This window comes from Dromaius novaehollandiae, unplaced genomic scaffold (assembly GCF_036370855.1).
Source record: "Dromaius novaehollandiae isolate bDroNov1 unplaced genomic scaffold, bDroNov1.hap1 HAP1_SCAFFOLD_48, whole genome shotgun sequence".
Lineage (NCBI taxonomy): Eukaryota > Metazoa > Chordata > Aves > Casuariiformes > Dromaiidae > Dromaius > Dromaius novaehollandiae.
The window spans coordinates 400,487-544,139 of NW_026991436.1; the positions used below are offsets into that span (position 1 = coordinate 400,487).

General features: G+C 48.2%; 2 long non-coding RNA genes and 1 pseudogene across 2 annotated transcripts; 1 reads left to right on the top strand and 2 right to left on the bottom strand.

Moving 5' to 3' along the window:
* Nucleotides 1-23,041: 23,041 nt before the first annotated feature.
* Nucleotides 23,042-26,867, bottom strand: LOC135326506 (uncharacterized). Its single transcript, XR_010386880.1, has 3 exons — nt 26,733-26,867; nt 23,797-23,967; nt 23,042-23,096 (listed from the first exon to the last, which is right to left on the bottom strand). It is a non-coding gene; the product is annotated as an uncharacterized LOC135326506 (long non-coding RNA).
* A 4,388-nt stretch (nt 26,868-31,255) lies between these two features.
* On the bottom strand, nt 31,256-36,659 carry LOC135326500 (ankyrin repeat and MYND domain-containing protein 1-like; annotated as a pseudogene).
* A 16,597-nt stretch (nt 36,660-53,256) lies between these two features.
* LOC135326511 (uncharacterized) lies at nt 53,257-54,886 on the top strand. Its single transcript, XR_010386885.1, has 3 exons — nt 53,257-53,319; nt 53,899-53,970; nt 54,831-54,886. It is a non-coding gene; the product is annotated as an uncharacterized LOC135326511 (long non-coding RNA).
* Nucleotides 54,887-143,653: the final 88,767 nt, after the last annotated feature.

Below are 143,653 nucleotides of genomic sequence, written 5' to 3' on the forward strand. Positions count from 1 at the left end.
GCCAGAATTCACCCCTGGGATCTGTACGCTGGCAAACAGCCCTGTGTCTTTGCAGCATGCTTGTCTGAGATTCTCCCTTCCTTTGCAGAAACCCACTGTTTCTTGGGGCACCACGCAAATCCCTTCTGCCAGCATGAGGAGGAAGGTGACCAGCCCAGATCTCATAGAGAGAATGATGGGGAACTGGAAAGAGGATGGCGAATCATCCTCAGAGAAGGAGGGTGACAACTCACTGGAGATACCCCCAAAAAGGTAAGTATGGAGCAAGTCGTGCCAAGGCCTGGGGCAGCTGAGTAGCACTGACCCATCTGCAGGGTCAAGGATCCAAATCCCTGATCCGTGGCTCTCCTCTGAGCTGTCAAGCCATGGGGAGACCTGGGGTCAGGAGCCCCCAACTCCAGGTGCCTTTCTGCAGCCCAAAGCAAATGCCTAAACCTCCTGCTGTGGGCACCAGTGAGACTCTGTGTGCAGGGCCTGGGGAAGGTGAGAGGCAGGAAGGTTTCAGCCAGAGCGTGAGTGAGGGTTTCTTCCTGTTGTTCTAGGCCAATTTCCCCAGGGACAAGCCAGGCCCTGCTCGAGATAGTGCCGTGCATCCTGGGACGGGTTGACCGAAGTCGGAGGGGACACAGGCATGAAGAGAGGGATCGGGAAGATAAGCTGCAGTGGTAAATATATCCAGATATGGGTGGTGTTTCCCCTCAGGCAACGCCCTTGCTTCCACCCCCAGCAGCAGCAGGGGAAAGAAGGGCTGTTCCCAACACACACTTCCCCAGTAGAGCCACCTTCTGCTGCAGAGCGGGGTGCCCAGCCTGGGAGCAAAGGATGGCAATCTTCCCTGTGCTCCCACTAACTCCTCTTGCTGTGTGTCTGCAGTGAGCTGGCTGTTTTGAAGTGGAGAATGTGCAGGAAAAAGAAGAGCCAAGGCAATGACACTCCTGTGGCTGGACCCCAACCTGCACAAACTATTTGTGACAGTCCTGAGAGAGCAGGACAGGTACATGATAGACAGTGATGTAATTCTTGTCTCATAATTCATTGTAGAAAAGCACCGTTATATGGCTACAGAGTCTGAAATAGCTAATCTGTACTCATTTGAACATTAAGTGATTTCTTCTGGAGCTTCCTTTAAACCACGTATGTTCAGTTGTTTGTCTTTTTGGAGTGTGTTCTTTGCTCCCGTCATCTTATGCAACATATCAGACCATCTTCCTTGGCACCATTCTTCATGGAGATAAAAAGGCACTGTTCATAATGCAAATAAAAATGCCAGGCTTTTCTAGGGTAGGAAATAATTTCTATTCAGATCATTGTTCAGTTTGTGCTTTGGTTGTGCCTGTTATAAGTGAGGAGCAGACATGGCTGATAGAAAGGCTAAAGACAAGGGGCAGAAGAGAGGGTGAGAACTAAAAAAATCCCACAAAGCACAGATGAGACTCCCACTGCTACTGTTGCATTTCTGTGACCCTTCAGGAATTCTACTCTCTCCCTGTGAGGAAAGATCAAAGTAAACACTGGGAAGCCTTACGTAAGAAGTACCTGAAGACAGCAAGGACAAGGTCGCCTTCATCAACAGCAAGAAGGGAAAGGGAACATGTGTGGAAGGCCCAGGTACCAGAAACCTTGTGAAACACGCAGTAAAATAGCATTTCTCTCCTCCAGAAGAGCTGAGCTTTGAAGGTCTCCAAGTCAGCATGGCATCATTGCTGCAAAATTGCAGGGCAGGTGACTCCTATCTGTCATGCTTGCCTGCTTATTACTGTAAGGGAGATGTAGTTAGAAAAAGCCAAAGGGCAAAGCCAGCAATCTGCCATGGTGAGCACATACACTGATCATCCCTCCCCCGAACTCAGACAAGCTCTGTTTCAGGTATCTGCACTTGCATTTGGACACATCTGTTCACAGTCCAATGACCTGAGCCATACCTAGACTACCTATAAGGCAGCTAGTTCTTTTATTTAGTCTTCACTGTACTGGAATGATCAGGAACATTATTCGTAATAGGAAGGCACATTTTCTGGAAGTTTAGTTTTTAACCGAAGCACTAGGATTTCCTTCCAAGCATGCTGACATTAAAAAAAGTTCTGCTTGTCTCAATGCACAAGGGATGAAGTCTTTAACTTCCCTGGACAAAAAGATTTGAGAAGGAGTGTTGTAAACATGCCTTTGCAGCACTACAGGCCTTCAGTGCTGATCAGTGGTATGGCCTCTGCCCACACTTCCATCTAAACTGCATGCTACTTTTTGCCCCTGCATGGTGGTAGAAACTGTATCTGTTGAGATATTATGGCTAGGTGCTGGATGAAATGGAAAGTGAAAAAGAGTTCTGCAAAACTGTGAGGGCTTTTGATTAGAAATTCCTTTAAAAAACACAAACCCACCACCAACAAAAAACAAAATCCCAACTCCTGGGGCAGGCGGAGGTCCTTCTTCTGGTTCCCCCTCTACTGCCACAGCATCCTGGCCAGAATTCACCCCTGGGATCTGTACGCTGGCAAACAGCCCTGTGTCTTTGCAGCATGCTTGTCTGAGATTCTCCCTTCCTTTGCAGAAACCCACTGTTTCTTGGGGCACCACGCAAATCCCTTCTGCCAGCATGAGGAGGAAGGTGACCAGCCCAGATCTCATAGAGAGAATGATGGGGAACTGGAAAGAGGATGGCGAATCATCCTCAGAGAAGGAGGGTGACAACTCACTGGAGATACCCCCAAAAAGGTAAGTATGGAGCAAGTCGTGCCAAGGCCTGGGGCAGCTGAGTAGCACTGACCCATCTGCAGGGTCAAGGATCCAAATCCCTGATCCGTGGCTCTCCTCTGAGCTGTCAAGCCATGGGGAGACCTGGGGTCAGGAGCCCCCAACTCCAGGTGCCTTTCTGCAGCCCAAAGCAAATGCCTAAACCTCATCCTGCGTTGAAGAGTGCTGTGGGCACCAGTGAGACTCTGTGTGCAGGGCCTGGGGAAGGTGAGAGGCAGGAAGGTTTCGGCCAGAGCATGAGAGAGGGTTTCTCCCTGCTTTTGCAGGCACATTTCTCCTAGGAAAACGCAGGCATTGCTCGCAGCAGTGACATCTCTGGTGGAGAAGGTCACGCAGGGACAGACAAGAGAGATCAGTAGACAGAGGGATCATGAAGAGGAGGCTCAAGTGAGTAAAGAGCTATCTGCTGCAATGGGGTGTCCCTCTCTCCTTCCACTTCCAGCAGCACCTAGAGGGACTTCTCCTGGCACCTCCCGTGGGAGGGACAGCAGCACACTTCTGAGTCTGTGGCCTTGGTCAGACAGTCCTTAACTGAAGGGGAAGTTGCTGATGACTCAGAATAAGATTTCCGCTTTGGACATAGGTGGCTGAGGACATAAGGATTTGTCCAACGTTCGGCTCTCCATTTTCAGACTGGCAAGCCTGTCCTACCCTCTCAGAGTACAGACACCAAGACCCTTTGCCCTGGGCGTTGATACCTATTCACTCCATCGCAGGTACTGCCTGACTCAGTTCCCACTTGACTCAGCCCCCGACTGATTAGTTGCACTGGGGACTTCTCACTGGCTTGGGCAGGAGTGCCTGTGCCGTATCACAGAGACCACTGAAATGCTGCTCAAAGCGGCTCCATTAATACCTGGCCTGCATTAGGCCTGCTGTATTTCCTTGCTTTCTTTCTGTACCTAAAACTGAACTTCTTTTCACTTCTCAGGGCTAGAGAGCCAGTCCAGCACAATGTGAACCAGCAACTGCCAGCTGTGCTGCCAAAGCGTTCTTGTGTTGAATAAAACCAAATCTCCAAATTGTTGTGCATCTGTCCTTGGCAAGGTGTGCATTGCTCTGCACTGAGCAATATGCGAGCTTTGCAGGGTCAGGAAAAGGACAGCTCAGAGACAGGGAATGTGTTTCAGTCCCTGCTCTGGGGGCAGCTTAAAGGGTCATTACATAATTCTTCTGCTGGAGCCACATTCTTTGTGGTTTAGGGAAACTCCCTCTCTTTCCTGCTCCTTTGCCCCAGAGAGGGGAGGAGTCGAGAGCTGCAACTGCAGTAGTGCAGGAGGGACTGTGAGGTTGGCATGAAGAGTGTGTGCGTGGAGGTTTCTTCTCCCCATACCTTCCTCAGCAACTGAGCTCAAAGCGGAGCGGTGTCACTCGAGCTTGTGCAGGATGGGGCTTTCAGACCCAATGAAAAGGGTCTCTCCTCATGGCCTGTTCTGTGCCCCAGGAGAGAGCTAGAAGAAACATGAGCTTCTAATGGGAGTCAAGGCAATACAGATTGCCCTGCTCGGGGGCTAAAGTCCAGCTTCAGGAAGATAACCCAGGCTTGGAAAGGCTCTGGCCTCAAACAGCATGTCTTGTTTGACTGCAGCATCTACTTTGTCCCTAACATGACAGTCCTCGTGTAGCATCACATGGCAAAGTGTGGACATAGCTTTCCACAGCCTTATGGGTTCCCTTTTCTGGACAGCCAGCTGTGGAGCCTCCTCTGCTTGCCTCAATGCCTCACTGCCTTGGGAGCGAAACAGAGGAACTGAGGGTGCCTCAGACTAACACCATGGAGTGCTGAGGAACACAAACATACCGCTACCATAGGGAAGCTGCTTAACTAAATCAGCAGGTGTGTTACTGACACCACTGATCTGCAACTTCTCTGTGTTTGAAAGATGACGGAGCATCACTGGTATTCATCCTAGAAAGAGGTAAACTTAAGATTCGTGCAAGGCCAATAAACCTGCTGTTTTCATTCATCACCTGCCCAGCGTGCCGGGAGATGGTCTAGACAGTCAGAACAACAATCTAGAGGTAGAGATGGACATTACCAAACCGGATATACCTTTCACCATCAAATCATGCAGTGAAAGATCAGCTAACTTGTCAGCACTAACATCAGGAGCACTATGGATTTCCAGGTGGCAAGTGAGCTTAGTAGAACTCCCAAGGGGTAGGAGTGCACTACAGGCAGACTTGAGCGGCTGATTTCTGAGCAACAACCAGAAAAGTCCTGTCACACTCCATCTCTCAGCCATGCAGAACTGAAGACAGAGAGGTAAGCAGGGTCCTCACATGTTTCTCCCCATGCTTTGATGTAAGCATCAACATTTAATAGGCTTAAAAGTTCACCTGGTAACAGTACCCGTGTGGCCGTGTGCACATTCTTGCTACAGATGAAATGGTAGGCAATGATGGAGAATACATAGGAACAGAAGAAAATGATGGGAAAAGAATGATAGGGAATATACTGGGAATAGGCAGAAATGATGGAGAAATCAGAGAGTAGAAATTATGGGGAGAAGAAGGCAATGATAGGGAACAGATGGCATAATAGGGAATGGCAGTGAATAGATGGGGAATAGAGACAGAAGTGCATCTGCTTAAAGCAAAGATAGACTTTATTTTGCTATTCCATGCCCCCCACCAACAGGCTGTTCAACATCTATAAACAATAAATAGATGTGCTCTCAAAGTGTTTAATGACCCTCAGTCTTACTTAAAACATAAAAAACTATGGCACAAAAGAGCAGGCTGAAAGAAAGACAATTCTAAATCCACTACTCCGTCTTTCTGGTTCTCACTCTACAGAGATGGCACATGTTTGTTCATTTTCTTCTCTAGATTATTAAGCCCCAACAAAAAACCCTTTAAAGAAATAAGAATTTTAAAAGCAAAATACCAAGAATCACCATCCTGAAGCAACTGCTCCTTCCCTACCCACTCCTGTTCCCTATAACTTCCCTTCAAAGCAACAAATCCAAAGCAAGCGAGAATCCCTTGATACGGCACATGGCACTCAATAAGAGATTTCTGTGGGGCAGGAACTGTTTATCATGGAAAGTTCTCAAGTAGGTTAATAGCAAACTCTCTGCACGAGAAGGCAATGACAAGGACATTATTTTTGAATCTTTCTGTATGAATCTGTTTGAATCTTTTCTATAGCAAAATATTGACCTGAGTAACTTTTTTCTAACTCCAAATCTCCGTTCCCCACCCTCCCCCCAAGAAGAGCTTTAACGCTCCTCTCTGTTTTGCTTTTGCATGCAAGGTTTCTGTGGAGCTGGTTGTGGTAATCATATAACCACAGAATCACAGAATTGTTGAGGTTGGAAGGACCCTCTAGGAGTCTGTAGTCCATCCCCCTGACTCAAAGCAGGGTCAGCGAGAGCTCAGGACCTTGTCCAGTTGGGCTTTGAATATCTCCAGGAATGGAGACTCCATGGCCTCTCTGGGCAACCTCTTCCAATGTTTGATCACCCTCACAGGAAAAAAAGATTTTTATTATGTTCAAGTGGAATTTCCTGTCTTTCAATTCCTGCCCATTGCTTCTTGTCCTGCCACTGGGTGCCACGGAGAAGAGTGAGGCTCCAGCTTGTTTACTCCCTCCCATCAGGTATTTATACACATTGATAAGATCCCCCTGGGCCTTCTCAGAGCTAAACAATCCCAGATCTCTCAGCCTCTCCTTGCACGAGAGATGCTCCAGTTCCTTAATCCTCTTTGTGGTCCTTCGCTGGGCTTGCTCCAGTAGCTCCATGTCTGTCTTGTACTGTGGAGCCCAGAACTGGACACAGCACTTCAGATGTGGTCTGACCTGTGCTGAATAGAGGGGAAGGATCACCTCCATTGGCCTGCTGGCAATGCTCTTTCTAATGCTGCCCACGATGCTGTTGGCCTGCTTTGCTGCAAAGGCACATTGCTGGTCATGTTCAGCTTGTTGTCCACCAGGACCCTCAAGTCATTTTCTGCAAAGTTGCTCTTCAGCAGGTTGGCCCCCAGCATGTACTGGACTTCTGGACTCCTCTTCTCTCCAGGGCTGCATCCCATGGGTTTCTTCCAAGCAGGGCCCTGAACAGGCCAGAGTCTGCACTCCTGAAGCCCAGGGTTGTGATCCTGCTTTTTGCCTTGCTCCTTCCTTGCAGGATCCTGATCTCCATCATCCTGTGGTTGCTGTTGCCAAGGCTGCCCACAGCTTCCACATCTCTGACCAGTCCTGCCTTGTTTGTAAGTACAAGGTCTAGCAGACTGCCTCTCCTCGCTGGCTCCTCAATCACCTGAGTCAGGAAGTTGTCACTGATGCACTCCAGGAACCTCTTGGCTTGCTTGTGCCCTGCTGTGTTGTTCCTGCGGCAGATATCAGGGTAGTTAAAGTCCCCCATGAGGACCAGGGCCGGTGAACATGAGGCTTCTTCCAGTTTTCTGAAGAAGGCTTCATCTGCTCCACAGAATCACAGAATGATAGAGGTTGGAAGGCACCTCTGGAGATCATCTAGTCCAACACCCCCCCCTCGCCCGCTCAAGCAGGGTCACCTACAGCACGTTACCCAGGACCCTGTCCACACAGCTTTTGAACATCTCCAAGGATGGGGAATCCACAGCCTTTCTGGGCTACCTGTTCCAGTGCTCAGTCACCCTCACAGGAAAGAAGTTTCTCCTTATGTCCTGACGGAACTTCCTGTGTTTCCGTTTGTGCCTGTTGACTCTTGTCCTATCACTGGACACCACTGAAAAGAGTCTGGTCCCACCCTCCTGACACCCTCCCTTCAGATATTTAAACACATTCATAAGATTCCCCCTCTGTCTTCTCTTCTCCAGGCTCAACAGGCACAGCTCTCTCAGCCTTTCTTCCTATAAGACACGCTCTAGTCCCTTCACCATCTTAGTAGCCCTTCGTTGCGCTTGCTCCAGTAGCTCCATGTCTCTCTTGTATTGGAGAGCCCAGAACTGGATACGGTACTCCAGATGCAGCCTCACCAGGGCTGAGTAGAGGGGGAGGGTTACCTCCCTCCACCTGCAGTCAATGCTCTTCCTAACGCAGACCATGATGCTGTTGGCCTCTTTTTCTGCAAAGGCACACTGCTGGCTCTTGTTCCACTTGCTGTCCACCAGGAACTGCCAGGTCCTTCTCTGCAGAGCTGCTTTGCAGCACATCAGGCCCCAGCCTCTACTGGTGCCTGGGGTTATTCCTCCCCAGCGGCAGGACTCTGCATTTCCCTTTGTTGAACATCATGAGGTTCCCCTCTGCCCATCTGTCCAGCCTCTCGAGGTCCCTCTGAATGGCAGCGCAGCCCTCTGGTGTATCATCCTCTCCTCTCCATCATCAGCAAACTTGCTGAGGGTGCCCTCTGTCCCTTCATCCAGGTCTCTGATGACTAAGTTGAACAGGATTGGAGCCAGTATTGACCCCTGGGGGAACACCACTAGCTACAGGGCTCCAGCTAGACTTTGCGACACTCATCACAACCCTCTGAGCTCTGCCTTTCAGCCAGCTTTCAGTCCACCTCACTGTGCTCATCTCACCCCTACTGCATCAGCTTGCCTAGAGGATGTTACGAGAGACAGTATCCAAAGCCTTCCTGAAGTCAAGGGAGACGACATCCCCTGCTCTGCCCTCATCTCCCCAGCCAGTCATTCCATCATAGAAGGCCATCAGATTGGCTAAGCATGCTTTCCCCTTGTGAACTGGCATCCCCTTGTGCTGACATCTCCCAATCACCTTCTTGTCCTTCATATGCTTGGAGATGGTATCCACAATGAGCTGCTCCATCACCTTCCCAGGGATCGTGTTGGGTCCCTGGGCCCTCCTTCTTGCCCTTTTTGAAGATTGGAGTGACATTTGCTTTCTTCCAGTCCTCAGGTACCTCTCTTGCTCTCCATGTCCTTTCAAAGATGGTTGAGAGTGGCCTTGCAATGACATTGGCCAGCTCCCTCAGCACTCATGGGTGAATCCCATCAAGGCCCATGGACCTGTGGATGTCAAGTTTGGTTAAATGATCTCTAACCTGAGCCTCCTTAACCAAGTCTTCCTTTCTTCAGACTTTCTCCCTTGTCTCCAGGGTTTGGGATTCCTCAGGGCTGGTCTTAGCAGTGAAGACTGAAGCAAGAAATACATTCAGTATCTTTGCCTTCTCTCTGCTTCTTCCTGATCAGGTGGTCTGTAGCAGACACTCACAACAACATTGCCTATATTGGTCTGCCCATTAATCCTGACCCATAAGCTCTCAGCTGGCTCATCTCCCTTCTGTAGGCAGGGCTTCATGCATTCCAGTTGTCGTCTCACATAGAGGGCGACTCCCTCTCCTCACTTTCCCAGCCTGTCCTTCCTAAACAGCCTGTATTCATCCATTGTAGCGCTCTAGTTGTATGAGCTATCCCACCACGTCCTGATGATCCCAATGAGAACAGAGCCCTGTAACTGCATGCACACCTAATTCCTCCTGCTTGTTCCTTATGCTGCATGCATTAGTGTAAAGTTCCTTCTGAGAGGCACTCAGTTCAACCTACTTCCCAGGAAAAGGATAAGAGCTTCCCCCGCAATGCTGTCCTTTTTGTACTTTCTTACTTATGTGTGTGCACTTGGGGTGAACCTCATTCTGCCCTGTTCTGTTAATTTTGAGGATTCTCATCTACACCACCCTGCAGCTTTTGCTTGCCAACTCAGTCCAGCACTTTCCCACTTGACTGTGGGTTGTCATCTCCCTCCCCCATCTTTCCTAGTTTTCTCACCAGGTTGGTCAGTCTGTTGGCAGAGATGGAAAACATCTTTGCAGGTGGATTCCATCTCGTCTTATCAGTCCTCAATTCTCAAAAAGGGTCCTGTGGTTTCAAAGCCAAATCCCTGTCATCAACACAGCTGCATAACCAGGTGCTGAATGTCAGGATCCATCCACTCTTCCTTAAGCCTCTTCCCTTCACTAGTAGTATCAAGGAGAAAACCACCTAGCCCCCCATGACCTCACTCCTCCCCCCCAGAGCCATGTAGTCACTCTTGGTACATTCAAAGACTCCTGATAGGATCATCAGTTTGCATGTGAATGAGCAGAAAGGGTAATAGTCCAAGGACTGGACAAGCCTCAGCAACCTCTCTACAGCATCCCAGATCTGAGCCCCCAGCAAGCAGCGAACCTCCCTAGACAGCAAGTCTGTTTTGCAGATGGGCCCTCCGTCCCCCACGGGAGGGAATATATGTAATGAAGTTTAATTATGGGCCATACTGGTTTAAAAATAAATATACATTGCATTAGACCAGTAAAACCAATGGGGAGTTTGATACATTTTTAATAGTAAATATATCTACTTAATACCTAACTTGTATGTACCCCCCATTCCCAGGTTGGTTTCAATGAATCTAGTAGAATTACCTGTCCTTTAGCTCATATGTAGCATCTTGGAAAGACTTTGGCTTTAGTTTCTCAAAACTTGTCAGATTAGGTCATTTTTAACCTCACTAGAAGTGGAGTACAAGGCAGAATGTATACAATCCTATAAAAATGTTGCCCATACAATAGTAGGTGTGACTTGAAACAAGTTAGTCATCCTTCCTGTGATGCTGTCTTCCACCCTTCCTAACTTTACTTTTTCTTCTCTTTCGCCTTTCATCTTTCTCTTCTTTTTCCCCCCTTTTTGCCAATGGCATCCTTTTTGCATGCCGCACTGCTTGCATCCAGAGGTGCTTGACCTCTACTCTTCTCTGCAAAATAAACCACCATATTTGTGTAGGTGACCTTTGTTTTCCTAGGAACAATAAACTAGATATAGGTACAAGACTTAAAATGTTCCTATTGTGGCTCAGTTTATCAAGTGTGATGTCAACAGACAGACCAACTCTATCTTAGACAGCAGTGGCTACCTACTTACCTACCTATAACTTCCTAGACAACAATGACCACATACAGGAGTGTAAGGGATACTTGTTTCTTCTTGTAAATACATTTAAGAGTGTCTTAATACTGTGGTTAAAGCTGACTATTAGTTACTTCAGGACTCAATTAACCATTGAGAGTTTTTCTCCTGGGGCACAAAATAAATGCTAATTACACTGCCATCAAGTCAAGAGGAAGAGGACGAGGGAGAAAAAGTAAAGAGAAAAGAGAAAGGAACTGAAAAGGAAAGGTCCTGAAAAGGTGGGGTGAGGGGAAGTTCAGAGATTCTCAGAGTAACAGACTGAACTGCTCAAACTGATCTGAGTTGGGGAATTTCAGGTCATTTTCGATGAAAGACAACCATGGGAGAGGAAAAAGAAATAAAACAACCCCCACACCTCCCCTAAAAATCCCTGGCACCTTAAAATTAAAAAAGAAGGAAGACACTGGTTAAAAAGAAAAGTTTATTACCAAGAAAAAATCTTGGTACATGAACACACTCACACTTGTTCCACGAATTCTGAAAAATGTTTCCTAGCTGTACTGCTGACTTTATGCTGAAAAACAGACTTAAATTGTACATTACATAACAGTGCCCTGACGGTTCGGTCACAGAGCTTCTGTACTGCTCCACTGAATGCAACACAACAGGCATATGCACAGCTTCAAGAGGACGACACAACTGTGCTTGAAAGGGTGTCACCCAGAACTGCCAAAAACCAGGAACTAAGGAGGAGCAGTGAGAAGACTGAAGAGAGACAGTAAGGCCTCTTAAATTTACTGCTATGCCTTCTGAATAGATACAGGGCATAAAAGATGCCAAGAACAGATTCAGCAGTTTAAAAAAATGTTTCACAGATTATCTGGATAACCTTCCGATGGTACTTATATAATACATACCTTGGGGTTAATTAAAAAAAGAGCTTTTAGAGCTCTGTTTTTGTTTAAAAGCAGCTCTAGAAACAGTTGTTTCTCACTCCATTTATCTCCAACAGCTTTACAGGAGCTGCAGTGGAAGTTCCCAAGAAACTGGACCTCTATTAAAGGCCCCCCACACAGATTTTTTTTTTAATCAAGTAAACATTTGGTTAATACAGGAATAACCATGTGCCTTTACTAGTCATGATATAAATCCCTAGTCTAAATAAGCTTGCGTATTCTGCCAGCTGTAATCATTGCAGAAACTTAACACAGCTTTTGGACAGATAACAGATCAGAAATCTAATCTGTCATCCCCACACCAAATGAAACATATTAATTGACCTTCCCTCAAGCTCAGACTGTCTTGGCCATAGATTTAGATACTAGATCATCTTGAGCAGCAATAAAACAATATGGAAAGACATTGTGGAATACACAGTAGACAAGATATTATGAACAATTAAAAGGGATTATACACTTCTACAGAAATACATGCATTAGTGTGAGAAAGCTGCTGAAGAGGCGGGGGAATTACTTAACATATTTACCAAAAAACCCCAGTAGTTGGAGAATACTTTATACAGGTCAGAAATTTACAAAGATTTAATACTTATATATTAAAAGAGTAAAAATAAGAATCTGATCTTTATAAACTATTCTGTGGGTTTTCAGGTTTGTTTGATCATTTTTTCTTCAACAAAGGAGCCTGACAGCATTTCAGGGCTCTGTTGTTAGCACTGTTTAGCTGGAATGACTTGACCAGTTTTCTGAGCTTTGACACTTAGGAAAAAACCCACAACCAAAACATTATAGGGCATTTAAACAGTGTTGGAAGGCTCTTCTGGATGTTATTTTTGATGGGAAAAGTAGAGGTAAAGAGTACACTAGCAAGTTCTTGCAGTCCCTGCTCTCTGGAAAAGTCTTTTTTAACTGATGGACTGGAAGTGGTCTATCCACCACTAAAGTCTATCTACCAAACCAGTGTGTAGTGTGTAGCTGCTATACTTCACAGTATATTCAGGACTGTTTTTCTACATCTCCTTCAAAATACTTTCAAAAACATATTAAGTCTGCTGACAGAGATGGTTCCAGTGTGTAGCATCTAGGTCACCATTTCAAGTGTCCCCAGGCTGACAGAAGGCCAAAACTATCAATCTGTTACTCTGTGATATGATAATGACCATTCGCACTTCACAGATACAACATGTCTAAACTGGGCCTATCCTTTCTATCTCCTTCCATTCCTTCTATCGCCTTTCTGTATGCTTTTCTGTCTTTCTGCTCCCTTAGGTGTTCAATTTCTTTCTAGTCCCTGCATTGTGTATCACTCTTCTACTCCCTGTCATTCCCATCTATTCAGAACTATTCCTCATAATTTCTTTCTATTCCTAGCTATTCCTTACTATACCCCCTTCTATTCTGCATCTATTCCCTGCAATTTCCTATTATTCCATCTGTTCCCCATCATTTCTACTCCCTAATTTCCCCCATCATTCCCATCTATTCCCAGTATATTCCCTATCATTCTCTATTTCCCATTATTTCCTTCTCTTCCCACGTATTCTCCACCATTGCCTTCCATCTGTAGCAAGAATGTGCACATGGGCTGTATGGTTATCATTAGCCAGTGAACTTTTAACTGTGTTATTTTGGTGCATCCCTTGCAGCCAAGGACGCCCCTGTTTTGCATAACTGGTCACCAGATGGTCTGGCAGGGTTCATATGCTTGGAGATGGTGTCCAAGAGAAGCTGCTCCAACAAAACAGTTCAAACAGTCCATCATAACTTTTTTTAAGAACAAAAGCTTTCCATTAATTTTAAATAATCATTTTCTTCAATGTCAGTTTTCTTTTTTCTTTGTTCTTTTTTTTTTGTTGTTGTTGTTCATGTAAACAAAGGTGAGGAACTAGAACTCCAGAAAACAGGAAGAGTTTTGAAGAGGAAGATATGGATGGCAGCTGTTAACTGTCACAATTCAGCAGTGAAGACTCAACACCTCACTCACCCAAGCTCTAACTACTGAGTTGCTCAGATGTTCAAAAGCAAAAGGGAAGGACAATGCCATTTAAGCAGTAAGTGCTTCTGCCAGGCTCTATCTTTAGAAGCTCAGTCTTTCATTTTGGTTTCAAGAAAATAAATAGCATGACTTGAAATACACACATCAAGGATTCTTTCATCTGTCAGTAGTTCCAGAATGGATTAACCATTGAAAACAATTTGACTAAGGAACACCTTGTGAGCAAAGACATTTTCACTGGAAGGTATGTATATATTGATTTCATTAGTCAAACAAGCTCAAATGCCTCATTGGTCTAGGAGTTTTATCAGATATCTGATCCTTTCATATTTTAGGAAAATTCCTAATCTTTTCTCAGGTCAAATCTTTTAACATAAATAAGCAATATATTGCCATTAAAGTGGTAAAATCTCTGCTGTTTGTGGGTTGGGCTATAATTTATCAGATCCGACCTGTGCCCTTCAGCTTTATTTGCTGCTTCTGCAGCATCTATCAAGGCACATTCTGCTCCGAACATGTTTTTTTATTATCACTTCATTATTCTTCTCTATCACTTTGAGGATGATGCAAAAATTCAGCTGAGTGGAGTAGCTGCTACTTTGTCTCCATTCCAGTGTCCTGCTTTGACTGGCCCATGATGGTTGCTTAGAGAAGTCAGCATGCCTGTCAGGGTGCAGGACAGTCAGCAACACACTGTGTGCTTAAAAACAGAGTCTGACTGAACTCAAGCTGGTTGGTTACCCTTCTGTGGCATGCACCGTGCCGTTTTCCCAGAAGCCTCTACCATTCCCCCAGATCATTTTTATTGTTTTCTAGTGGTTCCGATTCACAGTCTTCAGGACTTCCCTTTCTAAGTCTGTTCCCATTTCCATCCCAAACATATGAAAAAATAGTAGTAAAAACAGAGTGTTCTGTATACACGTGTTGCAGTTCTCATACATCAAATGCTGTAAAAGCAGAAGTGTGTAAGTGGGTGAAAGGTAGCTTCCAGAAAAGAGTGAAACTCAAAAGCTTTAATTATATGCAGGAGTGTGACAAAACTTTATGAAAGGAACAGGAAGAAGAAAAAGCACTTGATTAAGGTGCAAGGGAAATCTCCCGTTATTAAGAACAGTTTCATTTATTCCCATATAATCTGGGAAGTACACCACTGATATCTTATCTTGGGAAAACCGCTAGAAGATGTTTAGAACCCATACTGATAAGCATGTATGCTTCATATAAATCATCTCCAGTTGGACAGGCCTCACTCCCTTCACAGGTTTTACAAGTACCCAGATTTAAAAGACCCATCCTGGACCGACTTTTTAGTGGCTGGACAGCCACTAAAAGACAGATCAGCCTCAGAATGGCAGCAGTTCCTTATTTATCTTCACATTTCAGATTCCTCATTGTGGCTCATATGCGAGCATCTCATATGGTGACAGCACTTTAATTTCTTGTATAAATCCACTATGCCAGTCTTCTACTGCTGTGTAGTGTGTGCATGTGTATAACGTGTATAATGTCCTCTTTTTTGTCAATGACAAATGTTGCAGTTTACCTGAACCACAGTAGGGTGGTATCAATGATTCAATGCACAAAGGTCAGAAATCTCGTAGATTTCTATTCTAATATGCAGATAGAGGTAAAGTTTGTACTGAAAGCCCCGTTCCTCCTAGCTTGTTAGATGTATTGAGGTTCTTCAGCTTGGAAAGTTGTATATTTATGATTTCAGTAATGAACATTAGTCTTCAGGAGCATCTTCCTTTTGTTCTGTGCTCACCTGAAAGGTTCTTCTCTCTTGAAACTGACTGTAATGACACAATAGTAGCTCTCTTAAAGCTGATGGTTTTACAGACAGCTATTCAAGGGAATAACTGAATTTTTTTTGTTTAAATTGTAACCAAAACACATTTTACTGAGCCATTACAAGGAAGACATTCCAGCTCAGTAAAACATGCACAAACAACTGTACACACATACTAGTGACTGTCAGACCTACCCAGCAATCCCGAACACTCATGCCTATGCCGCTCCTTCCAGGATTTCCTTCTGCAAGCTTCACTGCAAGTGAAGATTTCATGGCAATGAATGCAAGATGTCAGCTGAACACCAACAGAACGTCCGCACTGATAGCAGTATTTAAAAAACGGTGTCCTAGAACAAAGGCAGTTATAAAAAAAAAGCACAATATTGTTTGTTTGAAGTTTTTTCTTAGTCTGACAACGTTTGTTCATCACAGTAAAATTATATCAAAATGGCTCACAATATAGAAATATAAATGTCGTAATATTCACGGATAAAGAAACAGGAGACCCTGCAGCTTATCCTAGGAGTATTTGGGGACCGGGCTGCACACCAGCCCCTAGAAAAGTCAAACGTCCTAGTGAGGAACACTCCCAAGCCTTTACCAAATCAACATCTGCATCCTAGTGCATGGTGTGCTTCAGTTTGCTCGTAACAACCGAGTCTGGAGGTATTCGCTTTCAAACTGGCAGGCAGGGCAGACAATATGCGGCCAGAAATAAAGCCAAGCAGGCAGACTTTAAAAAACTGACAGAACCTACTGGAATATTGCAGAGGCAAACAGGGCTACAGCCAGGTCCCTGCAACACAGCAAAGCTGGAAGAAGCAGCAAAGAGTGCTTAGGCAAAGATTTTCAGTGGGACTGGGAAGTAGAATGTTACTAAGTGCAAATTGGCCTATGTACCTATATCCTTTTCAGAGCATTTAAGAATCCCTTACAGCACCGATTTCCCTAATGTGGTCTGAGCCAAATTGTTCTGCACTTATGAAATTTGACCATAACATAAAGCCAAAGGTGATTTCATGCAATAGATTCATTCATGTGTTAGTATAATTTTAAAGAGCTAAGAGGCATCAGAGGCAACACTGGATGCATTACACTTAACACCAAATCAGATTTTGTAGCATTCTAGTCATGTGACATGGATTCCATTAAATGCCTTGCTAAGGGAGGTAGCAGGCAATGACCCAGACAACTCCTGTCAGTATCCAGTCAAAGCACAGCCACAGTCCAACAGAGGTCTTTACAAAAACAATTCATCCAACTTGAATTGGAAACTGCAGCAACTTTTCTGCAGAGTCCCCAGAAGAGAAAAAGACCAAGGATCAGTTCCCTGAGAGTAACAAGTGTTCTATGAGAGGATAGCTACAGTGTGGGCACAGTGGTAGTCAGCAGAGGATAAGCCACAGCTAAATAGGAACAATGATATCAAGGAACTCCAGTTACTGTACAGATAAGCTGGTAAATTGTTCCCATCCTTCCATGGAGCCAAGAACAGAGGGTGGCAAACATGGAGCTTGGGTGGAATCAGGCCTTTGCAGGGAAAGAGTTTCAGGAGAGAGTGGCAGGATCCCTGAAATAATAAGTTGTCTACCAGTTGCTGTCTCCTTTGGCTGTAAATGTAAAGGCCTGTCCAATTACAAATCATAACCTTGCATATTTGCCTAGGGCTGTATGTTGAGAACATGATACAAGTCTTGCACTTGGAAGTTTATGGGAAATTCCCATTCTTGGGCTATAGTGACCAGACAGGCAGCTGTTGAAACTAATTGAGAAAACAAAACTTGCACAATTCTGGCAAAGGAAATGGCTAGCAATTTTCACTGAGATCTCTCTGCCTGCAAGTCATCCCTAACATCTATTTGTAAAACGTTTGTGTGCTGCTTTAACCTTCCAGATTTCATTTTAGTTCTTGGTTTACATTCTTCCGGCTATTTCTGCATCTTATGCTACTGTTGATCCATTTTGGTTCAGCAGAAATACTACCTCACAACTTATGCCCGCGAAAAGTGCCTCAGTTCCTGACCATGATTCAAATTCTCACTTGATTCAAATACTGAGACAAAGTTCAGGATGATGAGAGTGCCTTGCTCAGAAGAAACTGATGACAGAGTACAGTATCCTTGAGCCAACTATTTCCTCCGTAACTCAAACCGCTGAGAATGCTACAATTCCAAGACTAATGTTCAAACTCTAGAAGTCTTTCCTGATTTAGAGACCAGAAATGCAAGCCACAAAACTTGTTTGTGTCCATTTCTTAGTATTTGTAAGCTACCCTAAGCCACTGATGTCATGAATTAGCTTAAAATACCAGGCCACACTGCTTATCACGAGAAGACTGAATATTATGCAGACTCTCCTGGCAGAGTCTGAAGCTGAAAAGGAATGATGTGATCAGAACAGAGGAAGAAGCTGTCTGTAGCTGACAAGACTGGACACACTAAAGAGGAAACAATTAGAAAAGAAAAAACATGGTAGGGTGACATTAAGCCTGGTGAGGAAAAAACAGGACATAATATTTTTGGCTAAGAACAGTCAACACTTGCATGCAGTGTCTTCCACCTACCTCACTTCTTTCGCATGATGGCTCCCCGATTTCTTCTTTGAAGCAGATGTACGAATATTTGAATCCACTACACTAACATAAAGAAGGGGGGGAAAAAAATCAGTATTCCTACTTAGGATCTGAGAATTAGAATACTAGTCACAAGACACCTTTCCTTAAAACTCTGCTTAGCCACAGGACAGTTGTTGATCAACTGGGCAAACATAATCAATATGATGATGTGTATCAGACACACTAAAACAACATCCTTCTTGAAAGTAAGATTATGAAAAATGTGAGACACAATAGTTCTAGGTAACATTGCCTTCTACTCCTCATTTGGATATTTTTCACAGTGAATATATGAAACATTTTTCAGATTATAGTGGTATTGGGAGATCTAGAGTCTAAGCCTGGCTTCACCACGTATTTGAGCACTACTCAGGAAGTCATTCAAATGACCTTAATTTACATATTTATAGTCACCACTCTAGGAGTAGAAGAGCATTAATACAGTGGGAATCCCAGGAAAGGACCTGGGAGCAAGTTACCACGGGGAATGGACATATGCTAGCTGTCCACAGTCACCATTGAATGCACACTGCTACCTGCACTAAATACAAAGCAATTCAAAGGTCCATCTGTGAAAGAGGAACAAGCTCACTCAATTACTCCATAACACGTGGTAACAGATCTTGTATAGGAATTCACGAGGAAGCAGTGGATAGGCACTAAGCTTATATTCAAAATTTCCTTCACAGTGACTTGTTCATTCTCTTTAACGTTTGTAGAACCCCTACATCTCCTCACTGCTTATGTAGGACTGGTTTTGCACAGTATCATCCCTGCTTAATCCTGGCACAGGAGATGTCCATATTAAACAGTCTAGTTGTTCCGATTATCTGCTCAGTGAGCACTCATCAAGTTAACTAAAACAAATTTTCTTCAAGGGAGAAGCTGCCGTCATTTTGCAGGGCTCCCCTCCTCTCCCAGCACTTCTGGGAACACAGGAAAGCTTCCTGAAAATGGAAAGACTGCTAGAGGGCACTGTTTGGCCACTATTAAGTTTCTCTGTTTCCCACACTGCTCCCTATTAGTGCCAGCAAGGAGCATATTAAACCCAAGATGCAAAAGCCTAAGGCAGACCAGAGCAAGACAGGAAAGAAGTAAGATACCTGGAGAATGATGACCAAGGCTGGCCAGTGATTACAACTGCTAATTGTTTAAATTGCATTTCCTATTTGAGGATCAGTTGCGATTGCAAGCCAAAGAATAACAATTTTACTATCCACACGGAACACTGCAGCGGGATGCAGAAAACCACATTAGCTCCAAGTAGGCTGCTCTGCCAGTGAGATGCAGTGATGGATCCCACAGTCACAGGACTGTAGTAGCAATGAGCTGTACCCCACCTTAGGAATGGAGGTACCATGTTGCACTTTCTCAAGTAGCTTGAATGTGGCTGCTCTACTGCAAGGTGCCCAAGACTCACCATTACTTTTGTTCTTTTCAGAACATCTACTGTTTATGTCCCAGAGGCAAGCAATCTGCAGTATAACTTGGCTTTCCTTCCCATCCCTGCAGTTTCCTAGTTTAATATATTAAGTAATTCTCTATCTATTTTTTGCACTATTGAACAAATGATTCTCTCAAGAACCAAACCACTTAATCTCTGACGCTGCTAAGAAACAAAGATTCTTTGTCATGTAAATTTTCTTATTCACAATAAAGCTACCAAAAAAATTACTTATAAGACCCAAAGGCAGATTCATTTCTAATTAGAAACTGTTACAGCATCGCAGACCATTTCAAAATTTTTTTTAAACAAATACATCCCCCGCCCCCCCCAAAAAAAACTGGGCAGAAAATTCTTAGTTCTACTTCATAGGAAGATTCTTTTTATAAGGGGTTAAATAATGATTAAGGATGACTTTAATAAGTGGTTAACCCTTTATTTTGAAGTTTGACTGATCAGTAATTTATTATCATAGCTTATAACATACCTAAATTTATTATCTACTATATATATATATCTCATAACAGCTTTTCCTGTTTTGATTGTAGCCTCATGGAAACACACGTTACTTCCGTTTTTAATGGCTGGATGTAGAATTACAGCTAACTCTTTACAAACCAATTATGAACAGAATCTTACTATAAAATGTGACAACAGGGATTGCCTTCACAGGCAAAACTACTAGAGGTATTCAGTCTTCGGGTGGTCATAAGTTTGGCAGCAAATGAAATGAGTCTCAAGACAAATGAAGGGAAAAGTAAATTTTCAGTGAAAGCTTCTGAAGAAGGCCCTAGACAAATCCTAAGGACACAAGAGGCTGTTTGTTCTGATGAATGCAAAGAACACGGTATCTTCAGTTACGGGAACTGAAGTCATACCTGCAAATATTCAAAATAGGCATAGTCGACAGCTGTTCCCACTGCTTTTTGCTGTCCTTCCCTAAGAGTAACTGGTGCAAGGATATCCGCGCCAGCTTCAAGCAGCTTATCAACCTGAAAAAAGAAAGCAAAACATTTGACATCCAGCTTTCTAACTATACTGTGTCCATGCCACAGTTAGAGACAGGGCTGAATATCAGAGCTTAACCTCGATTTGTGTGGCTACTCTGTACCAAATTGTGCATTTCTTCTGCCACTGGAGAGCCGTTGATGGACTGTTAAATCTACATGTGTTTTGTAAATAAAACCTTCTTGGAGGCATTTGCTATTTGTTTCTGGATATCTCACAACCTAATCTTGCAGCAACAGATGAAGCACGGACAACTAGTGACGCAGGGGTAGAACAGAACCCGGCTGGAGAAATCACCTCCTCTCCTAGTGCTCCTCAACGGCAGTCTTCCTCCCCTCCATTCTCAATGAGGTCAGCTCTGTGCTTTATGGGACGAGGGAAAAATGTCCAGTTTTCACAAGGCCAAATGCTTCCATTGAGCTCATCATAGGTGAGAAAGTGCACTTTATCAACTACTTTATATAGCACAATCAAATGCAATGCATCTTTCTTCATGTGGATGCCAGCTGTGTTTACAAACAAGGTAACAGTCAGATCTGACAGGGCCATGGGCAACCCCCCATCTGCTTTAAATGCAGTGTTTCCGCTTCTACACAAGGAGGTTGCCATCACCTTCACTCAAACATGAAAACGAATTTCCTTACAAAACCTCTATTCCTTAGGAGACAAACAAATAGCATTGGGAAGAGACACAAATGAATTGTTCTGCAAAAAAAAAAAAAAAAATCAGCTTGCCCATTAAAGAGAAATGGAACTCAACACACCTGATAAAAATTACTGCTTTTCCTGAAGTTAAAAACAACAAAAAAACCCCCACATTTCTCTCACCAAAGCAATCCTCTGTGCTTTTGTTCTCTTCTGTTCATATGTGGTACTGACAGCTGTACAGAGGGCACTTCTTACTGCTCTGCTTAATGGCAGATTTGGATCAGCCCCATGTTTGAGGAGTTCGACCACTGCCTGCAAATGCAACAGATAATTGCTGGAGATGCATTTTGACAGTTCCACAGCAGAAAAGCGATACCCCAGCCAGACCAAGATGCTATAGGGTAGGTTTCATAAAATATACTAAAACCACCTATGTTTTACCATAAAGATAAGGATTACAGAGGTTGAACATTTATGGTCTATTAGATCATCACTCCATTGAATGTTAGCCTCTGAGAGGGGCAGGAGAAGCAGTAGAATGTGTTGGATATGGGACTTTCCATTCCATTCCGTGGGAAGTCCTGAAATTTCATCTTTTCTGTACAAACAAATCAAAGATGCAGTAAACTCTTTTTTCCCAGAAAAATACCTAAATTGTCTTTTAAAAGAAACAAAGATAACATAAGGAAAAATGTTCTGGTTCAAACATTTGATACAGAATCTATTTTTTGTTGTATTTGGCTGCATCCATTTCTACTGTATCTACTTCTGCAGTCCATCCTGTAGCTCCCTATTATATTGTATCCAGATGATTGATAACTTTCTACTGAAATAAATATAACTAGAAAGTAACAATACACAGTAGATCTTTTCCATTATGATCTACCATTAATCCTAACACACAGTATAAAACTTGCAGTGACAGAACGAGAGGTAAAATTTTGATTTCATCAGTAACACTGAAAGTGGCTTCCCCTCGCTTTGTTCACATCTGCATTTCCAAGACAATGCCTGACTGAATTATTAGCGTGCTTTTACACAGGAGAAAGTAACCCGAGAAACAGAAATTAGACCCAAACCCTGCTCCTATCAGCTTATTACCTGAACCACTAGGCTACACAGTCACGCTTGCTCCCTTCCAATTGTTCTTCCCCTGGCCTTGTGCTGGCTGGTTGCCTGCACAACGGCTGAGCTTAGTGGGCAGCCTGGGTGCAACTCTTACCCCCTCACTCTCCTCCCTTGTTTTCCACAAAGAAGATGAACCAGGAGCCTGGAGCTGTATTCCAAGAGGAGCAGAGCACTGCAGACACACCACTTTGTCACCATTACCTGTTTTGCTGGTACACTTTCTCTCGCAGCATGCTGGCTGCTGTGGACCCACTCTTAAGGGCCTTGTCTGAGCAGAAGGGAGGCCATTCCCTGCTCAGGGAAGGTAGGTGCTGACTTCACATATTGCACTCTACTGTGTGAGCTGTAAGCCTCCTCTGTGCAGTGCTGAGCCCCGTAATGCCCAGATCCTTTCCAAGTGTGATCACTGATCTTTTCCTAGAAAAGCATACTCCTTACCCTCAAAGAGCTACATTTTTTTTCTTATATCCAGAAGCAAAGTGTTTTAACATTTGGCTGGGATGATTTGAGTGGGGAGGTAGCCTGTAAGAGAACTGCATGTTCTTGTGATTCATAAAAATGGATACTCTTCTCTGAATGCTATACCCTTCTGAATCTTACCAAATATTTCTAGCTATCGCTGTCATACTACACGGCTCCTCTAGTTCAGCTCATGCAACATCCACAGGTTTGAAAGAAAAGCAAATTTAGTACTTTCACTGGGAATGAATTATGGCAAACATAACTAGTTACCCAAGTCTGCCTGTCATCAGAGAAGGCAGAGACAAATGGAGGAGTACAACACACGTAAAGAGGAACTCAAAGATGCTCACCAAATCATTCCCACTGGCGATTGCTAAGCAAAGTGGTGAATGGCCACTCCATAGTGTGTTTGGATTTGCCTTATGCATTAAAAGGAGGCGGATAACATCTCTGGCATGCTGTGTAGGCAGGTGCAGAAAAAGGTGGAATTAGATCATAATAATGTTAACTTTTAAATATAATGTATATGTAACAATAATGAACAAAATGAGCAGCATAAAACACGTTCAAGCCTTTCACCTAAGCTATGATCCTATAGCAAAAATATACCTCCATTTTCTCATGGCTAAGAACCCCAAGCATGGTAGTGTTATGCATAAACCTCTCCATCAGATTACCAAATCTCATTAACCCTGCTGCCAAAGGGTATACGTAAGCTTGCCTCTGAAGAAGTACATCTCCTCTCTCAAAAACCTCTCCTTCCTCCAAGTGCACACCTCGTAAATCTGCTAGAAGAATGTTACTACGGTAAAAACCCAAATGCTCAAAGGTTAGCACATGAGAAAACTCAGACTGTCCAGCTTCAAATTGGCCTCGTGAATAGTAAAACTTAATGGCCAAGTCACTAATGGAAACTTAAGCAGAGGAATTTCCTGTGTTAAACAGAATTCTAAAGACTTAAGAAATATTTTTTTCTCAAGTGCTAATGGGTTTTTAATCAGTACAACACTAATAATTCACAGCGTAAGGAGTTTATCCCAGGAATTCAATCAGCTCCTTACAGAGGGATGAAAAGTATTCACTCCCTAGATATGTCATTTGGGGAGTTTAGCTCATAAGTACTCTCTATGAGCAGAACCTCGGATGCCATGCTCTTACCTCACAGTTATCCTCTCTTTCGCATGCAATATGCAATGCACTCCTTCCACCTTCTTCTGGAACAGGACCAAAATAGGAGGAGAAGTACCCTTTTGGTGGTCCTGCTTCATTCTTCAGGTGCACAGTGACACCACGGGACAACTGGGTTTCTCTGGTTTGAGGCAGAGGAACCTAAGTGAAATTATGTGAACATTTGTAACATAGCTCAGAGACATACAGAAGAAAATCAACTGCTTGGTCACCCATTGCTCTGGATGTCAATCATGGACGAGACTTGTTCAGCCTCACCAAAGCAATGGCCACCCTTTTTCTACTTCCTTCTTTACATTCAGATTCCATCTGCCTAAATCATCTTCAGCACTGCACATTAAGAAATTTGATTCCACTGGAGGAATCCAGGGAAGGAAAATTTTACAGACAGAATTTAATAACTTTTACTGGGCCAAATGATACAGTGAGGGGTGGAAGAAAGAAGCAAGCTATCAGGCAAAAAGGGTCTTCACTCAAGTTCATTCACATGTCATTCATTTAAGGTGCATGAATATAGGCTTACCAGGCCAATATAAAAAAATAAAAAATGGTATGTCAGAAAGTAATATACCTGCACTGCATCTGGGCATTTTATAACTGCATACTGTTTGCAAATAGGTACCAAGTCATCCTGATTGCTACTAAAGGAGAAAGTACTGCAATACAAACTGAAGAAGCTATCTAAACCTCCCTGGACTGCAAACAGACATTCACCTTAGCCACTGTCATGACAAGACAAATCTTACCATTCCTGTTACACAAGCCAACTCATTTTTCAAGTGACTAGGACCTGATGGGATGTCAGGGAGCCCATCAATGTCATTGCAAGGTCACTCAATTATCTTTGAAATGTCATGGCAACCAGGTGAGGTTCCTGAGGACTGGAAGAAAGCAAATGTCACTCCTATATTCGGGAAGGGCAAGAAGGAGGATCTGCAGAATTACAAGTATGTCAGCCTCATTTCAATCCCTGGGAAGGTGATGAAGCACATCCTCTGGGAAGCCATTTCCAAAAATACTAAGGAAAAGAAAGTGAATGGGAGTCGTCAGCTTGGATTTACAAAGGGGAAATCGAGCCTGAACAACTTGATAGCCTTCTATAAGGACATGACCAGTTTGGTGAAAGATGGGAGAGCAGTGGATGTCATTTACCTTGACGTCAGTAAGGCTGTCAAAACTTTTTCCCACAACGTCTGCATAGACAAGCTCCTAAAGTATGGCTTACATAAATGGACAGTGAGGACTGAAAACTAGCTGAACTACCGGATTCAAAGGGTTATGATCAGTGGCATGAAGTTCAGCCGAGGGCCAGTCACCAGTGGTGCACCTACAGGGGTCAATACAAGGACAATACTGGTTAAGTTGTTTACTACTGTTTACTAATTGACCTGGATGAAGGGATAGAGTGCACCCTCAGCAAGTTTGCTGATGATCCCAAACTGGGAGGAGTGGCTGATACACCAGAGGGCTGCGTTGCCATTCAGAGGGACCTCGAGAGACTGGACAGATGGGCAGAGGGGAACCTCATGAAGTTCAGCAAAGGGAAGTGCAGAGTCCTGCCCCTGGGGAGGAATAACCCCAGGCACCAGTATATGCTGGGGGCTGACCTACTGGAAAGTAGCTCTGCAGAAAAGGACCTGGGGGTCCTGGTGGACAAGCTGAACATGACCAGTAACGTGCCTTTGCAGCAAAGCAGGCCAACAGCATCGTGGGCAGCATTAGAAAGAGCGTGGCCAGCAGGTCAATGGAGGTGATCCTCCCCCTCTGTTCAGCCCAGGTCAGACCACATCTGTGTGTCTAGTTCTGGACTCCCCTGGAGCAAGTCCAGCAAAGGACCACAAAGAGGATTAAGGAACTGGAGCATCTCTCGTGCAAGGAGAGGCTGCGATTGTTTAGCTTTGAGAAGAGAAGGCTCAGGGGGATCTTATCAATGTGTATAAATACCTGATGGGAGGGAGTAAACAAGCTGGAGCCTTACTCTTCTCAGTGGCACCCAGTGGCAGGACAAGAAGCAATGGGCAGGAATTGAAAGACAGGAAATTCCACTTGAACATAATAAAAATCTTTTTTTCCTGTGAGGGTGATCAAACACTGGAAGAGGTTGCCCAGAGAGGCCATGGAGTCTCCATTCCTGGAGATATTCAAAGCCCAACTGGACAAGGTCCTGAGCAACTTGCTCTCATTGACCCTCCTTTGAGCTGGGGTTTTGGACCAGACGATCTTCAGAGGTCCCTTCCAAACTCTCAACTGTTTGGTAATTCTGTGAAATGATTTAAGTACTATAACGTAAAGTAATTCCTCAGGTAACAAATGCCAAAAAGAGCACTTTTCGCTGGTATAGCTCCATCACAAGTAGACAATTATCAAAAAAAATGGCAACCCTAACCAAAAAGTTCTGTACTACCAAAAAAGTTTACTGCAGAGCTATCTTTCTGTAACTCTGGGGGCACAGTGAATGCTGCAGGAATCCAGCAGAAAGAGTCTGTGTTCAAGGAAAACAAAACAAAACAAAAACAAGTAGGCAGGCTCCATGGAGATGAAACAAGCGGGTCCCATCATGTATCTGTTTCTGACAGTGGTCCTATGTTCACTGCTCTCATTATACCTTCAGGCATTTATACTAGACTGCCCACAAGAGACTTTTAACCTCTGCCTTAAACGAGGCATGACAGCAAAAATGTTCTGGGGCATCAAAACACATGGATGTGTTTACTGTAACCCAATAATACAGACCTCCAGTGGCTTTTTTTTTTTTTTTTACTTTTTTTCTTTTTTAAAGGAACATAGTTATTCCAATAGGATGCAAAAATTTCACGGAAATCAAGCAGGCAGGAAGCTCAACTCCCTGCTTATGTATTGTGCAGCCTTCAAGAGCTGCAAGAAGCTGAGCTCACAAAGCAACATACCTGGTCTGGACCATATACCTCATTTCCATCTTCTGCCCTTGCATCAAGATCTGGTGCAGAATGCAGGAGGTACTGTGTTATCTGGACTCCTTCCTCCCCAGGAATAGATACAGCTATGTGGAGAGGGGTTAAACCCCCAAACTGAAAAAAGAAACATAGCATTAAGACTCCTGTTTATCGCAACTTAAAACAGTACCAAATATTTTCAAAAGAATAATCCCAGCTTCCTCTTCCCACATACTGTGTCTCACTTTCAGCCACCATGAACCTACAAACTGAGTTACGGGACAGTGGAAAGCTCAAGGTACCAGATACACAACGTACCAAAATCACAACAGCTGTTACCAACTTGAGGAGCAGCTTCACAAGCATTCCCCAGTCATGCATGGGCTTGGCAACAAGAAAACATAATGAGGAAGGAAAACTCAGGGAATAAGGAGCTTTGAGTTCTTTCTATAAAATAGTTCTTTGAACAGGATAATCACTTTAAACAGCTTTTTGTCCATTCTAAAGCTGGTTCTTACTTGCAGATTTTACAGCAGGACACAGAAGCTGCTGCACTCATCTAGAATCCTACATCATTATCAATTATAATGCAATAAAACCTTGGATGGAAGCCGCACATCAGTCCTGGCTCCCCTTTCTAAGAGGAGTTTCACTGCTTCTGCATCTGCAGCTTTAACGGCAAGGAAGAGAAGGGGTGCTGGTATCCAGCATGCATTGGGATCTGCACCTCGGTGAAGCAGCAGCTGGATTGTTGCCCATCTCTTCTGCTGTCTAAAGTTGACATGGAAAATACCAGAATCACTCATTAGCATCTTGCAAAAAACCTCTAAATGATGGTGAACTAAGATGACTCCCAGGTGCAGACATTAAAAATGGCATTTGGCAGAGACAAGACTTCATTCTTTAGAGCAGTGTCACAACAACTGCCGTGCTCCACCCAGGCAACAATATTATTACCTGAAGAGGATATCTCACCCCTCCAAACTAAAAAGGCAGCACTTAAAAGCAGTTCCTTCGGGTTGCATGGGAATGGATAGGCAAAGTAAGGTTCCCTGCATCTCCACTGTTCACTCATGTGTCGCTTCTAAACGTTTAGTGTGAGACTTGTTTAATGACAGAAACAGACTGACTCCTCCTTCCTGTCATCTAAGACTGTTTGGAAGGTTCTTTCCTCTATCGTACTTCATTCATCCATCCCAAGAAAACAGAGATACTTTTTCTGTGTTTCCCTTAACCAAAGCTGGAACAAGAGCTATGCTGGACTAGGACAGTGTATTTCAGCAGGCTGATGATTCCATCTGTATTTCCATGGAGGCAAAATACACATGCACACCCCTAAAAAAGAAACCTAACACCATCAAAAAAAGCAAACAGTCCTTGGATATCACCCAGAAACTCTACCACATAGTGATCTGGGCAGAGGCTCCTCTTTTCTCACATGGCATTAACTCATTTTTACTCACAAGCCCTACATTCAGTGCATCTTTATATTCCAATGAAAAACATGCAACACACACACAATATTCATGAGAGAAGCAAGGGAGGTGGCAAGATGTGCCACAAAAGCCAAATGCAAGGGATGAAGGGCAAGAAGGCCAACAGGGAATTTTCATTGTGGGAATTCTAAGACGTCAAAGTGACCTACGCTGGCATAAAACCCAACACAAAAATTTCATCATCTTTGGGGACTGCTCTGGAGGCAAAACAAAAGGCAAGATGTGGCCCTTTGGGGGATCCATAAAAGCAAGACAAAAAGACTACATTTCAGGCCACGCGGCTAAACAGACACCTGTAGAAAACAACCAGCACGGTCAAATGTAGTCAAAACTTCAAAGAGTAAGCTGAATATATTCTTATCTTTCCTCATGTCCACACTACACTGCAGGTGTGCATAGCAGACTGTGACAAGCTGCAAAGTATGCAATCAAGAAATCTTGTCTTGTTCAAGCATGAGGTCCTTAGCTTGAACTACACTTTCCAGCTTCACTCTTCACACTCTGCCAACCTGAATTATAACAGAGCATATAAACGAGTGGCTTCTACTGATATGAACACAAGATTTCTATAGTTAAGCAAACAAAATTATACTGACATCTGACTAGCTTTTCCTGCAATAGCTGCACCCTTCTGTGAAATATGTGAAATACTAATTGTTGCCTTCTATATTCAAAGAGACTTAGGAGACTCTGTCTCCCATTCATAGGGCATAAGTGAGACTTACTCTGCGATTACGCCTTCAGACACATTAGCTGTTTCTGACGGTTCTGATTGTTCGTTCTGCTTGAAGATTAAAAAAATAAAAGAAAGTAGTTACAAAAATGAAAAACCACACTTTCAATGGGTGAGTCAGCATATTCAGTCATCAGAACAATAATACAAGTAATAACAGTAATACAAGAGCATGTAATAATAATGGAATTCAGTTAACAACAGATAGGGAAATCATTTAGAAGCAATTTGTAACTAAGTGTTTTTTTAAATAAACCAAATAACTGAACATTTTCTTGCTCAATTTCCTTTGTGAGTAAAACATGTTTACAAGACTCTTACAGATTTTCAACCTGCATTATTTTGCATGAGAATGTAGAACTAGGACCTCCAAGACCACTGTTTCCAAATCTTCTGGATTCGTATTCAACTCAGAGGAAAAGAGAAAGCAAAGCACATTTTCCTTTCTGAATCTTAGAGACCGTGACAGAAACAAATCCTGTTTATTCCTAATTTCCTTTTCTCACTCCAAAATGAGAAGTAATAGTTTCACACTGATTTTCTGTGAATCTCTGAGCATCTGCTTTATATACATCTCTCTCTCTCTCTTTCTTTCCTTCCCACAAAAGTCTTGCAACTTTGGTAACGGGCCACCACTTAAACATACTCTTGGAACTTGAACAGGTACTTTACAGCAACCAAAAACTATTCTGTAGTTCATTTCCAACAAGTTTCTTGAGGGCATTTAGACCTGTGTAGCCTCTTCTGAAAGCCTCAGCAACATCCTTACATTTCTAGCCTCCTCTGAAACACGTCCAAGACCACACAGTCCCTACCTGCCTAGGCCCCTCTTTGATTCCTTCTATCTTCTCAGACTGTTTGGCGATTCCTGACCCTCTGCTTCACCCTTGTTTTCATCTCCTTCCCCACTGCATGGTTTGTACTCTTACAAAATATGTATCATGCTCCTCCACAGGACAATTTAAAGCAGGTGCTTCTCTTTTCAGCAGGAGGAAGCCTAGGGTCATGAGTCTTCCTTTGTAAACACTCCCTAAGGGTCAAGAGACTCCTCTGACAGTTGAATTGCTTCTTGCTTGACACTTCAACCATGCCAGCAGGGCTCTGTGCTATCGGAACCACCTAAATCCTCTTGTCCTGCTTGGATGTTTTCGTAATTCCCACCAGTTGCCCACTGCATCTTCGCTGTCTTAAATACCTAGCAGACATGGCCTCACATCTGTGCTATTAATACAGTGCCCTATTTCAACTGCAGAGTAAGCTTGTTTCTGCACTGGAGCTTGGTCATTTGAAGTAGGACTTAGTAGTGTAAGAGCAGAGAATACTCTGCATCCTCAGAGTGCAAGATGCACAAAAGTTCTGGCTTTTTCCTAGGGAGTCAACACAGTAAAGTAATTCCGAAAAGTAAACTTACAGCTTGAGACGATAATATATCATGATTCTGACATTTTAGATTAGAAATAAACCAACCTTGCAGCTGTGCAGGTTCCTCTCAGCAATATTACCCTTAAAAGATTCTGCTGGATAATACAGAATAAAGCACATGGAGAGAGCAGATAATCCTTCATCACTACACTTATTCACATCAGCTCCACTATCGAGAAGAAGATTGACAATATCGTTGTGGGAAGTAACCTGTAGAGGAGAAAATGCTTCAGGATGTTATTTTATTTTGTAAACATCTGTACTTGCACATACACTCACGCACTTGCAGATTTCTACATGGAAAGAATAGGCAGCACAGTTTGAAAGTAGTGACAGCCAACACTGTTGAACTAATTCAGGTTTATATTTGCCACACAATAAAAACGCGATACTGAACCATGTCTTACGGGGTTCAGAATGTGTATCTTGGAGCATCCTCAAGTACATCCCTGACCTTCCTCTCTTTTTTATAGCAATTTCTACCAGCTTTCACAGGAACTCAGTGAGGATTCACACACAGAAAGAAATATAGCGCCCTAAATTATTATCTAAATTTTGCTGGACTTTACAATGAATGCCAGCTATTCAGGTAGCTGAAAAGGGCACAAAGAAAAGGGGAGGTCATCCTCCCCTACAGCAAGTCATGCATGCACAGTTTCCAACCACCACCCCTTGCCAGCAAAAACAAAATAACCCTGTCTGAATGTGATTACGACTGGACAAGAAAAAAACAGTAATAAGGACAGGGTCATACCCAAGAACGCAGATCTAGTCCACTGCATAATCACAAACGGAAAACAAACTTGACAGCTAAAATAATCTCTAATGTTTACTGAAGTGCTTCTTTTTGTAGATTATTATTTACTGTGGGGTTTGGCATGATACCATTCATTACAGATATTCCTCATGCCACACCTGCTCTTTTGTTGTTTACTGAACATTCCCTTCACACTTACTATGTAATGGAACAAGAGAAAAATCTAATCCAGGCTACTACACCAGGAATTTCTCATCATATGGTAAAGAGTCATTCTCAGAGTCTTACAGCGGCAGCAGCAAGTGCTGTGTATCCATGTTTGTCTGCTACGTCCGGATGAGCAAGCTCATCCCTCAGAATCGTATAGACCCCATCAAAGCCTCCTTTTGCCGCTTTCTGAATTAACTGCTCTGAGGCAAGTTCTTTGGGGCCTGGAGGCCCATAAGTACTGCGGACTCCACTGAGAATGAAGTTGACGTCTGAAGTAAACTCTGCTTCACAGCACCTAGCAAAGGAGAAAAAAGCACTGATGCATTTAAGCAGCTAGGTACTCTTAGGCTGCTAATGCAATTAAAGAAAAAACACATCAAGAGCAAAACATGCTGCTGGGTAAGATGCAAAAATATGAACAGCTATCATTTTAAGAACTATTTCAGATAGTATAAGTTTGCTTAAATTACAGGCAGAAAGGCAAACTAGTCTAGGGGCTGCTGGCAGCAGCACACAGATTTTGGCTACAGAAGAGTTCATAAATGTCCAGCCATCCAACACCTATAAAATTAGAAAGCAAAATCTAACTGCCAAGTGTTTCTACAAACAGAATATTTAGCATGCACATTCATATCTGTTTAGTATCTGATTTATATAACCAGCTTTAGCTATGGCTATAAAATACACACATGTGGCACGTGTTCCCAGCAACAAAGCAAACCAAAACATACTCTGCCTGCCCAAAGAACATCTCCATGTACAAGTATCAAGCTACATATAAACCTAAGGCTCAGTGGGCAGTTACAACTAGCTGCAGACTTGCTGCAGCATGTTTTCTATAGCCTTGAAGTAGAATAAGAGTTAAGACAACCACAGAAAGGTACCATTGGTATCGCAAATTGTTTGTTTCATTTAAAAAAAATCCTCATTGGCAACCTGTCATCTCAAGACTATAAAAAAACTTTTGGAGAGCAGCTGCAATCATGCAACTTATATTTGAAAATAATAGATATGATTTATAAAAATCCATACATAAAAAACAAATGATCAACAGCTACCTGTGCTTATAAACATGCATCTGCATTCTGACCAGTAAGGGGGTTACTTTGCAACAGGCCAAGGTTCTTCCTCAGGCAGCTTGGAGGTATTCTGAAAATATGAAGCATCACACTCTTTCGGAAAGGTGCAAGTCAAAGTAAGATGATCTGTGTTATGGGAATAGGCAAAAACTCCTTCAGGCAAAATATTCTTGTCATCAAAGGGGAGACGTTTATAGCTACGGAGAAATGGGTCCCCCTCAACAGAAATATACGTCCTTTGAGAACTGGCATCAACATATCTGAAGTGTTCTGGATGATCCGAGACAGAAAAATAACCAGGTACTTCAGTACACAGTTTAATTAGATGATTCCTCAGCCACAAGCCAACATCCTGACAGCCATCTGGATAGCTCTCAATTCCCGGTCCAAATCGCTCATCAGATTTGTACAGCCCCTTAAGAAACGAGTAAGCTCGTTAGCATCAATCAGAGATCAAACAAGTTATACAATTAAAGTCTGGTTTCTATCTCAACTGTTCTGCCTGCGTCTTATTGGTCCACTTCTTATTGGCAGAGTAATAACTGCTGAAGCCATTCTGTACTACAAAGCCTTCACAGTCAGTTTGATTCATTTAATGACAAACACATTAACTTCTCCAGTACAAGAACAGTGGAAGGCCCTAAATTTAACTACATTGGGATGTTATGTTTAGATGAAATTTCACGTAGATTTTAGCCTGAGCAGGATTCTGTTTTATACTATTCTGTATCCAGCTTTGCATTCATTAGCCACACTGCTACTTTTTAGACCAGGATAGATTTTCAGTAATGTTTTCCAAATCAGAAGAAACACCTCTGACACACAACTGCACAGGCGTAGAGTATGGGAAAGGTAGCGCAGTTCCCAACTATTTCTTTTCTTACCATGGTCATTAACTTCAGGACAACATGGTAATTAACCTCAGGACAACCTTGCAAGCATGACAACACATGTTTTTATTTCATGCCAACAGAAGAGTCTCAGACACAAATACAGCACTACAAGACAGGAGTTTTAGCCTCCTTAGAAAACCATCCTAGTTTGATATGACACTATATTAAGCAATGCATGAGCACCGCTTCCAAATTCAAGCAGGCTGATGCATCTCCGGTGTTTCTGGATCACACACATGGCTCAAGGCATATTCACACAAGGCTATCACAACCTCAGAACAGCTATTTGGAACACAAATTAACTGCTTCACTCATTGAACTGTTTAGCTATGGAGATAAAGAACCAGGAAAAAGCACTATGACTGGCAAGAATAAAATTTCAAGTTTGATTATAACCTGAGGGTGTTCTATTTTTCCCTTAGTTTCAGATTATACATGATCTATTCAAATTAAAGTTCTCCTAAATCCATAATTAGTGCCACATTATCAACATTCAGCAAGAATGTTATGTTCTTGTTGGCCAACTTAATGCAAAGGCTGTATGTTGTTTTGTTATATCTTTTGGATTATCTGATGAAGCACTGTTTCCTATTGCAGAGATACCCATGTATCAGTATGAGGGGAGGGCTGCCCTACGCTGGGCACTTTTCAGATACACCTTCTTCTTCTTTGAAAACAAAGAATTATAAACTCTTAGAAAACAAGTTTTCTAGCTTCTACTAGTAGCAGCAGGCCTGGAAATGATACAAAAGAGACAACTAGCTATCTCGATACTCCAGAATGCTCTTTGTCTCCACAGTTTCTTCAAATGCAGTATTTTTCAGTTTCATATTGCTGGCTTCTTAATATGTCTGTTGAGAGTACTGACTAGCTAATGAGTTCTTCATCTAGCAAGGGGAGTAAATACTGAAGACTTCTACATTAGAAACTGGAAAAAGAAACTCTTCTAGGCATCAGATTTTCAGTTCTAGACAGACAGTATCACGTTATCTCCTTCAATATTTCCCTAAGCAAAAGTTGTGTACAGTAGAAGTTGAGTAGTTCAAGAGAGCAATCTAGCTTACTGGAGACTGAGGCATGACACTTTTGCTCTAAACAACCCAAACACTAATGGAGCTGCCTGGAAAAAAAAAAAAACCACTCAAATTTTCCTGTACTCATGCTGACTTTGAAAGGCAGGGAAATCATGGTAACAGCACAACATTTTTCCAGTTACCTGAAATTTTCTGCCGTCCTTCCATTCCCGAGTCCCATAGCCTTCTACGTGGCTGAGATAAAACGCTCCAATGAATTTGGAACCATCAGGCCAGTAGCATATCTCTTTCCCATGGCGATGGTCCATGTACAACTGTCCCGTGTATCTCTGTAATCCACCACAAAGAGAAGGGACAGTAAGAATGATACCGTTCAGAGGACAGAAATAAGTGAATTTTTAATTGCCTCCTTAATGCAACAGAGCAGCACTAACAAGGTGCAGGAAACTGAGGATGAAACTGTTATACAGTTAAGAAAGACTAGGCAAAATCTCAACTTCACTGTAGTCACTGTCTTCAAAACTCCACCAAGATTTTACCAGTTGCCACAGCAGCTCTTCCATCATGTAGCAATCATGATGGAAGATCATACTATTTTAGCAGATGTGTCTCAGTGTTCATATCGTTGATATGCTGCCAAATGATGCAGGCTAAACCAAGACCTATCAAAGTGTTCAACACCTCTCACAAAGACCTGTATCCCAATACACATTTGGTTGGGAAATTTTGCATCCGACAAAACAGGGCATTCAGCATAGCCATGAAAACACGTATTTTGCTAAAAAACAAGCAGCCGAATACATAAAACCCAGTAAAACCAAACTAAAAACACCTAGCTAACATGCTTATAAATCATTTTTTTCATTACAGAAGGAAAGAACCTCCACACATAGAGAATATTCCTACTTCCAAATGACAAAACTCTGCTTGGAGAAAGAGCTATCGCTCAAATGACTCTCGGCAACGGCATCACGGCAGCCATCTGCTTACCCTGAGCGTGAGGGCAGACCAAGTCCTTCGAAGCAGGGGGCAAAAGCACGTTATCTGGGAACTTGTGTCCCGATTTGCATTTTAGCAGCAAATATATTATTAACCTGAACGCAGAGCAACAGAATGCCCCCAAAGGGCAGCAAGGGCCAGCGCGCTGGCCGAGCAGGTGCTCGGATGTTGCAGGGGAGCTGGGAAAGCGCTCGCTTTACTAAGAAATAAGGCGAAACCGCCTAGTTTGCCCCAAACCCAGAGGCGAGAGGAGAGATGCAAGCCTGGGAAAAACCCGCATTTCAGAGACCCACCTCCTTGCCAAATGGACCGGTGGGGAACACGAAGGCAGAAAGCCCTGCACGGCGCGCTCCCACCGCCTGGCCCGGCTCCCCGGCCCGGCCCAGGCCGGGGGGCGGCGGCGGGGGGCCCCGCTTGCAGCCGGTTGCGCCAGGCAGGGCGCTCCCCGACGGCGGCTCCCCGCGGCCCGCGCACCTCGCCGCCCCCAGGCCCGCTGCCGTCGCCGGGCGCTGCCGCCTCCTCTGCGCCGCCCTCGGCCGCCGCCTGACTGGAAACTCGCTCGGCACCGGCCTCCATGGCGGCGGCCCCCGCCGACGGCTCCGCAGCGGCCGCGCTCCGCCTCGGCGGCGCCCGCGTTGCCGTGGAGACGGTAGCGGGGCGAGGGAGGCGGGGCCGCCGCCGGGCCCCGGCAGCGCCTCCGCAGCGGCCCGGAGGCCCCGGAGCGTCTGCAGCGAAGGCCTGAGGAGGAAAGGCCCGGAGAGTCCTCGCTTCGTGCAGCCTGGGGTGCCTTCTCCTCGCTTACAGTCTGCAGGGGGCCGAAGCTGCTCCGCAGGAGCCGGGGCGCGGTGTTTGCTGGGGCTGCCCCCACCTCCCGCACGGCTCCTGCAGGGCCAGCGGCTCTCCCCGCTGAGGCCTGCGCGCGCGCGCTCGCCTTCACCCTGCCGTGGCTAGCTCCTGAGGAGCAATTTCTGGGAAAGGCATCGTTCAAATATACTGCATCGCACAACCCCTTACGTTCTGCAGGGGAGAGATGAGAGGGGAATTGGCGCAATGCAGCCCAGCAGAGAAGAAGCACGGAGCGTCACGGGTGAGGTGGAAGGAGTCCCTACAGTTGGTGTATGGCAAACTCTTCCTGGAGCAGCCCGTCCCTCGACAGCCAGCCCCCGCCTGCCTGCCGCGGCTGGAGCCAGGCCCATCTCCCAGGCCGACCCTCAAACACTCCTGGCGAGCTCGCTCGACCTCATGCACACCGGCGTTACACCGCCAGCACCGCTTCGCAAGTGGTTGGTGAGCTCCATGCTTGCACGGTGAATAACAGCAAGAGCAGAGCTTCATCGTTACTTTAGCACGACCAGCTGTCGCCGAAATGCACCAAGTCTACATCGGTCTAAGTTACCACATGGCCAGAGCAGCGACCGCTTCAGAGCCACGGCTCTGAGACCTCTCGGCCTCCTAAAAGACTTGTTCGCCACGAGCACAGCAGCGACTCCCACCCTGCACCTACTCAGCACAGCCTGTTGCATTACTCTTCTAACCCGCCAGAATTCAGCCGCTGCTGGGCAGGTTTTGGTGGCACCAGTGCTCTTTTTTCCATCGTTGCTACCCAGACGCTTTGAAGCAGTTGAAAGCAGCCTAGCGTAGCAAATTTGGGTAGTTTACACTTCCTTGTCTTCTTTGGGGTTATTCTAATGCCCATGTCGTACAGTTTAAGTTCATAATGCTTTGTCTACACCCAGAAGCCAGGAGGGTGGTCACATCCTTTCTTATCCCCTAAAGAGGGGTGGCATTTCAGGTAAAGCCATGGTGATTCTAAGCTGAGATCTGTGGGCAAGAGACATAAAAAAAATGGGAGGTGGAATATCTTTTCCTCTTGACAAAGAACAAGCAGAGAAAGAAAACCCTCTGCCTACTCTTAAAAGAGGCTTTTTTCTTGAACCAATAGGTGGTATAATTAGATGCCCTGGCATGCTAGAAAATATTGACAGTAACATCTCCAGATAACTTGGTTGCAGGGCTCCGTACCAGGAGAGCTTATCATGGGTTGGTTTTGTGTTTAAAAAAATCCTCACAAATGCCAGATTTTCCAGCATTATAAAAAGAGCCAGCTAATCAGTTTAAACCTCCCTTTCTTTATGAAGAAAGCGCTGTCAATCTGAAGCTAGTAAGTCAATTTATAGTAAGACAAATGGGGAACTTTTCCTTAAGTCTCGGCTAAGCACTACAGCCCATGAAAGAACTTTTATTTAAAAATCATTTGAGCTTTAAAAACTTTTGATCTGCATTTTTATTTATTGTTTGTGAAAAACTTACCAGTCTCTGGTTTAATTTCCAGGATTCCTCTTAGGCTGTACCTGCCAGAATTACTGAAGCCATAATCTCCGTGACAGAAATTCAGAATGTTGAATCAATAAGGAATAGAAACCAGTGCATTGTAATCTGAAAACAATAGACTGGACATGTAATACCAGGGTATGAAACATCCCGTACAGTAAGTGTACTTCAGATGTTTTTAAGTGGAAATGTACTCTCTAAATAGCTGGTAAATTCTGCTGAGCAGGCCGTCAGGTGTGAATCTTAGGTCACACAGCTCTCATATATCCCTGTGAGAAATGTGGAGTAGTTTCTGTTGTAAGTTGTGATGGGAGGTTATAGTTTATTAGGAGTAAATTATGGATAAGATACTATTTGCAGAAAAAATACAGGACTGGAAGAGACCTTTTGGAATTGCATCCTATCATTTTTTCTTTTAACTATACTGTTCATGCTGCATCATAAAACTAGGTCCTTTGCCCCATTATTCCTGTTTAAAAAGTAGTAATGTCACAGCCCAGCCTGAATTATAAATGGTTTATATATCCTTTTTCCTTCTGTTAACATCTCTTCCACTTTGAATTCCTCTTGCCTGGCCAAAATACCACACACAGTTCTGGGTGAAGTGCCTTCTATGTTTACATTTCCCTATTTTTTCATCTGCTACACCGTAGGATGGTTTCTGCTTATGTTTTATTCCTGAAGCTGTCTTGTGGCTCCTAAGCATCCAATGGTTAGCTAACACCTTTTCCTTGGAGGTGATCTCTGATATCTCCAGCTGTAAGAGTTCTTCTTTGCCCCCACATAACCAAATTGTCACTTGTTAGCACTGTGTTTTGTACCAATCATTCCATTTCCTTCCACTATGTTGGCCGGTGTCACCTGACTTAGTAGTGCCTCTCAGCTTTTTGTCATCAACAAACAGTCACGTACTCTTTTTGTGTCAAGACCAGAAATGAAAATGTTAACTAAAATCAGTCTGACACTTGATCCTCAAGGGAGTCCACTAGTCACCTGTATTCAACTATACAGCACTTTTTTCAGCATGGATATTTGTTGCTTTCATTTTTTTAGCTCCTCGTGCCCTCCCCATACCCATCGCTTACAGTTTTTTAGAAAGCTCCACTTTAACCAGAAGATTTTTTTCCATTGCAGTGCACCAACTCTTTTACTGAATTCCAGTGCGATTAGAGATAGTTGATCTTTCTTTTCAATGGAATCATTCACCCTATCAAAAAAGATATTAGTTGGGCACAATCTACCATGATAAACCCATGTCATATTTATTGTATTTTCAAAATACTCCCTATATACTCAGAGAAGATCAGGATCTTTATAAAACGCAGCCAGTCTCTTCTTTTTAATTCAGGCCAGTAGAGGGAGTGATGACTGCTATATGTAGAGTACACAAACAAACCCAAGAGAAAAAAATAGGACTCCGTCTGCCTGTCGACTGTCTGTCTCACTGCTAATAACCCTAACCATCAGCCTATAGAGTCATGCTTTTTCTAGCAGCCAGGATGATAGCAAGTCCAACCAGTAGAACTAACTTTATAGTCTGATGACAACTGCATTAGAGTGAGAGGTGGGAGAGGTGAGTTTGAACCCCGTCCCACTAAAGTTAGCTTTAAGGTCAGGTTTGCCACTTCTAGGATGAACACACTACAGAAGTATGACAATTCTTTCCTGTAATACCTCTTTAAAAAGAATAAATAACAAAAGAAGTGCAAAGGTCGTTGAGATTTTCATCACAAAGTACCTGGGAAACTTCAAATAATGTATTAAGCAAAATGAATATTTTTCATTTTGATTAATTTTGTAAAATCTTCTGTCCCTCAGAAGATGAGGGCCCTCCTGGGCCCTTATTCTAGGCAAGGTGCAACATGCCCTATTTCTTTTCTATTTCATTCTAACTCAAATCAATAGTGTCAGCGCTTACTGTAATAGTAGTTTTCCAGTGAACAGTAGCCTGAAGCTGGTGGTGTTTGGGTTTTTTTTTTTAACAAACTGTTATAAGAATGGGGGCTTTAACAATCACATTTGGTTTACAGTTTATCCATGACCTCTGAAACTGATTTCATTTTTTAAATGCTTATTTCTCACCTTACAGGAACCATACAGGACCCTCCATAATCCTTGAAGACTGATACTATGTGATTGGAACAAAAATAGCACAGCACAGATGGTTAAGGAACGGGACAACAAAGACAGTTCAAGATGCTGCTGGAAGCAAACTACACATTCAGTTAACTGGAGTTTAAGTATTACTTTATGCTCTCTTGCTGTTCTTAATGCTGCTCAGGGCAAGCAGCCTGTGTTGACACAGTGCCCTTTGCTTCCAAAGCTCCAGCTTTGTAAGGTCATTCTCTCTTTGCTAATCAACAAATATAGGTCCACTTTTGTTGTCCAAAAAGCGGATTCGTTGCCTGGTGTGCAATAAGCCAATAATTACACACTCAGCAGAGACATTGGCTTATTTAGCTCAGAGCTGCGCAAGCCTGGGTGCTCGGTGGTTTCCCACAAATCAAGCACCCCCCTCCAACTTTTCAAGTAGCATCAAGACAAACACATTGGCAGGTTTGCAGCTTTCCCTTTTGCACTGATTGGTTAGTGATTTCTTCATTCCCTGGCTCCCACCCCTGCCTCTCAAGGTCCTGATGAGGGGAGATAGTAATTTCAGCAATTGACACTGCCCCAGCAGGGTCAGTAGGTGTTATCTCCCAAGGTCCTGACGAAGAGGATATAATCCAGACCCCTTAATTAACATTGTTTCAACAGTGAGAGGAGGCTTTGCTTCCCAAGGTCCTGGCGCCCAAGCAGGCCTTATTTCAAAGCCTTGACATCCTCCCTTTCGGAGAGTAGGGCACAGGAATGCAGACTGCTTGTAACTCCCTTATCTTTCCAGCCTGCGCCAGCTGTGGGGCCCTTTCTTACTGAACTAGGAGTACGGCCTAAGGCTTCAGCAAATTTAGCTACTCATGCTAAGCAAGTGTGCGGCCTAAGGCTTCAGCAAATTTAGCTACTCATGCTAAGCAAATTTTATCTAAGTGGCTACCTCTAGACAGCTTCAGTTTTTTAGAAAAGAGAGATAGAAGTTATCCTAATCTGCCTACTTCAAACATTCTTTCTGAGCTTCCCAGGGTTGTCTTGTAACAATTCCCCCTTTTGAGACTTAGATGATCATATTAGTCTCACTCTTTTAAAATCTTTCCCATATTACTTTTGTAAATGCATTGAATCACTACATAAATGCATACAAAAACTACTAACACCATTCCCAAAATTGTTAAACAGTTTTTAACCCGTGAGCTTACATCAGGGAACCAGGAAGTCAACCATTTCCATGTTTCTTCAAATCCGAAAGAAGTATCATCTTTCTGAACCCCACGTAAGATTTCAGTCTGCTTCCAGATTTCATTTAGATCGGCAGAAATTCTCCTGCTTTGATCCACATATACACAGCAACCAGTGTTTATTACTGTACATACTCCTCCCTGAGATGCCAATAACATAGCAATTTTTATAACCTCCTACCTTAATGGCTCCAGTACAGTTGATCGGTTGTTTTCCATAAAGTACAGTTTTCTCCCACCATTTATTACTATTATTACATCTTCGGATACATTGATAATAATCTCCTGTCACACTCTGGAATTCCCATTCCTGTTCGGTGGTTTCATCATATTTCCTTTGATCACTGTCATTTCTTATCTGTTGTATAAATTCCATAAAGGAAAAATTAAGAGGCACTCCAATTAGCGGGAAGCCCTTGTTGGAATGGCCAGGGAAGTGGGTACGCACCCAGCAATCCCTCCGGTTAACTAGCTTCATAGATTTCGTAATTACTTCCAAATGGAGATTGTGACTCCAAAATCCTTCCTGATTCCCTTTAATTGCTTGGCTCAGGGAACCTAGAAAAACTAACCACCACATTTCTCCCCTGGTTGTTAAGGAGAACATCATTTTTACACAGATACCATAACAACGATATTAACCCTATTCCTAACAAACAGATTAAAGCAATTCTTCCCTGAAGACAATCTAAATTTGAAACCGATTCGCTTCTAATACAACTCGTAACATTAAAGGCTGAACTTGTTCAGCTTTCCACATCTCTCGAGGCACTGCTTTCACTCGGGTGTAGTGGATCCAGGAACCAATTCCCTGCAGTTTCACAGCAGTATTTGTTGTTAGTAGTACAAGATATGGTCCTCTCCATTTTTCTGTCAACGGCTCATCCTTCCAGGTCCAAAGATGTACTTGATCTCCCGGCTGGAATGAATGTACAGGTGAATCTAAAAGTATGGGAGATCTTAACTGGATGTACCTACGGAGAGAAGTAAGAACCTTTGCCATAGACAAGAGAGAATCCCTTAAAATTTGATCGCCCTTAACGTGCATCTGAATGTCATTTCCAGTTAAATTGACAGTGTAAGGTTTACCATACAGAATCTCAAATGGACCAACTTTCTCCCTAACCCTGGGGGTTATTCTGATTCTTAATAATGCCAGAGGTAAAACATCAGTCCATTTCATCTGAGTCTCCTGACACAATTTTCCTCTCTCTCTCTTCATTGTTTGAGTCATTCTTTCCACTTTTCCACTGCACTGTGGCCTCCAGGGGGTATGTAAATCCCATTTAATTTGTGCTATTTTTGAGATTTCCTGTACTATTTCTGCTATAAAATGAGGTGCCCTATCCAAAGAAAATCCTTCTGGTACCCCAAATCTTGCTTTGATTTCTTTTAATAACATTTTCACTACCTCCCTTGCTTTATTGGTGCGACACAGGAAAGCCTCAGGCCATCCTGAAAAGCTGTCAACAATTACCAACAAGTATTTATATCCATTACAGCTTGGTAATTCAGAAAAATCAATTTGCCAGTAATCCTCAGGCATGACGCCCCTTTTTACTTCCCCTGGGGAGGGGGGGGCTTCTTCTGAATCTTGGGATTATTTCTAAGACACATTTCACATTTTTGTGTAATACCCTTTGCAATTATTAACATACTAACTCCCACAGCAACTCTTTTACCTGTTTCAACCGATGCCTCGGCTCCCATGTGGCTACTATCATGTATTTGCTCCATCAGCTTCTTCATTATCAGCAAAGTTACCACACATTGTCCAGGAGATGCTACCCACCATCCTTCGGAAGTCTTGATGCATTTCAGTATTTCTGCTAATTTATTTTCTTTTTCAGTGTCTACCGGAATTTCCATTCTTAGCGTTCTCTCTGGAACTAAGGCTGCCACCGACACGAATAGTGCTGCCCTTTTTGCAGCCTCATCGGCCCTTTTGTTCCCTTTAACTATGACAGTCTGTCTGGACTGGTGCGCTTTGCAATGCATTACTGCTATTTCTTTGGGGTTATTAGCTGCTTCCAGTAGCTCCATAATCTCCTTACTCTATTTTATAGGATTCCCTTGAGAAGATAGCAATCCTCTTTCCTTCCAAATTGCGCCATGGGCATGTATAACCCCAAAGGCGTATTCTGACTCTGTAAACACATTGGTCCGTTTTCCTTCCGATAATTCCAGAGCCTGGCTTAAAGCAATCAGTTCTGCTTTCTGGGCAGATGTATTTGCTGGCAGCGATCTTGCTTCGATTTCTTCTTCCAAAGTGACAACAGCATCTCCAGCCCTTCTTTCTCCCTTTATTATAAAACTGCTCCCATCAGTAAATAATTCCCAATCTGGATTCTGCAATGGAATATCTCTCAAATCCGGACGGCTGGAATACGCTCGCGCAAGAGTTTGCAGGCAGTCATGAGCCAACCTCCCCTCCTCATCAAGTGGTAATAAAGATGCCAGATTAAGGGTATTAGACACTTTCATGGTTCCATCTTCTGGCTCAAGTATTACTGCTTGGTATTGCACCATCCTACTCGCGGATAACCAGTGATGCCCCTTCTGTCCTAAAACTGCTGCAACAGCATGTGGCACATAAACAGTCACCTTTTGTCCCAACATCAATTTTCCTGCTTCTTGTATCAACAACACAGCAGCTGCAACTGCTCTCCGGCATCCTGGCCACCCTGCACTCACTTTATCCAAGTGTTTTGGAAAGTAAGCCACAGGTCTTTTCCAGTTTCCTAAAGTCTGTACGAGCACTCCCAACGCCTGGTGCCCTCTCTCATGTACGTAAAGGTCAAATGGCTTTGTTAGGTTTGGAAGTCCTAATGCGGGAGCACTCATGACAGCAATCTTGATTTCATCAAATCCTTTTCGGCACTCTGGAGTCCACTCCAGCAAGTCTCCTGGCCCCTTAACAGCTTCATAGAGAGGCTTTGCCATTAATCCAAAATTAGGTATCCACAGGCGACACCCCCCGGCCATTCCTAAAAATCCCCTAAGGTCTCGTCTTCATTTTCGGGGGCGATCTGACAAATCGCTTCTTTCCTTTTGATTCCTAATTTTCTTTCCCCCTGGGATATTTCAAAGCCTAGATAGATTACGCTTTCCTTCGTGATCTGTACTTTTTTCTGAGACACCCTATATCCCGCTGTTGCCCCCAAATTTAATAAACTGATGGTTGTTTCTCTACATTCTTCAGTCGTGTCTGCCCCCAATAAGATATCGTCCACATACTGTAATAAGGTAGTGGTATCTGTCTTACCTTGCCATAATTCTAATTCTCTTGCGAGTACCTTACCAAAAATTGTAGGGCTGTTCTTGAATCCTTGCGGGAGTACTGTCCAGCACAACTGCTTTTTGCGTCTCGTTGTAGGACTTTCCCAGTCAAAGGCGAATAATTGTTGACTTTGTTCCTCCACAGGGATACAGAAGAAAGCATCTTTTAAATCCAATACTGTAAAATAGACATTTGAATCATTTGTTGTCGTTAACCAAGTGTGTGGACTGAGTACCACTGGGTGCACATCAGTCGCTATCTGGTTAATAGCTCGCAAATCCTGTACTAGACGATATTCTTGTGAATGTGGTTTTTTAACAGGCAGGATTGGATTATTGTACTCGGATTGACAGTCTCGCAACAGTCCCTACTTTAAGAAATTAGTAATGATAGGCTCCGGTCCAACACGGGCCTCTAACTTCATGGGATGCTGTTTTCGCCTTACCGATTTAGCTCCTTGTTTTAAGTCCACCTGTACCGGTTCTACATATCTGGCTCTCCCAGGTTTCTGCATTGCCCACACAAAAGGGACTACTGTGTCCATTACTTCGGAGGGAATTGCGCTTGGTCCACTCTCCACCTGTTCAGAATCCAGTGCTTTCTGCAACATAGAGGCTTGTGCTTTCCAGGCACGATTTTGTGGAATGTGCACCTGAACTTTGTTTTTATCAAAGATTATCTGTGCCCCCAGTTTATTCAGTAAATCCCTCCCCATTAGGGGTAATGGGCATTCTGGCACATATGAGAATTCATGTGTTAACACTCTATTTCCTATTTTACATTTAATTGGTTGAAAGAAAGGTTTGACCTCTCGCTTTCCCATGGCCCCAATTGCTGGCATAGAGAATTTACTCATTGGTCCCTTACAGCTGTCTAATACCGAATACATTGTTCCAGTGTCTACTAAAAATTTAACTGTTTTGTTCCCCAGCTTTACTGAAAGCAGGGGTCCAGCTGGGGAATCCAGTTTCTCAACCCCCAGTCCCCATCAGTCTGAATCTTCTGTACTGATCAGGAGCAAATCTGCCTCTGGAACAGATACAGACGGAGGTTTCCAGTGATCTGATTGTTTCTTCGGGCACTCACTTCCCCAGTGCCCCTTCTCCCTACAGATCGCACGTCGGTCTCTCCTCAGTGAAATTCTATTTCCCAAATTCCCTCCTACTCTATGCCCTCTGCCACATCCTCGTCCTTTTGGAAAGCCTCTTCCCCGAGAGGAAGTTTGTGCCTGGGCAAATGCAGCTGCCAAGATTGCAGCGTTTTGCCTCTTATCTTTCAGTTTCTCCTTCCGCTTTTCCTTTCTCTCTGCTTCTTCCCTGTTATTGTACACCTTAGATGCAATTTCTATTAATTGCGACATTGACATCCCCAACATACCATCTACTTTCTGAAGCTTTCTCCTTCTAGCTGGTGCCAATTGTCCTACAAATAATGTAGTAAAAGTCGTCTGGTTCGCTTCGTCCTCGGGATCCAAGTCTGTCCATTTTCGGGCGGTTTCACATAACCGCTCGTAAAATGCAGAGGGATCCTCATTCTCACCCTGTGCGACTTGATATAGTTCTGCAATATTCTTGGGCCTAGGTACTCCATGCTTTACCCCATATAATATTAACTGTTGCTACTGTTTAGTCATTAACCTGCCTGCCCCTGTATTTTGATCCCAGTCTGCTTCTTGGGCCGGCAGAAAACGGTTCGCTCCATCTCTAGCACTTTCTCTTTCATTTTCCTCTCGAGCTGTGTCCAATACCAGTCTCTTCTCCTCAGGTGCAAGCAAAGTATTTAAAAGCACCTGTAAATCCTGCCAGGCTGGGTTATGATTCGCAATTATCATTTTAAAGGATTGATACATCTTTTCTGGATTTTCTCGGTACGACCCGGCAGACTCCTTCCGATTCATTCAATCTGGAGTTGAAAACGGCACCTTCGCATCTACAGGCAGTCCGTCTGGTCCCACTGCTTGACGCAGCGCGGCCTCAATCACAGCATTTTGTTGAGCCCGAGTAGCCCGAGTTCTGCCTGCAGTTGGGCTACATGCCTCACTTCCCTTACCTCTGCCATCGACACTATCTTGATCTCTTTCCGGAGAGACCAATAATTGTACATCCTCTTCCTCATCACCCACTTTTAAACATCTTTTCCCAATACTACAAGCAGAGCAACACCGAGGCATTTTCTCTTTGTCTTCCATCATCATTAACACATTGGAGTCAGAGACCAATAGCTTACATTTTTTTCTTCTTTCATGATCATTTCTCAGAGAGAAAAACAAATCCACCTATGGGACCTCATCCCATTTGTTCTGTCTTCTGCAAAACAACATAAGTGGCAAAATTGTATTCTAGTTTAGTGTTCCCATTTCTGGCCATTTTCCCTCATCCTCCACTTTATACATTGGCCACCACTGAGTACAGTATTCCTTTCATTTTCTCCTTGTTACAGGATCCCCATCAAACTTATCCCAATGTTTCAGGATGCATCCTAAAGGAGAACAGGGGGATACCCCTGCAGATTGTCCTGTTCCCATATTATTACCCTTAAAAGAACATTCTTACCAATTATGCTTTCGTACACTCCAGTCGGCACTGTCCAAATGTGTACAAAGCTTACACTGGGTTACCACAACCAATTGCCCCTATATCATACCCTCGATGCAATGTCTCTTAATAATTACTGCGTTGCACCTTTGAGCCGCTTACCCGCTCCGACTGGGGAGGGTGCGCGCGGAGTCCCCGAACAAAACGGTCGGTGCGCGCTGGAGTCCGAAGAGCAGCGTCTCCCCGCCGGGAACTGGCAAGATGATCCGGGCAAGGCTTTACAGGGAGGGTCCCATCTGGGTCACCAGAAAACTGTTGTCCAAAAAGCGGATTCGTTGCCCGGTGTGCAATAAGCCAATAATTACACACTCAGCAGAGACATTGGCTTATTTAGCTCAGAGCTGCGCAAGCCTGGGTGCTCGGTGGTTTCCCACAAATCAAGCACCCGCCTCCAGCTTTTCAAGTAGCATCAAGACAAACACATTGGCAGGTTTGCAACTTTCCCTTTTGCACTGGTTGGTCAGGGATTTCTTCATTGCCCGGGTCCCGCCCCTGTCTCTCAAGGTCCTGAGGAGGAGATGGTCATTCCAGCAATTGACACTGCCCCAGCAGGGACAGCAGGTGTTATCTCCCAAGGTCCTGACGAGGAGGAGATAGTCCAGACCTCCTAATGAACACTGCTCCCGCAGTGAGAGGAGGCTTTGTCTCCCAGGCTCCTGGCGCCCAAGCAGGCCTTATTTCAAAGCCTTGACATCCTCCCTTTCGGAGTGTGAAGCGCAGGAATGCAACCTGCTTGTAACTCCCTCATTTTTCCAGCCTCCACCAGCTCCGGGGCCCTTTCTCACTGGACTAGGAGTGCGGCCCAAGGCTCCAGCAAATTCAGCTAGTCATGCTAAGCAAGTTTTATAGAAGTTGTGCTAAGCGGCTACCTCTAGACAGCTTCAGTTCAATAACTGACAGTCCAGGTCCCAAGGTCTTCAGTTAGGGATACGTGCACCTCCAGTTCTTTTGCCAAATTGGCAATACGTACCTAGAAATAAAACATTTTGATTTAATGTTTCTTTTAGGGCTTTAGCAGTTCTAGGATGCCCTTGATTAAAGAATGCTTCTTTTCAGAAAATAGAAGTTATCCTAAACTACCTAGTTTGAACATTCTTTCTGAGCTTCCCAGGGCTGTCTTGTAACAGTTTCCCACAAATCAAGCACACACACACACACCCCCGGCCTTTTCAAGTAGCATTTTTACAAACACATTGCAAGGTTTGCAACTTTCCCGTTTACACTGATTGGAGAGTAATGTACAGACAATTATACTACTGCTTACACACCAATTTACTACTACACATGCTCGGGGAGGGGTCTTCACCCGGGCGTGGGGCTTTTTGACCTGTGGGAGTGATTTTTTGTGTTTTATGGAGGACAGTTCAGTTAGGGATAGATGCACCTCCAATTCTTTTGCCAAACTGGCAACACGTACGGAGAAATACAACGTTCTGATGTAGTGTTTCTTTAGGGCTTTAGCAGGCAGAGTCCCAGCGGGGCGGGGGAGGAGAGCTGGGGCACAGGCTTGGCCCTGGAGCCCCCCCGCCTGTCAGCAGCTGCCCCCGGGCCAGCTCCAGAAGCGCAGAGCTGGCGCCGGCGCTGGGGCAGAGCGGCGGCAGCGGGGCGCGAAGGAGAGCAGCGAGCGAGGCCGGAGCAGGCGCTGGCGCGGAGCTGCCGAGCAGCGAGGCGAGCGCAGGGGCGCGAGCGTGTGGGCAGAGAGCCGGGCTGCCCCCGAGGGGCTCCTCGAGGGCGGCAGCAGCACCCCCGGCCGCCAGCATGCCCGGGCTGCCCGCACAGGGCGGCGCCGGCGCCGGCGCGCGGAGGGAGCGCGGGCCGCGGCGGGGGTGCGCGGCCCCCTGCGCCTCCCGCGCGGAGGGCGCCCCTGAGCTCACAGAGGGGCCCCGCGCTGCGCCGCGCCCTGAGCTCACAGAGGGGCCCCGCGCTGCGCTGCGCTGCGTCGTGCTGCGCGGTGTTGCGCTGCGCTGCGCTGCGCTGCGCTGCGGTGCAGTGCGGGGCTCTGCGCTGCGTCGTGCTGCGGGGCGGTGCAGGGCGGGGTGCTGCAGGGCGGGGTTTTGCGCGGGGCTGTGCCGCGCCGCGCCCCGCAGACGCCGCTCCGCGCGCGCGTTGCTCGAGGGCGCCGGCGGGGGGCGGCTGCTGGCGCCGGGCAGCATGGTGCGAGCGCGGGGGGCGTCCGGCGCCGGGCGGCGCCTGCTGCTGCTGCTCGGGCTCCTGGCGGCGCTGCGTGCCCGGGACAGCCGGGCTGCTCCGCGGGCAGCGCCGGGCCCAGGTAGGGCGGGCGGGCGGGCGGCGCCGGAGGCGGAGGCGGAGGCGGAGGCGGCGCGGCAGGCTGGGGGCGGCGGGGCCGGCTGGCGAGCGGCCGGGGCGGCGGGAGGCGGCGGCGGGGGCCGGGAGCGGCTGGGCGAGGCTCGTGGGGCCGCGGGGAGGGGGGTGCGCTGGGGGGCGGCGGGGGCCGGGGGCGAGAGCTGTGCCTGGAGCGGCGCCTGGCGCTGGCTGACGGGAGCTGTTGTCCCCGCGGGCGGTTGCAGCGGTGCCCGGCGGCGATGGCGATCCAGCTGCGTGGCCGGACGCCGGCGCCGAGCCTCGCGGACAGGCTGGAGGTGAGTCCTCGGGGGACCTCAGCTTCCCTGGCAAGAGCAGAAGCGTGCCTTTCCTGGCGCCGCTTTGGCCTGGCGCTGGCCGGGGAGCTCTCGTGCCCCCGCAGTGCGAATGCTGCTTCGTGTCCTCCGGTGCTGAGGGTTGCCCCTTTGCAGAGCGCTGGCTTCCTTGGTGGAGGTTAGAGAGCTCCGCGGAAGAAGGGGCCGAGGGGCCGCGTGTTTGTTTGTCTTGGGGGTGCTTGGGGGCTGTCTGTGGCAATACATGATGAGAACTGCTCCCATCGGTGGTTGCTTACAGATGTGGCTGAAGTTGAGGATTATCCAGCTTCTCAGCTGCATCCCGTTGCCGAGCCTCCAGGTCTTCCCAGGGGTACGTAGTCAGTTTTTACTTCCCTGAAAGAACAAGAACTTTCCTTGTGCTATTTTGCTCCCATGAAATTGTGCTTCATACTTCCTCTGGGGTCCAAGGGCTTTACAGCCGCAGGGGAGTCCCAGGGGTAAGTTGTGAGCATTTCTTTCCTTTGAGAGCTGCCAGGCAAAAGGTCCTCTCTGCCCCTCCACAGCTTTGGGACTATTGACCTACATATATGTCCCTTGTCATGATGTGACCCCCCTTCCATTCATTACAACTGCTTTGTGAAGAAGTTGGTAGCAGCTTCTAAGGAAAACTTGCCACCTCTGTGTTGGGTTTCTGCTCTGCCTGTAGGCTTTGGTGATCCAGCATTTTGGCTGTTTCCTCTTCCTGACCCTCGGGAGGATCCCCAGGGTGAGTACTGAATATGTATTTGCTTTGTAGAAGAAGCTTTTACGTTTCCAGCTTTTCCTGGTGGTGAGTGTAACTGAATAAGTCGTTGGCTGATGCTCAGAGGCACAGAAGAGCAGAGTGGGACTCGGGAGGCCTTGAGAGATGTGTCCCGGGGTGCTTTGCCTTGCAAAGTCTTTGTGCTGCTTCCAAAGCCTGCTGCAAAGCCAGCGGGCTTGCTGGGGTTGAGTTTACAGCTTGTGTGAACTCCGGGGTGTGCTTTCCCGCAGCAGCTCTGTGCCTGCTTAGATTTATGGCCATACAGTGCCACTGCAGAGACCCGCTAAGCGTTTGCAAGGTGCACATGAGCAGAAGTATGGTGTAATTGTATGTTCCCCGTCATTCACCACCCTTCAAATCCGAAGTTGTCTATGGAAATACATGATGAGAACTGCTCCCATCTGTGTTTGGTTACAGATGTGGCTGTAGTTGAGGGTTCTCCAGTTTCTCAGCTGCATCCCGTTCTTGAGCCTGCAGGTCTTCCCAGGGGTATGTAATCAATTTTTATGTCCCTGGAAGAATAAGAACTTCCTATGTACTATTTTGTTCCTGTGAACTTGTACTTCCTACTTCCTCTGCAGGTGGTTCAAGCGCTTCTGTGGAAGTATGTTGCAGCACATAATGAAAACTTGTCTTGTCTGTGTTTGCTTACAGGCCTTCCTGCAGGCAGGGGCCTTCCAGCTTCTCAGCTGGATCCCACTTCTGAGCCTCAGGAGCATGCCAGGAGTAAGTGGTGGAGATGTATTCCCTTCCTGGGAGGAGCCTGTGGTTTCAGAGTTGTGTTCGTGGGCCGTGTAGCTTCAGTCCTTGGCCGAGGCTCATGCCTGCAAAAGAGCAGAGCGGGCTTTGGGAGGGCTTCAGAGATCTGCGGTGGGTGCTTTGCCTGGCTGCTCCAGCCTTGTGCTTTTCCAGTGCCTACAGCAAAGCCAGCAGGCTTGTTGGGGTTGAGCTTAGAGCTCAGGTGAACTCCAGGGCATCCTTTCCCAGCATGCTTGGATTTGTAGCCACGTGGTGCCTGTGCAGGCACCCGATAAGTGTTTGCCAAAGACTCAGGAGCGGAAGGGCAAGACGAGTGCCTTGCTGTAATGAGACATTCCATGCTCATTCGCTACCATTCAAATCTGAAGCAGCATATGGAAATAGGTAACGAGAGCTCTGCTCGTCCCTTTGGTTGCAGATGTGGCCGCAGGAGATGGCTATGCAGCCTCTCGTCTGGATGGCCAGGCAGAGTCTGTGGGGAGTCGTACAGGTGAGTCGTGACTCTTTGCCTACTCTTTTGGGTTATTTGAAAGAAGCAGCATTTACTTGTGCAGATGTTGTTCATGTGCAATTTAACTTAATACTTTGTTTAGGTCCTCAGCGCAGAAAGTACAAGGCCCAGAGCAGAAAGTCGTCTGAGAAATATTCTAAACTCCTTCAGGACATCTTGAAGAAGTTGCAGAGAGCAGCTGGTGGGTAGATTTCACTCTGTGTTAAGGGAGATCATTGTAAACGTGAGGTTTTAGAAACAGCTATGGATAAGCTGTGGCTTACGCAGGAGAAAGGGATGGATCAGAGCCTCGCCGCAGTGACGCACCACGTCACACCTTGCAGGCATTGGCAAGCCGCAGAGCTTGTTGAGGGTCTCTTCTACAAGCGTGTTCTTCGCCGCGTTTGTTAACGTTAAGGTGCTAGAGTGTGGGAAGTGTCCTAAAGCAAGGCGGGAGCGGCTTTCTGAAGATGACCTTTGTCTCTGGTGTGTGGAGATGCTTGCAATTAGTCTCTGGGGAATCCCAGAGGTGAGGCGTGACTCTTGGTTTACTGTGAGAGGCGCCGTGTGCCTAGCCAAAGGTCAGGCAGGCCCCTCGGCCGCTGTGCGAATCTAGACCTACCCAGGGCATGGCAACATCCCTTTCAGTGCACTGGAGTTCCTTTACAAACACGTGTATTGCCCCAGGTATTCTACCCTTTTCTCCTCCGTGTGTAATTACAGATGTCCCTCAAGTCACTGAAGCTTCTGCAGCTTCTCAGGGGCTGGAGCCTCTGCTCGAGCCTCAGGGAGATCTCAGGGGTAAGTAGTCTGTCTTCCTTTCCTTTTGATTCTTCTATTAGTATTTTCTCTTTTTTCCTCTTTTATTGCCCTCCTGGGGAATCCAAGGTGCCCAGCACACATGCCCTCCCTGAAGCCCAGGGGCACAGGTAGGGGCAGCGCTGGTTCAGGCTTTCACTGGCCAGTGGGCTCTTGCCCCTGAGAAGTGTCAGTGAGCTTTCTTGTCCGCCGGTGCCAAGAGACCAGAATCAGCCATAGTAACACCACGGCATGTAAAATTGCCTGGGAGTCCCAAACACGCAGTGAGATTATCAGTCCTGCAGAAGCCAGGGATGTATGGGATTGTCTCCTTTCCTCCAGGCCTTGCTGGTGACAAAGATGCTGAGGCTGCAGCACGTTTGTGAATGTGCCCTGAACACAGTGGCAAGAGCTTGGGGCTCAGTGTACCGTATGTGACTGTTACGCGTACTGTGTGGTGGAGTTGGCATGATGAGCCTTGGTCCTCAGGAGGCCTTTTTCCCCAGCTGAACCGGCTACAGGTTTTTCCTGCCCTCTTTGAAGGAAAGGATTCAATGTCATCTTGCCAATTCTCAAAAAGGCACCAAGTGGCATGAGAATGAGAGGTTCCCATGCAATTGTCTCGTCTCCCCACCCGTACAGCAGGTGTTGCTGCCTGTATTGGTTATCTGGAAGATTTTGTGCGCTTTGATTTTTCTCTACAAAGGACACATTGGGCTAGTGAGCAGGTGCCCACCCCGAAATGCCAGGTTTTGTTTCTGAGCTTTTTACTGAAGCCTTTTGAAAAGGATTGCCTCCTGAAGATACCATGCGGAAGTGATGAGGATCAGTTCCTTCTGATCAAGCTGTCTGGCTTTCTTTCCAAAGAGAATCATCAGGAGAGCCTGGAGAAGGAGACCTTTCTGGCAGGAGGCAGTCACAGCCTGCCAGCCTCTGATGAAGAGAGAGAGGCAACTCAAGCAACAGGCATGCCAGGTACTTGCTGTCCATTGTCATCCGCTGTAGGAAATCAAAAGCCCTGTGTGTCTGCAGGCTCTTCCCTTGGGGCCTGCTACTGCACAGCATGTCAGCGGCCAAATGTTAAAGTCTTAGGGCATTGGAAGTGTTCTAAAGCAAGCCAGGAGCGGCTTTCTGAAGATGTTTTTTGCCTCTGGTGTGTGGAGATGATTGCAATTAGTGTGCCAGACATGTGCATATAAACCTTTGTGGGTCCTATGAGATAGCCTCACTTCCCACACCATGCAGCTCTCCGGGATTTCGGAGCTTTGCCGTTTGGGGAAGGAGGCAGTTTTAACCACATTGAGCGCAAGTTAGGAAACACGACTCTTAATCGACTAGACCTCCTGCCCCACCTGCATCTCAGAACTTGCAGGGAGTCCCCAGAGGCCCTAGGCACAAAAGGAGTACCAAGTGGGATCCCTGCTGTGAAAGGAGGTCCTAAATGATGCCCTGATTCACAGGCCGGGCAGGGGTTTGGAGGGAACCTCATGCCTCCTTCTGCATGCTGTGTGCCTGAGCAGTGCTGAGGCTTTACCTCTCTCTGATTCTTGACAGCGCTTCCAAGTGTGTCACAGCCCGGAGAAGCCCTGCACGACAGGAAATACGCCTTTTTTCCAAAGCACCGAGGTACTGAGCAGTCTTGCAGGGATGCCTAAGTGAGAGAGGAGTCCTGAAGACTGGGAGCATACGAGTGGTGTTTGGAAGACCAGAGGGCGAAGGAAGGGGAGGTGGTGCCTGTGCTGGAGAAAAGGCAAAGGGAGAGAGCCAGGTTCAGGTGTCGTCTTTGCCGCAGGCTGCCGCAGAGGTGCCCACCCTGGCTGCTGGGCTGAGCAGCGCAGCCAGCACCCACCATTTCGGTTGGAGCCGGGACGTGGTGTAGCCCGGAATAGCAGTGTCACTGGCTATGGAAGCAGGAGCCCAAGAGAGCCGGACTCTTTTCCCTTGGGGCAAGTGTGCTGACCTGGGAGGGAAGAGTCAGGGTGGCACTCCCTGGACCCGGGATGGCTTTTGTCCACGTCGCTCAGAGGAGTTACTGGTAAACCAGATGAGCACCCCTGTGTGCTCTCCTTCTGGCCTGATGAGTTTTGTTCAGTGGGCTGACTTGTCTCAAAGTGTCAAGAGGATGCCTCCGTGAAACAGCCCTTTTGAGCCTCAGAAGGGCGAGGGAGCACCAAAGGGATTGTGGGATGTGAAGGATTGCCAGAAAGGGAGAGCAAACCCCTCCAATTGGGAAACCTGGATTATGGCCATCCCAGAAGGTAAACAAGGCTGAGAGGCTAAAGAGAGACTCCAAAGCGTGCTGATTTGCAATGACCTGGGGACTTTGCTGCTACTGAAACCAAGCAAGTGTTGCCGTCCCCGAGATTTCCCTCCTTCAGAGATGCTAAGAAAGGGAAAAAGAAAATTTCCTGGGAATGTCAAACAGACTGTGAGATTATCAGCAGTGCAGAACACAGTAACATATGGCCTTGTGTAATTTCCTCCAGGTTTGGCTAGTGGGAGAAGTGCAGCTGCCGCAGAGCCAAAAGACATACAAAAGCATTGCACGGTACGCACTGCAACGGTCTTGGGTATCCTCTTGGCTGGAGCAGCGTTGTGTTGCCTAGTTATTTGGCTGATGAGGAGGAGGAAACGGTGAGTTCACTGTTTTTTTTCCCAAAATTCTGTATTAGACAGCTGCTATTAGTAAGGAAGAGTTTACAGATGTAGTCTTCTGGAGGGCAAAGTTAGCTGCTGACAGTACTCTGTTGAGATTTCTGGTGTAAGAATTTCTATTTGAGCCCTTAGTTCATAGCAATGAGTATTCTTTTCTGAAAGCCATTCTTACTGTTGCCAGTATTACCTAATACTGACACTGTTGCTAAAAGAGAAGACCCAGCCATAGACGAAGGCAAAGCCAAGTCAGGAAGAGAAACAAAGAAGGGTGAGATTGCCATAGCAAGTAAGAACTGCAGTAGCTACAGTCCACTCTGAGGGAATTTGGGAAGAGAAATCACCTTGTTATCTAATGCCATTAATTCCAAATGTGCTCCTCAGCCTAGCTGTCGGAGCAACTCAGGTGATGGTGATGACTTCTTCCCAGCTCTAGGCATGGCTCTGGGAAAGGACGCTGTAACATCTGAACCTGGACACTCCCAACGAGTGTGTTTTCAGGGCAGGCAGTGATTTTGTACTTTGGATACATATTGCGAAGAGCGTGTTAAGGGCATTCATGGCAGAAGAAGTTGTGATCTTGTTTCCTCGAGGATCCCCTGAGTAGTCGCTGTCAGTCAAATACTATAAGTTGAGTGTTGGTCTTTGTCAGGCACACTGCGAAGTGAGACTCTGCAGCTCTCCTAGATTCTGGCAGACTGTGCACGTACTTCAGTGTCTGCTGTTTCTCAAACGTAGATCCCCTTCCCAGCATGTGCAGAGAAGGCAGGTCAATGTGGTATGGGCCAAGAAGGACTTGAGAGGCCCCTGGGCTTGGGTGGCTGGTGCAGAGAAGCAAAACCAAAGCTGTGCGGGTGCAAGTGTGCCCTGTTTGCTACTTGTAGCTTTCAGTACCACGCTGCTGCTACTCAGAGGCAGGGTGCCAGGCCCCACGGGGGCTGCACGCCGCTCCCCCGGCACCCCCGCGTCAGCTGCGGCCCGGCCCAGCCAGGCGGCCGACGGGGCCCAGAGCTGCGGCCCTCGGAGCCCGTCCACGCCGCGGGGCTGCTGCAGCCCTGGCAGGTCCAGGCTCTCCTCTGCCCTGGGACCCACAGCCCGCCTGTCCTGAACAGCCACCTCTCCCCGCAGGAACCTCCGCGCAGCCCAGAGATCCAGACCAGATGCCGGCGGCCGCCTCTCGCGCCAGGACAACCGGCCCACCCGCCCCGGTGCTCCGGAGAGCCGGACGCAACACCAGCGGCCGCCACGCGCACCTGGAAGACCGGCCCGCCCACCCTGGCGCCCCAGAGACCCGGAGCCCTCACGCGCGGGCAGCCGCCCGCCCCGCCCGCCCCCCCCACGGCCCTCGCGGCCCCCCAGCGCTGCCCCAGCACCTGGGCACCAGCAGACCGTGGCTGCAGCCCAGATGCAGCCGCTGCCACCCGCTGTGCCTGGTGCTGCCCGGCGCCCTCCCAAACCGCCTCCCCGGCCCCCCAGCCCCCTGCCTGCATTTCCCTCCTGCCCCCCTGGAAGCAGCTGGCTCTGGTCAAGACCCCGGTAGGGACTTTGGTCCAGTTGCTGAGGCAGCCAAGGATTATATAACAATAAATATTTAGAAACTACCCTGCTGCAGCAGAAGGGACACCAGTTTTCTTTTCTTCTTTTGGCAAAGTTAAATTCAAACCCAAATACTGCTACCTGTGTTACTTTTGTTTGCTTTGAGCCTCTGTTTCCTCCATCCCCAAGCTGTAAGGAGTAGAGCTGTGCACTGCTGGGGTTTAAAGAATGATGAGACTGCCCAAGCTTCTGAAGAAGCAGGGAGGTTTCCAGAGGCAGGGCTTTCCCTCCCCCAAGGGCTAAGGGGAGCTGGCAGGGATTTGAGAACCAGCAAGGCAGGGAATGAGTACAGAAAAGCTGGGGGGAGAAAACGCAGCATGAGAGACGTGACTGCAGGAGGAGAGGAAGTACTAAATCGTTGTTTTCACCCCCTTGCCAAAGAGCTCCACAGCAGAGAAGGCAGCTGCAGAAACCAGTCGCTCACACACTGCAGCGTCTCCAGCACACCCAGCTCAGCCTTTTAAGCAGAGCGGTGCCCTTGCCCTGCTGGGACTCCCCAGCCTGTCCTAGGGCTCCCAGGATGGGACTGCAGGGGAACTGCCCCTGCGCCACTGCCCCAAACCTGCCGGGCCACCCCGTAAGACTTTGGAGACCGCTCAGGACCCAAGCCACGCAAGCAGGACACCTCAACATGGTCCCAGGCTGCAGGAACAAGGCCGGCCAAACCAGCCTGAAACCACTGCTTGCTTCCAAAGGACCTGTTTGCGCTGGGCCGCTCCTACAGCAGCAACTAGCACCGCAGAACAGCAGAGGGGGGCGGTGGGTGCTGCGAACCCGGTGATAATTTCTAAGGGGCAGCTGGCACAAGTGAGCAAGTTTTGGCAGCTCTGTGCCCATGCAGAGGATGGGTTCTTGACATGCTTTCCTCCTCCTGCTCGCCTCTTCCTCTTGGGATGCACTTACACCCCTTGGCCCTACACAGAGACCAAAGGAGGAAGAGCAGCAGCGTCACATGATGCAAGAGACTCGCTGGGCCCAGGGAGGCCCCTGCCTAAACCACCATGTTCACACAAGCCAAGCATCGCCAGAGCAAGCCCGACACAAAGCCTCTGCTATTGCAGCTCTCAGTCCGCTCGGCGCCTGTGCAGCACGTGAGACCAGCCAAGGTGCGTTAATGACCTTTACAAAGCCTTTCAAAGCCAAGTTGCAGGAGTTGTTCTCACATTCTTCCTAGGAAGACAGCAATGTGAGGCTAACCCAGCAGGTGAGCCTCCCTCCAGCACCATACTTCCCACGGACAAGCAGTAGGGATACATAACACAGGACTGTTGAACTGAAATGGTTTTAGGCGGAGTTTGAGAGGCTGTCCTGAGAAAGCCCAGAGGCCAAGTTGGAGGGCAAGTGTGACGGGACTGGGGCATTCGTGACTCTTCTGCTCACCTACAGAAGGGGATGTCTTTGTTGCAGAAGGGTAGTGTCAAGATAACCATCAACGGCCTAATTCTCTGGTATGCAGATAGTCAACGTTCTGGAAGTAGGCAGATGTCTGGGGAGAGGAAGTCCTCTCTCTGGACAGCTGCCAAGGTGACTGTGCCACTCTAGGCGAGCACTGAGACTGCTACTGAAGCAATTCTGCGCTTTCCTGCAAGGCAGCACATGTCTTTGCCCACACACTCCCCTTTCTCGGGGGCACACACCCAGAGAAGCCCACGCTGGCCTCCTTTGGTCAGCAAGAGCTACAGGGGCCTGGCCAGCATCCTAAACCCCCGTGCTGTTGAACGTGCAGCCAAAACAGAAGGCAGTGAGCAACGCAGCTTTTATCTGCAAACAACTGCTCCGCGGCAAAGCAGAAGAAATGCCTCCCGGCAAGGGGGAAATAGGAACACAGACCAAACTGCCTTCTGAGGAAAAACAAGTCCCTAACAATGGGAGATGGTTCCAGCTTGAAAACTCTGGGGCGAGGAAAATTAAACCGGTCACCTGCCCCCTCGTCTCAAAGGAGTCTGCAAGGGAGAACACCCAAGAACACTGGCTTGGGGTCAGAGGAGCGCTCACTGGGGACAGGGAAATGACAGGAAAGGAAATGGCATTTCCCAGGAAGAGGAAGGAAACGGAGTCATGCCACGAAGTCCCACAGACCAGCCCACTGCACAGGAGCCTCCTTCCCAGCCACCTCCAGAGGCAGAGGCGTTCTTTGCCTCCTCAAGTCTAACAGAGCCCACAGCAAAGTACCTCAGAGCTGAAGAGCAGCCTTGGCCTCTGCAAAGAAGGAGGCAACAAGCTCCAAGAAGAAACAAACACTGTGCCAGCGCCTGCACATCCACGCTTTCTTCCAAAGCCACCTCCTTGCCATTGGAAGCTTCAGTCCTGCAGTAAGAGAAGTATTTGCACCTCGGGCATATTAAACTCGTCTCCAGGAGGACAATTCACGTCAGAGCCTGGGAACCGACAGAATCCCCCTGCGTGCTAGTTATGGCCAGGCTTGCACAACTGAGCCCTTCACGCTCCCGTGACGTCATTGTGGAAGTCAGGGGACACACAAGCCAAAACATGAGGAAAGACAGAAATACCATTTGCATAAAGCTGCCTCCCTGCCTGTGCACGTTCTTCTGGGCCACTGACTCTTTCCTCGCAGACCTTTCCTGCCTCCCCTGCACCCAAGCTTTTGCGACTCGGGAATCACTCAACATCACCTTGACAGGGTCAGTGCTTCTGCTAGAAAACCCGGGGGGCGGCTGGGCAGACTCAGCTCTGCTGCTCCACCACAGCCCACAAATCCCAAACCTGCCAGAGGACAGGAAAAAATGGAGGAAGCTCCCTGCCCTTCCTTTCTCCTTCCTGCCCTTCCCAAAGGTGATGTTGCCCTCATCACCAGGGCCGCCAACACTCACCCCTCTCTCGGAGAGACACGTCCAGGCCAATACCTTCTTGCCAGGACTACAAGCCATCACTTAACTAAACCACAGGTGTCCCAGCTCTTCAAAGCACACAGTGCTATGGAAAATTATGCTCGCCAGCCACCATAACAGGGTCCGACCCTAGGTTCCCACTGAGAAGTTCAGAGCCAAATCAAAGCAAATTCAATACAATTTAATGATGCACGTGCAGGAATTACAGCTCAAGCTGACTGCCTCCCAAGAGGCACCCCAAACAAAGAAATCCCTGGGCAATTATACCCTCACAAGCTAAGCTCCCCACACCCCATGCAAAGCTTCAGACCAATCACCATATCTGGCTCTGGGGGCTTCGTGTTCTTCGGTGGCTCCCACTGCTGTCTCTAGGCAGCCTGGTTTGCCTTATCTTTACTGTGGCCGCTTCTGCTGATGGACTTAGCTTCCTCGTAAGCTTCCTTATCTTTCCACCTTGCACCGGCCCTGGGGCCCTTCCTTACTGGACTAGCTGACAGTTCCTCACGTTATCTGAATGCAGCCTAAGGCTTCAGCAAATTTAGCTACTCATGCTAAGCAAGGTTTATAAAAGTTGTGCTAAGCTGTTACCTCTAGACAGTTCCAGCTCAATATTCTTTAACAGTCCTCCCTTTGTTTCTGGTAAGTATCCCTGCTAATACCTTAAAAAAGAGTTCTCAAAGGCTGTCAAGGCATGCTATCACTTTCCATAATCTAATGTACAATAGGATCGTAAGTAATAGGCATAACATGGTTAAACTTAACACAACTACTCCTGGGTACAACACGTGAGTATGAATCCCTGTTGCAGTTGGTGATCATCCCAGAGGAGTTTCCCAACCATGATGTGCTCCGTCCTGCTTCACCCTTTCCAAGACGTCCTGTATCTCCTCTGTATCATGATGAGTGGTGATTAGAGCTTTTTGTCCATTGTTTTGGATGCATTCGAGCAGCTGACGCAGCTCATCACGTTGCAGTAGTTTCTCCACCAATGTGAGACTCATTCCGATGGGGGTAAGCAGTCACGCTTGACTCAGTGTGTAATTAGATTGTAACAATGGATAAGACGTACCAGGAGCTGAAGAACTAAGTTACCAACACAACTATTTCAGTGATTACGTGTCTTTACAGCAATGTTCTCTACGAATATAAGACTACAAAGGGTTCTCATACATACGCAGCCTTTCCCAATATATACAAGTACAGTCTAACTTTAACAGCAAACTTGGAACATAGTATGACAGTATATGGCCTGTCCCATTTGGGTTTTAACTTGGATTTTCATAAAAATACTTTAACTAAAACTTCATCCCCAGGCTGTGTAACAGGCACTTGTATTTCAGGTGGTGGGGACTGATACCACTGAGCATATTTTTTAAGATTTTCAAACCTTTTTTGCATACTTAGATCACACTGGCTTAGTCGTTCATTTCCGTCTAACAGGCTGCTCTTAGCTGGAATAGAAGTCCCTCGTATAGCTAAAGGTCTCCCACAGAGAATTTCAGCTGGTGGTAGTCCTGCGGGTTGTTCTGGAGCATTTCGTACGTCCCACAGAGCAAAGTTTAGGGCTTCTGGCCATTTTAGGCCACTGTGTGTGCATATCTTTGTGATTCTTTCATCTAATGTCCTGTTCTTTTTGCAGCCACGTATATTCCTGCACTGGCCCAGACTTTCTGTACTTGCCTAGCTACCGCCTCTGCTCCCCCATGAGCTTTCTCGTGAAACCACCTAGCTGTAGGAACTGCATTTTGGGGAGAGGCAGAATTGGTTTTCCCCCTAATTGTCCATATTTGTTAAAGAATAGCGAACTGAAACTGTCTAGAGGTAGCCGCTTAGCACAACTTATATAAAACTTGCTTAGCATGAGTAGCTAAATTTGCTGAAGCCTTAGGCCGCACTTAGATAAAATAATGAACTTTTACTTAGTCCAGTAAGAAAAGGGCCTCAGAGCTGGTTCAAGCTAGGAAGATAAGGAAGTTACAAGCAGTCTGCATTCCTGCATCTCACACTCCGAAAGGGAGGGCGTCAAGGCTTTGAAGTAAGACCAGTGCAGGGCATTAGGACCTTGAGGGACAAAGCCTTAGCTCCCTGCTGGGGCAGTGTTAATTGTTATGGTTTAGAATCACCTCCTCCTCAGGACCTTGAGACACAACAGTAAGACCCCACAAAAACAGAGGTACAACCGTCAGCAGAGACTGCAAAAAACAAAAATAAGGAGAAAAACAGCTTACCTCAGAATGATGATGAGACCCAATGAGGAGCAGGAGACCCCAGACCAAAAAATTACTATTGGTCTAACTACCATGTGAGGGGTGGGAAATGTAAGTTGAAAAAACTATAATTGCCCAGGATTTGTTTATGTTAGGGTCCCTCTTCGGAGGCACCCAGCTCGAGCTGTAATTACTGCACGCGCGTCATTAATATTTAATTTGTTTTGATTTGGCTCTGAAATTTTTCTGCGGGAACCTAGGGTCGAGCCCTGTTATGGTGGCCGACAAGCCTAATGTCCATAACAATATTCCATCATCATCTTGTTCTACTTCCCTTTGTTCCCATTGTTTCTTCTCTTCCACGGAGCAGGCCTTCTCATACATGGTTCTGGGGTCTATGACATTTGGCCACTCACTTTGGTTCATCATTGGAAGTGCCACCACACGGCCTCTCAGAGGTTCATGGGCTGCAGCCTTTGCAGCGGCGTCAGCTAAAGCATTTCCTTTACTAATTTCTGTAGTGTCTTTAGGATGGGCTGGGCAGTGTATTACAGCAATTTCTTTGGGCCTTTGGACTGCTTCCAGCCAATTATGTATTTCTTCTGCACTAGCTGTTTTCTTTCCTGATCATGTAAAAAAAAAAAAAAATCCTCGTTTTTTCCATAACATCCCAGTTGCCTCACATATCCCAAAGGCATATCGAGAGGCACTGTAGATGTCAACTTGCTTCCTTTTCCTAGGTGCCCTGCACGTGTCAAGGCTACTAGTTCTGCGCCTTGCACACTCATTCATGTGGGAAGCAGTTCGGCCTCCATTACTCGTTTTTGGCTGACTACAGCACACCCAGTTTGACGTTGTCCATGTGGGTAGCAGGATGAGCTGTTTACAAATAGAACCAGATCCGGTTTTTGCAAAGGAACATCAGTTAAATGGGTTCTCGGCTTACTGGAAGTGTGCATTACCTGCTCACATTGGTGATGTTTTTCTCCATCATCAGGCAGAGGTATTAGAGTTGCTGGATTCAGGGTATTGCATCTTTTTAGGACTACATTATCTGCCATGAGGAGGATCAGTTCGTATCTGTGTGCCCGTTGTGGCCATAATGCCTGGGTCGCATATCGTTTAATAGTATCTCCACTTTGTGCGGCACATAAACTGTGACAGGGTGCCCCAGAATGAGAGGGCGGCTTCTCTCTCCCTATTGCCGCTGTTGCTGCCACCGATTTGGTGCAGGATGGCGCCCCTGCTGCAACCAAATCTAGCTGAGCAGAATATGCTACCGGTCTCTGGTGGGGGTCCTACTTTTTGCCTCATTACTCTGCTGGCAATCCCCTTACGTTCATGTACCTATAAATTGAAGGGCTTTGTATATTCTGGGAGCCCGAGAGCAGGCGCGGATGCCAAAGCTCCTTTCATAGTTCTAAAAGCTTGCTCTCTTTCGAGGCCCCACGCAATGGGTTCTGCTGCTTCATTTCTAGTGGCCTCTGTCAGGGGTTTTGCTAATTCTCCCAACCCAGGAACCCATGGTCTGCAACATCCCACAGCTCCAAGGAATCCTCCTAACTGTTTCTGTGTTACTGCACGGGGGAGTTTTATGATAGCATTTACTCTCTCTGGGTCTCTGGGAGTCGTTGCCCTTCTCTTAGAATGAACCCCAAGTACTCTACCTCTTTTTGACACAGCTGGAGTTTAGACGGAGATGCCCGGTGACCCTTTTTCTGTTAAAGTAGGACACAGATATGCAGAGTCCATTATACAGGTATCCTCATCCTTACTCGCTATCAGTAAACCATCTACATATTGCCTGAGAGTTGACCCACCCGGTAATTCTACATCTTTTAAATCATTCCTTAACACTTGTGAGGAAAGGGTGGGAGAGCCAGTGAACCCTTGTGGGAGGTGTGTCCACGTCCGCTGTTGCCCTTTCCATGTAAAGGCGAACAAGGGTTGACTACTTTCCTCAAGCGGGATCCTAAAGAAAGCAGCAGTTAGGTCAATTACAGGGAAACATTTTGCCCAACGTGGCATTTGTAAAAGCACTGTGGAAGGATCAGGCACTACTGGGGGAGGGGTCACCACACGTTGATCGATTGCTCGCAAATCTTGGACAAACTGGTATTCTGGATCGCCATCAGAATCCCGCCCGTGCTTTTTAACTGGCACAATCGGAGTGTTGTATGGGGATTCACAGACCCTAAGGAGACCCAGTTTTACATCGTGATCCGTTTGCTTTCAGATACTCTTCTTGGCTTCTTTGGGGGTAGGGTATCGTTTAACCGTGGCAGGCAATCCCCCCTTTGCTTTTATCGAGACTCAGCTAGCTGATTTCAACAGTCCACCATCCATTCCTCAAGAGCTCCATAACTTCCCAGGAACTGATTCTAAACCTATGGGAATTTGCAGATTAGTTGTCTCTGGCTCTGGTGTCTCAGCCACAACACATGAGCCCATTAGTACTAATTTTATCCCTCCCGGCTGTATATTTTATCCCTCCTGGCTGTAAGCAGATCTGAGTATCCAAGGCTTGCGGGAGATCTCTCCCTAAAAGGCAAGAGGGTGAATCTGTGGAAATCATGAAATGTCCCCACACTCCTTTACCTCCAACAGTGAGCAATAAGGGCTTAGTTAACGCTCATTTGCCTTTTCCCATCTCTCCTTGTACTATTATTTCATCTGACGATTTGCATCCTTTAGGCTCAAAACTCAAAAGGGAAAGAGTAGCTCCGGTATCCACTAGACAGGGCACTTCTAGACCTTCTAGACTTGCCACTATCTGCCCCCTGACATCCAAATCTATATCCCAGGAATTTACCCCAATTTCCACAGGATTCACTGTTCACTCCTGATGATCAAAGGCTCCCTGCGGCGGCCATCCTTCTGCCGGGTTACCCTCCTTAGTCACCAACGGCCAATCCTCCTGACATACTTGGATCAACCCTTTTTTCCTTTGATTCTTACTACCATCAGTCTTACTTCAGTTTTGCAAAATTTCAGCCAAGGGCCACCCCTTCTCTAGGCCAGAATTATTTCCCACATTGAGTTCCTGAAAAGTGCATCCTATGGTGATCAGATATGCCTTTTTTTTCTTTTTCTTTCCTCTCCCCCCCACAATACCTGCCTGCAGCTGCTGTGATCACACACTCTCTCTCTCTCTCTCTGGGAACCGCACTCACACCACCCGAGGCTTTGACTGCTAGGACTGCAGTCCCGTCGCAGTGGGCAGCTTTAGCAGCCGACGGGTGCCCCCTTCGCTTCCCAGGTTATACGCACTCACACACTCACAGGACTGTTCACACTCACACCAGTCACAGCGACTCCAGATTTCTGTCTCTACAGTCTGGCGGTGCGCCTTACGCTGACCCGGCTGCGCACTCCCCGTTCCGGCCGGATCGAGACGGGACTCGAATCCACTCAAGGAAGCGGCAGTTAGGTCAATTACAGGGAAACATTTGGCCAATGTGGTTCATCACGTTATCTGCGTTATCGGCCTAAGATTTCAGCAAATTCAGCTACTCATGCTAAGCAAGGTTTATGTAAGTTGTGTTAAGTGGTTTACTCTAGACACCTTTGGTTCAATATTCTTTAACTACAGCACAAAGAGGAGTGTTTCGCCTGCACCAGCGTTTGCCAAAGAGCAGAAATTCCTTAACATTGGTGACCAGGAAGCGTTTGCATTCCTTCTTCAGGTTACTGATAGGAAAAGAGCAAGCTTGACTTTACTGCCTGCCATTACTCCTTTAAAGCATTACAATCCCGGGTGTTCATATGGTTTGGGAATGGGCATCAACATAAAGAGGGGAGGCTGGCAAGACACACAAGCCATGCTCACAAAGTCCAGCCTCCGGGGCCAGGATACATGTGAGGGCGTCAGCACCTCCTCCTTGCTGAGAGAGAGAGCACCCAAAGCCACCAGAAGTGTTGTCCAAAACGCGGATTCGTTGCCCGGTGTGCAATAAGCCAATAATTACACACTCAGCAGAGACATTGGCTTATTTAGCTCAGAGCTGCGCAAGCCTGGGTGCTCGGTGGTTTCCCACAAATCAAGCACCCGCCTCCAGCTTTTCAAGTAGCATCAAGACAAACACATTGCCAGGTTTGCAACTTTCCCTTTTGCACTGGTTGGTCAGGGATTTCTTCATTGCCCGGGTCCCGCCCCTGTCTCTCAAGGTCCTGAGGAGGAGATGGTCATTCCAGCAATTGACACTGCCCCAGCAGGGACAGCAGGTGTTATCTCCCAAGGTCCTGACGAGGAGGAGATAGTCCAGACCTCCTAATGAACACTGCTCCCGCAGTGAGAGGAGGCTTTGTCTCCCAGGCTCCTGGCGCCCAAGCAGGCCTTATTTCAAAGCCTTGACATCCTCCCTTTCGGAGTGTGAAGCGCAGGAATGCAACCTGCTTGTAACTCCCTCATTTTTCCAGCCTCCACCAGCTCCGGGGCCCTTTCTCACTGGACTAGGAGTGCGGCCTAGGGCTCCAGCAAATTCAGCTAGTCATGCTAAGCAAGTTTTATACAAGTTGTGCGAAGCGGCTACCTCTAGACAGCTTCAGTTCAATAACTGACAGTCCAGGTCCCAAGGTCTTCAGTTAGGGATACGTGGACCGCCAGTTCTTTTGCCAAATTGGCAATACGTACCTAGAAATAAAACATTTTGATTTAATGTTTCTTTTAGGGCTTTAGCAGTTCTAGGATGCCCTTGATTAAAGAATGCTTCTTTTCAGAAAATAGAAGTTATCCTAAACTACCTAGTTTGAACATTCTTTCTGAGCTTCCCAGGGCTGTCTTGTAAGAGTTTCCCACAAATCAAGCACACACACACACACCCCCGGCCTTTTCAAGTAGCATTTTTGCAAACACATTGCAAGGTTTGCAACTTTCCCTTTTACACTGATTGGAGAGTAATGTACAGACAATTATACTACTGCTTACACACCAATTTACTACTACACATGCTCGGGGAGGGGTCTTCACCCGGGCGTGGGGCTTTTTGACCTGTGGGAGTGATTTTTTGTGTTTTATGGAGGACAGTTCAGTTAGGGATAGATGCACCTCCAATTCTTTTGCCAAACTGGCAACACGTACGGAGAAATACAACGTTCTGATGTAGTGTTTCTTTAGGGCTTTAGCAGGCAGAGTCCCAGCGGGGCGGGGGAGGAGAGCTGGGGCACAGGCTTGGCCCTGGAGCCCCCCCGCCTGTCAGCAGCTGCCCCCGGGCCAGCTCCAGAAGCGCAGAGCTGGCGCCGGCGCTGGGGCAGAGCGGCGGCAGCGGGGCGCGAAGGAGAGCAGCGAGCGAGGCCGGAGCAGGCGCTGGCGCGGAGCTGCCGAGCAGCGAGGCGAGCGCAGGGGCGCGAGCGTGTGGGCAGAGAGCCGGGCTGCCCCCGAGGGGCTCCTCGAGGGCGGCAGCAGCACCCCCGGCCGCCAGCATGCCCGGGCTGCCCGCACAGGGCGGCGCCGGCGCCGGCGCCGGCGCGCGGAGGGAGCGCGGGCCGCGGCGGGGGTGCGCGGCCCCCTGCGCCTCCCGCGCGGAGGGCGCCCCTGAGCTCACAGAGGGGCCCCGCGCTGCGCCGCGCCGCGCCCTGAGCTCACAGAGGGGCCCCGCGCTGCGCTGCGCTGCGTCGTGCTGCGCGGTGTTGCGCTGCGCTGCGCTGCGGTGCAGTGCGGGGCTCTGCGCTGCGTCGTGCTGCGGGGCGGTGCAGGGCGGGGTGCTGCAGGGCGGGGTTTTGCGCGGGGCTGTGCCGCGCCGCGCCCCGCAGACGCCGCTCCGCGCGCGCGTTGCTCGAGGGCGCCGGCGGGGGGCGGCTGCTGGCGCCGGGCAGCATGGTGCGAGCGCGGGGGGCGTCCGGCGCCGGGCGGCGCCTGCTGCTGCTGCTCGGGCTCCTGGCGGCGCTGCGTGCCCGGGACAGCCGGGCTGCTCCGCGGGCAGCGCCGGGCCCAGGTAGGGCGGGCGGCGCCGGAGGCGGAGGCGGAGGCGGAGGCGGCGCGGCAGGCTGGGGGCGGCGGGGCCGGCTGGCGAGCGGCCGGGGCGGCGGGAGGCGGCGTCGGGGGCCGGGAGCGGCTGGGCGAGGCTCGTGGGGCCGCGGGGAGGGGGGTGCGCTGGGGGGCGGCGGGGGCCGGGGGCGAGAGCTGTGCCTGGAGCGGCGCCTGGCGCTGGCTGACGGGAGCTGTTGTCCCCGCGGGCGGTTGCAGCGGTGCCCGGCGGCGATGGCGATCCAGCTGCGTGGCCGGACGCCGGCGCCGAGCCTCGCGGACAGGCTGGAGGTGAGTCCTCGGGGGACCTCAGCTTCCCTGGCAAGAGCAGAAGCGTGCCTTTCCTGGCGCCGCTTTGGCCTGGCGCTGGCCGGGGAGCTCTCGTGCCCCCGCAGTGCGAATGCTGCTTCGTGTCCTCCGGTGCTGAGGGTTGCCCCTTTGCAGAGCGCTGGCTTCCTTGGTGGAGGTTAGAGAGCTCCGCGGAAGAAGGGGCCGAGGGGCCGCGTGTTTGTTTGTCTTGGGGGTGCTTGGGGGCTGTCTGTGGCAATACATGATGAGAACTGCTCCCATCGGTGGTTGCTTACAGATGTGGCTGAAGTTGAGGATTATCCAGCTTCTCAGCTGCATCCCGTTGCCGAGCCTCCAGGTCTTCCCAGGGGTACGTAGTCAGTTTTTACTTCCCTGAAAGAACAAGAACTTTCCTTGTGCTATTTTGCTCCCGTGAAATTGTGCTTCATACTTCCTCTGGGGTCCAAGGGCCTTACAGCCGCAGGGGAGTCCCAGGGGTAAGTTGTGAGCATTTCTTTCCTTTGAGAGCTGCCAGGCAAAAGGTCCTCTCTGCCCCTCCACAGCTTTGGGACTGTTGACCTACATATATGTCCCATGTGATGACGTGACCCCCTTCCATTCATTACAACTGCTTTGTGAAGAAGTTGGTAGCAGCTTCTAAGGAAAACTTGCCACCTCTGTGTTGGGTTTCTGCTCTGCCTGTAGGCTTTGGTGATCCAGCATTTTGGCTGTTTCCTCTTCCTGACCCTCAGGAGGATCCCCAGGGTAAGTACTGAATCTGTATTTGCTTTGTAGAAGAAGCTTTTACGTTTCCAGCTTTTCCTGGTGGTGAGTGTAACTGAATAAGTCGTTGGCTGATGCTCAGAGGCACAGAAGAGCAGAGTGGGACTCGGGAGGCCTTGAGAGATGTGTCCCGGGGTGCTTTGCCTTGCAGGGTCTTTGTGCTGCTTCCAAAGCCTGCTGCAAAGCCAGCGGGCTTGCTGGGGTTGAGTTTACAGCTTGTGTGAACTCCGGGGTGTGCTTTCCCGCAGCAGCTCTGTGCCTGCTTAGATTTATGGCCGTACGGTGCCACTGCAGACACCCGCTAAGCGTTTGCAAGGTGCACATGAGCAGAAGTATGGTGTAATTATATGTTCCCCGTCATTCACCACCCTTCAAATCCGATGAGATTGATGAGAAAATGATGAGAACTGCTCCCATCTGTGTTTGGTTACAGATGTGGCTGTAGTTGAGGTTTCTCCAGTTTCTCAGCTGCATCCCGTTCTTGAGCCTGCAGGTCTTCCCAGGGGTATGTAATCAGTTTTTATGTCCCTGGAAGAATAAGAACTTCCTATGTACTATTTTGTTCCTGTGAACTTGTACTTCCTACTTCCTCTGCAGGTGGTTCAAGCGCTTCTGTGGAAGTATGTTGCAGCACATAATGAAAACTTGTCTTGTCTGTGTTTGCTTACAGGCCTTCCTGCAGGCAGGGGCCTTCCAGCTTCTCAGCTGGATCCCACTTCTGAGCCTCAGCAGCATGCCAGGAGTAAGTGGTGGAGATGTATTCCCTTCCTGGGAGGAGCCTGTGGTTTCAGAGTTGCGTTTGTGGGCCGTGTAGCTTCAGTCCTTGGCCGAGGCTCATGCCTGCAAAAGAGCAGAGCGGGCTTTGGGAGGGCTTCAGAGATCTGCGGTGGGTGCTTTGCCTGGCTGCTCCAGCCTTGTGCTTTTCCAGTGCCTGCAGCAAAGCCAGCAGGCTTGTTGGGGTTGAGCTTAGAGCTCAGGTGAACTCCAGGGCATCCTTTCCCAGCATGCTTGGATTTGTAGCCACGTGGTGCCTGTGCAGGCACCCGATAAGTGTTTGCCAAAGACTCAGGAGCGGAAGGGCAAGACGAGTGCCTTGCTGTAATGAGACATTCCATGCTCATTCGCTACCATTCAAATCTGAAGCAGCATATGGAAATAGGTAACGAGAGCTCTGCTCGTCCCTTTGGTTGCAGATGTGGCCGCAGGAGATGGCTATGCAGCCTCTCGTCTGGATGGCCAGGCAGAGTCTGTGGGGAATCGTACAGGTGAGTCGTGACTCTTTGCCTACTCTTTTGGGTTATTTGAAAGAAGCAGCATTTACTTGTGCAGATGTTATTCATGTGCAATTTAACTTAATACTTTCTGTTTAGGTCCTCGGCAGAGGAAGTACAAGGCCCAGAGAGGAAAGTCCTCTGACAAATATGCTAAACTCCTTCAGGACATCTTGAAGAAGTTGCAGAGAGCAGCTGGTGGGTAGATTTCACTCTGTGTTAAGGAAGATCATTGTAAACGTGAGGTTTTAGAAACAGCTATGGATAAGCTGTGGCTTACGCAGGAGAAAGGGATGGATCAGAGCCTCGCCGCAGTGACGCACCACGTCACACCTTGCAGGCACTGGCAAGCCGCAGAGCTTGTTGAGGGTCTCTTCTACAAGCGTGTTCTTCGCCGCGTTTGTTAATGTTAAGGTGCTAGAGTGTGGGAAGTGTCCTAAAGCAAGGCGGGAGCGGCTTTCTGAAGATGACCTTTGTCTCTGGTGTGTGGAGATGCTTGCAATTAGTCTCTGGGGAATCCCAGAGGTGAGGCGTGACTCTTGGTTTACTGTGAGAGGCGCCGTGTGCCTAGCCAAAGGTCAGGCAGGCCCCTCGGCCGCTGTGCGAATCTAGACCTACCCAGGGCATGGCAACATCCCTTTCGGTGCACTGGAGTTCCTTTACAAACACGTGTATTGCCCCAGGTATTCTACCCTTTTCTCCTCCGTGTGTAATTACAGATGTCCCTCAAGTCACTGAAGCTTCTGCAGCTTCTCAGGGGCTGGAGCCTCTGCTCGAGCCTCAGGGAGATCTCAGGGGTAAGTAGTCTGTCTTCCTTTCCTTTTGATTCTTCTATTAGTATTTTCTCTTTTTTCCTCTTTTATTGCCCTCCTGGGGAATCCAAGGTGCCCAGCACACATGCCCTCCCTGAAGCCCAGGGGCACAGGTAGGGGCAGCGCTGGTTCAGGCTTTCACTGGCCAGTGGGCTCTTGCCCCTGAGAAGTGTCAATGAGCTTTCTTGTCCACCGGTGCCAAGAGACCAGAATCAGCCATAGTAACACCACGGCATGTAAAATTGCCTGGGAGTCCCAAACACGCAGTGAGATTATCAGTCCTGCAGAAGCCAGGGATGTATGGGATTGTCTCCTTTCCTCCAGGCCTTGCTGGTGACAAAAATGCCGAGGCTGCAGCTCATAAAGGCCAACAAAAGCAGCGTTTGGTCCTGAGCGCTGCAGTCTTGGGTTCCGCACTGTTTGCTGTCATGCTGATGTGTATCGTCACTTTCCGGCTGAGGAAGAGAAAACGGTGAGTTATTCTTTAGTCCATGGCTGCTCTTAGCGTGTGTAGTGATAGTGTGGTGGAGTGCCTGGTGAGCTGTTGAGAGTGCTCTGTTGAGACGTCTGCTGTTAGCTTTCTTAAGCAGACTCTTCCTTCCTGGCAGCGAGTGCTCTTTCCTGAAAGCCATTCTCGTTGTTGCAGAGAAGCGGTACCAGCTAACCCTGCCGCTGCCTCCGGCAGACAGGAGCCCAGTATGGAGGAAGGCAGAGCAAAACCAGGGAGCGAAAGAAAAAAGGAAGAGCTTACCACAGAAAATGAAAATGCCAGCAGCAGCTCCACTCGGCTTCCTATTCTAAGCAGAATAAAAAACCTGCGCCTATTCCAAAGAGAATAAAAACCCTCTTGGGCTAAAATGGTGCGAGTCCTTGGCTGTTTTGGTCCTTTGTGTCTGGGTGTAATGCACAGCGCTTACGGCAGGGTTGGATGAGGGAGAGGAGCTGTCAGAGAGTTGCCCTGCATCAAGGGATGCCCTCGGTCCCCTCATCACTGTAGTTTCCCAGCTCGGGCTGTCCTTAAGGTCTCATTCATCGGAATGGGGGAGCGCAGATGAGCCTGGGAGCACAAGTGAAGTCACTGGGAGTGCTCCAGTGAATCCCGGTGGATTTGGTGACCGAGAGGGGAAGGAGGTGCTGCGAAGGATGGCCGTGCAGCTCTGAGCAATGAGTTAGAGGAGTGCTAAAGTGAGACGAGAGGCTGCTGGGGCTTAGCGCTATGGTCTTCTGTGCGCAGAAGCTGAACATCTCCAAGTAGAAGTGAGAGGGGGCTGGCAGGGAAAGAGTAAAAAGCACTGTGATAGGAAGAACAGTACTGGCCTTAGAAATGGCACAAAAGGTAACCAAAAGACCCACAGAAATGGCATTGCTCTGCTCCCAAACACTCAAGCCATGAATACTAGAGGTAAGGCAGAAAAGGGAATACAGTCCTATTTGGAGGAGCGCCCAGGATCCTCTGTGCTCTCTTTCAAGGGGGTCCAAGTGGACTCTTACCTTTCCAGAGGAACGTAGGCAAAGAGTTGCTGCCTCTGAAAACATTGGTCACCCCTATTGCCAGCTTGCAGGAGAGGGAAAGGAGTAAAGGCCCTCGTAGGATCCAACAGGAAGGCGGTGGCAGGAAGGTGCAGCCCCAGCACCTGCAGTGTCCCTGGGGAAGCTCACAGAGCCCCGAGAAACCTGGTGAGGGAAGGGCGTAGGACAGGAAAGGCAAGCGGTGAGATCTGAGGATGTTTCTCAGGTGGCCCAGCAACCCTTTGCCTCTGGGATCGGAAGAACCAGCTCCTCCTCCACCTTCCCTGCATGTTCATCAAGTGCTGCAGGATTTGCTCGGCACGCTGCGCTACGGGACAGGCATTCAAGCGGCAGCCTCCTCTCACAAGGCTCAGCCAGCTAAGCACTAGGAACACACGACGACTCCCGAGAGCAGCGCTTCTCACAGGAAGATGTTCAGGCACTGGGTCTCAAAGCACAACCCGCCCAAACCAAGGGAATCCTTCCCGCGCTGGGTGTGAGCTGGCAGGCAGAGGTGGTTGCGGTGGCTCCTCAGCACAGCGAGAGGCAAGGGGAGGAAGGAGCTCAGGGTTACGCCACTGCAGGAGGCCTCCAGAAGCACAGAAGCCAAAGCCTAATTCTGCCACAGGCTCCTGGAGAGGCGGGGGAAACTCCCACCTCCTCAGCGGCTGGTCAAGAAACGCCCCCGATGCCACCACTTCTAAAGCAGAGGCTTTAACACAGGCACTCCTGCCACGAGGCCACCGAGAGAGTGTGGCCAGAGGAAGGGCCACTTGCAACGCCTCGCACATCCCAATGCCCGTGCTTTTCAGACTTCAGCGCTGCACTACTGCCCCACCATAAACCGAGGAGCAAAAGCAAGCCTCAAGCTAAAATGGGCAGAGCTGTGCAGGACGTGGGCTCCTCCAGCACACCCAGCTCAGCCTTTTAAGGAGAGCCGCCCTGGCTCCCTGGATGGGTGCTGCAGGGCAACGGCCCCTGCACCGCTACCCGCAACCTCCCAGGCCAGCCCCGCAATGCACACTGCCATTAAGCCGAGAACCGATTTAACTGATGTTCCTTTGCAAAACCCGCATCTAGTTCTGTTTGTAGACAGCTCATCCTGCTACCTGCATGGACAACGACGAACTGAGTATGCTGTAGTCAGCCAGGAATGAGTAACACAGGCCGAACTGCTTCCCACAAGAAAGAGTGTGCAAGGAGCAGAACTATTAGAACCAACTCTCTATCTGCCTTTTGAAAAGAACGAGGATTTTTTTAATGTCATCAGGAAAGAAAACAGCTAGTGGAGAAGAAATATGTAACTGGCTGGAAGCAGTCCAAAGGCCCAAAGAAATTGCTGTAATAAACTGCCCAGCCCATCCTAAAGACACTACAGAAATTAGGAAAGGAAATGCTTTAGCTGACGCCGCTGCAAAGGCTGCAGCCCATGAACCTCTGAGAGGATGTGTGGTGGCACTTCCAAGGATGAACCAAAGTGAATGGCCAAATGTCATAGACCCCAGAACCATGTATTGAAAGGCTTGCTCCGTGGAAGAGAAGAAACAATAGGAATAGTGGGAAGCAAAACAAAGTGATGATGGAATATGGACAATTGGAGGAAAACCAATTCTACCAAAAAAAAAAAAAAAAGAAGTAATTCCTATAGCAGGTGGTTTCACGAGAAAGCTCATGAGGGAGCAGAGGCGGTAACTAACCAGGTACAGACAGTAAGGGCCAGTGCGTGAATTTACGCGGCCGCACAAAGAAGAAGCAATAGCTGCCCAGCCTGCCAAAAGTTCTTGAGCAGCAAACCAAGCTCAGAGTTGGGGGATGACCGTGGGCCTGCTTCCCTTTTCAAAGGCTACCAATAGATTACGCGGATATGCCATCCACCGATGGGTGCAAACGCTTGTTAGTGATAGTAGATCAGTTATCAGGCTGGGTAGAAGCTTTCCCAACAAGAAAGGCCGACGCAGGAGGGGTAGTAAAGCCTTACTGAAAGAAATCAAACGCAGGTATGGGGTTCCAGAAGCCATTGATTCAGACAGGGGCATGTAAAATTGCCTGGGAATCCCAAACACGCAGTGAGATTATCAGTCCTGCAGAAGCCAGGGATGTATGGGATTGTCTCCTTTCCTCCAGGCCTTGCTGGTGACAAAGATGCTGAGGCTGCAGCATGTTTGTGAATGCGCCCTGAACACAGTGGCAAGAGCTTGGGGCTCAGTGTACCGTATGTGACTGTTATGCATACTGTGTGGTGGAGTTGGCATGATGAGCCTTGGTCCTCAGGAGGCCTTTTTCCCCAGCTGAACCGGCTACAGGTTTTTCCTGCCCTCTTTGAAGGAAAGGATTCAATGTCATCTTGCCAATTCTCAAAAAGGCACCAAGTGGCATGAGAATGAGAGGTTCCCATGCAATTGTCTCGTCTCCCCACCCGTACAGCAGGTGTTGCTGCCTGTATTGGTTATCTGGAAGATTTTGTGCGCTTTGATTTTTCTCTACAAAGGACACATTGGGCTAGTGAGCAGGTGCCCACCCCGAAATGCCAGGTTTTGTTTCTGAGCTTTTTACTGAAGCCTTTTGAAAAGGATTGCCTCCTGAAGATACCATGCGGAAGTGATGAGGATCAGTTCCTTCTGATCAAGCTGTCTGGCTTTCTTTCCAAAGAGAATCATCAGGAGAGCCTGGAGAAGGAGACCTTTCTGGCAGGAGGCAGTCACAGCCTGCCAGCCTCTGATGAAGAGAGAGAGGCAACTCAAGCAACAGGCATGCCAGGTACTTGCTGTCCATTGTCATCCGCTGTAGGAAATCAAAAGCCCTGTGTGTCTGCAGGCTCTTCCCTTGGGGCCTGCTACTGCACAGCATGTCAGCGGCCAAATGTTAAAGTCTTAGGGCATTGGAAGTGTTCTAAAGCAAGCCAGGAGCGGCTTTCTGAAGATGTTTTTTGCCTCTGGTGTGTGGAGATGATTGCAATTAGTGTGCCAGACATGTGCATATAAACCTTTGTGGGTCCTATGAGATAGCCTCACTTCCCACACCATGCAGCTCTCCGGGACTTTGGAGCTTTGCCGTTTGGGGAAGGAGGCAGTTTTAACCACATTGAGCGCAAGTTAGGAAACACGACTCTTAATCGACTAGACCTCCTGCCCTACCTGCATCTCAGAACTTGCAGGGAGTCCCCAGAGGCCCTAGGCACAAAAGGAGTACCAAGTGGGATCCCTGCTGTGAAAGGAGGTCCTAAATGATGCCCTGATTCACAGGCCGGGCAGGGGTTTGGAGGGAACCTCATGCCTCCTTCTGCATGCTGTGTGCCTGAGCAGTGCTGAGGCTTTACCTCTCTCTGATTCTTGACAGCGCTTCCAAGTGTGTCACAGCCCGGAGAAGCCCTGCACGACAAGAAATACGCCTTTTTTCCAAAGCACCGAGGTACTGAGCAGTCTTGCAGGGATGCCTAAGTGAGAGAGGAGTCCTGAAGACTGGGAGCATACGAGTGGTGTTTGGAAGACCAGAGGGCGAAGGAAGGGGAGGTGGTGCCTGTGCTGGAGAAAAGGCAAAGGGAGAGAGCCAGGTTCAGGTGTCGTCTTTGCCGCAGGCTGCCGCAGAGGTGCCCACCCTGGCTGCTGGGCTGAGCAGCGCAGCCAGCACCCACCATTTCGGTTGGAGCCGGGACGTGGTGTAGCCCGGAATAGCAGTGTCACTGGCTATGGAAGCAGGAGCCCAAGAGAGCCGGACTCTTTTCCCTTGGGGCAAGTGTGCTGACCTGGGAGGGAAGAGTCAGGGTGGCACTCCCTGGACCCGGGATGGCTTTTGTCCACGTCGCTCAGAGGAGTTACTGGTAAACCAGATGAGCACCCCTGTGTGCTCTCCTTCTGGCCTGATGAGTTTTGTTCAGTGGGCTGACTTGTCTCAAAGTGTCAAGAGGATGCCTCCGTGAAACAGCCCTTTTGAGCCTCAGAAGGGTGAGGGAGCACCAAAGGGATTGTGGGATGTGAAGGATTGCCAGAAAGGGAGAGCAAACCCCTCCAATTGGGAAGCCTGGATTATGGCCATCCCAGAAGGTAAACAAGGCTGAGAGGCTAAAGAGAGACTCCAAAGCGTGCTGATTTGCAATGACTTGGGGACTTTGCTGCTACTGAAACCAAGCAAGTGTTGCCGTCCCCGAGATTTCCCTCCTTCAGAGATGCTAAGAAAGGGAAAAAGAAAATTTCCTGGGAATGTCAAACAGACTGTGAGATTATCAGCAGTGCAGAACACAGTAACATATGGCCTTGTGTAATTTCCTCCAGGTTTGGCTGGTGGGAGAAGTGCAGCTGCCGCAGAGCCAAAAGACATACAAAAGCATTGCACGGTACTCACTGCAACGGTCTTGGGTATCCTCTTGGCTGGAGCAGCGTTGTGTTGCCTAGTTATTTGGCTGATGAGGAGGAGGAAACGGTGAGTTCACTGTTTTTTTCCCCAAAATTCTGTATTAGACAGCTGCTATTAGTAAGGAAGAGTTTACAGATGTAGTCTTCTGGAGGGCAAAGTTAGCTGCTGACAGTACTCTGCTGAGATTTCTGGTGTAAGAATTTCTATTTGAGCCCTTAGTTCATAGCAATGAGTATTCTTTTCTGAAAGCCATTCTTACTGTTGCCAGTATTACCTAATACTGACACTGTTGCTAAAAGAGAAGACCCAGCCATAGACGAAGGCAAAGCCAAGTCAGGAAGAGAAACAAAGAAGGGCGAGATTGCCATAGCAAGTAAGAACTGCAGTAGCTACAGTCCACTCTGAGGGAATTTGGGAAGAGAAATCACCTTGTTATCTAATGCCATTAATTCCAAATTAGTCTAGCTGTCGGAGCAACTCAGGTGATGGTGATGACTCCTTCCCAGCTCTAGGCATGGCTCTGGGAAAGGACGCTGTAACATCTGAACCTGGACACTCCCAACGAGTGTGTTTTCAGGGCAGGCAGTGATTTTGTACTTTGGATACATATTGCGAAGAGCGTGTTAAGGGCATTCATGGCAGAAGAAGTTGTGATCTTGTTTCCTCGAGGATCCCCTGAGTAGTCGCTGTCAGTCAAATACTATAAGTTGAGTGTTGGTCTTTGTCAGGCACACTGCGAAGTGAGACTCTGCAGCTCTCCTAGATTCTGGCAGACTGTGCACGTACTTCAGTGTCTGCTGTTTCTCAAACGTAGATCCCCTTCCCAGCATGTGCAGAGAAGGCAGGTCAATGTGGTATGGGCCAAGAAGGACTTGAGAGGCCCCTGGGCTTGGGTGGCTGGTGCAGAGAAGCAAAACCAAAGCTGTGCGGGTGCAAGTGTGCCCTGTTTGCTACTTGTAGCTTTCAGTACCACGCTGCTGCTACTCAGAGGCAGGGTGCCAGGCCCCACGGGGGCTGCACGCCGCTCCCCCGGCACCCCCGCGTCAGCTGCGGCCCGGCCCAGCCAGGCGGCCGACGGGGCCCAGAGCTGCGGCCCTCGGAGCCCGTCCACGCCGCGGGGCTGCTGCAGCCCTGGCAGGTCCAGGCTCTCCTCTGCCCTGGGACCCACAGCCCGCCTGTCCTGAACAGCCACCTCTCCCCGCAGGAACCTCCGCGCAGCCCAGAGATCCAGACCAGATGCCGGCGGCCGCCTCTCGCGCCAGGACAACCGGCCCACCCGCCCCGGTGCTCCGGAGAGCCGGACGCAACACCAGCGGCCGCCACGCGCACCTGGAAGACCGGCCCGCCCACCCTGGCGCCCCAGAGACCCGGAGCCCTCACGCGCGGGCAGCCGCCCGCCCCGCCCGCCCCCCCCACGGCCCTCGCGGCCCCCCAGCGCTGCCCCAGCACCTGGGCACCAGCAGACCGTGGCTGCAGCCCAGATGCAGCCGCTGCCACCCGCTGTGCCTGGTGCTGCCCGGCGCCCTCCCAAACTGCCTCCCCGGCCCCCCAGCCCCCTGCCTGCATTTCCCTCCTGCCCCCCTGGAAGCAGCTGGCTCTGGTCAAGACCCCGGTAGGGACTTTGGTCCAGTTGCTGAGGCAGCCAAGGATTATATAACAATAAATATTTAGAAACTACCCTGCTGCAGCAGAAGGGACACCAGTTTTCTTTTCTTCTTTTGGCAAAGTTAAATTCAAACCCAAATACTGCTACCTGTGTTACTTTTGTTTGCTTTGAGCCTCTGTTTCCTCCATCCCCAAGCTGTAAGGAGTAGAGCTGTGCACTGCTGGGGTTTAAAGAATGATGAGACTGCCCAAGCTTCTGAAGAAGCAGGGAGGTTTCCAGAGGCAGGGCTTTCCCTCCCCCAAGGGCTAAGGGGAGCTGGCAGGGATTTGAGAACCAGCAAGGCAGGGAATGAGTACAGAAAAGCTGGGGGGAGAAAACGCAGCATGAGAGACGTGACTGCAGGAGGAGAGGAAGTACTAAATCGTTGTTTTCACCCCCTTGCCAAAGAGCTCCACAGCAGAGAAGGCAGCTGCAGAAACCAGTCGCTCACACACTGCAGCGTCTCCAGCACACCCAGCTCAGCCTTTTAAGCAGAGCGGTGCCCTTGCCCTGCTGGGACTCCCCAGCCTGTCCTAGGGCTCCCAGGATGGGACTGCAGGGGAACTGCCCCTGCGCCACTGCCCCAAACCTGCCGGGCCACCCCGTAAGACTTTGGAGACCGCTCAGGACCCAAGCCACGCAAGCAGGACACCTCAACATGGTCCCAGGCTGCAGGAACAAGGCCGGCCAAACCAGCCTGAAACCACTGCTTGCTTCCAAAGGACCTGTTTGCGCTGGGCCGCTCCTACAGCAGCAACTAGCACCGCAGAACAGCAGAGGGGGGCGGTGGGTGCTGCGAACCCGGTGATAATTTCTAAGGGGCAGCTGGCACAAGTGAGCAAGTTTTGGCAGCTCTGTGCACATGCAGAGGATGGGTTCTTGACATGCTTTCCTCCTCCTGCTCGCCTCTTCCTCTTGGGATGCACTTACACCCCTTGGCCCTACACAGAGACCAAAGGAGGAAGAGCAGCAGCGTCACATGATGCAAGAGACTCGCTGGGCCCAGGGAGGCCCCTGCCTAAACCACCATGTTCACACAAGCCAAGCATCGCCAGAGCAAGCCCAACACAAAGCCTCTGCTATTGCAGCTCTCAGTCCGCTCGGCGCCTGTGCAGCACATGAGACCAGCCAAGGTGCGTTAATGACCTTTACAAAGCCTTTCAAAGCCAAGTTGCAGGAGTTGTTCTCACATTCTTCCTAGGAAGACAGCAATGTGAGGCTAACCCAGCAGGTGAGCCTCCCTCCAGCACCATACTTCCCACGGACAAGCAGTAGGGATACATAACACAGGACTGTTGAACTGAAATGGTTTTAGGCGGAGTTTGAGAGGCTGTTCTGAGAAAGCCCAGAGGCCAAGTTGGAGGGCAAGTGTGACGGGACTGGGGCATTCATGACTCTTCTGCTCACCTACAGAAGGGGATGTCTTTGTTGCAGAAGGGTAGTGTCAAGATAACCATCAACGGCCTAATTCTCTGGTATGCAGATAGTCAACGTTCTGGAAGTAGGCAGATGTCTGGGGAGAGGAAGTCCTCTCTCTGGACAGCTGCCAAGGTGACTGTGCCACTCTAGGCGAGCACTGAGACTGCTACTGAAGCAATTCTGCGCTTTCCTGCAAGGCAGCACATGTCTTTGTCCACACACTCCCCTTTCTCGGGGGCACACACCCAGAGAAGCCCACGCTGGCCTCCTTCAGCCAGCAAGAGCTACAGGGGCCTGGCCAGCATCCTAACCCCCCGTGCTGTTGAACGTGCAGCCAAAACAGAAGGCAGTGAGCAACGCAGCTTTTATCTGCAAACAACTGCTCCGCGGCAAAGCAGAAGAAATGCCTCCCGGCAAGGGGGAAATAGGAACACAGACCAAACTGCCTTCTGAGGAAAAACAAGTCCCTAACAATGGGAGATGGTTCCAGCTTGAAAACTCTGGGGCGAGGAAAATTAAACCGGTCACCTGCCCCCTCGTCTCAAAGGAGTCTGCAAGGGAGAACACCCAAGAACACTGGCTTGGAGTCAGAGGAGCGCTCACTGGGGACAGGGAAATGACAGGAAAGGAAATGGCATTTCCCAGGAAGAGGAAGGAAACGGAGTCATGCCACGAAGTCCCACAGACCAGCCCACTGCACAGGAGCCTCCTTCCCAGCCACCTCCAGAGGCAGAGGCGTTCTTTGCCTCCTCAAGTCTAACAGAGCCCACAGCAAAGTACCTCAGAGCTGAAGAGCAGCCTTGGCCTCTGCAAAGAAGGAGGCAACAAGCTCCAAGAAGAAACAAACACTGTGCCAGCGCCTGCACGTCCACGCTTTCTTCCAAAGCCACCTCCTTGCCATTGGAAGCTTCAGTAAGCTTCACCCTGCAGTAAGAGAAGTATTTGCACCTCGGGCATATTAAACTCGTCTCCAGGAGGACAATTCACGTCAGAGCCTGGGAACCGACAGAATCCCCCTGCGTGCTAGTTATGGCCAGGCTTGCACAACTGAGCCCTTCACGCTCCCGTGACGTCATTGTAGAAGTCAGGGGACACACAAGCCAAAACATGAGGAAAGACAGAAATACCATTTGCATAAAGCTGCCTCCCTGCCTGTGCACGTTCTTCTGGGCCACTGACTCTTTCCTCGCAGACCTTTCCTGCCTCCCCTGCACCCAAGCTTTTGCGACTCGGGAATCACTCAACATCACCTTGACAGGGTCAGTGCTTCTGCTAGAAAACCCGGGGGGCGGCTGGGCAGACTCAGCTCTGCTGCTCCACCACAGCCCACAAATCCCAAACCTGCCAGAGGACAGGAAAAAATGGAGGAAGCTCCCTGCCCTTCCTTTCTCCTTCCTGCCCTTCCCAAAGGTGATGTTGCCCTCATCACCAGGGCCGCCAACACTCACCCCTCTCTCGGAGAGACACGTCCAGGCCAATACCTTCTTGCCAGGACTACAAGCCATCACTTAACTAAACCACAGGTGTCCCAGCTCTTCAAAGCACACAGTGCTATGGAAAATTATGCTCGCCAGCCACCATAACAGGGTCCGACCCTAGGTTCCCACTGAGAAGTTCAGAGCCAAATCAAAGCAAATTCAATACAATTTAATGATGCACGTGCAGGAATTACAGCTCAAGCTGACTGCCTCCCAAGAGGCACCCCAAACAAAGAAATCCCTGGGCAATTATACCCTCACAAGCTAAGCTCCCCACACCCCATGCAAAGCTTCAGACCAATCACCATATCTGGCTCTGGGGGCTTCGTGTTCTTCGGTGGCTCCCACTGCTGTCTCTAGGCAGCCTGGTTTGCCTTATCTTTACTGTGGCCGCTTCTGCTGATGGACTTAGCTTCCTCGTAAGCTTCCTTATCTTTCCACCTTGCACCGGCCCTGGGGCCCTTCCTTACTGGACTAGCTGACAGTTCCTCACGTTATCTGAATGCAGCCTAAGGCTTCAGCAAATTTAGCTACTCATGCTAAGCAAGGTTTATAAAAGTTGTGCTAAGCTGTTACCTCTAGACAGTTCCAGCTCAATATTCTTTAACAGTCCTCCCTTTGTTTCTGGTAAGTATCCCTGCTAATACCTTAAAAAAGAGTTCTCAAAGGCTGTCAAGGCATGCTATCACTTTCCATAATCTAATGTACAATAGGATCGTAAGTAATAGGCATAACATGGTTAAACTTAACACAACTACTCCTGGGTACAACACGTGAGTATGAATCCCTGTTGCAGTTGGTGATCATCCCAGAGGAGTTTCCCAACCATGATGTGCTCCGTCCTGCTTCACCCTTTCCAAGACGTCCTGTATCTCCTCTGTATCATGATGAGTGGTGATTAGAGCTTTTTGTCCATTGTTTTGGATGCATTCGAGCAGCTGACGCAGCTCATCACGTTGCAGTAGTTTCTCCACCAATGTGAGACTCATTCCGATGGGGGTAAGCAGTCACGCTTGACTCAGTGTGTAATTAGATTGTAACAATGGATAAGACGTACCAGGAGCTGAAGAACTAAGTTACCAACACAACTATTTCAGTGATTACGTGTCTTTACAGCAATGTTCTCTACGAATATAAGACTACAAAGGGTTCTCATACATACGCAGCCTTTCCCAATATATACAAGTACAGTCTAACTTTAACAGCAAACTTGGAACATAGTATGACAGTATATGGCCTGTCCCATTTGGGTTTTAACTTGGATTTTCATAAAAATACTTTAACTAAAACTTCATCCCCAGGCTGTGTAACAGGCACTTGTATTTCAGGTGGTGGGGACTGATACCACTGAGCATATTTTTTAAGATTTTCAAACCTTTTTTGCATACTTAGATCACACTGGCTTAGTCGTTCATTTCCGTCTAACAGGCTGCTCTTAGCTGGAATAGAAGTCCCTCGTATAGCTAAAGGTCTCCCACAGAGAATTTCAGCTGGTGGTAGTCCTGCGGGTTGTTCTGGAGCATTTCGTACGTCCCACAGAGCAAAGTTTAGGGCTTCTGGCCATTTTAGGCCACTGTGTGTGCATATCTTTGTGATTCTTTCATCTAATGTCCTGTTCTTTTTGCAGCCACGTATATTCCTGCACTGGCCCAGACTTTCTGTACTTGCCTAGCTACCGCCTCTGCTCCCCCATGAGCTTTCTCGTGAAACCACCTAGCTGTAGGAACTGCATTTTGGGGAGAGGCAGAATTGGTTTTCCCCCTAATTGTCCATATTTGTTAAAGAATAGCGAACTGAAACTGTCTAGAGGTAGCCGCTTAGCACAACTTATATAAAACTTGCTTAGCATGAGTAGCTAAATTTGCTGAAGCCTTAGGCCGCACTTAGATAAAATAATGAACTTTTACTTAGTCCAGTAAGAAAAGGGCCTCAGAGCTGGTTCAAGCTAGGAAGATAAGGAAGTTACAAGCAGTCTGCATTCCTGCATCTCACACTCCGAAAGGGAGGGCGTCAAGGCTTTGAAGTAAGACCAGTGCAGGGCATTAGGACCTTGAGGGACAAAGCCTTAGCTCCCTGCTGGGGCAGTGTTAATTGTTATGGTTTAGAATCACCTCCTCCTCAGGACCTTGAGACACAACAGTAAGACCCCACAAAAACAGAGGTACAACCATCAGCAGAGACTGCAAAAAACAAAAATAAGGAGAAAAACAGCTTACCTCAGAATGATGATGAGACCCAATGAGGAGCAGGAGACCCCAGACCAAAAAATTACTATTGGTCTAACTACCATGTGAGGGGTGGGAAATGTAAGTTGAAAAAACTATAATTGCCCAGGATTTGTTTATGTTAGGGTCCCTCTTCGGAGGCACCCAGCTCGAGCTGTAATTACTGCACGCGCGTCATTAATATTTAATTTGTTTTGATTTGGCTCCAAAATTTTTCTGCGGGAACCTAGGGTCGAGCCCTGTTATGGTGGCTGACAAGCCTAATGTCCATAACAATATTCCATCATCATCTTGTTCTACTTCCCTTTGTTCCCATTGTTTCTTCTCTTCCACGGAGCAGGCCTTCTCATACATGGTTCTGGGGTCTATGACATTTGGCCACTCACTTTGGTTCATCATTGGAAGTGCCACCACACGGCCTCTCAGAGGTTCATGGGCTGCAGCCTTTGCAGCGGCGTCAGCTAAAGCATTTCCTTTACTAATTTCTGTAGTGTCTTTAGGATGGGCTGGGCAGTGTATTACAGCAATTTCTTTGGGCCTTTGGACTGCTTCCAGCCAATTATGTATTTCTTCTGCACTAGCTGTTTTCTTTCCTGATCATGTAAAAAAAAAAAAAAATCCTCGTTTTTTCCATAACATCCCAGTTGCCTCACATATCCCAAAGGCATATCGAGAGGCACTGTAGATGTCAACTTGCTTCCTTTTCCTAGGTGCCCTGCACGTGTCAAGGCTACTAGTTCTGCGCCTTGCACACTCATTCATGTGGGAAGCAGTTCGGCCTCCATTACTCGTTTTTGGCTGACTACAGCACACCCAGTTTGACGTTGTCCATGTGGGTAGCAGGATGAGCTGTTTACAAATAGAACCAGATCCGGTTTTTGCAAAGGAACATCAGTTAAATGGGTTCTCGGCTTACTGGAAGTGTGCATTACCTGCTCACATTGGTGATGTTTTTCTCCATCATCAGGCAGAGGTATTAGAGTTGCTGGATTCAGGGTATTGCATCTTTTTAGGACTACATTATCTGCCATGAGGAGGATCAGTTCGTATCTGTGTGCCCGTTGTGGCCATAATGCCTGGGTCGCATATCGTTTAATAGTATCTCCACTTTGTGCGGCACATGAACTGTGACAGGGTGCCCCAGAATGAGAGGGCGGCTTCTCTCTCCCTATTGCCGCTGTTGCTGCCACCGATTTGGTGCAGGATGGCGCCCCTGCTGCAACCAAATCTAGCTGAGCAGAATATGCTACCGGTCTCTGGTGGGGTCCTACTTTTTGCCTCATTACTCTGCTGGCAATCCCCTTACGTTCATGTACCTATAAATTGAAGGGCTTTGTATATTCTGGGAGCCCGAGAGCAGGCGCGGATGCCAAAGCTCCTTTCATAGTTCTAAAAGCTTGCTCTCTTTCGAGGCCCCACGCAATGGGTTCTGCTGCTTCATTTCTAGTGGCCTCTGTCAGGGGTTTTGCTAATTCTCCCAACCCAGGAACCCATGGTCTGCAACATCCCACAGCTCCAAGGAATCCTCCTAACTGTTTCTGTGTTACTGCACGGGGGAGTTTTATGATAGCATTTACTCTCTCTGGGTCTCTGGGAGTCGTTGCCCTTCTCTTAGAATGAACCCCAAGTACTCTACCTCTTTTTGACACAGCTGGAGTTTAGACGGAGATGCCCGGTGACCCTTTTTCTGTTAAAGTAGGACACAGATATGCAGAGTCCATTATACAGGTATCCTCATCCTTACTCGCTATCAGTAAACCATCTACATATTGCCTGAGAGTTGACCCACCCGGTAATTCTACATCTTTTAAATCATTCCTTAACACTTGTGAGGAAAGGGTGGGAGAGCCAGTGAACCCTTGTGGGGGGTGGGAGGTGTGTCCACGTCCGCTGTTGCCCTTTCCATGTAAAGGCGAACAAGGGTTGACTACTTTCCTCAAGCGGGATCCTAAAGAAAGCAGCAGTTAGGTCAATTACAGGGAAACATTTTGCCCAAAGTGGCATTTGTAAAAGCACTGTGGAAGGATCAGGCACTACTGGGGGAGGGGTCATCACACGTTGATCGATTGCTCGCAAATCTTGGACAAACTGGTATTCTGGATCGCCATCAGAATCCCGCCTGTGCTTTTTAACTGGCACAATCGGAGTGTTGTATGGGGATTCACAGACCCTAAGGAGACCCAGTTTTACATCGTGATCCGTTTGCTTTCAGATACTCTTCTTGGCTTCTTTTGGGGTAGGGTATTGTTTAACCGTTGCAGGCAATCCCCCCTTTGCTTTTATCGAGACTCAGCTAGCTGATTTCAACAGTCCACCATCCATTCCTCAAGAGCTCCATAACTTTCCAGGAACTGATTCTAAATCTATGGGAATTTGCAGATTAGTTGACTCTGGCTCTGGTGTCTCAGCCACAACACATGAGCCCATTAGTACTAATTTTATCCCTCCCGGCTGTAAGAAGATCTGAGTATCCAAGGCTTGCGGGAGATCTCTCCCTAAAAGGCAAGAGGGTGAATCTGTGGAAATCATGAAATGTCCCCACACTCCTTTACCTCCAACAGTGAGCAATAAGGGCGTAGTTAACACTTATTTGCCTTTTCCCATCACTCCTCGTACTATTATTTCATCTGACGATTTGCATCCTTTAGGCTCAAAACTCAAAAGGGAAAGAGTAGCTCCGGTATCCACTAGACAGGGCACTTCTAGACCTTCTAGACTTGCCACTATCTGCCCCCTGACATCCAAATCTATATCCCAGGAATTTACCCCAATTTCCACAGGATTCACTGTTCACTCCTGATGATCAAAGGCTCCCTGCGGCAGCCATCCTTCTGCCGGGTTACCCTCCTTAGTCACCAACGGCCAATCCTCCTGACATACTTAGATCAACCCTTTTTTCCTTTGATTCTTACTACCATCAGTCTTACTCCAGTTTTGCAAAATTTCAGCCAAGGGCCACCCCTTCTCTAGGCCAGAATTATTTCCCACATTGAGTTCCTGAAAAGTGCATCCTATGGTGATCAGATATGCCTTTTTTTTTCTTTTTCTTTCCTCTCCCCCCCACAATACCTGCCTGCAGCTGCTGTGATCACACACTCTCTCTCTCTCTCTCGGAACCGCACTCACACCACCCGAGGCTTTGACTGCTAGGACTGCAGTCCCGTCGCAGTGGGCAGCTTTAGCAGCCGACGGGTGCCCCCTTCGCTTCCCAGGTTATACGCACTCACACACTCACAGGACTGTTCACACTCACACCAGTCACAGCGACTCCAGATTTCTGTCTCTAGAGTCTGGCGGTGCGCCTTACGCTGATCCGGCTGCATTCCTTCTTCAGGTTACTGATAGGAAAAGAGCAAGCTTGACTTTACTGCCTGCCATTACTCCTTTAAAGCATTACAATCCCGGGTGTTCATATGGTTTGGGAATGGGCATCAACATAAAGAGGGGAGGCTGGCAAGACACACAAGCCATGCTCACAAAGCCCAGCCTCCGGGGCCAGGATACATGTGAGGGCGTCAGCACCTCCTCCTTGCTGAGAGAGAGAGCACCCAAAGCCACCAGGAGTGTTGTCCAAAACGCGGATTCGTTGCCCGGTGTGCAATAAGCCAATAATTACACACTCAGCAGAGACATTGGCTTATTTAGCTCAGAGCTGCGCAAGCCTGGGTGCTCGGTGGTTTCCCACAAATCAAGCACCCGCCTCCAGCTTTTCAAGTAGCATCAAGACAAACACATTGGCAGGTTTGCAACTTTCCCTTTTGCACTGGTTGGTCAGGGATTTCTTCATTGCCCGGGTCCCGCCCCTGTCTCTCAAGGTCCTGAGGAGGAGATGGTCATTCCAGCAATTGACACTGCCCCAGCAGGGACAGCAGGTGTTATCTCCCAAGGTCCTGACGAGGAGGAGATAGTCCAGACCTCCTAATGAACACTGCTCCCGCAGTGAGAGGAGGCTTTGTCTCCCAGGCTCCTGGCGCCCAAGCAGGCCTTATTTCAAAGCCTTGACATCCTCCCTTTCGGAGTGTGAAGCGCAGGAATGCAACCTGCTTGTAACTCCCTCATTTTTCCAGCCTCCACCAGCTCCGGGGCCCTTTCTCACTGGACTAGGAGTGCGGCCCAAGGCTCCAGCAAATTCAGCTAGTCATGCTAAGCAAGTTTTATAGAAGTTGTGCTAAGCGGCTACCTCTAGACAGCTTCAGTTCAATAACTGACAGTCCAGGTCCCAAGGTCTTCAGTTAGGGATACGTGCACCTCCAGTTCTTTTGCCAAATTGGCAATACGTACCTAGAAATAAAACATTTTGATTTAATGTTTCTTTTAGGGCTTTAGCAGTTCTAGGATGCCCTTGATTAAAGAATGCTTCTTTTCAGAAAATAGAAGTTATCCTAAACTACCTAGTTTGAACATTCTTTCTGAGCTTCCCAGGGCTGTCTTGTAACAGTTTCCCACAAATCAAGCACACACACACACACCCCCGGCCTTTTCAAGTAGCATTTTTACAAACACATTGCAAGGTTTGCAACTTTCCCGTTTACACTGATTGGAGAGTAATGTACAGACAATTATACTACTGCTTACACACCAATTTACTACTACACATGCTCGGGGAGGGGTCTTCACCCGGGCGTGGGGCTTTTTGACCTGTGGGAGTGATTTTTTGTGTTTTATGGAGGACAGTTCAGTTAGGGATAGATGCACCTCCAATTCTTTTGCCAAACTGGCAACACGTACGGAGAAATACAACGTTCTGATGTAGTGTTTCTTTAGGGCTTTAGCAGGCAGAGTCCCAGCGGGGCGGGGGAGGAGAGCTGGGGCACAGGCTTGGCCCTGGAGCCCCCCCGCCTGTCAGCAGCTGCCCCCGGGCCAGCTCCAGAAGCGCAGAGCTGGCGCCGGCGCTGGGGCAGAGCGGCGGCAGCGGGGCGCGAAGGAGAGCAGCGAGCGAGGCCGGAGCAGGCGCTGGCGCGGAGCTGCCGAGCAGCGAGGCGAGCGCAGGGGCGCGAGCGTGTGGGCAGAGAGCCGGGCTGCCCCCGAGGGGCTCCTCGAGGGCGGCAGCAGCACCCCCGGCCGCCAGCATGCCCGGGCTGCCCGCACAGGGCGGCGCCGGCGCCGGCGCGCGGAGGGAGCGCGGGCCGCGGCGGGGGTGCGCGGCCCCCTGCGCCTCCCGCGCGGAGGGCGCCCCTGAGCTCACAGAGGGGCCCCGCGCTGCGCCGCGCCGCGCCCTGAGCTCACAGAGGGGCCCCGCGCTGCGCTGCGCTGCGTCGTGCTGCGCGGTGTTGCGCTGCGCTGCGCTGCGCTGCGCTGCGGTGCAGTGCGGGGCTCTGCGCTGCGTCGTGCTGCGGGGCGGTGCAGGGCGGGGTGCTGCAGGGCGGGGTTTTGCGCGGGGCTGTGCCGCGCCGCGCCCCGCAGACGCCGCTCCGCGCGCGCGTTGCTCGAGGGCGCCGGCGGGGGGCGGCTGCTGGCGCCGGGCAGCATGGTGCGAGCGCGGGGGGCGTCCGGCGCCGGGCGGCGCCTGCTGCTGCTGCTCGGGCTCCTGGCGGCGCTGCGTGCCCGGGACAGCCGGGCTGCTCCGCGGGCAGCGCCGGGCCCAGGTAGGGCGGGCGGGCGGGCGGCGCCGGAGGCGGAGGCGGAGGCGGAGGCGGCGCGGCAGGCTGGGGGCGGCGGGGCCGGCTGGCGAGCGGCCGGGGCGGCGGGAGGCGGCGTCGGGGGCCGGGAGCGGCTGGGCGAGGCTCGTGGGGCCGCGGGGAGGGGGGTGCGCTGGGGGGCGGCGGGGGCCGGGGGCGAGAGCTGTGCCTGGAGCGGCGCCTGGCGCTGGCTGACGGGAGCTGTTGTCCCCGCGGGCGGTTGCAGCGGTGCCCGGCGGCGATGGCGATCCAGCTGCGTGGCCGGACGCCGGCGCCGAGCCTCGCGGACAGGCTGGAGGTGAGTCCTCGGGGGACCTGAGCTTCCCTGGCAAGAGCAGAAGCGTGCCTTTCCTGGCGCCGCTTTGGCCTGGCGCTGGCCGGGGAGCTCTCGTGCCCCCGCAGTGCGAATGCTGCTTCGTGTCCTCCGGTGCTGAGGGTTGCCCCTTTGCAGAGCGCTGGCTTCCTTGGTGGAGGTTAGAGAGCTCCGCGGAAGAAGGGGCCGAGGGGCCGCGTGTTTGTTTGTCTTGGGGGTGCTTGGGGGCTGTCTGTGGCAATACATGATGAGAACTGCTCCCATCGGTGGTTGCTTACAGATGTGGCTGAAGTTGAGGATTATCCAGCTTCTCAGCTGCATCCCGTTGCCGAGCCTCCAGGTCTTCCCAGGGGTACGTAGTCAGTTTTTACTTCCCTGAAAGAACAAGAACTTTCCTTGTGCTATTTTGCTCCCATGAAATTGTGCTTCATACTTCCTCTGGGGTCCAAGGGCTTTACAGCCGCAGGGGAGTCCCAGGGGTAAGTTGTGAGCATTTCTTTCCTTTGAGAGCTGCCAGGCAAAAGGTCCTCTCTGCCCCTCCACAGCTTTGGGACTATTGACCTACATATATGTCCCTTGTCATGATGTGACCCCCCTTCCATTCATTACAACTGCTTTGTGAAGAAGTTGGTAGCAGCTTCTAAGGAAAACTTGCCACCTCTGTGTTGGGTTTCTGCTCTGCCTGTAGGCTTTGGTGATCCAGCATTTTGGCTGTTTCCTCTTCCTGACCCTCGGGAGGATCCCCAGGGTGAGTACTGAATATGTATTTGCTTTGTAGAAGAAGCTTTTACGTTTCCAGCTTTTCCTGGTGGTGAGTGTAACTGAATAAGTCGTTGGCTGATGCTCAGAGGCACAGAAGAGCAGAGTGGGACTCGGGAGGCCTTGAGAGATGTGTCCCGGGGTGCTTTGCCTTGCAAAGTCTTTGTGCTGCTTCCAAAGCCTGCTGCAAAGCCAGCGGGCTTGCTGGGGTTGAGTTTACAGCTTGTGTGAACTCCGGGGTGTGCTTTCCCGCAGCAGCTCTGTGCCTGCTTAGATTTATGGCCGTACGGTGCCACTGCAGACACCCGCTAAGCGTTTGCAAGGTGCACATGAGCAGAAGTATGGTGTAATTATATGTTCCCCGTCATTCACCACCCTTCAAATCCGATGAGATTGATGAGAAAATGATGAGAACTGCTCCCATCTGTGTTTGGTTACAGATGTGGCTGTAGTTGAGGGTTCTCCAGTTTCTCAGCTGCATCCCGTTCTTGAGCCTGCAGGTCTTCCCAGGGGTATGTAATCAGTTTTTATGTCCCTGGAAGAATAAGAACTTCCTATGTACTATTTTGTTCCTGTGAACTTGTACTTCCTACTTCCTCTGCAGGTGGTTCAAGCGCTTCTGTGGAAGTATGTTGCAGCACGTAATGAAAACTTGTCTTGTCTGTGTTTGCTTACAGGCCTTCCTGCAGGCAGGGGCCTTCCAGCTTCTCAGCTGGATCCCACTTCTGAGCCTCAGGAGCATGCCAGGAGTAAGTGGTGGAGATGTATTCCCTTCCTGGGAGGAGCCTGTGGTTTCAGAGTTGCGTTTGTGGGCCGTGTAGCTTCAGTCCTTGGCCGAGGCTCATGCCTGCAAAAGAGCAGAGCGGGCTTTGGGAGGGCTTCAGAGATCTGCGGTGGGTGCTTTGCCTGGCTGCTCCAGCCTTGTGCTTTTCCAGTGCCTGCAGCAAAGCCAGCAGGCTTGTTGGGGTTGAGCTTAGAGCTCAGGTGAACTCCAGGGCATCCTTTCCCAGCATGCTTGGATTTGTAGCCACGTGGTGCCTGTGCAGGCACCCGATAAGTGTTTGCCAAAGACTCAGGAGCGGAAGGGCAAGACGAGTGCCTTGCTGTAATGAGACATTCCATGCTCATTCGCTACCATTCAAATCTGAAGCAGCATATGGAAATAGGTAACGAGAGCTCTGCTCGTCCCTTTGGTTGCAGATGTGGCCGCAGGAGATGGCTATGCAGCCTCTCGTCTGGATGGCCAGGCAGAGTCTGTGGGGAATCGTACAGGTGAGTCGTGACTCTTTGCCTACTCTTTTGGGTTATTTGAAAGAAGCAGCATTTACTTGTGCAGATGTTGTTCATGTGCAATTTAACTTAATACTTTCTGTTTAGGTCCTCGGCAGAGGAAGTACAAGGCCCAGAGAGGAAAGTCCTCTGACAAATATGCTAAACTCCTTCAGGACATCTTGAAGAAGTTGCAGAGAGCAGCTGGTGGGTAGATTTCACTCTGTGTTAAGGAAGATCATTGTAAACGTGAGGTTTTAGAAACAGCTATGGATAAGCTGTGGCTTACGCAGGAGAAAGGGATGGATCAGAGCCTCGCCGCAGTGACGCACCATGTCACACCTTGCAGGCATTGGCAAGCCGCAGAGCTTGTTGAGGGTCTCTTCTACAAGCGTGTTCTTCGCCGCGTTTGTTAATGTTAAGGTGCTAGAGTGTGGGAAGTGTCCTAAAGCAAGGCGGGAGCGGCTTTCTGAAGATGACCTTTGTCTCTGGTGTGTGGAGATGCTTGCAATTAGTCTCTGGGGAATCCCAGAGGTGAGGCGTGACTCTTGGTTTACTGTGAGAGGCGCCGTGTGCCTAGCCAAAGGTCAGGCAGGCCCCTCGGCCGCTGTGCGAATCTAGACCTACCCAGGGCATGGCAACATCCCTTTCGGTGCACTGGAGTTCCTTTACAAACACGTGTATTGCCCCAGGTATTCTACCCTTTTCTCCTCCGTGTGTAATTACAGATGTCCCTCAAGTCACTGAAGCTTCTGCAGCTTCTCAGGGGCTGGAGCCTCTGCTCGAGCCTCAGGGAGATCTCAGGGGTAAGTAGTCTGTCTTCCTTTCCTTTTGATTCTTCTATTAGTATTTTCTCTTTTTTCCTCTTTTATTGCCCTCCTGGGGAATCCAAGGTGCCCAGCACACATGCCCTCCCTGAAGCCCAGGGGCACAGGTAGGGGCAGCGCTGGTTCAGGCTTTCACTGGCCAGTGGGCTCTTGCCCCTGAGAAGTGTCAATGAGCTTTCTTGTCCGCCGGTGCCAAGAGACCAGAATCAGCCATAGTAACACCACGGCATGTAAAATTGCCTGGGAGTCCCAAACACGCAGTGAGATTATCAGTCCTGCAGAAGCCAGGGATGTATGGGATTGTCTCCTTTCCTCCAGGCTTTGCTGGTGACAAAAATGCCGAGGCTGCAGCTCATAAAGGCCAACAAAAGCAGCGTTTGGTCCTGAGCGCTGCAGTCTTGGGTTCCGCACTGTTTGCTGTCATGCTGATGTGTATCGTCACTTTCCGGCTGAGGAAGAGAAAACGGTGAGTTATTCTTTAGTCCATGGCTGCTCTTAGCGTGTGTAGTGATAGTGTGGTGGAGTGCCTGGTGAGCTGTTGAGAGTGCTCTGTTGAGACGTCTGCTGTTAGCTTTCTTAAGCAGACTCTTCCTTCCTGGCAGCGAGTGCTCTTTCCTGAAAGCCATTCTCGTTGTTGCAGAGAAGCGGTACCAGCTAACCCTGCCGCTGCCTCCGGCAGACAGGAGCCCAGTATGGAGGAAGGCAGAGCAAAACCAGGGAGCGAAAGAAAAAAGGAAGAGCTTACCACAGAAAATGAAAATGCCAGCAGCAGCTCCACTCGGCTTCCTATTCTAAGCAGAATAAAAAACCTGCGCCTATTCCAAAGAGAATAAAAACCCTCTTGGGCTAAAATGGTGCGAGTCCTTGGCTGTTTTGGTCCTTTGTGTCTGGGTGTAATGCACAGCGCTTACGGCAGGGTTGGATGAGGGAGAGGAGCTGTCAGAGAGTTGCCCTGCATCAAGGGATGCCCTCGGTCCCCTCATCACTGTAGTTTCCCAGCTCGGGCTGTCCTTAAGGTCTCATTCATCGGAATGGGGGAGCGCAGATGAGCCTGGGAGCACAAGTGAAGTCACTGGGAGTGCTCCAGTGAATCCCGGTGGATTTGGTGACCGAGAGGGGAAGGAGGTGCTGCGAAGGATGGCCGTGCAGCTCTGAGCAATGAGTTAGAGGAGTGCTAAAGTGAGACGAGAGGCTGCTGGGGCTTAGCGCTATGGTCTTCTGTGCGCAGAAGCTGAACATCTCCAAGTAGAAGTGAGAGGGGGCTGGCAGGGAAAGAGTAAAAAGCACTGTGATAGGAAGAACAGTACTGGCCTTAGAAATGGCACAAAAGGTAACCAAAAGACCCACAGAAATGGCATTGCTCTGCTCCCAAACACTCAAGCCATGAATACTAGAGGTAAGGCAGAAAAGGGAATACAGTCCTATTTGGAGGAGCGCCCAGGATCCTCTGTGCTCTCTTTCAAGGGGGTCCAAGTGGACTCTTACCTTTCCAGAGGAACGTAGGCAAAGAGTTGCTGCCTCTGAAAACATTGGTCACCCCTATTGCCAGCTTGCAGGAGAGGGAAAGGAGTAAAGGCCCTCGTAGGATCCAACAGGAAGGCGGTGGCAGGAAGGTGCAGCCCCAGCACCTGCAGTGTCCCTGGGGAAGCTCACAGAGCCCCGAGAAACCTGGTGAGGGAAGGGCGTAGGACAGGAAAGGCAAGCGGTGAGATCTGAGGATGTTTCTCAGGTGGCCCAGCAACCCTTTGCCTCTGGGATCGGAAGAACCAGCTCCTCCTCCACCTTCCCTGCATGTTCATCAAGTGCTGCAGGATTTGCTCGGCACGCTGCGCTACGGGACAGGCATTCAAGCGGCAGCCTCCTCTCACAAGGCTCAGCCAGCTAAGCACTAGGAACACACGACGACTCCCGAGAGCAGCGCTTCTCACAGGAAGATGTTCAGGCACTGGGTCTCAAAGCACAACCCGCCCAAACCAAGGGAATCCTTCCCGCGCTGGGTGTGAGCTGGCAGGCAGAGGTGGTTGCGGTGGCTCCTCAGCACAGCGAGAGGCAAGGGGAGGAAGGAGCTCAGGGTTACGCCACTGCAGGAGGCCTCCAGAAGCACAGAAGCCAAAGCCTAATTCTGCCACAGGCTCCTGGAGAGGCGGGGGAAACTCCCACCTCCTCAGCGGCTGGTCAAGAAACGCCCCCGATGCCACCACTTCTAAAGCAGAGGCTTTAACACAGGCACTCCTGCCACGAGGCCACCGAGAGAGTGTGGCCAGAGGAAGGGCCACTTGCAACGCCTCGCACATCCCAATGCCCGTGCTTTTCAGACTTCAGCACTGCACTACTGCCCCACCATAAACCGAGGAGCAAAAGCAAGCCTCAAGCTAAAATGGGCAGAGCTGTGCAGGACGTGGGCTCCTCCAGCACACCCAGCTCAGCCTTTTAAGGAGAGCCGCCCTGGCTCCCTGGATGGGTGCTGCAGGGCAACGGCCCCTGCACCGCTACCCGCAACCTCCCAGGCCAGCCCCGCAATGCACACTGCCATTAAGCCGAGAACCGATTTAACTGATGTTCCTTTGCAAAACCCGCATCTAGTTCTGTTTGTAGACAGCTCATCCTGCTACCTGCATGGACAACGACGAACTGAGTATGCTGTAGTCAGCCAGGAATGAGTAACACAGGCCGAACTGCTTCCCACAAGAAAGAGTGTGCAAGGAGCAGAACTATTAGAACCAACTCTCTATCTGCCTTTTGAAAAGAACGAGGATTTTTTTAATGTCATCAGGAAAGAAAACAGCTAGTGGAGAAGAAATATGTAACTGGCTGGAAGCAGTCCAAAGAAATTGCTGTAATACACTGCCCAGCCCATCCTAAAGACACTACAGAAATCAGTAAAGGAAATGCTTTAGCTGACGCCGCTGCAAAGGCTGCAGCCCATGAACCTCTGAGAGGATGTGTGGTGGCACTTCCAAGGATGAACCAAAGTGAATGGCCAAATGTCATAGACCCCAGAACCATGTACTGAAAGGCTTGCTCCGTGGAAGAGAAGAAATAATAGGAATAGTGGGAAGCAAAACAAAGTGATGATGGAATATGGACAATTGGAGGAAAACCAATTCTACCAAAAAAAAAAAAAAAAGAAGTAATTCCTATAGCAGGTGGTTTCACGAGAAAGCTCATGAGGGAGCAGCGGCGGTAGCTAAGCAGGTACAGACAGTAAGGGCCAGTGCAGGAATTTACACGGCCGCACAAAGAATAAGCAATAGCTGCCCAGCCTGCCAAAAGTTCTCGAGCAGCAAACCAAGCTTGGAGGTAGGGGGACGACCGTGGGCCTGCTTCCCTTTTCAAAGGCTACCAATAGATTACGCGGATATGCCATCCACCGATGGGTGCAAACGCTTGTTAGTGATAGTAGATCAGTTGTCAGGCTGGGTAGAAGCTTTCCCGACAAGAAAGGACGACGCAGGAGGGGTAGTAAAGCCTTATTGAAAGAAATCATACGCAGGTATGGGGTTCCAGAAGCCATTGATTCAGACAGGGGCGCTCAATTTATGGCAGACATAGTCAATCAATTATATAAATCCCTAGGAACAGAGAGAAACCTCCCTACTCCCTACCACCCACAATCTTCAGGAGAGGTCTAATGTCCTGTCATTCTTTCGACGAAAGAATCGCAAAGGTATGCACACACAGTGGCCTAACATGGCCAGAAGCCCTAAACTTCGCTCTGTGGGACGTACGAAATGCTCCACAACAACCCGTAGGACTACCACCAGCAGAAATTCTCTGTGGGAGACCTTTAGGGACTTCTACTCCAGCTAAGAGCAGCCTGTTAGACGGAAATTTTTGCTGTTAGACTGTACTTGTATATATTGGGAAACGCTGTGTATGTATGAGAACCCTTTGTAGTCTTATATTCATAGTGGACATTGCTGTAAAGACAAGTAATCACTCAAATAGTTGTGTTGGTAACTTAGTTCTTCAGCTCCTGGTACGTCTTATCCATTGTTACAATCTAATTACACACTGAGTCAAGCGTGACTGCTTACCCCCATCGGAATGGATCTTACATTGGTGAAGAAACTACCGCAACGTGATGAGCTGCGTCAGCTGCTAGAGCGCATCCAAAACAATGGACAAAAAGCTCTAATCACCACTCATCATGATACAGAGGAGATACAGGACGTCTTGGAAAGGGTGAAGCAGGACGGAGCACATCATGGTTGGGAAACTCCTCTGGGATGATCACCAACTGCAACAGGGATTCATACTCACGTGTTGTACCCAGGAGTAGTTGTGTTAAGTTTAACCATGTTATGCCTATTACTTATGATCATATTATACATAAGATTATGGAAAGTGATGGTATGCCTTGACAGCCTTTGAGAACTCTTGTCTAAAGGATTAGCAGGGATGCTTACCAGAAACAAAGGGAGGACTGTTAAAGAATATTGAGCTGGAACTGTCTAGAGGTAACAGCTTAGCACAACTTTTATAAACCTTGCTTAGCATGAGTAGCTAAATGCGCTGAAGCCTTAGGCTGCACTCAGATAACATGAGGAACTGTCAGCTAGTCCAGTAAGGAAGGGCCCTAAGGCCGGTACAAGGTGGAAAGATAAGGAAGCTTACGAGGAAGCTAAGTCCATCAGCAGAAGCCGCCACAGTAAAGATAAGGCAAATCAGGCTGCCTAGAGACAGCAGTGGGAGCCACCGAAGAACACGAAGCCCCCAGAGCCAGATATGGTGATTGGTCTGAAGCTTTGCATGGGGTGTGGGGAGCTTAGCTTGTGAGGGTATAATTGCCCAGGGATTTGTTTGTTTGGGGTGCCTCTTGGGAGGCAGCCAGCTCGAGCTGCAATTGCTGCACATGCATCATTAAATTGTATTGAATTTGCTCTGATTTGGCTCTGAACTTCTCAGCGGGAACCTAGGGTCAGACCCTGTTATGGTGGCTGGCGAGCATAATTTTCCATAGCACTGTGTGCTTTGAAGAGCTGGGACACCTGTGGTTTAGTTAAGTGATGGCTTGTAGTCCTGGCAAGAAGGTATTGGCCTGAACGTGTCTCTCTGAGAGAGGGGTGAGTGTTGGTGGCCCTGGTGATGAGGGCAACATCACCTTTGGGAAGGGCAGGAAAGAGAAAGGAAGGGCAGGGAGCTTCCTCCATTTTTCCTGTCCTCTGGTAGGTTTGGGATTTGTGGGCTGTGGTGGAGCAGCAGAGCTAAGTCTGCCCAGCCGCCCCCCGGGTTTTCTAGCAGAAGCACTGACCCTGTCAAGGTGATGTTGAGTGATTCCCGAGTTGCAAAAGCTTGGGTGCAGGGTGTTGGGGACCAAGATTGAATGATGCTGTGTAGGACAGCAGAGGATCTCTAAGGCAGAAAGTAATGAAGTGGTAACTATGATTTGTGCCCAGAATGTGTGCACGTGAGTTGCCACTGATCATGTGTCTGCCTGCCTATGTGTCAGCAGTCACGGTGTGCCTTCCTGCCTACGTGTCAGCAGCTGCGGTGGGCCTGTCCTTCTGGCCTGTCCTGCCCGCCTGCTAGGCATCAGCAGACACCTTACCCACCTATCACAAGATGCCACAATGCCAAGCAGATACTTGGAGGAGTGGCTGAGTTGATGGCTATATAACGTGCCACTGTGTTTTCAAGAAAGGCATTTTGCACTAAACTTCTTCTATCGCACTGGCCAAGCAGGACTTCAACTGCATGTCAAGGGTTCTACACAGATAGTGTTACCCATTATCCATCGTTTGGAAGACTGAAGTATGTTCACGTCTCTGTAGATACCTTTTCCCATTATGCTGTCGCTACTGCCCATGTTGGGGAGAAGAGCCGTGATGTTTGTCATCACTGGCTTGCCTGTTTCGCCGTAATGGGGGTTCCTGCTCAAATTAAGACTGACAATGGTCCCGCATACACGGCACAACGAACACGGGCCTTTCTTCAAGCTTGGGGGGTCACTCATGTGACCGGAATTCCCCATTCCCCAGCTGGCCAGGCAATAGTGGAACGTACCCATCGTACCCTGAAAGAAAAGCTTGAGAAACAAAAAAGGGGAAATAGCCCTGGCGCTTCCCCACAAGAGCAACTCTGGAAGGCTCTGTATGTTCTTAACTTCTTAAACCGATATACGGACCAGAGTGCAGTTAATAAGCATCTCTCATGTCCTACAGGGCGAGAACAACCTCGAGATCGCTACAGGGACCTGGAGACAGGTCAGTGGAGTGAACCGGTAGATCTAATAACGTGGGGGAAAGGTTACGCTTGTGTTTCCACAGGTAACGGACTTCACTGGATACCTGTACGACTGATTCGACCTGTTGGTGTGTTCCTCGGGATGCTGGGTGAGGGCTGGGAGCCAGTTGAGATGAACCCATCTTGGGGTATTTTCGGCGGTGTTTGTCTGCCTTGTGCAGGATCGCTGTTGATTTGCAGAGGCTTATTGCATTGATGAGATATAGATAGAATATAGGCTGATAAGATATAGATAGAATATAGGATAAGTTATAGATAGAATATAACTGCACTGATAAGTTATGGATAGAATATAAGTGCACTGATAAGTTGTGGATTAGATAGAATTAGAGTGGAAGCCTTTTAAGGGATAGGATTGGACGTTAGGCTTGGGGCATAAGTTAAGAAGGCACTGACGTGTGAATTGGTAATCTTGGTAAGATCTCTAATCCTTGTTATCTGTCTCCCCTACCTGACAAGCTTTGAGTTTAATAAATAAAAAGAGGGGATATGTTGGGGACCAAGATTGAGTGATGCTGTGTAGGACAGCAGAGGATCTCTAAGGCAGAAAGTAATGATCTGGTGACTATGAAGTTGCCAGTGATCATGTGTCTTCCTGCCTGTGTCAGCAGTCACGGTGTGCCTTCCTGCCTACGTGTCAGCAGCTGCGGTGGGCCTGTCCTGCTGGCCTGTCCTGCCCGCCTGCTAGGCATCAGAAGACACCTTACCCACCTATCACAAGATGCCACAATGCCAAGAAGATACTTGGAGGAGTGGCTGAGTTGATGGCTATATAACCAGCCATTGTGTTTTCAATACAGGCTTTTTTGCACCATTCTTCTTGTGGTCCATGTCGTCGAATGCCACACTGCATGTTTTAGAAATGAAGCCTTTGACTTTTCATCAACTCAGCTTGGCTTCTTGTCCGCTAGCCACTGCCTCTGGTTTCTCCACACCGGCTCTCCTTGCACCTCCAAATTGGCAGAGCAGGCTTTGGACTCAGAGATGCCTTCCCACTGCGGATGTGAGAAGACAGGATCCCCTGGGTGAAAACACTTCTGAGGTCTCCCTTTCAGCTCCAGACCTTTCCTGTGGTCATAATCAAGATTTTAGTCTGAAGTCAGTCAAGACCTCAGCTGTGAAGTTCCTGTCAAAGAGGCATTTCTTTGGGGTTGGTGGGGGGTGCTTGGCTACACTTGCGTCTGCTGCCTTTCTTGGTTGGAGGTGCACTGAGTGGTTATGAGCTTGCTGACTCAGAGCTTGACATATCCATCATTTGCTTTGCAGAGTTCAATAACTTGTACATCCTATTACCTTAGTCTACAGCTCATGCTGTACCAGGTGGGACTTGCCTCCTGTTCCTCCCCTCATACCCTGATGGCTTCAGTCCTCTTAATATCCCCATGTCATGCAGTGCCATGATTCTTTCTGTCCTTTGGAAGCCAGAAAATGCCCCAGAAGGACACTGTGGTTGACTAATGTGCCACAGACCAGCTTCCCTGTCAATGGAGATAAAAGTGGAAGTCCAAGCGCAGTTTCAGAAAGTGATGGACACTTTCTGGAGCTTCTCTAGTCCCTGCAGAGAGAGCGGAAAGGCCCTTAGGTCTCCTCTAGTCAATGGATAATTGCTCAGCTTTTACTACACCAAACAGTTCTTAGAGGGTGAAGAAGAGGAAGAGGAAAAACTCCAGACTCTGTAGGCCTTTGCCAAAGCTCTCCAAAGTGCCCAGGTCAGGTACAACCTCAGTCAGTTTTTCCATCACAAGAATGCTTCGTATTAGACTTTCTCTTTCTTTTCAGCCTGTCAGAATTGCTGGACTGGGGACATTTGCTGTTGTTAGAGAGCGAGTACAGAATAGAAAGAATGACCTGGTGGTTGTTGAGAGACCAGTGTTTCGTCTTTTGAGGGCTATTGCAAAGGCTTATGATCTCCCGTATGACAACAAAGATATTCCTGGTAAGAAGAAAAACCCCTTTGCTCACTCTTGCAGCTGTGTCTGGAGCGATCCTCTCCTTTCAAAGCACCCCACCTTCTCTCTGCTGTGACCATCAGCCTGGTGTCCCCTGGGGAGAGGACACTGACACAAACAGTGGAGACATTTGCAGATAAACTTGGGGGGGTGGGGAGGGGAGAGGGGAGAAGAATTCTAAGGGCTGTTGTGAAGTCCTGCTGTTTTCCTGCTTCATTCCAGCCATTTGACATGGCATGGCTAATCTTCTTCAAACCCAGAGTATATGGCCTGAGAGAAGAGATGCAATGGGCAAGCATCCTCCCCCTTGTCATGTGGACTGTCTCCATCCTCCCTGCTTGTCGTGCTGTCCTGTGTACTGTTCGTACCACAGGGCTGAGAGGCTTTCTTCCTATTTCTGTGTTGAAGAAATCATTGCTGTCCCCTTGGCATCTCAATTGTAAGAGAGCTTTGAACTTCCTCCAGGAAGGGATTACAGCACTTACTTTCAGGGAAATTACCAGAGGTACCAACCAACCTATACTCTGTATCACCTCTAGTCCTAGCAGATGCTGACTCTTCAGTTTATTCTGTTTAGCATTTCAGTAACGCTTTCTTCCTCTTGCACTATTTTCCAGATCATAACCACATTGAGCAACTGCAGTATGCTCGGATTGCCTCAGACATCTCCGTTTCTCAGAGGACAGTGGAGGGTTGCATAGAAAAGACCATGCGTCTTTTCTCTCTCTGCATAGAGAATGGCAAGAATGTTGCCTTTGTTTTAAATGATGTCGGCATGCTTGTTATCCAGGGAAAAGATGTGAAAATAAGATTTTATAAAGACTTTCTGAAAAGGCTGAATGGGACTGAAAAGATGCTAGAAGCTCTTCTTGGAGTAAGATTTCCATTTTTCTAGTACTACTTGGAGTTCTTTTGCACTTCTCTTAAAGGACAAGGGAACTCATAGCTCCTCTTTCCAAAAGAGGTCTAGCTTCTGGGGCTAGACATGGACTATAGCTCTCTGTAAAGGCCTTCTCTCACATTCAGAGGTCTTGGCAGCAGAAGGATGTAAGAAAAGCTGTACTGGGTCCAATCAAAGACCCCGTGAGCCCACTCCCATCCCCAAGAAAAAGCCTAAGGGAAAGAGCCTAAGAAAAAGCTCTTTGGGCACCAGCAGAAAAGCTGGTGGGCTTTTCAAAAGCAGAAAAGTTATTTGGGCTGGTGCCACTCTGAGTTAACAGCATCAGGTGACCTTGCTGCTTATTAATGAGTTTCTGCTTTGGCCATGTTTGGGATTCTGAGGTAGTGAGTTTGGCAATTTCACCATCTGCTACACACAAACATTTCTGAGCCCCTGTTAGAAAATGCATGCCTAATCATTTCATGGGACAGCCCTGAGTTCTTGTGTCAGGAGAACTCATCATGCCCCCCTCACCTTCTCCCTGTCCAGCACGTCTTTCACTGCTGCTTCTTGCCTTGGGCGAGACCCAGAGGCACCGGCAGACATGAGCTCCTCATTCCCTCTGAGGGAGGAATGATTTACCCCAAGACGTGCAGCCAGGCTGCAGCACAGCCCTGGTTCCCAGCTCTGTCTCTCCCACCTGGCTCACTCTCTGGGGTCTTGTCAGCATGTTTTCTGGGCCTTTGCTCCAGTAGGTCCCCATCCAAGATCCGGACCCCCTCAGATATTTGGCACTCCCAGGTCTTAACAACTGTGCAAAGGAAAAGGAAGGACTATGCCTCTCTGTAACTCCAAGCTGCAGATGCAGTCATTTGCATCCTAGGAGAGACTTGGGGTTAAGCCCATATCTGAGTCCTTTGCTCTCCATTCAGGAACAGTCACAACAAGCCAAAAGACAAAAGCCAACACCCAGAAACCCCAGCTAATCAAATCTGCTTGCCTTCTTGGACTTCTCCATTAGAAAAGAATGGGCCTCCTGACTGAATCTCATGATTCTTGCCCTCAGAAAAAAGCCTGGTGATGCTACTACCCATTCCAAATTATCTATTTAACAGCTTCTCTTTGCTATTACTGTTATTATTGTTAATGAAGGAGCACTTGGTGACAGGGTTTCAGAGGGACAGGAGCAGGAGAGTGGCTTGCTGCCTCTGTGAGCAAGAAGACAATTTCCTTGGCATCATCTCACATGTCTCTGTCTCTATTGCAGATGCCAGAGATGAGGGATTCAGTCCTGTCAGGCACTGAGACTGTGGCTTCCCAGATCCGCTCTGGCAGTGTCATTGTCTTCCCACAGTGAGTATGTTGGGTTCAGCAGCCCCTGGCTGACCAAGCCAGGACCTTCTCAGCTTGCGTCTGGTTGTGCTGTCTTGCCAGGGCTTGTGAAGTCCTCTCCGGAAGTTATTCAGAACTAATCAGCAGTGGACCTCTATGATGCATCACACAGTTTCTGGATATAGTCTAGAGTAATGCTGCATATTCTGCTCTCTTACCAGAAATTTTACATTAGCTCCCTAATATCTTTGTGACCAGATTATTAACACAAGGTGCAAAGCAAATATGGAGCTCTTATTCAAACTGGAGTCTTCTGGTTTCCAGGTATGAACTCCAGATTGTGCAGCCTGCCATCAAAGGACCCGCAGAGCTCACCGAAGAACAGGAGGAGGAGAAGGATGATAATGGCAACAAAAAAGGTAGTGGAACGGTTGACACCTGGGTGGTGTTTGGACATCCTCCTCACTAATGGGACATTATAGCCAAGGCTACAATGCAAGGCATAGGCAACTTCATTTCATTTTGAAAGTTGGGAATTCCAATCCTGCTTTCTTAATTGTTCACAAACATACAAGTATCTTTGGGCTGAACACACCAAAAGAGTGAACTTGCACACACGAGATCTGTAGAGAGATCCCAAAGTCTGTGCCCTTCATGGGAATTTCTCCCTCCTTCCCCGCAAGGCTCCATTTAGTCACCAGCATTTCTCAGCAAGGCCTCCCCCTGCTTTTCACGATATAGACAAGAGAAGCCAGTAGTACCAGAATTCCCCAGGGAATAACATTACCCTTTAGAAATTAAGAGTTGGACAACATCCAGTGTCAGGAAAGGCCTAAAACCTCATGGGAAACATGGCTCCAGGGGGATGGCTTGGTGCAGTTTCATCACATGTATGCACACCTGCACAGCATTCCTGTTAGAATGGGCACAAAGATGCTGTTTGAAGAGTTCTCTGCTTTCTTGCTTGCAGGGGCTCTTCCTGACAATCGCCTTCTCTCCAGAGAGAGGCATGCTCCACCCAAAAAGACTTCTATCCATAAGGAGGAAGACAAGATGCACAAAACCAGGGGAAAAGGGCTTCCTGACAGGTCAGACTTGGGGGAAAATGGATGTGGGGGACCCTGTGCTCTTATTCTTTTTAGGAATAAGAAGTTTCCTTCAGACACAATGTCTGGGCTAAGTCTGGCAGGCTATTACCATGTGGTACAGATGCTAAAGTTTCCTTGTTGGGTAATCAGAGCATTAATGCAACTGCCAGGAGGGATCTGTGGTATTAGAGCCTTGAAATAAGACAGGAGCCTCCATTCCCATGACTCTGGCCTTCTTCTTGATCTACCAAGAGAAGGCCTAAACCTGGGCATCCTGAGCTTTCCTAGGGAGTGTTGTGCCACACCTGATGTTGCAGCTTGGGGTTATCTCTTTCTCTGTATTTGAAAGTACTTGGTCGAATGCAACCAATCTTCCTGCAGAGCTAGCTGCCTTCTGCTGCAGGGGCACACCTTGGGAGACCAAACTGGAAAACAAACTTGTCCTCTACTCATACAGATGCCTTCTATTCTACCTTTTTAGTCCACCACCACCAATCCAGTGGAGCTCAGTGAAGAAAGTGGAAGCCAAAAAGAAAGAAATCCCTCGTGCTGGGCCAAAACTTGTAAACTTTATTGCTGAAGCTATTAAGACAAAAGAGCAGGTATATAATAGGGAGTGATGCAATGTTTGCGTAGTAGTTTATTGTAGAAAAGCACAGTTGTACAGCCATTGACTCTGAAAAGATGTCGCAGTGGGTGCTCATTTGTACATTAAGTGACTTCTCCTGGAGTCTACTTTAAAAGATGGGGGTTACTGTATGTTTAGAATCTGCTCTTCACTTCTGTTGTCTCATGAAACACATTAGAACACCTTCCTTGCCACTATTCATAATGGAGTTCAAAATCAAAATGCCAGGCTTTTCTGGGATAGGAAATAGGAGTTAGATCATTGGTTAGTTCACACCTTGGTTGAGCCCACGATAATTCAGGAGCAAAACACAGCTGACAAAAAGGGGCAGAAAAGAGAGTGAGAAATCAATAATAATAATGAATATAAAAACAAAAGCAGATGAGACTGACATTGCTGCTGTTACATTTCTGTGGCCCTCCAGAGAAGAATCCTCCAGGTTAAGAAACGACACCAAAGAGGTCTCCATGAACTTCAAGCTGTAGAAAGACAGGAGAAGAAAGAATGGCAGAAGAAAGAGAAAGTCAGAAGGAAAGAAAAGGAAAAATTGGCACCACCGATCCCTGGGAGAGGAAAGGATAAGCTACAGAGGGCCACGGTACTGGCAGCATTTTAAACTAGACAGGAAGAAAACATCTCTCTCCTACAGAGGAGCTTGAGATTTCAGGCTATTTCAAGTATTCCTGGAACTCTTACTGCAAAATGGCAGGAGTCTCATGAGAAAGGGTCAATTGGGCGATGCAGTGAAACCCTGGTCAGACTCCAGCATCCAATTCCTGGGGCAGGCGGAGGTCCTTCTTCTGGTTCCCCCTCTACTGCCACAGTATCCTGGCCAGAATTCACCCCTGGGATCTGTACGCTGGCAAACAGCCCTGTGTCTTTGCAGCATGCTTGTCTGAGATTCTCCCTTCCTTTGCAGAAACCCACTGTTTCTTGGGGCACCACGCAAATCCCTTCTGCCAGCATGAGGAGGAAGGTGACCAGCCCAGATCTCATAGAGGGAATGATGGGGAACTGGAAAGAGGATGGCGAATCATCCTTAGAGAAGGAGGGTGACAACTCACTGGAGATACCCCCAAAAAGGTAAGTATGGAGCAAGTCGTGCCAAGGCCTGGGGCAGCTGAGTAGCACTGACCCATCTGCAGGGTCAAGGATCCAAATCCCTGATCCATGGCTCTCCTCTGAGCTGTCACGCCATGGGGAGACCTGGGGTCAGGAGCCCCCAACTCCAGGTGCCTTTCTGCAGCCCAAAGCAAATGCCTAAACCACATCCTGCGTTGAAGAGTGCTGTGGGCTCCAGTGAGACTCTGTGTGCAGGGCCTGGGGAAGGTGAGAGGCAGGAAGGTTTCAACCAGAGCATGAGAGAGGGTGTCTCCCTGCTTTTGCAGGCACATTTCTCCTAGGAAAACGCAGGCATTGCTCACAGCAGTGACATCTCTGGTGGAGCAGGTCACGCAGGGACAGACAAGAGAGATCAGTAGACAGAGGGATCATGAAGAGGAGGCTCAAGTGAGTAAAGAGCTATCTGCTGCAATGGGGTGTCCCTCTCTCCTTCCACTTCCAGCAGCACCTAGAGGGACTTCTCCTGGCACCTCCCGTGGGAGGGACAGCAGCACACTTTTGAGTCTGTGGCCTTGGTCAGACAGTCCTTAACTGAAGGGGAAGTTGCTGATGACTCAGAATAAGATTTCCACTTTGGACATAGGTGGCTGAAGACATAAGGATTTGTCCAACGTTCGCCTCTCCATTTTCAGACTGGCAAGCCTGTCCTACCCTCTCAGAGTATAGACACCAAGACCCTTTGCCCTGGGAGTTGATACCTATTCACTCCATCGCAGGTACTGCCTGACTCAGTTCCCACTTGACTCAGCCCCCGACTGATTAGTTGCACTGGGGACTTCTCACAGGCTTGGGCAGGAATGCCTGTGCCGTATCACAGAGACCATTGAAATGCTGCTCAAAGCGGCTCCATTAATACCTGGCCTGCATTAGGCCTGCTGTATTTCCTTGCTTTCTTTCTGTACCTAAAACTGAACTTCTTTTCACTTCTCAGGGCTAGAGAGCCAGTCCAGCACAATGTGAACCAGCAACTGCCAGCTGTGCTGCCAAAGCGTTCTTGTGTTGAATAAAACCAAATCTCCAAATTGTTGTGCATCTGTCCTTGGCAAGGTGTGCATTGCTCTGCACTGAGCAATATGCGAGCTTTGCAGGGTCAGGAAAAGGACAGCTCAGAGACAGGGAATGTGTTTCAGTCCCTGCTCTGGGGGCAGTTTAAAGGGTCATTACATAATTCTTCTGCTGGAGCCACATTCTTCGTGGTTAAGGAAACTCCCTCTCTTTCCTGCTCCTTTGCCCCAGAGAGGGGAGGAGTCGAGAGCTGCAACTGCAGTAGTGCAGGAGGGACTGTGAGGTTGGCATGAAGAGTGTGTGCGTGGAGGTTTCTTCTCCCCATACCTTCCTCAGCAACTGAGCTCAAAGCGGAGCGGTGTCACTCGAGCTTGTGCAGGATGGGGCTTTCAGACCCAATGAAAAGGGTCTCTCCTCATGGCCTGTTCTGTGCCCCAGGAGAGAGCTAGAAGAAACATGAGCTTCTAATGGGAGTCAAGGCAATACAGATTGCCCTGCTCGGGGGCTAAAGTCCAGCTTCAGGAAGATAACCCAGGCTTGGAAAGGCTCTGGCCTCAAATAGCATGTCTTGTTTGACTGCAGCATCTACTTTGTCCCTAACATGGCAGTCCTCGTGTAGCATCACATGGCAAAGTGTGGACATAGCTTTCCACAGCCTTATGGGTTCCCTTTTCTGGACAGCCAGCTGTGGAGCCTCCTCTGCTTGCCTCAATGCCTCACTGCCTTGGGAGCGAAACAGAGGAACTGAGGGTGCCTCAGACTAACACCATGGAGTGCTGAGGAACACAAACATACCACTACCATAGGGAAGCTGCTTAACTAAATCAGCAGGTGTGTTACTGACACCACTGATCTGCAACTTCTCTGTGTTTGAAAGATGACGGAGCATCACTGGTATTCATCCTAGAAAGAGGTAAACTTAAGATTCGTGCAAGGCCAATAAACCTGCTGTTTTCATTCATCACCTGCCCAGCGTGCCGGGAGATGGTCTAGACAGTCAGAACAACAATCTAGAGGTAGAGATGGACATTACCAAACCGGATATACCTTTCACCATCAAATCATGCAGTGAAAGATCAGCTAACTTGTCAGCACTAACATCAGGAGCAATATGGATTTCCAGGTGGCAAGTGAGCTTAGTAGAACTCCCAAGGGGTAGGAGTGCACTACAGGCAGACTTGAGCGGCTGATTTCTGAGCAACAACCAGAAAAGTTGGAAGGTAATCTGGCAGAGCGATGGCCGCCCCAGGGGGCCTTCGGTTACCAGGAGCTAACTTTCCTGCGTCATCATTTGGAGGATAGGTTCCCCAGACAAATGGATTACTGGTATGTATGGGACGACTGGGCATTTGCTAGACGAAAAGAGGCGCCTAGGAAAGAGAGACTCTTTCCTCAGAATGCTGTAAGTACCGCAGCTGCTGAAACGCCTGTGGCAGTTATTCCACCCCATGCGCCACCCCCTGCTTCAGCTTCCCTATACGCCCCCTTGCCTTCCGCCCCCGCCCTTCAAGCTCCTCTGGAAGTCGTTCCTGTGCCAGGAGCGGCCCCACCCGATCCGGAAGGGGTACCTCGGGTCGCCACTACACGAGTCTACCGTCCCTGGAGACCCCAAGATTGAATTATATGGAGTCAAGGGCTCCCCAGACTTAGGGACGATCCAGGGAGAGTGTTACAAATCCTAAGGGGAATTGTGCGGGCGTATGACCCTACCTGGGGAGATGTACAAACGCTCCTTGAATCTGCGTTCACTCCAGATGAAAGGTGCTCAATTTTGGATGCAAACCGCCGTTGGGCAGCAGAGAGGGGTGTCGGCGCTGCTCGAACAGCCTGGCCAGCTGTGGACCCCGGGTGGAATCATAATGTAGATGCAGATTACAGGCAGTTGCAATTAGCCAGAGAGTGCTTAGAAGAAGCTATACATTTGGCAGGACAAAAGACTGCAAACTGGTCTAAAGTAAGGGAGTGTCAGCAACAGGCAGAGGAACACCCCTCGGCTTTCTTTGCTAGGCTAATTAAGCAAGTCAGAGTGTATGGGGGAGGACTAGACCCAGAAGCCGAGGCTAACAGGCCGCTAATGATTTCTACATTTGTAGACCAGGCAGCCCCGGACATTAAAAAGTATTTTTCCAAACATGTTCCTGACTGGCCAGGAAAGCGGATGGACGAAATACTACGTTTAGCCACATTTGTGTATAATAGTCGAGAGGAGGAGAGGGCAAAAGAAAAGAGACAGCAAAAAAGAGAGGAAGTTAGTGTGTTAGCAGCTGTGTTAAGAGACGGATTTAAAGGACCCAGGGGGAGGGGACGTGGAAGAGCCCGGAGAGATAGATGGAGTCAAGGTGAACGTGCTGTACAATCAGGAGTTAATGATGTTTGTTATTATTGCGGGGAACAAGGACACTGGCAGCGGGAATGCCCAGTGAGGCCCTGTGTAGTTAGGAACAGAGGAACCGGCTTGAGACTATCAAACACTAAGGAGGAGACCAGGCGATTCCCAGTCAATCCACAATGACAGGAAACAGGAGACTCAGAAAATACTGTGGAAATTGGAGTAAATTTATGGGATGTAGATTTGGATTTTGAGGGCCACGTAATGGCAAATATAGACGGTTTAGAAGTTCCCTTTCTAGTGGATACTGGAGCCACCCTTTCCCTTTTAAATTTTGAGCCTAAAGGATGCAAGTCATCAGATAAAATAGTGATGCAAGGAGTGACAGGAAAGGGCGAAGGAATGTTATCTAAGCCCTTATTGCTCACTATTGGGGGTAAAACAGTGTGGGGATGTTTTATAATTTCCACAGACACACCTATATGCCTTTTGGGGAGAGATCTTCTGCAAGCCTTGGATACTCAGATCTGCTTACAGCCGGAAGGGATAAAGCTAATAATTATGGGTTCATGTGTTCTGGCTAAGACACCAGAACCAGAGTCAACTAATTTGCAAATTCCAACAGGTTTAGAATCAGTTTCTAAAAAATTATGGAGCTCTTCAGGGATGGATGTGGGACTACTGAAATCAGCTAGTCCAGTCTCGATAAAAACAAAGGGGGGATTGCCTCCTGCAGTTAAACAATACCCTATCCCAAAGGAAGCAGAGAAGAGTATCCAAAAACAAATTGATCATTATCTGAAACTGGGTATCCTTAGAGTCTGTGAATCCCCGTATAACACCCCAATTCTGCCAGTTAAAAAGAACAGGCAAGATGCTGATGGTGATCCAGAGTATCGCTTTGTACAAGACTTAAGGGCTATAAACCAACATGTAGTTGCTCCACATCCAGTAGTCCCCGACCCATCAACCATTTTACTACAAATACCCCATTGGGCAACTTGTTTTACTGTGACTGACCTAACAGCAGCCTTTTTTAGTATACCGATAGCTGAAGATAGCCAAGATCTCTTTGCTTTCACTTGGAAGGGACAACAATTAACTTGGACGAGGCTGCCACAGGGATTTACTGGGTCTCCGACTATTTTTTCGCGTATACTTAAAAATGATCTCTCAGATATCGAACTTCCAGGACATTCTGTATTAATACAATATGTGGATGATTTGTTATTAGCAAGTAAAGATTATGAGACATGTTTAAAAGATACTGTTTTTCTATGTAACGCTCTTGCAGAAAAAGGGCATCGAGCATCTCTGTCTAAACTCCAGCTGTGTCAAAGAGAGGTAAAATGTTTGGGTTTTATCTTAAAAGAAGGACACAGGTGAGTTGATGCAGAACGAGTAAAGACAATTCTTGATATGCCTCGTCCTGTAACAAAAAAACAGCTTAGGGGATTTTTAGGAGCTGTAGGATTCTGCCGACCGTGGATTCCTGGGTTAGCAGAATTTACTAAACCTCTGGTACAGGCAACAAAAAAGGAGGAGATCGAGCCTTTGGCCTGGGGCCCAGAGAGGGAGAAAGCTTTTACATCTGTGAAAAAAGCGTTGGTTTCAGCCCCTGCTCTAGGGTTACCAGATTACAGCAAACTATTTGCATTATTTGTCCATGAGCGACAGGGAGTAGCAAGTGGGGTACTCACCCAAAAACTAGGCCCTCACCGTAGACCAGTGGCCTATTACTCCACACAGCTAGATGAAGTAGCTAAAGGCACTCCAGGATGCATCAGAGCAATAGCAGCTACTGCAGCTCTTATTGAAAAAACACCACCTGTAGTTTTGGGTCACTCATTAACTGTGTATGTGCCACATGAAGTAGAACTGTTAATGAAACAATATGCAACTCAAGCACTATCCCCACAGAGAGCTCACCGCTATGAACTGATAATACTGCATGCAGATAATGTGACTTTAAAAAGATGCAATATTTTGAATCCAGCAACGCTATTGCCTCTACCGGAGGACGGAGAGCCACATCGTTCCTGTGAGCAGGTGGTCGTCAGCTCGAGCAAGCCCCAGGAGGACCTTAAAGATGAACCTTTGGAGAACCCGGACTTAGTTCTGTTTACAGATGGATCATCCTATTATTTGGACGGAAGACGTCACTCCGGCTATGCTGTCACTAACGTCTTTGAGGTACTCGAGGCCAATCCTTTGTCTCCATCAGTAAGTGCTCAAGGAGCAGAATGAATACCATTGACCCAAGCAGCAAAAATAGGTAAGAGCTTGTGGGTAAATATCTATACCGACTCTAAATATGCATTTGGAGTGTGTCATGCAACAGGGATGTTATGGAAAGAACAAGGATTCTTTTCGTCATCAGGAAAGAAATTAGCTAATGGAGAAGAAATACGTAATTTGCTGGAAGCAGTTCAACTGCCCAAAGAAATTGCTGTAATACACTGCCCAGCCCATACTAAAGACACTACAGACATTAGCAGAGGAAATGCTTTAGCCGACGCTGCTGCGAGGGCTGCAGCTCGACAACCTCTGAGAGAATGTATGGGGGCAGTTCCAAGGATGGACCAAAGTGAGTGGCCAAACTTAATAGACCCCAAAACTATGTATGAAAAAGACTGCTCAGTGGAAGAGAAAAAACAATGGGAGCAGTGGGAAGCAAAACAAAATGATGATGGAATATGGACAATTGGGGAAAAACCAATTCTACCAAAAAAATATTTAATTACTATAGCTAGGTGGTTTCACGATACAGCTCACGGGGGAGCCGAGGCAATAGCTAAACAGGTACAGAAAGTATGGGCTGCTCCAGGAATTTATGCAGCTGCTAAAAGAATAACGAATAGCTGCCCGACCTGCCAGAAGTTTTCAAATAACAAGCCAAGCTCAGATTTAGGGGGGGGCGACCATGGGCTTACTTCCCTTTCCAGAAGCTGCAAATAGATTATGCGGATATGCCATCTGTCTATGGGTACAAACACTTGTTAGTGACAGTAGATCAGTTATCAGGCTGGGTAGAGGCTTTCCCAACAAGAAAGGCCGACACAGGGGGAGTGGTAAAAGCCTTACTGAAAGAAATCATACCCAGATATGGGGTCCCAGAAACCACTGATTCAGATAGGGGTGCCCATTTTACAGCAAGCATAATCAATCAGTTATATAAATCATTAGGAATAAAAAGAAACCTACATACTCCTTATCACCCACAATCTTCAGGACAAGTAGAAAGAATGAATAGAACATTAAAAGAGAAAATAGCAAGAATATGCACACATGCTAGCCTGAAATGGCCAGAGGCATTAAACTTAGCTCTATGGGATGTTCGAAATTCTCCACGGCAACCCATAGGACTAACACCAGCAGAAATTCTTTTTGGGAGACATTTAGCGATACCAGGGACTTATATCCCTGCTAAGACCAGCCTATTAGATGGAGATGAACGAGTAACACAATATGTACTAGCCTTACAAGAACGGTTTCAGACTTTGCAAAATCAGGCTCAGTGGTTTCAGCCGGTGCCGTCAGACATTCAGGCACATGATATACAGCCTGCAGATAAAGTGTTGATAAAGGTATTCTCGCGAAAAACAAAATTAGAACCAAAATGGGAAGGACCCTATACTGTATTGTTAAGTTCTTACTACGCTGTTAACATTCTAGGCAAAGAGAATTGGATTCACCACTCTCACGTGAAACGAGTGGCAGTCCAAGAAGCAAGCACAGCAGAGGTTGTAGCAGAACAATGAAGACAACCACGTAAAGCTCGATGGGATACACCACTTCCCCAGGGTAATCTGTTCGGACTCTCTCACTAACACAAATCTCTTTTCCTTTACTGCGCCCTGCAGGATGGCAGGCAGAAGTGCCGTGCTCATGTTGCTGTTTCAAACCCTGGCAATACTACTTTCCCTAAGCTGTGGTCAAAGAACCTCAGAGTGGCCGTGGTCCCAGGCCTGTGTTAAGTATACTGGAAGTATGGGATTAAATTCTGCTAAAAACTTAAACCTCTTAACCCTGGTCATGCATGGAACTGAAGTATACTCAGAAAATGAATGGAGCTGGGATAATACTAACCAACTTCCCCAACTCCTGGGAAGGACAGGAAAGGAAATAAAGATAGGGTGTCGAGTGATCAACGGGTCCACCCATGAGAAGGCGACTCAAATCTCTCTCACTAAAATCAAATCAAACGAAAAAGAAAGGAAAATTTGTGCCACTGAAAAACTGGATTGTTGGTACAATTTTACCTTAGAACAGCCTGTTCTTATAGTTTGCCTGTGGGCTCACCACAATGTGGGACTATCATTTAAATTTAAAATAGACATTATTGAGTCCAGTACAGCAATACCTACCCTGACTACAATTATTTTCACCAATATAAATAACTCTGTTACCATGAAGAGCAAGAAAACCTTATCCCCACAAATCTTTGAAATTGGACCGTATGTGATTAGAAATACAGGCCAACAACAAGTATTATTTAATCCATCACGGTCTCTCAAACGAGTAGAGCTATTAATGCAAATTAATATCTCTACAATCAAACCGACCTGTTCACCATTCTTCGGTACGTCCTATGTGGGATGGACGGCGTGGTTACATAGGCGAACCCTCACCTCTCCAAAACGAACAGAGAGAGATGTGACTGGTATCATAGGAACAGGATTAGGAGTCCTAAACAGTATAGATGCTGAAGTACTCGTAAATAAACTGAGCACAACAACAAGTGACTTATACAGATTAAAACATCCATTGAGGTCTTCTCTATTAGCACTAGGAACTAACCAGTGGCTTTCATCCGAGATATTACCTCAGTGGGAAAAAATGAATGAAAAAGATCACCAATTGATAGTGGATGCACTTGGGGAAGCCCAAATTAATATTTCCCTGGCCCTCAGTTGCATCCAAGCTCAACTGTGGATGCAATCTATGGTAGCAGCGATTATAAGGGAAGGGGAAGAGGGCACTTTACCCACTGAAATTCGAAAGGTAATTTGGGATAATGCGACTGAATTTGAAAAGGAATTCCAATCCTGGTGGTATCTGGTCAATTTTACTTATGATCCTATCAACACTAAGGCCACAGCCTTTGTTTTAACAATACGTAATGCTTCAACATACACAATATATCCAATCATTGCGTTAGGATTAAATCACAATGGAGCTATACTCTATCCATTGGAACATAGAGTATGGGCCCAACGAAATAGAAATAAATGGCAAACTGTGGACGTTAGCGCATGTATTGTACAGGAACAGCAAGGGTTTATTTGTGAAAGTAATACTATCAAAGCCCAAGACATTTGTCTTGACACTGAGCAAAATGTTTGTCATTTTGAAATACACCCTGATGAAACAGCTGAAACTATACTTGTATATATTGGGAGAGGATGTGTATGTATGAGAACCTTTTGCAGTCTTGTAGTTATAGATGGCATTGTAGTAGATATAAGTAATCATTCAAATATCTGTAATTTTAACTTTACCAAAATCATGGGATGTGATTTTAATTATTCAGCTCCTATCACGTCTTATCAATTGTTACAATCTAATTATACATTAATTCAAAATTTACTACCTACCCCCATTGGGATGAATCTCACCCTGGTAAGGAAACTACTACAACAGGATGGTTTGCATCGACTGCTAGAGCGCATCCGGAACAGTGGACAGATGATGATGGAATATGGACAATTAGGGGAAAACCAATTCTGTCTCTCCCCAAAATGCAGTTCCTACAGCTAGGTGGTTTCACGAGAAAACTCATGGGGGAGCAGAGGCGGTAGCTAGGCAAGTACAGAAAGTCTGGGCCAGTGCAGGAATATACGTGGCTGCAAAAAGAAGAACAGGACATTAGACGAAAGAATCACAAAGATATGCACACACAGTGGCCTAACATGGCCAGAAGCCCTAAACTTAGCTCTGTGGGACGTACGAAATGCTCCACAACAACCCGCAGGACTATCACCAGCAGAAATTCTCTGTGGGAGACCTTTAGGGACTTCTATTCCAGCTAAGAGCAGCCTGTTAGACGGAAATGAACGACTAAGCCAGTGTGATCTAAGTATGCAAAAAAGGTTTGAAAATCTTAAAAAATATGCTCAGTGGTATCAATCCCCACCACCTGAAATACAAGTGCCTGATACACAGCCTGGGGATGAAGTTTTAGTTAAAGTATTTTTATGAAAATCCAAGTTAAAACCCAAATGGGACAGGCCATATACTGTCATACTATGTTCCAAGTTTGCTGTTAGACTGTACTTGTATATATTGGGAAAGGCTGCGTATGTATGAGAACCCTTTGTAGTCTTATATTCATAGTGGACATTGCTGTAAAGACAAGTAATCACTCAAATAGTTGTGTTGGTAACTTAGTTCTTCAGCTCCTGGTACGTCTTATCCATTGTTACAATCTAATTACACACTGAGTCAAGCGTGACTGCTTACCCCCATCGGAATGGATCTTACATTGGTGAAGAAACTACGGCAACGTGATGAGCTGCGTCAGCTGCTAGAGCGCATCCAAAACAATGGACAAAAAGCTCTAATCACCACTCATCATGATACAGAGGAGATACAGGACGTCTTGGAAAGGGTGAAGCAGGACGGAGCACATCATGGTTGGGAAACTCCTCTGGGATGATCACCAACTGCAACAGGGATTCATACTCACGTGTTGTACCCAGGAGTAGTTGTGTTAAGTTTAACCATGTTATGCCTATTACTTATGATCATATTATACATAAGATTATGGAAAGTGATGGTATGCCTTGACAGCCTTTGAGAACTCTTGTCTAAAGGATTAGCAGGGATGCTTACCAGAAACAAAGGGAGGACTGTTAAAGAATATTGAGCTGGAACTGTCTAGAGGTAACAGCTTAGCACAACTTATATAAACCTTGCTTAGCATGAGTAGCTAAATTTGCTGAAGCCTTAGGCTGCATTCAGATAACATGAGGAACTGTCAGCTAGTCCAGTAAGGAAGGGCCCTAAGGCCGGTAGAAGGTGGAAAGATAAGGAAGCTTACGAGGAAGCTAAGTCCATCAGCAGAAGCCACCACAATAAAGATAAGGCAAACCAGGCTGCCTAGAGACAGCAGTGGGAGCCACCGAAGAACACGAAGCCCCCAGAGCCAGATATGGTGATTGGTCTGAAGCTTTGCATGGGGTGTGGGGAGATTAGCTTGTGAGGGTATAATTGCCCAGGGATTTCTTTGTTTGGGGTGCCTCTTGGGAGGCAGCCAGCTCGAGCTGCAATTGCTGCACATGCATCATTAAATTGTATTGAATTTGCTCTGATTTGGCTCTGAACTTCTCAGCGGGAACCTAGGGTCAGACCCTGTTATGGTGGCTGGCGAGCATAATTTTCCATAGCACTGTGTGCTTTGAAGAGCTGGGACACCTGTGGTTTAGTTAAGTGATGGCTTGTAGTCTTGGCAAGAAGGTATTGGCCTGGACGTGTCTCTCCGAGAGAGGGGTGAGTGTTGGCGGCCCTGGTGATGAGGGCAACATCACCTTTGGGAAGGGCAGGAAAGAGAAAGGAAGGGCAGGGAGCTTCCTCCATTTTTCCTGTCCTCTGGTAGGTTTGGGATTTGTGGGCTGTGGTGGAGCAGCAGAGCTAAGTCTGCCCAGCCGCCCCCCGGGTTTTCTAGCAGAAGCACTGACCCTGTCAAGGTGATGTTGAGTGATTCCCGAGTTGCAAAAGCTTGGGTGCAGGGTGTTGGGGACCAAGATTGAATGATGCTGTGTAGGACAGCGGAGAATCTTTAAGGCAGAAAGTAATGAAGTGGTAACTATGATTTGTGCCCAGAATGTGTGCACGTGAGTTGCCACTGATCATGTGTCTTCCTGCCTATGTGTCAGCAGTCACGGTGTGCCTTCCTGCCTACGTGTCAGCAGCTGCGGTGGGCCTGTCCTGCTGGCCTGTCCTGCCCGCCTGCTAGGCATCAGAAGACACCTTACCCACCTATCACAAGATGCCACAATGCCAAGAAGATACTTGGAGGAGTGGCTGAGCTGATGGCTATATAACCAGCCACTGTGTTTTCAAGAAAGGCTTTTTGCACTATACTTCTTGAGGTCCGTGTCGTCGTATGCCACAAATGGCGCCCGAATCCAAAAACAGAAGCCTGAAAAATAGAGTCAAGGAACTTCCGAATGGAAGTACTGAAGAATGAAGCAGGAAAGACAGAACCAATAAATCCGGTGGCATAGCCCAGCTGAACGTCAGGACGGTTGATAGTTGAGCGCTCCCATCACCACCACGGAACGGCAGGTGAGCAGCTGGGAACTATGGGGCAATCTCTTAGAAGGGATCAGAGAAGTTATATGGAAGTATTACAGAAAGTCTTAAAGACTCATGGGTTTCAGAATGTTGCCCAGCATTCGCTAATGACTCTGTTAGTGTGGACTCGGGATAACTGTCCCTGGTTCCCGCAGGAGGGAACGCTAAGCGTTGCGGTGTGGGAACAAATTGGGGACGAGCTGCGGCGGCAGAGGGATGATAAGGCGAAGAAACTTTTAGTGACTTGGCAACAGGTCTTTTCCGCCCTCCTCCGCTTGCAAGCAGTAAACGCGGCTGAACTTTTGCCCTACGCAGCAACGGCCGGTGAGAGCACCGTAAGGTCCTCGATAATACCCGGACCGGACTCCGAGTGTGACGACTCATTTAATTCAGGGTCGAATGATCTGGACCAGGAGGCGGACTTTCATCCACCCCCTACTACGCGCTGCGGTGTCCAGCCCACGGCCCCTCCGGAACCACCCCCGCCTGGCACCGCCCCCCCCGGAACCACCCCCCGCCTGGCACCGCCCCCCGGGACCGCCCTCCCCTCAAGAGGCGGGGCTGCCCACGAACGCGGACCGCCCGCAGCCCCCCTCCGCCGTCCCGGCTTCCTGGGGAAGAGCTGTTGGCCCGACGCCAGCGCTAGCGCAGTGCTGTGGTGCGCTAGAGCTTTGCCGCCAGGAGGCGCTGCGAAGCGGAGACTCGGACATTCTCCACGCCCTCCCGGGGCGATAGCAGGCAGGGCAACCCACTGCATGGGAGCAGCTGCCTTATGAGGCGGTGAAAGGAGTCAGGAACTCGGTTGAGGATTACGGCCTCCAGTCAGCTTACACCATGAACTGATTTCAAGCTATCGCCGAGGGTTAACCTATGGGGACACTCCAACCTGGGATCCCGCCACCAGCAATGTTACCTGAATCATGGCCTCTTGTTGTTATTGATCGTAAGGGTTGTTTTTTCACTATACCGTTACATCCAGCAGATGCACCACGATTTGCATTTACGGTTCCAGCGATCAACAATCAGGAGTCTACACTTTGCTTTCACTGGACGGTATTGCCTCAGGGGATGCTAAGTAGTCCGACAATATGCCAAATGTTTGTGGCTCGAGCTATCCTCCCTATTCGCAGAGCATATCCCAATGCTTTAATTTATCACTATATGGATGATATTTTGATCTCCGCATCCTCGAGGGATGCTGTTCAAACGGTAGTCAAAGAGTTGCGGAAATCTTTGAGTGCTAATGGTCTGTGTATAGCCGAGGAAAAGGTCCAAGTGCAAGCGCCTTGGAAGTATTTAGGGTGGAAAATTACAGACACTGCTATTCTGCCGCAGCCTTTGCGGCTAGCATCTGATATTAAAACCCTAAATGACTTGCAGAAACTACTTGGCACCATTAACTGGGTGCGACCTTATCTTGGCATTACCACACAGGATCTAGCCCCTCTCTTTGCTCTGCTAAAGGGAGAGTCAGACTTAGCATCATCCCGAACATTAACTCCTGAAGCACTGCACGCCCTACAACGGGTGTCCGCAGCTATTCAAAATCGACAGATTCATCGCATCTCTCCAATGTTTCCAGTTCGCCTGATTCTGATTTATAGTGTCTTTCAACCTTACGCTCTCTTATGCCAATGGGTTTCAGGTGACATTGATCCCTTAAGAATTCTGGAGTGGGTGTTTCTAGCACATGCTTTCTCGAGGACCGTGACCACTGGGATAGAGATGATGGTGCTGCTTATTCAGAAAGGGCGCCATCGTTTGCAAAGCCTTTTGGCGCAAGATCCGGCTAGTATCTCTATCGCACTGGCCAAGCAGGACTTCAACTGCATGTCAAGGGTTCTACACAGATAGTGTCACCCATTATCCCTCGTTTGGAAGACTGAAGTATGTTCACGTCTCTGTAGATACCTTTTCCCATTACGCTGTCGCTACTGCCCATGTTGGGGAGAAGAGCCGTGATGTTTGTCATCACTGGCTTGCCTGTTTCGCCGTAATGGGGGTTCCTGCTCAAATTAAGACTGACAATGGTCCCGCATACACGGCACAATGAACACGGGCATTTCTTCAAGCTTGGGGGGTCACTCATGTGACCGGAATTCCCCATTCCCCAACTGGCCAGGCAATAGTGGAACGTACCCATCGTACCCTGAAAGAAAAGCTTGAGAAACAAAAAAGGGGAAATAGCCCTGGCGCTTCCCCACAAGAGCAACTCTGGAAGGCTCTGTATGTTCTTAACTTCTTAAACCGATATACGGACCAGAGTGCAGTTAATAAGCATCTCTCATGTCCTACAGGGCGAGAACAACCTCGAGATCGCTACAGGGACCTGGAGACAGGTCAGTGGAGTGAACCGGTGGATCTAATAACGTGGGGGAAAGGTTACGCTTGTGTTTCCACAGGTAACGGACTTCACTGGATACCTGTACGACTGATTCGACCTGTTGGTGTGTTCCTCGGGATGCCGGGTGAGGGCTGGGAGCCAGTTGAGATGAACCCATCTTGGGGTATTTTCGGCGGTGTTTGTCTGCCTTGTGCAGGATCGCTGTTGATTTGCAGAGGCTTATTGCATTGATGAGATATAGATAGAATATAGGCTGATAAGATATAGATAGAATATAGGATAAGTTATAGATAGAATATAACTGCACTGATAAGTTATGGATAGACTATAAGTGCACTGATAAGTTGTGGATTAGATAGAATTAGAGTGGAAGCCTTTTAAGGGATAGGATTGGATGTTAGGCTTGGGGCATAAGTTAAGAAGGCACTGACGTGTGAATTGGTAATCTTGGTAAGATCTCTAATCCTTGTTATCTGTCTCCCCTACCTGACAAGCTTTGAGTTTAATAAATAAAAAGAGGGGATATGTTGGGGACCAAGATTGAGTGATGCTGTGTAGGACAGCAGAGGATCTCTAAGGCAGAAAGTAATGATCTGGTAACTATGAAGTTGCCAGTGATCATGTGTCTTCCTGCCTGTGTCAGCAGTCACGGTGTGCCTTCCTGCCTACGTGTCAGCAGCTGCGGTGGGCCTGTCCTGCTGGCCTGTCCTGCCCGCCTGCTAGGCATCAGAAGACACCTTACCCACCTATCACAAGATGCCACAATGCCAAGCAGATACTTGGAGGAGTGGCTGAGCTGATGGCTATATAACCAGCCATTGTGTTTTCAATACAGGCTTTTTTGCACCATTCTTCTTGTGGTCCATGTCGTCGAATGCCACACTGCATGTTTTAGAAATGAAGCCTTTGACTTTTCATCAACTCAGCTTGGCTTCTTGTCCGCTAGCCACTGCCTCTGGTTTCTCCACACCGGCTCTCCTTGCACCTCCAAATTGGCAGAGCAGGCTTTGGACTCAGAGATGCCTTCCCACTGTGGATGTGAGAAGACAGGATCCCCTGGGTGAAAACACTTCTGAGGTCTCCCTTTCAGCTCCAGACCTTTCCTGTGGTCATAATCAAGATTTTAGTCTGAAGTCAGTCAAGACCTCAGCTGTGAAGTTCCTGTCAAAGAGGCATTTCCTTGGGGTTGGTGGGGGGTGCTTGGCTACGCTTGCGTCTGCTGCCTTTCTTGGTTGGAAGTGCACTGAGTGGTTATGAGCTTGCTGGCTCAGAGCTTGACATATCTATCATTTGCTTTGCAGAGTTCAATAACATCTGGACTTGTACATCCTATTACCTTAGTCTACAGCTCATGCTGTACCAGGTGGGACTTGCCTCCTGTTCCTCCCCTCATACCCTGATGGCTTCAGTCCTCTTAATATCCCCATGTCATGCAGTGCCATGATTCTTTCTGTCCTTTGGAAGCCAGAAAATGCCCCAGAAGGACACTGTGGTTGACTAATGTGCCACAGACCAGCTTCCCTGTCAATGGAGATAAAAGTGGAAGTCCAAGCGCAGTTTCAGAAAGTGATGGACACTTTCTGGAGCTTCTCTAGTCCCTGCAGAGAGAGCGGAAAGGCCCTTAGGTCTCCTCTAGTCAATGGATAATTGCTCAGCTTTTACTACACCAAACAGTTCTTAGAGGGTGAAGAAGAGGAAGAGGAAAAACTCCAGACTCTGTAGGCCTTTGCCAAAGCTCTCCAAAGTGCCCAGGTCAGGTACAACCTCAGTCAGTTTTTCCATCACAAGAATGCTTCGTATTAGACTTTCTCTTTCTTTTCAGCCTGTCAGAATTGCTGGACTGGGGACATTTGCTGTTGTTAGAGAGCGAGTACAGAATAGAAAGAATGACCTGGTGGTTGTTGAGAGACCAGTGTTTCGTCTTTTGAGGGCTATTGCAAAGGCTTATGATCTCCCGTATGACAACAAAGATATTCCTGGTAAGAAGAAAAACCCCTTTGCTCACTCTTGCAGCTGTGTCTGGAGCGATCCTCTCCTTTCAAAGCACCCCACCTTCTCTCTGCTGTGACCATCAGCCTGGTGTCCCCTGGGGAGAGGACACTGACACAAACAGTGGAGACATTTGCAGATAAACTTGGGGGGGTGGGGAGGGGAGAGGAGAGAGGAATTCTAAGGGCTGTTGTGAAGTCCTGCTGTTTTCCTGCTTCATTCCAGCCATTTGACATGGCATGGCTAATCTTCTTCAAACCCAGAGTATATGGCCTGAGAGAAGAGATGCAATGGGCAAGCATCCTCCCCCTTGCCATGGGGACTGTCTCCATCCTCCCTGCTAGTCGTGCTGTCCTGTGTACTGTTCGTACCACAGGGCTGAGAGGCTTTCTTCCTATTTCTGTGTTGAAGAAATCATTGCTGTCCCCTTGGCATCTCAATTGTAAGAGAGCTTTGAACTTCCTCCAGGAAGGGATTACAGCACTTACTTTCAGGGAAATTACCAGAGGTACCAACCAACCTATACTCTGTATCACCTCTAGTCCTAGCAGATGCTGACTCTTTAGTTTATTCTGTTTAGCATTTCAGTAACGCTTTCTTCCTCTTGCACTATTTTCCAGATCATAACCACATTGAGCAACTGCAGTATGCTCGGATTGCCTCAGACATCTCTGTTTCTCAGAGGACAGTGGAGGGTTGCATAGAAAAGACCATGCGTCTTTTCTCTCTCTGCATAGAGAATGGCAAGAATGTTGCCTTTGTTTTAAATGACGTCGGCATGCTTGTTATCCAGGGAAAAGATGTGAAAATAAGATTTTATAAAGACTTTCTGAAAAGGCTGAATGGGACTGAAAAGATGCTAGAAGCTCTTCTTGGAGTAAGATTTCCATTTTTCTAGTACTACTTGGAGTTCTTTTGCACTTCTCTTAAAGGACAAGGGAACTCATAGCTCCTCTTTCCAAAAGAGGTCTAGCTTCTGGGGCTAGACATGGACTATAGCTCTCTGTAAAGGCCTTCTCTCACATTCAGAGGTCTTGGCAGCAGCAGGATGTAAGAAAAGCTGTACTGGGTCCAATCAAAAACCCCGTGAGCCCACTCCCATCCCCAAGAAAAAGCCTAAGGGAAAGAGCCTAAGAAAAAGCTCTTTGGGCACCAGCAGAAAAGCTGGTGGGCTTTTCAAAAGCAGAAAAGCTATTTGGGCTGGTGCCACTCTGAGTTAACAGCATCAGGTGACCTTGCTGCTTATTAATGAGTTTCTGCTTTGGCCATGTTTGGGATTCTGAGGTAGTGAGTTTGGCAATTTCACCATCTGCTACACACAAACATTTCTGAGCCCCTGTTAGAAAATGCATGCCTAATCATTTCATGGGACAGCCCTGAGTTCTTGTGTCAGGAGAACTCATCATGCCCCCCTCACCTTCTCCCTGTCCAGCATGTCTTTCACTGCTGCTTCTTGCCTTGGGCGAGACCCAGAGGCACCGGCAGACATGAGCTCCTCATTCCCTCTGCGGGAGGAATGATTTACCCCAAGACGTGCAGCCAGGCTGCAGCACAGCCCTGGTTCCCAGCTCTGTCTCTCCCACCTGGCTCACTCTCTGGGGTCTTGTCAGCATGTTTTCTGGGCCTTTGCTCCAGTAGGTCCCCATCCAAGATCCGGACCCCCTCAGATATTTGGCACTCCCAGGTCTTAACAACTGTGCAAAGGAAAAGGAAGGACTATGCCTCTCTGTAACTCCAAGCTGCAGATGCAGTCATTTGCATCCTAGGAGAGACTTGGGGTTAAGCCCATATCTGAGTCCTTTGTTCTCCATTCAGGAACAGTCACAACAAGCCAAAAGACAAAAGCCAACACCCAGAAACCCCAGCTAATCAAATCTGCTTGCCTTCTTGGACTTCTCCATTAGAAAAGAATGGGCCTCCTGACTGAATCTCATGATTCTTGCCCTCAGAAAAAAGCCTGGTGATGCTACTACCCATTCCAAATTATCTATTTAACAGCTTCTCTTTGCTATTACTGTTATTATTGTTAATGAAGGAGCACTTGGTGACAGGGCTTCAGAGGGACAGGAGCAGGAGAGTGGCTTGCTGCCTCTGTGAGCAAGAAGACAATTTCCTTGGCATCATCTCACATGTCTCTGTCTCTATTGCAGATGCCAGAGATGAGGGATTCAGTCCTGTCAGGCACTGAGACTGTGGCTTCCCAGATCCGCTCTGGCAGTGTCATTGTCTTCCCACAGTGAGTATGTTGGGTTCAGCAGCCCCTGGCTGACCAAGCCAGGACCTTCTCAGCTTGCGTCTGGTTGTGCTGTCTTGCCAGGGCTTGTGAAGTCCTCTCAGGAAGTTATTCAGAACTAATCAGCAGTGGACCTCTATGATGCATCTCACAGTTTCTGGATATAGTCTAGAGTAATGCTGCATATTCTGCTCTCTTACCAGAAATTTTACATTAGCTCCCTAATATCTTTGTGACCAGATTATTAACACAAGGTGCAAAGCAAATATGGAGCTCTTATTCAAACTGGAGTCTTCTGGTTTCCAGGTATGAACTCCAGATTGTGCAGCCTGCCATCAAAGGACCCGCAGAGCTCACCGAAGAACAGGAGGAGGAGAAGGATGATAATGGCAACAAAAAAGGTAGTGGAACGGTTGACACCTGGGTGGTGTTTGGACATCCTCCTCACTAATGGGACATTATAGCCAAGGCTACAATGCAAGGCATAGGCAACTTCATTTCATTTTGAAAGTTGGGAATTCCAATCCTGCTTTCTTAATTGTTCACAAACATACAAGTATCTTTGGGCTGAGCACACCAAAAGAGTGAACTTGCACACACGAGATCTTTAGAGAGATCCCAAAGTCTGTGCCCTTCATGGGAATTTCTCCCTCCTTCCCCGCAAGGCTCCATTTAGTCACCAGCATTTCTCAGCAAGGCCTCCCCCTGCTTTTCACAATATAGACAAGAGAAGCCAGTAGTACCAGAATTCCCCAGGGAATAACATTACCCTTTAGAAATTAAGAGTTGGACAACATCCAGTGTCAGGAAAGGCCTAAAACCTCATGGGAAACATGGCTCCAGGGGGATGGCTTGGTGCAGTTTCATCACATGTATGCACACCTGCACAGCATTCCTGTTAGAATGGGCACAAAGATGCTGTTTGAAGAGTTCTCTGCTTTCTTGCTTGCAGGGGCTCTTCCTGACAATCGCCTTCTCTCCAGAGAGAGGCATGCTCCACCCAAAAAGACTTCTATCCATAAGGAGGAAGACAAGATGCACAAAACCAGGGGAAAAGGGCTTCCTGACAGGTCAGACTTGGGGGAAAATGGATGTGGGGGACCCTGTGCTCTTATTCTTTTAGGAATAAGAAGTTTCCTTCAGACACAATGTCTGGGCTAAGTCTGGCAGGCTATTACCATGTGGTACAGATGCTAAAGTTTCCTTGTTGGGTAATCAGAGCATTAATGCAACTGCCAGGAGGGATCTGTGGTATTAGAGCCTTGAAATAACAGACAGGAGCCTCCATTCCCATGACTCTGGCCTTCTTCTTGATCTACCAAGAGAAGGCCTAAACCTGGGCATCCTGAGCTTTCCTAGGGAGTGTTGTGCCACACCTGATGTTGCAGCTTGGGGTTATCTCTTTCTCTGTATTTGAAAGTACTTGGTCGAATGCAACCAATCTTCCTGCAGAGCTAGCTGCCTTCTGCTGCAGGGGCAGGGACACACCTTGGGAGACCAAACTGGAAAACAAACTTGTCCTCTACTCATACAGATGCCTTCTATTCTACCTTTTTAGTCCACCACCACCAGTCCAGTGGAGCTCAGTGAAGAAAGTGGAAGCCAAAAAGAAAGAAATCCCTCATGCTGGACCAAAACTTGTAAACTTTATTGCTGAAGCTATTAAGACAAAAGAGCAGGTATATAATAGGGAGTGATGCAATGTTTGCGTAGTAGTTTATTGTAGAAAAGCACAGTTGTACAGCCATTGACTCTGAAAAGATGTCGCAGTGGGTGCTCATTTGTACATTAAGTGACTTCTCCTGGAGTCTACTTTAAAAGATGGGGGTTACTGTATGTTTAGAATCTGCTCTTCACTTCTGTTGTCTCATGAAACACATTAGAACACCTTCCTTGCCACTATTCATAATGGAGTTCAAAATCAAAATGCCAGGCTTTTCTGGGATAGGAAATAGGAGTTTTTTAGATCATTGGTTAGTTCACACCTTGGTTGAGCCCACAATAATTCAGGAGCAAAACACAGCTGACAAAAAGGGGCAGAAAAGAGAGTGAGAAATCAATAATAATAATGAATATAAAAACAAAAGCAGATGAGACTGACATTGCTGCTGTTACATTTCTGTGGCCCTCCAGAGAAGAATCTACCAGGTTAAGAAACGACACCAAAGAGGTCTCCGTGAACTTCAAGCTGCAGAAAGACAGAAGAAGAAAGAATGGCAGAAGAAAGAGAAAGACAGAAGGAAAGAAAAGGAAAAATTGGCACCACCGATCCCTGGGAGAGGAAAGGATAAGCTACAGAGGGCCACGGTACTGGCAGCATTTTAAACTAGACAGGAAAAAAACATCTCTCTCCTACAGAGGAGCTTGAGATTTCAGGCTATTTCAAGTATTCCTGGAACTGTTACTGCAAAATGGCAGGAGTCTCATGAGAAAGGGTCAATTGGGCGATGCAGTGAAACCCTGGTCAGACTCCAGCATCCAACTCCTGGGGCAGGCGGAGGTCCTTCTTCTGGTTCCCCCTCTACTGCCACAGCATCCTGGCCAGAATTCACCCCTGGGATCTGTACACTGGCAAACAGCCCTGTGTCTTTGCAGCATGCTTGTCTGAGATTCTCCCTTCCTTTGCAGAAACCCACTGTTTCTTGGGGCACCACGCAAATCCCTTCTGCCAGCATGAGGAGGAAGGTGACCAGCCCAGATCTCATAGAGGGAATGATGGGGAACTGGAAAGAGGATGGCGAATCATCCTCAGAGAAGGAGGGTGACAACTCACTGGAGATACCCCCAAAAAGGTAAGTATGGGGCAAGTCGTGCCAAGGCCTGGGGCAGCTGAGTAGCACTGACCCATCTGCAGGGTCAAGGATCCAAATCCCTGATCCGTGGCTCTCCTCTGAGCTGTCAAGCCATGGGGAGACCTGGGGTCAGGAGCCCCCAACTCCAGGTGCCTTTCTGCAGCCCAAAGCAAATGCCTAAACCTCATGCTGTGGGCACCAGTGAGACTCTGTGTGCAGGGCCTGGGGAAGGTGAGAGGCAGGAAGGTTTCAGCCAGAGCGTGAGTGAGGGTTTCTTCCTGTTGTTCTAGGCCAATTTCCCCAGGGACAAGCCAGGCCCTGCTCGAGATAGTGCCGTGCATCCTGGGACAGGTTGACCGAAGTCGGAGGGGACACAGGCATGAAGAGAGGGATCGGGAAGATAAGCTGCAGTGGTAAATATATCCAGATATGGGTGGTGTTTCCCCTCAGGCAACGCCCTTGCTTCCACCCCCAGCAGCAGCAGGGGAAAGAAGGGCTGTTCCCAACACACACTTCCCCAGTAGAGCCACCTTCTGCTGCAGAGCGGGGTGCCCAGCCTGGGAGCAAAGGATGGCAATCTTCCCTGTGCTCCCACTAACTCCTCTTGCTGTGTGTCTGCAGTGAGCTGGCTGTTTTGAAGTGGAGAATGTGCAGGAAAAAGAAAAGCCAAGGCAATGACACTCCTGTGGCTGGACCCCAACCTGCACAAACTATTTGTGACAGTCCTGAGAGAGCAGGACAGGTACCTGATAGACAGTGATGTAATTCTTGTCTCATAATTCATTGTAGAAAAGCACCGTTATATGGCTACAGAGTCTGAAATAGCTAATCTGTACTCATGTGAACATTAAGTGATTTCTTCTGGAGCTTCCTTTAAACCACGTATGTTCAGTTGTTTGTCTTTTTGGAGTGTGTTCTTTGCTCCCGTCATCTTATGCAACATATCAGACCATCTTCCTTGGCACCATTCTTAATGGAGATAAAAAGGCACTGTTCATAATGCAAATAAAAATGCCAGGCTTTTCTAGGGTAGGAAATCATTTCTATTCAGATCATTGTTCAGTTTGTGCTTTGGTTGTGCCTGTTATAAGTGAGGAGCAGACATGGCTGATAGAAAGGCTAAAGACAAGGGGCAGAAGAGAGGGTGAGAACTAAAAAAATCCCACAAAGCACAGCTGAGACTCCCACTGCTACTGTTGCATTTCTGTGACCCTTCAGGAATTCTACTCTCTCCCTGTGAGGAAAGATCAAAGTAAACACTGGGAAGCCTTAAGTAAGAAGTACCTGAAGACAGCAAGGACAAGGTCACCTTCATCAACAGCAAGAAGGGAAAGGGAACATCTGTGGAAGGCCCAGGTACCAGAAACCTTGTGAAACACTCAGTAAAATAGCATTTCTCTCCTCCAGAAGAGCTGAGCTTTGAAGGTCTCCAAGTCAGCATGGCATCATTGCTGCAAAATTGCAGGGCAGGTGACTCCTGTCATGCTTGCCTGCTTATTACTGTAAGGGAGATGTAGTTAGAAAAAGCCAAAGGGCAAAGCCAGCAATCTGCCATGGTGAGCACATACACTGATCATCCCTCCCCCGAACTCAGACAAGCTCTGTTTCAGGTATCTGCACTTGCATTTGGACACATCTGTTCACAGTCCAATGACCTGAGCCATACCTAGACTACCTATAAGGCAGCTAGTTCTTTTATTTAGTCTTCACTGCATTGGAATGATCAGGAACATTATTCGTAATAGGAAGGCACATTTTCTGGAAGTTTAGTTTTTAACCGAAGCACTAGGATTTCCTTCCAAGCATGCTGACATTAAAAAAAGTTCTGCTTGTCTCAATGCACAAGGGATGAAGTCTTTAACTTCACTGGACAAAAAGATTTGAGAAGGAGTGTTGTAAACATGCCTTTGCAGCACTACAGGCCTTCAGCGCTGATCAGTGGTATGGCCTCTGCCCACACTTCCATCTAAACTGCATGCTACTTTTTGCCCCTGCATAGTGGTAGAAACTGTATCTGTTGAGATATTATGGCTAGGTGCTGGATGAAATGGAAAGTGAAAAAGAGTTCTGCAAAACTGTGAGGGCTTTTGATTAGAAATTCCTTTAAAAAAACCAAACCCACCACCAACAAAAAACAAAATCCCAACTCCTGGGGCAGGCGGAGGTCCTTCTTCTGGTTCCCCCTCTACTGCCACAGCATCCTGGCCAGAATTCACCCCGGGGATCTGTACGCTGGCAAACAGCCCTGTGTCTTTGCAGCATGCTTGTCTGAGATTCTCCCTTCCTTTGCAGAAACCCACTGTTTCTTGGGGCACCACGCAAATCCCTTCTGCCAGCATGAGGAGGAAGGTGACCAGCCCAGATCTCATAGAGGGAATGATGGGGAACTGGAAAGAGGATGGCGAATCATCCTCAGAGAAGGAGGGTGACAACTCACTGGAGATACCCCCAAAAAGGTAAGTATGGAGCAAGTCGTGCCAAGGCCTGGGGCAGCTGAGTAGCACTGACCCATCTGCAGGGTCAAGGATCCAAATCCCTGATCCATGGCTCTCCTCTGAGCTGTCAAGCCATGGGGAGACCTGGGGTCAGGAGCCCCCAACTCCAGGTGCCTTTCTGCAGCCCAAAGCAAATGCCTAAACCTCATGCTGTGGGCACCAGTGAGACTCTGTGTGCAGGGCCTGGGGAAGGTGAGAGGCAGGAAGGTTTCAGCCAGAGCGTGAGTGAGGGTTTCTTCCTGTTGTTCTAGGCCAATTTCCCCAGGGACAAGCCAGGCCCTGCTCGAGATAGTGCCGTGCATCCTGGGACAGGTTGACCGAAGTCGGAGGGGACACAGGCATGAAGAGAGGGATCGGGAAGATAAGCTGCAGTGGTAAATATATCCAGATATGGGTGGTGTTTCCCCTCAGGCAACGCCCTTGCTTCCACCCCCAGCAGCAGCAGGGGAAAGAAGGGCTGTTCCCAACACACACTTCCCCAGTAGAGCCACCTTCTGCTGCAGAGCGGGGTGCCCAGCCTGGGAGCAAAGGATGGCAATCTTCCCTGTGCTCCCACTAACTCCTCTTGCTGTGTGTCTGCAGTGAGCTGGCTGTTTTGAAGTGGAGAATGTGCAGGAAAAAGAAAAGCCAAGGCAATGACACTCCTGTGGCTGGACCCCAACCTGCACAAACTATTTGTGACAGTCCTGAGAGAGCAGGACAGGTACCTGATAGACAGTGATGTAATTCTTGTCTCATAATTCATTGTAGAAAAGCACCGTTATATGGCTACAGAGTCTGAAATAGCTAATCTGTACTCATGTGAACATTAAGTGATTTCTTCTGGAGCTTCCTTTAAACCACGTATGTTCAGTTGTTTGTCTTTTTGGAGTGTGTTCTTTGCTCCCGTCATCTTATGCAACATATCAGACCATCTTCCTTGGCACCATTCTTAATGGAGATAAAAAGGCACTGTTCATAATGCAAATAAAAATGCCAGGCTTTTCTAGGGTAGGAAATCATTTCTATTCAGATCATTGTTCAGTTTGTGCTTTGGTTGTGCCTGTTATAAGTGAGGAGCAGACATGGCTGATAGAAAGGCTAAAGACAAGGGGCAGAAGAGAGGGTGAGAACTAAAAAAATCCCACAAAGCACAGCTGAGACTCCCACTGCTACTGTTGCATTTCTGTGACCCTTCAGGAATTCTACTCTCTCCCTGTGAGGAAAGATCAAAGTAAACACTGGGAAGCCTTACGTAAGAAGTACCTGAAGACAGCAAGGACAAGGTCGCCTTCATCAACAGCAAGAAGGGAAAGGGAACATGTGTGGAAGGCCCAGGTACCAGAAACCTTGTGAAACACGCAGTAAAATAGCATTTCTCTCCTCCAGAAGAGCTGAGCTTTGAAGGTCTCCAAGTCAGCATGGCATCATTGCTGCAAAATTGCAGGGCAGGTGACTCCTATCTGTCATGCTTGCCTGCTTATTACTGTAAGGGAGATGTAGTTAGAAAAAGCCAAAGGGCAAAGCCAGCAATCTGCCATGGTGAGCACATACACTGATCATCCCTCCCCCGAACTCAGACAAGCTCTGTTTCAGGTATCTGCACTTGCATTTGGACACATCTGTTCACAGTCCAATGACCTGAGCCATATCTAGACTACCTATAAGGCAGCTAGTTCTTTTATTTAGTCTTCACTGCATTGGAATGATCAGGAACATTATTCGTAATAGGAAGGCACATTTTCTGGAAGTTTAGTTTTTAACCGAAGCACTAGGATTTCCTTCCAAGCATGCTGACATTAAAAAAAGTTCTGCTTGTCTCAATGCACAAGGGATGAAGTCTTTAACTTCACTGGACAAAAAGATTTGAGAAGGAGTGTTGTAAACATGCCTTTGCAGCACTACAGGCCTTCAGCGCTGATCAGTGGTATGGCCTCTGCCCACACTTCCATCTAAACTGCATGCTACTTTTTGCCCCTGCATAGTGGTAGAAACTGTATCTGTTGAGATATTATGGCTAGGTGCTGGATGAAATGGAAAGTGAAAAAGAGTTCTGCAAAACTGTGAGGGCTTTTGATTAGAAATTTCTTTAAAAAAACCAAACCCACCACCAACAAAAAACAAAATCCCAACTCCTGGGGCAGGCGGAGGTCCTTCTTCTGGTTCCCCCTCTACTGCCACAGCATCCTGGCCAGAATTCACCCCGGGGATCTGTACGCTGGCAAACAGCCCTGTGTCTTTGCAGCATGCTTGTCTGAGATTCTCCCTTCCTTTGCAGAAACCCACTGTTTCTTGGGGCACCACGCAAATCCCTTCTGCCAGCATGAGGAGGAAGGTGACCAGCCCAGATCTCATAGAGGGAATGATGGGGAACTGGAAAGAGGATGGCGAATCATCCTCAGAGGAGGAGGGTGACAACTCACTGGAGATACCCCCAAAAAGGTAAGTATGGAGCAAGTCGTGCCAAGGCCTGGGGCAGCTGAGTAGCACTGACCCATCTGCAGGGTCAAGGATCCAAATCCCTGATCCGTGGCTCTCCTCTGAGCTGTCAAGCCATGGGGAGACCTGGGGTCAGGAGCCCCCAACTCCAGGTGCCTTTCTGCAGCCCAAAGCAAATGCCTAAACCTCCTGCTGTGGGCACCAGTGAGACTCTGTGTGCAGGGCCTGGGGAAGGTGAGAGGCAGGAAGGTTTCAGCCAGAGCGTGAGTGAGGGTTTCTTCCTGTTGTTCTAGGCCAATTTCCCCAGGGACAAGCCAGGCCCTGCTCGAGATAGTGCCGTGCATCCTGGGACAGGTTGACCGAAGTCGGAGGGGACACAAGCATGAAGAGAGGGATCGGGAAGATAAGCTGCAGTGGTAAATATATCCAGATATGGGTGGTGTTTCCCCTCAGGCAAGGCCCTTGCTTCCACCCCCAGCAGCAGCAGGGGAAAGAAGGGCTGTTCCCAACACACACTTCCCCAGTAGAGCCACCTTCTGCTGCAGAGCGGGGTGCCCAGCCTGGGAGCAAAGGATGGCAATCTTCCCTGTGCTCCCACTAACTCCTCTTGCTGTGTGTCTGCAGTGAGCTGGCTGTTTTGAAGTGGAGAATGTGCAGGAAAAAGAAAAGCCAAGGCAATGACACTCCTGTGGCTGGACCCCAACCTGCACAAACTATTTGTGACAGTCCTGAGAGAGCAGGACAGGTACCTGATAGACAGTGATGTAATTCTTGTCTCATAATTCATTGTAGAAAAGCACCGTTATATGGCTACAGAGTCTGAAATAGCTAATCTGTACTCATGTGAACATTAAGTGATTTCTTCTGGAGCTTCCTTTAAACCACGTATGTTCAGTTGTTTGTCTTTTTGGAGTGTGTTCTTTGCTCCCGTCATCTTATGCAACATATCAGACCATCTTCCTTGGCACCATTCTTCATGGAGATAAAAAGGCACTGTTCATAATGCAAATAAAAATGCCAGGCTTTTCTAGGGTAGGAAATCATTTCTATTCAGATCATTGTTCAGTTTGTGCTTTGGTTGTGCCTGTTATAAGTGAGGAGCAGACATGGCTGATAGAAAGGCTAAAGACAAGGGGCAGAAGAGAGGGTGAGAACTAAAAAAATCCCACAAAGCACAGCTGAGACTCCCACTGCTACTGTTGCATTTCTGTGACCCTTCAGGAATTCTACTCTCTCCCTGTGAGGAAAGATCAAAGTAAACACTGGGAAGCCTTAAGTAAGAAGTACCTGAAGACAGCAAGGACAAGGTCACCTTCATCAACAGCAAGAAGGGAAAGGGAACATCTGTGGAAGGCCCAGGTACCAGAAACCTTGTGAAACACTCAGTAAAATAGCATTTCTCTCCTCCAGAAGAGCTGAGCTTTGAAGGTCTCCAAGTCAGCATGGCATCATTGCTGCAAAATTGCAGGGCAGGTGACTCCTGTCATGCTTGCCTGCTTATTACTGTAAGGGAGATGTAGTTAGAAAAAGCCAAAGGGCAAAGCCAGCAATCTGCCATGGTGAGCACATACACTGATCATCCCTCCCCCGAACTCAGACAAGCTCTGTTTCAGGTATCTGCACTTGCATTTGGACACATCTGTTCACAGTCCAATGACCTGAGCCATACCTAGACTACCTATAAGGCAGCTAGTTCTTTTATTTAGTCTTCACTGCATTGGAATGATCAGGAACATTATTCGTAATAGGAAGGCACATTTTCTGGAAGTTTAGTTTTTAACCGAAGCACTAGGATTTCCTTCCAAGCATGCTGACATTAAAAAAAGTTCTGCTTGTCTCAATGCACAAGGGATGAAGTCTTTAACTTCACTGGACAAAAAGATTTGAGAAGGAGTGTTGTAAACATGCCTTTGCAGCACTACAGGCCTTCAGCGCTGATCAGTGGTATGGCCTCTGCCCACACTTCCATCTAAACTGCATGCTACTTTTTGCCCCTGCATAGTGGTAGAAACTGTATCTGTTGAGATATTATGGCTAGGTGCTGGATGAAATGGAAAGTGAAAAAGAGTTCTGCAAAACTGTGAGGGCTTTTGATTAGAAATTCCTTTAAAAAAACCAAACCCACCACCAACAAAAAACAAAATCCCAACTCCTGGGGCAGGCGGAGGTCCTTCTTCTGGTTCCCCCTCTACTGCCACAGCATCCTGGCCAGAATTCACCCCTGGGATCTGTACGCTGGCAAACAGCCCTGTGTCTTTGCAGCATGCTTGTCTGAGATTCTCCCTTCCTTTGCAGAAACCCACTGTTTCTTGGGGCACCACGCAAATCCCTTCTGCCAGCATGAGGAGGAAGGTGACCAGCCCAGATCTCATAGAGGGAATGATGGGGAACTGGAAAGAGGATGGCGAATCATCCTCAGAGAAGGAGGGTGACAACTCACTGGAGATACCCCCAAAAAGGTAAGTATGGAGCAAGTCGTGCCAAGGCCTGGGGCAGCTGAGTAGCACTGACCCATCTGCAGGGTCAAGGATCCAAATCCCTGATCCATGGCTCTCCTCTGAGCTGTCAAGCCATGGGGAGACCTGGGGTCAGGAGCCCCCAACTCCAGGTGCCTTTCTGCAGCCCAAAGCAAATGCCTAAAGCTCCTGCTGTGGGCACCAGTGAGACTCTGTGTGCAGGGCCTGGGGAAGGTGAGAGGCAGGAAGGTTTCAGCCAGAGCGTGAGTGAGGGTTTCTTCCTGTTGTTCTAGGCCAATTTCCCCAGGGACAAGCCAGGCCCTGCTCGAGATAGTGCCGTGCATCCTGGGACAGGTTGACCGAAGTCGGAGGGGACACAGGCATGAAGAGAGGGATCGGGAAGATAAGCTGCAGTGGTAAATATATCCAGATATGGGTGGTGTTTCCCCTCAGGCAACGCCCTTGCTTCCACCCCCAGCAGCAGCAGGGGAAAGAAGGGCTGTTCCCAACACACACTTCCCCAGTAGAGCCACCTTCTGCTGCAGAGCGGGGTGCCCAGCCTGGGAGCAAAGGATGGCAATCTTCCCTGTGCTCCCACTAACTCCTCTTGCTGTGTGTCTGCAGTGAGCTGGCTGTTTTGAAGTGGAGAATGTGCAGGAAAAAGAAAAGGCAAGGCAATGACACTCCTGTGGCTGGACCCCAACCTGCACAAACTATTTGTGACAGTCATGAGAGAGCAGGACAGGTACCTGATAGACAGTGATGTAATTCTTGTCTCATAATTCATTGTAGAAAAGCACCGTTATATGGCTACAGAGTCTGAAATAGCTAATCTGTACTCATGTGAACATTAAGTGATTTCTTCTGGAGCTTCCTTTAAACCACGTATGTTCAGTTGTTTGTCTTTTTGGAGTGTGTTCTTTGCTCCCGTCATCTTATGCAACATATCAGACCATCTTCCTTGGCACCATTCTTAATGGAGATAAAAAGGCACTGTTCATAATGCAAATAAAAATGCCAGGCTTTTCTAGGGTAGGAAATCATTTCTATTCAGATCATTGTTCAGTTTGTGCTTTGGTTGTGCCTGTTATAAGTGAGGAGCAGACATGGCTGATAGAAAGGCTAAAGACAAGGGGCAGAAGAGAGGGTGAGAACTAAAAAAATCCCACAAAGCACAGCTGAGACTCCCACTGCTACTGTTGCATTTCTGTGACCCTTCAGGAATTCTACTCTCTCCCTGTGAGGAAAGATCAAAGTAAACACTGGGAAGCCTTACGTAAGAAGTACCTGAAGACAGCAAGGACAAGGTCGCCTTCATCAACAGCAAGAAGGGAAAGGGAACATGTGTGGAAGGCCCAGGTACCAGAAACCTTGTGAAACACTCAGTAAAATAGCATTTCTCTCCTCCAGAAGAGCTGAGCTTTGAAGGTCTCCAAGTCAGCATGGCATCATTGCTGCAAAATTGCAGGGCAGGTGACTCCTATCTGTCATGCTTGCCTGCTTATTACTGTAAGGGAGATGTAGTTAGAAAAAGCCAAAGGGCAAAGCCAGCAATCTGCCATGGTGAGCACATACACTGATCATCCCTCCCCCGAACTCAGACAAGCTCTGTTTCAGGTATCTGCACTTGCATTTGGACACATCTGTTCACAGTCCAATGACCTGAGCCATATCTAGACTACCTATAAGGCAGCTAGTTCTTTTATTTAGTCTTCACTGCATTGGAATGATCAGGAACATTATTCGTAATAGGAAGGCACATTTTCTGGAAGTTTAGTTTTTAACCGAAGCACTAGGATTTCCTTCCAAGCATGCTGACATTAAAAAAAGTTCTGCTTGTCTCAATGCACAAGGGATGAAGTCTTTAACTTCACTGGACAAAAAGATTTGAGAAGGAGTGTTGTAAACATGCCTTTGCAGCACTACAGGCCTTCAGCGCTGATCAGTGGTATGGCCTCTGCCCACACTTCCATCTAAACTGCATGCTACTTTTTGCCCCTGCATAGTGGTAGAAACTGTATCTGTTGAGATATTATGGCTAGGTGCTGGATGAAATGGAAAGTGAAAAAGAGTTCTGCAAAACTGTGAGGGCTTTTGATTAGAAATTTCTTTAAAAAAACCAAACCCACCACCAACAAAAAACAAAATCCCAACTCCTGGGGCAGGCGGAGGTCCTTCTTCTGGTTCCCCCTCTACTGCCACAGCATCCTGGCCAGAATTCACCCCGGGGATCTGTACGCTGGCAAACAGCCCTGTGTCTTTGCAGCATGCTTGTCTGAGATTCTCCCTTCCTTTGCAGAAACCCACTGTTTCTTGGGGCACCACGCAAATCCCTTCTGCCAGCATGAGGAGGAAGGTGACCAGCCCAGATCTCATAGAGGGAATGATGGGGAACTGGAAAGAGGATGGCGAATCATCCTCAGAGGAGGAGGGTGACAACTCACTGGAGATACCCCCAAAAAGGTAAGTATGGAGCAAGTCGTGCCAAGGCCTGGGGCAGCTGAGTAGCACTGACCCATCTGCAGGGTCAAGGATCCAAATCCCTGATCCGTGGCTCTCCTCTGAGCTGTCAAGCCATGGGGAGACCTGGGGTCAGGAGCCCCCAACTCCAGGTGCCTTTCTGCAGCCCAAAGCAAATGCCTAAACCTCCTGCTGTGGGCACCAGTGAGACTCTGTGTGCAGGGCCTGGGGAAGGTGAGAGGCAGGAAGGTTTCAGCCAGAGCGTGAGTGAGGGTTTCTTCCTGTTGTTCTAGGCCAATTTCCCCAGGGACAAGCCAGGCCCTGCTCGAGATAGTGCCGTGCATCCTGGGACAGGTTGACCGAAGTCGGAGGGGACACAAGCATGAAGAGAGGGATCGGGAAGATAAGCTGCAGTGGTAAATATATCCAGATATGGGTGGTGTTTCCCCTCAGGCAAGGCCCTTGCTTCCACCCCCAGCAGCAGCAGGGGAAAGAAGGGCTGTTCCCAACACACACTTCCCCAGTAGAGCCACCTTCTGCTGCAGAGCGGGGTGCCCAGCCTGGGAGCAAAGGATGGCAATCTTCCCTGTGCTCCCACTAACTCCTCTTGCTGTGTGTCTGCAGTGAGCTGGCTGTTTTGAAGTGGAGAATGTGCAGGAAAAAGAAAAGCCAAGGCAATGACACTCCTGTGGCTGGACCCCAACCTGCACAAACTATTTGTGACAGTCCTGAGAGAGCAGGACAGGTACCTGATAGACAGTGATGTAATTCTTGTCTCATAATTCATTGTAGAAAAGCACTGTTATATGGCTACAGAGTCTGAAATAGCTAATCTGTACTCATTTGAACATTAAGTGATTTCTTCTGGAGCTTCCTTTAAACCACGTATGTTCAGTTGTTTGTCTTTTTGGAGTGTGTTCTTTGCTCCCGTCATCTTATGCAACATATCAGACCATCTTCCTTGGCACCATTCTTCATGGAGATAAAAAGGCACTGTTCATAATGCAAATAAAAATGCCAGGCTTTTCTAGGGTAGGAAATCATTTCTATTCAGATCATTGTTCAGTTTGTGCTTTGGTTGTGCCTGTTATAAGTGAGGAGCAGACATGGCTGATAGAAAGGCTAAAGACAAGGGGCAGAAGAGAGGGTGAGAACTAAAAAAATCCCACAAAGCACAGCTGAGACTCCCACTGCTACTGTTGCATTTCTGTGACCCTTCAGGAATTCTACTCTCTCCCTGTGAGGAAAGATCAAAGTAAACACTGGGAAGCCTTACGTAAGAAGTACCTGAAGACAGCAAGGACAAGGTCGCCTTCATCAACAGCAAGAAGGGAAAGGGAACATCTGTGGAAGGCCCAGGTACCAGAAACCTTGTGAAACACTCAGTAAAATAGCATTTCTCTCCTCCAGAAGAGCTGAGCTTTGAAGGTCTCCAAGTCAGCATGGCATCATTGCTGCAAAATTGCAGGGCAGGTGACTCCTATCTGTCATGCTTGCCTGCTTATTACTGTAAGGGAGATGTAGTTAGAAAAAGCCAAAGGGCAAAGCCAGCAATCTGCCATGGTGAGCACATACACTGATCATCCCTCCCCCGAACTCAGACAAGCTCTGTTTCAGGTATCTGCACTTGCATTTGGACACATCTGTTCACAGTCCAATGACCTGAGCCATACCTAGACTACCTATAAGGCAGCTAGTTCTTTTATTTAGTCTTCACTGCATTGGAATGATCAGGAACATTATTTGTAATAGGAAGGCACATTTTCTGGAAGTTTAGTTTTTAACCGAAGCACTAGGATTTCCTTCCAAGCATGCTGACATTAAAAAAAGTTCTGCTTGTCTCAATGCACAAGGGATGAAGTCTTTAACTTCACTGGACAAAAAGATTTGAGAATGAGTGTTGTAAACATGCCTTTGCAGCACTACAGGCCTTCAGCGCTGATCAGTGGTATGGCCTCTGCCCACACTTCCATCTAAACTGCATGCTACTTTTTGCCCCTGCATAGTGGTAGAAACTGTATCTGTTGAGATATTATGGCTAGGTGCTGGATGAAATGGAAAGTGAAAAAGAGTTCTGCAAAACTGTGAGGGCTTTTGATTAGAAATTTCTTTAAAAAAACCAAAACCACCACCAACAAAAAACAAAATCCCAACTCCTGGGGCAGGCGGAGGTCCTTCTTCTGGTTCCCCCTCTACTGCCACAGCATCCTGGCCAGAATTCACCCCTGGGATCTGTACGCTGGCAAACAGCCCTGTGTCTTTGCAGCATGCTTGTCTGAGATTCTCCCTTCCTTTGCAGAAACCCACTGTTTCTTGGGGCACCACGCAAATCCCTTCTGCCAGCATGAGGAGGAAGGTGACCAGCCCAGATCTCATAGAGGGAATGATGGGGAACTGGAAAGAGGATGGCGAATCATCCTCAGAGAAGGAGGGTGACAACTCACTGGAGATACCCCCAAAAAGGTAAGCATGGAGCAAGTCGTGCCAAGGCCTGGGGCAGCTGAGTAGCACTGACCCATCTGCAGGGTCAAGGATCCAAATCCCTGATCCGTGGCTCTCCTCTGAGCTGTCAAGCCATGGGGAGACCTGGGGTCAGGAGCCCCCAACTCCAGGTGCCTTTCTGCAGCCCAAAGCAAATGCCTAAACCTCCTGCTGTGGGCACCAGTGAGACTCTGTGTGCAGGGCCTGGGGAAGGTGAGAGGCAGGAAGGTTTCAGCCAGAGCGTGAGTGAGGGTTTCTTCCTGTTGTTCTAGGCCAATTTCCCCAGGGACAAGCCAGGCCCTGCTCGAGATAGTGCCGTGCATCCTGGGACAGGTTGACCGAAGTCGGAGGGGACACAGGCATGAAGAGAGGCATCGGGAAGATAAGCTGCAGTGGTAAATATATCCAGATATGGGTGGTGTTTCCCCTCAGGCAAGGCCCTTGCTTCCACCCCCAGCAGCAGCAGGGGAAAGAAGGGCTGTTCCCAACACACACTTCCCCAGTAGAGCCACCTTCTGCTGCAGAGCGGGGTGCCCAGCCTGGGAGCAAAGGATGGCAATCTTCCCTGTGCTCCCACTAACTCCTCTTGCTGTGTGTCTGCAGTGAGCTGGCTGTTTTGAAGTGGAGAATGTGCAGGAAAAAGAAAAGCCAAGGCAATGACACTCCTGTGGCTGGACCCCAACCTGCACAAACTATTTGTGACAGTCCTGAGAGAGCAGGACAGGTACCTGATAGACAGTGATGTAATTCTTGTCTCATAATTCATTGTAGAAAAGCACTGTTATATGGCTACAGAGTCTGAAATAGCTAATCTGTACTCATTTGAACATTAAGTGATTTCTTCTGGAGCTTCCTTTAAACCACGTATGTTCAGTTGTTTGTCTTTTTGGAGTGTGTTCTTTGCTCCCGTCATCTTATGCAACATATCAGACCATCTTCCTTGGCACCATTCTTCATGGAGATAAAAAGGCACTGTTCATAATGCAAATAAAAATGCCAGGCTTTTCTAGGGTAGGAAATCATTTCTATTCAGATCATTGTTCAGTTTGTGCTTTGGTTGTGCCTGTTATAAGTGAGGAGCAGACATGGCTGATAGAAAGGCTAAAGACAAGGGGCAGAAGAGAGGGTGAGAACTAAAAAAATCCCACAAAGCACAGCTGAGACTCCCACTGCTACTGTTGCATTTCTGTGACCCTTCAGGAATTCTACTCTCTCCCTGTGAGGAAAGATCAAAGTAAACACTGGGAAGCCTTACGTAAGAAGTACCTGAAGACAGCAAGGACAAGGTCGCCTTCATCAACAGCAAGAAGGGAAAGGGAACATCTGTGGAAGGCCCAGGTACCAGAAACCTTGTGAAACACTCAGTAAAATAGCATTTCTCTCCTCCAGAAGAGCTGAGCTTTGAAGGTCTCCAAGTCAGCATGGCATCATTGCTGCAAAATTGCAGGGCAGGTGACTCCTATCTGTCATGCTTGCCTGCTTATTACTGTAAGGGAGATGTAGTTAGAAAAAGCCAAAGGGCAAAGCCAGCAATCTGCCATGGTGAGCACATACACTGATCATCCCTCCCCCGAACTCAGACAAGCTCTGTTTCAGGTATCTGCACTTGCATTTGGACACATCTGTTCACAGTCCAATGACCTGAGCCATACCTAGACTACCTATAAGGCAGCTAGTTCTTTTATTTAGTCTTCACTGCATTGGAATGATCAGGAACATTATTTGTAATAGGAAGGCACATTTTCTGGAAGTTTAGTTTTTAACCGAAGCACTAGGATTTCCTTCCAAGCATGCTGACATTAAAAAAAGTTCTGCTTGTCTCAATGCACAAGGGATGAAGTCTTTAACTTCACTGGACAAAAAGATTTGAGAATGAGTGTTGTAAACATGCCTTTGCAGCACTACAGGCCTTCAGCGCTGATCAGTGGTATGGCCTCTGCCCACACTTCCATCTAAACTGCATGCTACTTTTTGCCCCTGCATAGTGGTAGAAACTGTATCTGTTGAGATATTATGGCTAGGTGCTGGATGAAATGGAAAGTGAAAAAGAGTTCTGCAAAACTGTGAGGGCTTTTGATTAGAAATTTCTTTAAAAAAACCAAAACCACCACCAACAAAAAACAAAATCCCAACTCCTGGGGCAGGCGGAGGTCCTTCTTCTGGTTCCCCCTCTACTGCCACAGCATCCTGGCCAGAATTCACCCCTGGGATCTGTACGCTGGCAAACAGCCCTGTGTCTTTGCAGCATGCTTGTCTGAGATTCTCCCTTCCTTTGCAGAAACCCACTGTTTCTTGGGGCACCACGCAAATCCCTTCTGCCAGCATGAGGAGGAAGGTGACCAGCCCAGATCTCATAGAGGGAATGATGGGGAACTGGAAAGAGGATGGCGAATCATCCTCAGAGAAGGAGGGTGACAACTCACTGGAGATACCCCCAAAAAGGTAAGCATGGAGCAAGTCGTGCCAAGGCCTGGGGCAGCTGAGTAGCACTGACCCATCTGCAGGGTCAAGGATCCAAATCCCTGATCCGTGGCTCTCCTCTGAGCTGTCAAGCCATGGGGAGACCTGGGGTCAGGAGCCCCCAACTCCAGGTGCCTTTCTGCAGCCCAAAGCAAATGCCTAAAGCTCCTGCTGTGGGCACCAGTGAGACTCTGTGTGCAGGGCCTGGGGAAGGTGAGAGGCAGGAAGGTTTCAGCCAGAGCGTGAGTGAGGGTTTCTTCCTGTTGTTCTAGGCCAATTTCCCCAGGGACAAGCCAGGCCCTGCTCGAGATAGTGCCGTGCATCCTGGGACAGGTTGACCGAAGTCGGAGGGGACACAGGCATGAAGAGAGGGATCGGGAAGATAAGCTGCAGTGGTAAATATATCCAGATATGGGTGGTGTTTCCCCTCAGGCAAGGCCCTTGCTTCCACCCCCAGCAGCAGCAGGGGAAAGAAGGGCTGTTCCCAACACACACTTCCCCAGTAGAGCCACCTTCTGCTGCAGAGCGGGGTGCCCAGCCTGGGAGCAAAGGATGGCAATCTTCCCTGTGCTCCCACTAACTCCTCTTGCTGTGTGTCTGCAGTGAGCTGGCTGTTTTGAAGTGGAGAATGTGCAGGAAAAAGAAAAGCCAAGGCAATGACACTCCTGTGGCTGGACCCCAACCTGCACAAACTATTTGTGACAGTCCTGAGAGAGCAGGACAGGTACATGATAGACAGTGATGTAATTCTTGTCTCATAATTCATTGTAGAAAAGCACCGTTATATGGCTACAGAGTCTGAAATAGCTAATCTGTACTCATTTGAACATTAAGTGATTTCTTCTGGAGCTTCCTTTAAACCACGTATCTTCAGTTGTTTGTCTTTTTGGAGTGTGTTCTTTGCTCCCGTCATCTTATGCAACATATCAGACCATCTTCCTTGGCACCATTCTTCATGGAGATAAAAAGGCACTGTTCATAATGCAAATAAAAATGCCAGGCTTTTCTAGGGTAGGAAATCATTTCTATTCAGATCATTGTTCAGTTTGCGCTTTGGTTGTGCCTGTTATAAGTGAGGAGCAGACATGGCTGATAGACAGGCTAAAGACAAGGGGCAGAAGAGAGGGTGAGAACTAAAAAAATCCCACAAAGCACAGCTGAGACTCCCACTGCTACTGTTGCATTTCTGTGACCCTTCAGGAATTCTACTCTCTCCCTGTGAGGAAAGATCAAAGTAAACACTGGGAAGCCTTACGTAAGAAGTACCTGAAGACAGCAAGGACAAGGTCGCCTTCATCAACAGCAAGAAGGGAAAGGGAACATCTGTGGAAGGCCCAGGTACCAGAAACCTTGTGAAACACGCAGTAAAATAGCATTTCTCTCCTCCAGAAGAGCTGAGCTTTGAAGGTCTCCAAGTCAGCATGGCATCATTGCTGCAAAATTGCAGGGCAGGTGACTCCTATCTGTCATGCTTGCCTGCTTATTACTGTAAGGGAGATGTAGTTAGAAAAAGCCAAAGGGCAAAGCCAGCAATCTGCCATGGTGAGCACATACACTGATCATCCCTCCCCCGAACTCAGACAAGCTCTGTTTCAGGTATCTGCACTTGCATTTGGACACATCTGTTCACAGTCCAATGACCTGAGCCATACCTAGACTACCTATAAGGCAGCTAGTTCTTTTATTTAGTCTTCACTGCATTGGAATGATCAGGAACATTATTCGTAATAGGATGGCACATTTTCTGGAAGTTAAATTTTAACCGAAGCACTAGGATTTCCTTCCAAGCATGCTGACATTAAAAAAAGTTCTGCTTGTCTCAATGCACAAGGGATGAAGTCTTTAACTTCACTGGACAAAAAGATTTGAGAAGGAGTGTTGTAAACATGCCTTTGCAGCACTACAGGCCTTCAGCGCTGATCAGTGGTATGGCCTCTGCCCACACTTCCATCTAAACTGCATGCTACTTTTTGCCCCTGCATGGTGGTAGAAACTGTATCTGTTGAGATATTATGGCTAGGTGCTGGATGAAATGGAAAGTGAAAAAGAGTTCTGCAAAACTGTGAGGGCTTTTGATTAGAAATTTCTTTAAAAAAACCAAACCCACCACCAACAAAAAACAAAATCCCAACTCCTGGGGCAGGCGGAGGTCCTTCTTCTGGTTCCCCCTCTACTGCCACAGCATCCTGGCCAGAATTCACCCCTGGGATCTGTACGCTGGCAAACAGCCCTGTGTCTTTGCAGCATGCTTGTCTGAGATTCTCCCTTCCTTTGCAGAAACCCACTGTTTCTTGGGGCACCACGCAAATCCCTTCTGCCAGCATGAGGAGGAAGGTGACCAGCCCAGATCTCATAGAGGGAATGATGGGGAACTGGAAAGAGGATGGCGAATCATCCTCAGAGAAGGAGGGTGTCAACTCACTGGAGATACCCCCAAAAAGGTAAGTATGGAGCAAGTCGTGCCAAGGC